General features: G+C 34.0%; 2 protein-coding genes, 1 long non-coding RNA gene, 1 other non-coding gene and 5 pseudogenes across 4 annotated transcripts; 7 read left to right on the top strand and 2 right to left on the bottom strand.

Annotated features, from left to right (window-relative positions):
• Nucleotides 1–3,398: 3,398 nt before the first annotated feature.
• Nucleotides 3,399–19,721, top strand: LOC120180906 (annotated as a pseudogene).
• LOC120180976 lies at nucleotides 19,584–21,001 on the top strand (annotated as a pseudogene).
• A 5-nt stretch (nucleotides 21,002–21,006) lies between these two features.
• Nucleotides 21,007–21,688, top strand: LOC120180977 (ABC transporter C family member 2-like). The gene is made up of 3 exons (XM_039186240.1): nucleotides 21,007–21,027; nucleotides 21,155–21,400; nucleotides 21,567–21,688. Exons 1-3 carry the CDS (start codon nucleotides 21,007–21,009, stop codon nucleotides 21,678–21,680), a joined length of 381 nt encoding a protein of 126 aa, XP_039042171.1. The 3' UTR covers nucleotides 21,681–21,688.
• Nucleotides 21,689–33,042: 11,354 nt separating this feature from the next.
• Nucleotides 33,043–33,125, bottom strand: TRNAL-UAA. The gene has a single exon. It is a non-coding gene; the product is annotated as a tRNA-Leu (tRNA).
• A 5,888-nt stretch (nucleotides 33,126–39,013) lies between these two features.
• Nucleotides 39,014–49,093, top strand: LOC120180857 (annotated as a pseudogene).
• A 24,836-nt stretch (nucleotides 49,094–73,929) lies between these two features.
• On the top strand, nucleotides 73,930–76,338 carry LOC120180840 (annotated as a pseudogene).
• A 297-nt stretch (nucleotides 76,339–76,635) lies between these two features.
• LOC120180978 lies at nucleotides 76,636–81,483 on the top strand (annotated as a pseudogene).
• Nucleotides 81,484–93,160: 11,677 nt separating this feature from the next.
• On the top strand, nucleotides 93,161–94,740 carry LOC120180829 (PAN domain-containing protein At5g03700-like). The gene has a single exon (XM_039186123.1). The coding sequence runs from the start codon at nucleotides 93,195–93,197 to the stop codon at nucleotides 94,701–94,703; it is 1,509 nt and encodes a 502-aa protein (XP_039042054.1). The 5' UTR covers nucleotides 93,161–93,194; the 3' UTR covers nucleotides 94,704–94,740.
• Nucleotides 94,741–134,093: 39,353 nt separating this feature from the next.
• Nucleotides 134,094–135,553, bottom strand: LOC120180876. The gene is made up of 2 exons (XR_005521712.1): nucleotides 135,015–135,553; nucleotides 134,094–134,380 (listed from the first exon to the last, which is right to left on the bottom strand). It is a non-coding gene; the product is annotated as an uncharacterized LOC120180876 (long non-coding RNA).
• Nucleotides 135,554–144,179: the final 8,626 nt, after the last annotated feature.

The raw sequence follows: 144,179 nt of genomic DNA on the forward strand, positions 1-144,179 counted from the left end.
GGAGTTCTTGAAGAGGAAGTTTACATTCAGCAACCATCAGGCTACGAAGTCAAAAGGCATGAAGACAATGTGTTGAAGTTGAAGAAGGCTCTTTACGGGCTAAAACAAGCACCAAGGGAATGGAATAGCCGAATCGACAAGTACTTCCAAGAGAATGACTTCAACAAATGTCCCTATGAACATGCTCTATATATAAAGATCAAAGATGGAGATATTTTGATCGTGTGCCTCTACGTGGACGATTTAATCTTCACCAGAAGCAACCCAAGCATGTTTAATGAATTCAAGGATGTGATGATGAAAGAATTCGAGATGACAGACATGGGGCTCATGGCATACTACCTTGGCATTGAAGTTAAGCAACAAAGTGATGGAATTTTCATTTCATAGGAAAGCTATGAAAAAGAGATCCTGAAGAAGTTCAAGATGGAGATCTGTAAGCCAATAAGCACACCGACAGAATATGGGATCAAGATTTCCAAACATGAAGAAGGCGAAAGTGTAGATTCAATATTCTTCAAAAGTTTGGTGGGAAGTCTACGCTATCTAACTTGCACGAGGCCCGATATTCTTCACGCAGTTGGATTGGTTAGTCGCTACATGGAATCTCCAATAACCACCCATTTTAAAGCTGCAAAGAGAATTCTTCGCTATCTGAAAGGTACAATTGACTTTGGCTTGTTCTATTCAGTTTCTAATTATTACAAGCTTGTTGGATATAGCGATAGTGATTAGGGTAGAGACATAGATAATCGAATGAGCTTTACTGGATTCATATTTTTTATGGGAGATACTGCTCTCACATGGATGTCAAAGAAACAACCGATTGTCACATTGTCCACTTGTGAAGCGGAATATGTTGTTGCTACCTCATGCGTTTGTCACGCAATTTGGCTTAGAAATCTATTGAAGGAGATATGTTTGATACAAGAAGAGCCTACTAAGGTTTGTGTCGACAACAAGTCAGTTATTGCCTTGGCAAAGAATCCAGTATTCCATGATCGAAGCAAGCACATCGATATTCGCTACCACTATATAAGGGAGTGTGTTGCAAGAAACGATGTGGAAGTTGAATACGTGAAGTCACAAGATCAAGTTGTCGATATTTTTACCAAGCCACTGACAAACGAAAACTTCATGAGATTAAGGAACTTACTAGGAGTCATAAGATCAAGTTTAAGGGGGTGTTGGATCATAAACTTGATCCATTATGGGAGCCTAAACCCAAACCCAAACTAAATTGATGTCATTGCTTACATCAATTTAGTTAGGTGGGAGTTAGGTATTTGTATATTTTAATAGTTTAAATTATTTTATTTGTGTGGTGTAGGATTGTTCTTGAGTAGTATAAATACCCCTTCCCATTTTAGTTTAAGCATCAAGAAAAATTAAGAGCTTCTAAGTGAGTGAAGAAGCAAAGTCTTATAAGAGTGAGTTGTAGTTCTTGTTTTTGAGTGAGAGTGCTCTTGTAATATTTGTTTGAGTTTCAATAAAAGTTGTTTGTGTGAGTGTTTCATTTCCAACACCTTCTTCACCGATTTCAACTTGTAATGCAAACTCATAATTGTTGTAGTAGATTTACTGGCAAAGAACTTAGTGTCGATGCTCCATATATTAACTGCAGTTTCGGCACCCACAAAGTGAGGAAGCAAGGACGGAGTGATAGTGGACAAGAGCCAGGAGACTAAAGCACTATCCTGGGCAACAAATGTGTCAAACTCATCGTTATCAACCACCTCACCATTTTCAAGTGTGAACGTGGGAGGAGGAGATTGAACAGCGCCGATCAACAGCTTTTCCAGCTTATGACTGCAAACAGCTAAAAGAATTAGATGTTTCCAGAGTAAAAAATTGAAATCATCCAAGGTTATACTAACCTTTTTATTGCTAAACATTCTCCTAGATGAGAATGACGAACCAGAGGCACCCTCAAAGGAAGAAAGGGGCATGGATCGAATCAGCACACGCAGACGAAAAGCCCAGAAAAAAGAAAGAAGAAAGAGTCACAAGAACAAAAGAAGAACGAGACTGTTTGGCGAATGATTTGAGGTAAACGTATTATCTATTTCTTTATTGAGTTAAATGCATGAATTTATACACCTCACAACCCTATAACATGGAGTGAACCCATCAAGTGATCATAATAAATAATTAAAAAATTGTTGTTGTCTATCTTAAATTCAAACAATTACATTTATATAATATAAAAAATATCATTTATCATGGTATATATAGTAAACTTCACGTGAGCCTTTATAAATATAATATATGTTATTATTATTATTATTATTATTAATTTAAAGGCATCAAAACTTTAAAACCCCAACTTCCCCGCTCATCTTTTCCTTTGTTTCCCTTTTAAAAATAAGAGGGTTTCATTTTTCATATAAAAGAATAATTAATTTAATATAGAATATTATAAACTCATACAAATCACCATAATCATTTCATTTTTCGTATTATATAGACACAAATAAAATTTCATAATAGACACGTGCCCATAAACAAAACCTTCATCAGCCACTGATTAATTGAGTATTTCTTCAAATTTCATTGTTGAAACTTTCTTCCTCGTCTTTTTTATATTTCAACTTTTTCATATTTCATATTTCATATTTTCATCCATTTTTATTTTTATTTTTCAGAAACCATTTTCCCGGAAAATGTTGACTTCAGCAAAGAAAGATTTTAAGAAAGACTCAAGGTCTTTCTTTATCTCATGCAACTCTGTCGTCTTTCTTAATAAAATAACGGTACAGTTGTATTCCACGTCAACTTAGGCTGCCATGTCTTGTCTCATTTCATTTTCCCCCCTTTTATATATATTATATATTATGGAAACTACCTTGAACACTCCGCTTCGTACTGAATCCAACTGGTTTGTTGATCGACGACATGAAGAATGGAGCCATCACGCGCTACCCAAAGTCCCAGATAAACACTGTCATGTCCCAGTCCCTGTTATAGAGCCTAGAGGTATCTTTAATTATCTTGTTCTTGTTCTGTTTGTTGCAGGCAGATGAGAGACAATTCTGAGCTTGTGGATTCCATATTGCTTAGTAATGGAACACGTTTAATAGATTATATTGGATTACGTGTTTTATATGCTTCTTATTTTGTACATGTATACTTTTTTTAAGATTTGTACATGTATACTTCTTATGAAAAAAAAGGGATGGTTATTGAAACTTGAAGCCTTTAATTTTTAATCTGATTTTCCTTTTATGAGTTACAGTATTAATGGATTTCATATTTTATATTGGATTACAGTCTTAATTTTTTATTTCTTAAACTTATTTCGTACATGTTTAATAGATTTCGTATTTGTACATGGTTGTTGAAACTTGAAGCCTTCAATTTGTTAAATTTGAAGCATAAGAGCTGTTTGTTTCAATGCAGATAGTATATTGTTTATTTGAATTGAACAGCAAGAACTGAGTGGTGTCTTAGTAAGTAAATAACTAGGCATAAAATCTCCTTTTACATTTCTTACTTTCTATCATGAGAAGGAGAAGATGAGTTGAGTAAATGTTTGATCATTTTCTTCCCTCTTCCAGGGTGGTGACTGGCGATGGCGTTTGAACCCTTGGTTTGGTATTGTCAGCCGGCGGCGAATGTGGCTTGGGAAAATATGGTTGATGGTACTTTTGGTGCATATACACCTTGTGCTATCAACTCTATTGCGCTTTCCATTTCTTATTTGGTCTTTTTGAGCCTCTGCTGTTGTCGCATATTTCTCATAAAGAAGAACTCCAAAGTCCAGAGATTTTCTTTGAGTTCAAAATGCTATAGTTATATGCTTGGTTTGTTGGCTGGTTATTGCACCATTGAGCCACTAATAAGGTTGTTGATGGGTATTTCTATCTTTAATTTGAATGGAGAGACTGGTCTTGCTCCCTATGAGGTGAATTTCTGTTCGAACTTGTAGGCGTTGCTGTACTTATTGGTAGCCTTACTGATTCGGACTATATCCTCTAATATAACTCGTACAGTCGAGAACATTTTATTAAAATTCAGTTGTTACTAGTTTGGTTCTTTATTTTTAAGTTAAAATTTTGGAAAACTACTATAGCTACTATTATGGCTAAAAGACCAGACCAATGGTGTAGTAATACTGAATTTCTTTGTTTATTTCATCCTACTTACTTCCTTTACTTGATTCCAGTTGATACTTAGATGTTACCAATAGTTGTCACAATTCCATTTGGTTATTTGCTATGTGCAACATAGCAGCTTACTTAAACCTGTATGTGCTTTTTAATTTTGTAATAAACTCCCTTACAGGCAACTTCTTCAATAATTGAGGCTACTGCTTGGTGCTCTGTGCTTATTATGATAGGGTTGGAAACAAAAGTTACATCTGTGAGTTTCGGTGGTGTGTGCGTTTTGGAATTGTTTATGTTCTTCTCGGTGATGCTGTGCTGCTCAATCTCGTTCTGCCTGTGAAGGATCTGTACAGTAGGTTAGATTCCCTGCATTCCTCTATTTACTGCACTTAAATATGTCAATAGGACACTCACAATTACAAGTTTGTTTGCTCATGCAGCTATGCACTATATCTGAGCATCGGTACTTTTTTCTGCAAGGTTTGTTGTGTATACTTGCCTTGAATCACACTGTATTTTTTCTCATTGTCTCGGTAAAATTGTCCTTCACCTGCTTTTGTTTTGCCTTGGTGCCACTTAACATGGCAGTTTAGGTTGACAAGACTTAGCATCAATTTAGCCAACCTCCCTTTTTTTCTTTGGTTACATTCTTCTCACTTTCTATTCTAATAAGGTAATATATTGACAAAATATGGTTGGTCTTGGAACCAAAGTGGAGAGATCATGACTAGTGTTTTGTCCAGATCAAATTCCAAAAATTTATAGTGCAATCTAAAATTAAATTAAGTGGGACAGAAAAATCTGGACCCTTTATTGAAACAGACTTTTAAGGCTTTTGTTTTAAAGTCATTTTAAAGCAGTTCCATTTACTTGTGCTTATTTCTGATGTAGGTTTTATTTGGGATTCTTTTACTTGTTTATTTTCCCAATCTCAATCCCTGTCCGGGTTATATTTTGGTACAAAGTGAGTCTTCTGATGATGAAGAATATGAATCACTTTCTGGAGAGCAAGTTTTCCCTGAGAGGCATGCCAACATTATTTCAAGTAAGTTAAAAATTCCTGCAGGCTTGCTAGTTATTTGTTGAGAAGCTTAATGTTTATGGAACTATAACGAACTAGGCAGTGACTTGGCTGGACTGTGAAAAAGCAACCAGTGTCTTGTATGTTCTACTTATGAAAAGGATATATATATATATCATAGTCCCCTTTTTTAAGGTTCTTTAACAGGTGTACTTTTTTTCCACCCCCTCTCTCCAAAATTGCCATTTAGTAGGTTATGGCTTGTGGGGTTACTAGGAAAGCCAGTTGGGCTCTGCTGAATCTGAACCTCAAATATCATATTGCAGTGTAGGTTGTAAGCGTTTGGTATGTGATACTACAATCTTGTGAACTTTTATTTGACACTGTGCTGCTATATGCTATGGCAGGAGCCTTTTTTGGATGGGTTACTCCCCTCATGCAACAAGGTTATAAAGACCAATCACTGAAGTGATGTTTGGAAGTTGGATACATGGGATCGGACTGAAACGTTAATTCAAAAGTTAGCCTCTTTGTTGCTTCCCTCTCATTTTCTCCCACTCGATGATAACAATTTCTACCTTTTCAGGTTCCATAAATGTTGGGCCAAAGAAACTCAAAGATCTAAGCCATGGCTTTTGAGAGCGTTGAATAGTAGCCTAGGAAGAAGGTCAGTCAGCAAAATAGTTTCAATTTGTTTCTTTCCTTTCCCGTGTAGTTGTAATGAATACTTATGCATCCTGAAGAGTTGCCAAGTATTGGTGTCACTGTCATCTTCTCTCATTATTACCAACACTCTTGATTTTTTAAATGATTCATGCAGGTTTTGGTGGGGAGGTGTTGTTAAGGTAAGGAACATGCCTCTCATATGTTTCTCATGGAAGTTAATTTGATTTTATGAAAGGTTAACGTTTCATGAAGAATTGATTGTTCTGTAAAGAATCTGAGATAGACTTTTGAATGAAAACTTATAGATCATGTTTGAACATTACAGGTTGGGTTTATCTTTTTTTTTTTTTTTTTGAAAATACAGGTTGGGTTTATCCTTTGTCAGTTTACGGGAACTATTTTATTAAACCATCTCTTACAGGTTAGTGTATTTTCTGTTTTACTTTGGGGTGAACAAAACTCAATTCGACTCGAAAAATTGATTTTTTTAATTTCGAGTTATTCAAGTTATTCGAGTCAACTTGAATTATCAATTCGAGTTCGAATGGAGTTGAAATTTCAAAATTTCGATTAACTCGAAAAATTGAAAATTTGGATGAGCATTTTGACATATTTGCGATTTGGTCCTTGATTTCCTATTCCTCCAATTTCTCCTTCATTTTAAGTCAAATTTTCACTAAATTCGAACCACATGATTCTAAACCATCATAGAATACATATACTCTCAATTCCATTTTTGATAATAAATTTTCTATTTTTTCAATTTAGTCCCTCAATTTTGCATGATTTCTGTATTTCTTCAATTCATCCTTCATTTTAAGTAATTTTTGACCAAATTTAAACCACATGCTCCCCTACCACTATAGAATACCTATGTAACTTCAATTCTTATTTTTTTTTTACTAAAAATATCTCTTTTTAATTTGATATTTTCTATACTTTTCTTTTAATTTGATAGGTTCGAGAATTTAATGATTTGTATTTAGGTGTTTAGTTAGATATTAAAATTTAATCTTTGTAAACAATAAAAATATAAAATGTCTAAAACAAAAAACAATTAAGGTCTTTTATGTGTAAAAATCATAGAATATGGCTTATTTAACTAAAAAGTATAAGGGCTTATTTGAACAAGTACTGATACTTTAACGGGTTTTTTAAAAATATATTAGTCAATTTTAAATAACAACAATTAAACAATAATTTCTGCCACTAGCTTATGAAATTTTTTACGGTAGTCAATCTTTTAATTGATACAATCCTACTTTGTGCATACTATGCCTCGGGTTAAACTTGAAACTCTCTTGTTAAAATCTACAGTCAATGCAACATGGTGACCCCAACTGGTTTGGTTATGCTTATGCCCTCTCGATGTTTCTTGGAGTGGTATGAACTGATCCCTATTCTGTGTTTCTTTATCAGTGCTTCTGTTCAAGACAAATCAAAATCTTCTTGTTTGGAAATTTCTTTTGTACAAATTATTTCATAAAATAATATGATATCTTCTATGGATTATGATTTTTCAACAATTTCTGAATCTCAGTGGTGTATTTCACACACTGAATGATCGTAGAGCTGTATTCATATATGACTTCATTACGTCTGTTATTTGAATAGCAGTGTTGCTGCAGTTCTGATATTTTGATTTGTTTGAACTTATGACAGTTATGTGTTGCACTACTCGAGGCTCATTATGTGCAGATTATATGGCGTGTTGGTTTTCGTCTTCGGTCTACTCTGGTAATATATTTCTTCATGCTAGAATAGATACAAACTATCATGCAACTATTTTGAAGAAGTTAAACTCTTTTCCTCCTTTGCTTTCAATCGTAGCACTGTTGATTCAGTAGGAACACATGTTGGCCTTTCAGTTATCCATTTTAAATTTGGTGATCTGTATTAGGGCTGTAAAAAGCTGATCCGACCTATAAAACTGACTGAAACCGACCCGAGTCAAAACTGTTTTTGACCTGCGCTGTGGCGATCCGAAACCGACTCGAGTCGGAACTGGTGTTGACCTGAACCCGAGTTGGACCTGGAAATTGTGGATCCGAACCCGACCTGCATCCGACCTGAGAACGACCTGAACCCGAATTGAACCGAAAATATGATACCCGAACCCGAACTGCATCCGACTGATATAAACCCGAACCCGAGATTGACCTGGCCAATAACTGGTATTACCCGACCTGTTTTCAACCTAACCTGTTTTCAACCTGACATGTTTTCAACCTGACTTATTTTTAACCTGACCTGTTTTTAACCTGACCTGTAAATGATCCAACTTGTTAATGACCTGATCTGATATTTACCTGACTTATATATTACCATGGATGAAATTATAAGATTTTAATAAAATTATGAGTTTTTTAGTTTATGATGTAATTAAAATTAATATGATTACATTTTAAATGTTATAATAAAATATTATTTGATAATTAAATTAATAAATAGACATATTATATAAATTATTTAAAAAATTTAAAAATTATTTAAAAGTAAATTAGATAAAACATGATTAATAATGCAAAGGAAAATTAATATAGTTTAATTTATATAAATTATATAGTTTAATTTATATAAAGACAAAATAATATTATAATGAAATTATTTTATGTAATATATATTAACGTTTTACATTATTAATATAAATAATTTTGGCAATACATTAGTTTACAAAGGCCAATACATAAGCCCACTCTTTTATTACAAATATATATGCATTAGTGCTAGTCTATTTAAATTAGGGTTTATGGTTTAGTGTTTATGGTTTAAAGTTTAGAATTAGGGTTTATGATTTAGGGTTTAGGATTTCTATAAACTATATATTTTATTACTTTATATAGTTTATGCATAGTGTTTCTATAAACTATATAAGTAATTTACTTTATAGTTTATATATAGTTTATATATACTATACATGGTTTATACATACATATTATATAAAATTATTTAATAAAATTAATAAAATTATTTAAATGTAAATTATATAAAACATGATTAATTAGGTATTAAATAATTAGTATGTCACATTGCATATTATATGGTTCATAAATAGTAGTACATGTCATATTAATTTAAATTGCATAATTTGTATTTTAGTTGCATGTTAGGTTAATTCACATTAATGACTCATTTATTTTGTTGTTATGAATAAGTAATAATAAAACCCAAAAATAAGTCCATTTGCAATAGTGCTAGTCCATTAACATTAGTTTGCATAGGCCCAATGCAAGCCCACTCTTTTATTACAAATATATATGCTTTAGTGCTAGTCCATTTAAATTAGGGTTTATGGTTTAGTATTTATGGTTTAAAGTTTAGAATTAAGGTTTATGATTTAGGATTTAGGGTTTCTATAAACTATATATTTTATTACTTTATATAGTTTATGCATAGTGTTTCTATAAACTATATAAGTAATTTACTTTATATAGTTTATATATAGTTTATATATACTATACATGGTTTATACATACATATTATATAAAATTATTTAATAAATTAATAAAATTATTTAAATGTAAATTATATAAACATGATTAATTAGGTGTTAAATAATTAGTATGTCACATTGCATATTATATGGTTCATAAATAGTAGTACATGTCATATTAATTTAGATTGCATAATTTGTATTTTAGTTGCATGTTAGGTTAATTCACATTAATGGCTCATTTATTTTTTTGTTATGAATAAGTAATAATAAAACCCAAAATAAGTCCATTTGCAATAGTGCTAGTCCATTAACATTAGTTTACATAGGCCCAATGTAAGCCCACTCTTTTATTACAATATATGCATTAGTGCTAGTTCATTTACATTAGGGTTTATGGTTTAGTATTTATGGTTTAAAGTTTAGAATTAGGGTTTATGATTAGGATTTAGGGTTTCTATAAACTATATATTTTATTACTTTATATAGTTTATGCGTGTTTCTATAAACTATATAAGTAATTTACTTTATATAGTTTATATACTATACATGGTTTATGCATACATATATATAAAATTATTTAATAAATTTAATAAAATTATTTAAATGTAAATTATATAAAACATGATTAATTAGGTGTTAATAATTAGTATGTCACATTGCATATTATGGTTCATAATAGTAGTACATGTCATATAATTTAAATTGCATAATTTGTATTTAGTTGCATGTTAGGTTAATTCACATTAATGTCTCATTTATTTTGTTGTTATGAATAAGTAATAACAAAACCCAAAAATAAGTCCATTTGCAATAGTGCTAGTCCATTAACATTAGTTTGCATAGGCGCAATGCAAGCCCACTCTTTTATTACAAATATATATGCATTAGTGCTAGTTCATTTAAATTAGGGTTTATGATTTAGTGTTTATGGTTTAAAGTTTAGAATTAAGGTTTATGATTTAGGATTTAAGGTTTCTATAAACTATATATTTTATTACTTTATATAGTTTATGCATAGTGTTTCTATAAACTATATAAGTAATTTACTTTATATAGTTTATATATAGTTTATATATACTATACATGGTTTATACATACATATTATATAAATTATTTATTAAAATTAATAAAATTATTTAAATGTAAATTATATAAAACATGATTAATTAGGTGTTAAATAATTAGTATGTCACATTGCATATTATATGGTTCATAATAGTAGTACATGTCATATTAATTTAAATTGCATAATTTGTATTTTATTGCATGTTAGGTTAATTCACATTAATGCTCATTTATTTTGTTGTTATGAATAAGTAATAATAAAACCCAAAATAAGTCTATTTGCAATAGTGCTAGTCCATTAACATTAGTTTACATAGGCCCAGTGCAAGTCCACTCTTTCATTACAAATATATGCATTAGTGCTAGTTCATTTACATTAGAATTTATGATTTAGTATTTAGTGTTTGTGGTTTAAAGTTTAGGATTAGGGTTTATGATTTAAGGTTTCTATAAACGATATATTTTACTACTATAGTTTATGTATAGTGTTTCTATAAACTATATAAGTAATTTATATTTATATATACTATACATGGTTTATACATACATATTATATAAAATTATTTAATAAAATTAATAAAATATTTAAATGTAAATTATATAAACATGATTAATTAGGTGTTAAATAATTAGTATGTCACATTCTATATTATATGGTTCATAAATAGTAGTACATGTCATATTAATTTCATTTGCATAATTAGCTTTTTAGTTGCATGTTAGGTTATTCACATTAATAGCCCATTTATTTTGTTGTTATGAATAAGTAATAAAACCCAAAAATAAGTCCATTTATAATAGTGCTAGTCCATTAACATTAATTTAGATATGCCCAATGCAAGCCTACTCTTTTATTACAAATATATATGCATTAGTGATAGTCTATTTACATTAGGTTTATGATTTAGTGTTTAGTGTTTGTGATTTAAAGTTTATGGTTTATGATTTAGGATTTCTATAAACTATATATTTTATTACTTATATAGTTTATATATATATATATATATATATATATATATATATATATATATAATATATATATATACTATACATGGTTTATACACACATATTATAAAATTATTAATAAAATTATTTAAATGTAAATTATATAAAACATGATTAATTAGGTGTTAAATAATTAGTATGTCACATTCCATATTATATGGTTCATAAATAGTAGTACATGTCATATTAGTGTTTGTCCATTTATATCAGGGTTTATGGTTTAGTGTTTATGGTTAAAGTTAGGGTGTATGGTTTAGGGTTTAGAGTTTAGGGTTTCTATAAACTATATATTTTATTACTTTATATAATTTATGCATAGTATTTCTATAAACTATATAAGTAATTTACTTTATATAGCATATATATATATAAACTATATAAGTAAATTGCTTATATAGTTTATAGAAACACTATGCATATTACATTAATATACATATCATACATGCATTAATAAATTATACATATATGCATACATATTATACATACATGCATGCATTAATAAATTATATATACATATCATACATTCGAATTTATAGTCAAGATATTAAAAATTATAATCAATAAAATTCAGGCACGATTGTTTCCCAAATTGTCAAATAAATTCCGCGTTTGTTTTTAAAATTCAAATAATAAATTCAAAGTTGGTGACAGAGCTAATATTTTTAAAATTTTGCCCAAATTGCCAAATAATGGCGCAATTGTTTCCGCACCAAAAATCATTCCCGCGTTTTCAAATCACAAAGAATAACATTATTACATTAATATATACATACATATATAAAATTATTTAATAAAATTATAAAATCATTTAAATGTAAATTATATAAAACATGATTAATTTAGTCATTTTTATATTAATTTAAACCTCACATTTAAATTTATTTCGATTTAGTCCCTTACCTATGTGTTGTTTAATTTATATTTAAGATTTTATTTGTAATTTTACATTTATTCAATTTTGTCATTAATTTTATTTTTTTTACAAAATTGATCCATGATTATTTATTTTTCTCTTATTTTACTCGAAATCATATACAATTACAACTTCCAATTCAACAATCACGAAAGATGAAAATTAATCCAAAAAATAAAAACGACCGACCTGAACTCAATCCGTATCCGATAAACATCCGACCTTAATTTTATCTGTCAATGATGTGACCCGATCTGAACGAGATCCGACTGAAGTCAACCCGAACCTGAATTAACTTGGTATTTATCTGCTTCGGACCTGAATTGTTTTGACCTGAACTGAAATCGATCTGAACTGAAAATGACCCGACCTGAACCCGATCTGGATCTAGTGTCAAATCAACCTGAAAATAACCCGAACTGATTTGACCTGACCTGAACCCTATCTAGATCTGGTGTCAAATCAACCTGAATTGACCTATATCCGATTTAACCCGACCTACCAAGATCCGACTGAAACCTGACCGATTACCTATTTTTACAGCCCTAATCTGTATATATGCCTCCTTCCACACACACTCATAAATAAGCTTTCAGAATTCCATTATAGCCAATATGAATTTAAACATTTTTAAACTAAGTCCCTGGAATAAGAAGTGAGTTTATGAGATTGACTCATGTTCTTATATTTCACTACTTCTGTTATAGGTGGCAGCTATATTTCACAAATCTTTAAGATTGAATCATGAGGTTCGCAAGAATTTCTCATCTGTGAAGATAATGAATATGATCACAACAGATGTCAGCACACTTAAGGTATGATGCTCTTGTCGAATATGATCCTTTATTCTAAATTGAGTGCCTATTTGTGTATTTTACCTTTTATTCTTTCTCTTTCAACTTCCATTTTCCATTTTACATGATTATCCGGCGTCATCGTCGGAAACAAAAGCCCAAGTTGTAACGACCAACTTTAATATCTGCTATGTCATCTCCATTAATTTTTGGAGAGAAAACGACCAACTTGTAATTTTGTTTTAAAATCGAGCGGTTATTTTGTAACTTTTAATAATAGAGGACTCAACTTATAGTCGTTTTACCCTTAATACGATTGATATATCTCTCAAACGGAGATTTGACAATGTGGAACGTCAAATAAAGTAGTCCACCCTCATACCCTAAACATGGGATATATTCTGCAATTTTCTCTAAAATAATATCTTAAAATTTGAAATTCCATATGTTAAATCGGATACCTCCACCTATCATAACTTGAATTTTCTGAACCCTGATTGACCTAACAGGAGAAAGAGAACATACGGCAAATTTAACTGTTGCAGATTCTTAAACGTTAAGCATAGTTTTTTAGCTGCAATTGATGCATTTCTTCTTTTCTTTTTTCTTTGTGTTCCAATCGAGGTGATAAGATCATAAGACCATAATTTTTGTTTATCTTATCATCGTAGTTAGGGATTGAACTGTTATTAAGACTACTTTACTTTGTTTAGCAACTAAGCGAACAACTTCATATATTGTGGTCAGCTCCATTTAGAATTATTGCTGCCATGGTTCTTCTTTATCAACAACTTGGTGTTGCTTCACTTCTTGGATCACTCATGCTTGTTCTCAATGTCCCGCTTCAGGTAAAAACAAGTTTCTACCCTTTATAATTTTTTCTACTAGTTTGACTTTTTACGCTTTTAAGTTCTGTCACAGGATGTAAAAAATATAGAATATTATAGCACATACATAGGCTGATGATTATTGGGGATTTATCTTTAGTTTCTTTCCTTTCCCTGTACTTTTAAAATTTCTTTTTCTTAGCGATAAGTTGATGCCAGTCATTGTCATGATTTCTGCAGCTGCCAGCTTAACAGTAGTTTAAAACCCTGTAGGCTGTAGCTGTGTAAAGAGTACTGTATTTTTAGTATTTTACTTTGTATTAAACTTGTATTTTTAGATTTATCTTAAGAGTTAAATACATATCTGTATAGATATAAATACTAGACACCTAGTAGGACTCTACTGTTGTAACTCAGCCTAATAGGTCTGATTTCCCTTTTATTTCGAACAAAATAGAGAAAAAAGATTCGGTTTTCTCTTCTAGTAAACTCTCTTTTCCAGTAAACGCACAAACCCAGTTTTTAAAGGTCATTGGGAACTAACCTCCATAACTCATGCAGACTGCTTGATGGGGCGAAAGAAGAAAGAACCGAAAAGAGCATAAAAACTACATAGTTAAAAAACCAAATTATTGGATTGGATCTTGTCTCACTGCGAAATCTATCATCAAGACAAGTGAAATGATTTTCCATGTTGATGGTCTTCTGATAATATTTTCATTGAAGATGAAATTATTTAAACCATCTATCCAATGATTGATCTTAACTAATTACTCTGTTTTCTCCTGAGGACAGACTATTGTGATTAGCAAAATGCAAAAAGTGACTAAGCAAAGACTAGACTGGACTGACCGAAGAGTCAATCTTATGAATGAAATTTTAGCTGCTATGGACTCCGTGAAGTATGGTTGATTTCAGAAAGCACAGCCTTTTCAATATTTTTCTTGTTATTCACTGCAATTACTGATCTAGGCTCCGGAATTTTTCAGGTTTTATGCATGGGAGAAGAGCTTTCAGTCTAGAGTTCACAATATACGTAATGATGAGCTAGCATGGCTTCAGAGAGCTCAATTACTATCTGCTGTATGATATTTAAATTACAGTCTTGTTTCCTATTGAGTGTGTATTTTCTATGCAAAACATAATTCCCGTTTCTTGTTGCATATGGAAATTTTCTTTCACGGTTTCACCATGATGCACTTGCTTCTGCACTCTTAATGCGTCTATGATGGTCATCGACCATAATCTTGAACATGCAATGCTTTAACCATTTGATGCATTTTCTTTTCTAAGGAAATGTGATTATGGTGGCCTGTGGCCACCACCATAATATTGGATCTCCATTTTAAGCCAGTTTACAGTAAAAGATGGCCTACCTTATCACTACAAACCCTTGATTTATATCAAGGCTTTACAGAATATATGTCGTTATGCAAGTTACATGCAACGTAAACACAGTTGAATGCTTATTTATCTATGTGGCTAATCTTAAATTGTGCATGTTGCATCACTGCTCATGCTGCTTGTCTTCAGCTATAGGGCTGTGTTTTTACCACCCTTTTTTTTAAAGAAGTTTCCTTTTCTTGCAGTTTAACATTTTCATACTGAACAGCATACCATTGTTGTAACGTAGTTTCATTTGGGATGTTCACTTTTCTTGGTGGGGACTTGACACCAGCAAGGGCGTTCACATCACTATCGTTGTTTACGATGCACAAATTCCTCTGGATGCACTCCTGTTTGTTAAGTCAGGTTAACTTAGTTCACCCTTTACATCAATATATTTAGCATAATCTATTTGTTTGCTGCGTATATCCTTCATTGCTGAATCTTAGTGTAGGAAAAACTGTTTAGGTATTTTTGTTTCTCTGCTATTTCTTTTTCATTTTATTGAAATTTGAGTTTGAAGTGGTAAATATTTTGTACCTTAGTTTTCTAAGTTATCAAGTTCTTAACTCTCAATATGTTGGCTGGACAAAGAAACAGCCTGTTTTTGATAAATATAACAGATGGTTAGAATATTTAGATTTTATGGCCATGAATGAAAATAGCTTAAAATTATATGCATTCAGTTTTTTGTTGATCCTATTGTAGTATAGTTGCCACAAATTTCAAGATTCACTAGTCATTAAGCTCAATTCCTTTATCATTAATTCTCAAGTTATCACAACTGCTTCTACGGTATTCTTGACAGTCTAATACTTGCTTTTTTTTTTTAGGTTGCAAATGCGAATGTATCTTTGCAACGTCTTGAGGAGCTTTTCTTAGCAGAAGAGAGTTCTTGCACCAAATCCACCTCTTCACCCAGGGCTTCCAGCCATCTCAATTAAGAATGGAAGCTTTTCATGGGATTTAAAGTCATTTAAAGTTTTATTCTTGTTTCTATACTTGTCAAATATCAGTCAATAAATTAGTTCACCTCATGCTCGTAAGAGAATGAAAAGACAGAAAGCAAGTTCTCTGTTAGATATTAGTTCTGTCTCAAGGGATCGACTGTAAAATTATAGCTTTGGATCTACGTCGAAACGGTTCTTCGACAATAGAAATAGCAGCTTAGTGATTACCATGCACTACTTCCAGCTTTATAGTACGGTGTATGAAGATCTCATGCATTTATTTTCCTGACATTCCATATTGCAATAAATCCCCTGGATAAAGATAATTTTGAGATTTTTTTTCCAGGCGAGAATCCAAATTATCAAATATCAATCTATATTGCCAGTTGGCAGCTTAGTTGCAATTGTTGGTGGAACTGGGAAGGAAAAACATCGCTTATATCAGCTATTCTAGGGGAGCTGCCTCCAGATGTAAATTCCAGTGTTGTTATAAGAGGGACTGTTGCTTATGTTCCCCAAGTTTCATGGATTTTTAATGCTACTGTAATTGCAGTGGTTGCTTATGTTCTTCATTGATGTTTACTTTCACTTCAAATTTTAGTCATTCCCAGTTTTTAAAAAAAAGAAAGTTTCCTTTCTACTAGCATGCTTGCTTAAGACCATCAAAATTTAATTTTACAGGTTCGTGACAACATATTGTTTGGATCTAGCTTTCAACCAGAACGGTATTGGGAGATAATTGATTTGACAGCTCTACAGCAGATCTTGCACCTTCCTGTAAAGTGGATCTAATATATCTTTGTAATTTATTTTTCTATTATGGACTGTCTCCTCACTATTTAACTATTTTACATGTCCTTAAGGATCATGATCTCACTGAGATTGGCGAAAGAGGTGTGAATATAAGTGGTGGGCAAAACAGAGGTTGCCATTGCTAGAGCTGTCTACTCCAATTCAGATGTGTACATATTTGATGACCCTTTAAGTGCTCTTGATGCTCATATTGCACAACAGGTAAATTGTCTACAGAGATCATAATACATTTCACATACGAGGTTTGCATCAAACTGACATGCTTTTAGTGCTTGTATTGGATTGGGAAAACAAAGTTTTGTGGCTTAAGTTTTAGGATTAACTGAGGTAAAGAGGTGGAGATTTCTTAAGCATTTTGATATTTGTGTGGCGTTTTTATTGTTTTAGAAGTTTAGCTGAAGAAATCTGATTCCCAAAGTGATGAAATAAGAGCAACAGTGCTGAAAACTTATACGAGCTCGTTATTATAATGCAAAGATCACATATGTACATAGACTCCTAAGGATCCAATAGGAAACTACATATCTAAACTCTTTTCCAGCATGATGATGAGGCTTTGATAAAAACTTGGCTTAAATATCTCCAAAGCCATAAAAATGGCATCAGGAAACCCAAAAGACAAAGAACATAATCAGAAGTATTTCTTGTATCTTGTTTCTACAATTCTGGTTTATTCATAATGTATTTCTAGCCTTTCGGATTTGATCATTCAACTTTCTTTGAATTCTACGTAGATTTCTTGAGGCTATGCTATATCGGTCTAATCTAAAGTCATTTGCTGCAGGTTTTTAACAGTGTATTAAGGGAGAGTTACGCGGAAAAACCAGAATACTTGTCACAACCAGCTACATTTTCTTCCACATGTCGACTACATCCTTCTTGTCTCTAATGGTTTAATTAAAGAACAGGGTAACTTGAGGAATCTCCAAAAAAGGAAAGATATTTCAGAAATTGATGGAAAATGCTGGGAAAATGGAGAAACAAAGAGATGAAAAGGCAGATGGAAAATACATTGATCGGGAAGAACTAAAACCAACTTCAAATAAGATGGCTGAGACAAATGATATGCTAAAAGATGAAAATGCTGCAAACAAGAGGAATGGAAGGAAAGCTACACTTGTAAAGCAGAAGAAAGGGAAACAGGTGTTGTCAGCTGGAATGTTCTCGTGAGGTAATATAGGATAACACTATATACTCATCAGTACAAACCTAATGCTTTTCATATGAACCTTCATTTTACTAATTGTTTCCTTTTTCCTATAGATAATCACTAGGCAAGCTATGTTCTCCTTGGACAACTTTCTTTGGTTTATGGTGTTTGTCTCTCCATACCACTCAAACATCAAATAAGAATGTCTTTGAAACCTAGAAATTCTAGTGCTGAAACTTAAACTGGTAGATAAATGGTTACTCAATGTAATATAGTAAACACAGTATATTATTCACCTAATCTTTACCAATTGGAGTTTATGGCATTGCATTTTATTCCTTCTATAGCATTTTTTTTTTGTTCAACATTTTATTTATCAGGTGATGTTATCCCAGATCTATTAAGTATAGGGTTTTCTATGGTCTTATCACATTCTAATAGGCTTTTTCACTTATTTATATTGATTTGAGGTTTCCCACCTGTAGGCCCTTGTTAAGCTAAACATTTGTGTTTTCTCTCATCTATTACCTATTAGAATTCTCTTGATTTTGTATTCAAGTTGAGTCTCTCCATCTATTGCCGTTTGGTTTTAGGTTAGATGCTTAACATAATTCACATGTGAAACATTCATATGTAAACCCTAAAGCAGCTGCATTTTACATCAATTCTGCTTGAGATAGGCATAGAACCTATTTCTTTACTTTTTTGCAGGTATAAGGATGCTCTAGGAGGCCTATGGGTGGTTATGATACTTTTTACATTCTACTTTTCAACTGAAGTTCTTAGAATTTTAAGCAGCTTGTGGTTACGCTTTTGGACAGATCAAAATGCTTCAAGAGTTATAAGTCTGGACTTTATGTTTTTATTTATGCTCTTCTAGGATTTAGTCAGGTTGGTGCATCTTTATCTTCATCTAATAGGGTTTTTGTATTGATATATTTATACTAGCTGCTAATCTTGTCATGAAGCTTATAATGTAGCGTAGTTTTCAATATGATATTGAAGGAACAAAGTTATCCTTTTGAATGGATAGTAATTAGTAGTATATATCTTTTATACCATAAAATTGCTATGGATGCAGTGTTATAGAGAGCAAGTTCCATGTAGATAAAGCTTAAAAGCATAACATGTTTAACGTTTTCTCTACTCTGTGCTTGTCTGCTTGCCACGACTGAAAAAATCATTCCTACAGTGCTATCTGTTTCATCTTTTACTTTAGTGCTTATTATAAGGAGTTACTAACCATTTTACTGGATTCAGGTAACTATGACGCTGACTAAGTCCTTTTGGTTGATTACTTCAAGTCTTGGTGCAGCCAGAAGATTGCACGATATGATGCTAAATTCCATCCTAAGAGCTCCAATGTTATTTTTCCAGACCAATCCAACTGGGCGAGTAATCAATAGGTTTTCGAGAGATCTAGGTGATATAGATAGTAATGTTGCCAATTCTATGGATGTGTTTATGACTCGGGTGTGCAACTTCTCTCAACCTTCACAATCATAAGCGTTGTGAGCATATTTTCATTGTGGGCCATACTGCCACTTTTCATCTTGTTTTATGCAACCTATATATATTATCAGGTATGATCCATATTTGTCAGTCACATATGGTGGAATTGTAAGGAAAAAAATACTTTCTAATTATCGAATGATCTAATACCTGACTTGGGGTGTGTGCCTGATATAGGTGTGCTCAATATTTTCTAAGCTTTTCCATATATTTGGAGGATCAAACCTCATAACATGTTCAAGTATTTGTCAGACTCTGGTACTAGGAAAATGAAAGCCCCGATAACATAGGTTTAGAGTTGAGACTTCTTTCCAGCATCATGGGTTTCACTCAATTTGCGACCTATGAGTGCCAGCTTATTTCCTAGTTCGGTATTTAATATAAGAAAGTATTCTACCTTGGTTTCTAGACATGTAAATACCCTTTGCTGATTATTGTCTTGTTATCTTCACAAGTTTCAATATTGATTTTGCAGAGCACATCTCGTGAAGTGAAACGCTTGGATTCTATCACCAGATCTCCTGTTTATGCGCAAGTTGGAGAAGCTTTCAATGGTTTCTCATCCATTCGCGCTTACAGAGCTTATGATCGGATTGCCAGTGTTATTGGGAGGTCCATGGACAATAATATTAGATTCACGCTTTTAAATACTAGTTTAAATCGTTGGATGTCATTGAGATTAGAAACACTAGGAGGCCTCATAATTTGGATAATAGCAACCACTGCGGTTCTGCAGAATGGAAGAGCAGAGAACAAGGCAACATTTGCATCAACAATGGGTCTACTTCTCACTTATTCGTTAAATATCACTAGGCTATTGAATGATGTTTTACGACGAGCTAGCCGTGCTGAGAATAGCTAAATGCAGTGGAACGTGTGGGTACATATATCATTTGCCTTCAGAGGCTTCAGATGTAATTGAGAGCCACCGTCCTCCACCTGATTGGCCTTCAGCTGGATTTATTCAATTTGAGGATGTGTCCTACGGTATAGGCCTGAACTACCACCTGTCTTGTATGGATTGTCCTTTACTGTTGCTCCAAGTGAAAGGGTAGGAATAGTTGGAAGAACTGGTGCTGGGAAATCCAGCATGCTGAATGCACTATTTCGGATTGTGGAACTTGAAAAGGAAGAATCTTGATTGATGGTTGTGATCTTGCCGGATTTGGACTGACAATTTGCGAAAGGCTCTTGGTATTACCTCAATCTCCATTCTTTTTTCAGGTACTCACTTTTAACTTTTGATTATACTTCATTAACTGACAGATTTGATTTATTCCACATTTTTTTTGTAAAGTTTCTCATTGTAATGGTCATTTTTAATTTATCCCAAGTTTTTCTGCTAACATTTGCTTGAACTTCATGTCTCTTAAGTTTCTTATGGTATTTAGATTAAGTTTACTTTATCATGTGTAACCATTTGTGAATGGAGAAACTTATATTTGTATATATTATTCAAAATAAGAGAATGAAGTGTTGAAATAATTCTGCATTGTATGTCTGTCTCAAGGTTTTGGAAGGTGGGGAGAATTTTAGTGTTGGGCAGAGGCAATTGCTGTGCCTTTCTCGAGCATTGTTGCAAAGGTCAAAGATTCTTATTCTCGACGAAGCAACTGCAGCAGTGGATGTTGAGACCGATGCTTATATCCAGAAAACCATTCGTGAAGAATTCAAATCTTGCACCATGCTAATTATTGCCCACAGACTAAATACCATCATCGACTGTGACCGGATTCTTGTACTTGATGCTGGTCAGGTGGGCTTTCCCACTTTCGAGGATAGTTCTTGTTTCTTTGCCTTTCTGCAGAATGTTTAATAGCCTTCTTACAAGTATATGATATCTGTGAGGCATGATGAACTCTGTTCTCGAATGACTTGGGCAATTATTTACTGGTGACTAGATTCTGATGTTGCTCTTTCAGGTTCTAGAACACAGTACCCCAAAGGAACTGCTGGCCAATAAAGAAAGAACATTCTCGAAAATGGTTCAGAGTACGGGTCCTGCAAATGCAGAATACTTGCATAGCTTAGTTTGAAGATGAGGTTGGGTACAAACATGCTACGCGGATAGATGGTCAAAAGTGATTCAAGCTTCATGCCTGTGTTGTTGCACAATTTGCCCTACCTGTCAGCCAATTCTTCTGAAAATGATCTTCAAAGACCTGATATTTGAGATATGAGTAATACGCTAAAGAAAATTGAAGCAGCAGTCATTACACTACATATTGATTCGAATAGAAAGCATTGTAGAAATTTCAATTTCTAGGCAAGATTCTTGACGATTTATTAAGATATTTCATGTTCAATAAATATGGATTTAATAGGAGTATCTGACATAGAAGTATGTAGTTAAGAGAGGTCCTGATTTTTGGCAAAATAAACCGCCTTAAATGAAAGACGTATATAACTCGAATTTTCTGCTGATAAACTTTAAAATCCCAAACACTTTCCCAAGTTTTATTCTCTTTTCAACATGAGGTTTTAGCAGCTAATTCATCGCCATCCAAGCGCCCGTTTTACTTGGGGTAAACTGATGGTGGTTAGTTTATTTTGATTTGTCTTTTCTAATCATGTTTAATATATTTTTAGAAAATCATAATTTATAGAAGTTTCGTTTACCTTATGTTGAAGTCATTAGAGACTTTGAGTTATCATTTGTTTTATATTTATTAAGATTTATCTTTAAAATTTGGTGGTATGTTGGACTATGTTAATTGCTACGTATTTAAATTTATAGTACGATTGACGATGAATTTTGTGCTTTGAAACTTTAAACTAATATAACATATGCAAATGTAGTATGTAGATGTACTAAGTAATATGTACTATCAACATGTATTTTTTTAAATTAGGAGTAAAATGTGAAAAAGAAATTTGTAATAGGTTACAGGTTAGCATGTGTAACTAAATCGTTAGTAACAATTAACCATTTCTTACGGTTAGGTTACGTTTAGCAAAATTCAATAACCATTATAAGGGTTAACCAGACTGTTTAGACTAAACGGTACAGTTTAACCGACCCAAGAACACCACTACATATAATATCCATCATTTGATTAACATGGAATCAAGATATAAAAACCGCTTTCTTCTTCTCCACAATTCAATTAGTTGTGATATATAATATCCATTATTCAATTAACACGGAATCAAGATATAATACCCATTGCATGTTCATAACCGTTTATCTAACTATGAAATAAACGGTCTCTCATAGTTAGACCCTTTTACGTCGATGTATTCAAATCATTCGCGGAGCAATCTGTCAAATTGATTCTCTTAATCTCCACGCCTACATCAGTATAACGTCTAGTTTAAAATAGAGACATGATGCTAGGCTTTTTGTAAGATGAAGCATGTATTCAAGGAAGATTTTGATTTTATTTTCTTCATACTTTTTGGATTTTCATTTTGGGTTGTGTTATCTTTGTTGTACCTTGCTTTTTATTTAATAAAGAATAGTTTTTTTAGAAAATTAATCAAATTTAATATTTGAATGTTATTTTGGTTATTTAGTATTTTTATTTGTTTTAAAGTTATTATATTTACTAATTGTTACTTCATAGTTTTTTTTTTTGAACCTTGAAACGATACTGAATTTTTGAAATAAAAGAAATACAACATTAACAATGCAATCAAATACGGAGAATATTATGGCTATGTCACAACAAAAAATCTCAAACATAAAACAAAATAAAAAGAAAATCCAAAGGCACAATAACAATCGAACTTCTTTGAATATGGCATCCATCGACCATAGTAACCCAATAATCGTCAATAGTATTTCTTTGTCTCTATCCAACTAGACACTTTAGAGATGATCATGGGCAAGCGAATAAAAGCAAACTTACATACTGCTTTGTAAAATATATCTGAATACATCGACAAACAATCACAAAGAGAACCTAATCACCGAAAGACCATCGACAATCTACATACTACATAACAATATATTTGCCTTTGAAACTTTGGTGGTATTTTGGACTATTGTTAATTGCTATGTGTTTAAATTTATACGATTGATGATGAATTTTGTATGTGTTGGAACTTTAAACTAATATACATATGCAAATGTATGTAGATGTACTAAGTAATATGACCTATCAATATGTATTTTTTAAACTAAGGAATAAAAATGTGGAAAAAAAAGTTTGTAATAGGTTAGAGGTTAACATGTGTAATTGAACCGTTAGTAGTTAACTGTTTCTTAACAGTTAGTTATGGTTAGCAAAATTCAATACCGTTATAGGGTTAACTAGACTGTTAGACTAACGGTACATTAACCGACCAAAGACACCCCTATATATAATATCCATCATTCGATTAACATGGAATCAAGATATAATATTCATATCATATTCATTAACCGTTTATCAAAATCTGTAACCGTAACCTTAATCTTAATCGTTAACCATCATTTTTAGCGGTTCGATTAACCAAAAACATTAAACATTAAACATTAATGTTTCGATTAACTAACATGTTAAAATAAAGGTTATGATTAACGGTTTTTTGAACACCCCTATCTTTTGGTATTATTTGACATGTAAGGATCTGATTTAAAAGTTATGGATAGTTTAACGATTCAATAAATTATTTTAATGTTTAGAGATCAATTTAAATTAACCTAAAATTTGGAGGCTTTTGATTCAAACGGTTTTTTGAACACCCCTATCTTTTGGTATTATTTGACATGTAAGGATCTGATTTAAAAGTTATGGATAGTTTAACGATTCAATTAAATTATTTTAATGTTTAGAGATCAATTTAAAATTAACCTAAAATTTGGAGGCTTTTGATTCAGTTATCCCAAACGAAAATTATTGCAGGCTGTGAGGTTCGAACCAACGCGCACTAATGTGCAGAAGATCTTAAGTCTTCCCCCTTAACCTCTCGGGCAAACCTGCTGTTCGAAAGTTTGTAGCTCAATCTAAAACTACTATGATTGCCACTTATGACAACAAGGCACAAACCTATTGCACCATTGAGCATGAACCCTTATCTCTTAGCTTACCGACACTCCTCTAACATTAACATTCTCTTAAAACTACAATGATGTTCAAAATAACTATTACCTCATAAATTTAAATGGGTAATAAATCAAAATTATAAAATCTTTCAAATTAAAATATTAATTGATTCTCAACGATCTGACTTGCCGATGTATTGATGTCACCCAATATATTAAATCAAAACTCATGATCTAATCATGTCAAATCATCAATAATAAAATGCAATACTAGATTTGTGAAATCATATCTAAATCAATCGATGGAGATTGTCTAAAGGTTGTTGTAATCTTCAAAAAAAAAGTTTGCTCTTGCCGTAAAAAACTCTAATGAGATAAGAGTATAAAAGTTAACATATTTCTTGGGGACCACTAGTTTCTTTAGATAAATGAATATTAAAATAATTTATAAGTATTTATAATTTTACCCCTCATCAAATTATAAATACAACTTATGATATCTACACTTTTATTTTCACGACACTTTAATAATTATGACACTTACAACATAATTGGTCACTTAATTTTGCGTTATACTTTACAATAGCATCATATTATACATATATGTCCCTAGTTTGATTTTAATCTAACAATCTCCCACGAGCAAATATGTTTCCTGAAAAATGTATAATCTTATGAGCTCAAAATTATATTATGTAATATGTTTTCGATAATAATCTCATCCATCAACTATATCCATATAAGATCAAAAGCAGCATGTCATGTCATCACGACTAGATCCATATATGATCACATATACAAATATAGTCGAATGGAATAGATCAATCGTGGAGTATAGCATGGAAACTACATGTAATGTGAACTAAATATGCTCTCTTTTTTTCAATTGGTCCTCTTTAAATTGGCCCTGAACTGGGGGAGGCACCCTTTACCCTAAATTTTTTGAGTACAAAAAAAAAACAGAAATGGTCCTTTAATATTAGTGAAATCAAATTTACCAAAACTAAAGTATGCATAAATCAAAATAAACTTATTTCTGCAAAATAACTTTCAAGTAAAGTAACTGAAATTGTGTCTATAACAAATAGGGATGGCAAAAAATCCTGAACCCGATGGGAAAAATCGAAACCGATTAAACAGGGATGGGACAATCGTTTATGCTAAACAGGGACGGGGGAAAACCGTTTATGTAAATGGGGACGGGGATGGGGATGGGATGGGGACGGGTTTTAACCCCGCCCTGATTACCTGATTACCCAGCCCGATACCAGGCCCGATAAAATTAAAATAATTATTATATATATATAATATTAATAATTTAATTTAATTTAAAATATATATATAATATTTATATATTTAATTTAATATATATACCGCCCGATACCCGTTTAAATACCGTTTATGCTAAACATGGATACTCGTTCCCTGCGGTTTTCCTCGATTACCCGATGGGATCCCGTTTAAATCCCCGCGGTTTTTAAGCGGGGATGGGTACGGATTTTTTAAACGGGGACGGGGGACCAATACCCGTCCGAACCCGGCCCGTTGCCATCCCTAATAACAAACGCGAGCATTTTAAAATTACAAAATCTCATTAAAACTAATATCCACAATATTACACCCATATGTAGTGTCATGAAAGATTTAGGTGGATATTCTCTTAGTAAGTGCACAATCATGAGTTTGTACCAATATGCTTTATAGACACTTAAACATTTTGAAATTTCTTTAACAACCAAAAACATATTGTCTATGTTGTTAGACTTTAAGGTGTTCTTGTTGTTTATGGAATAACAGACTGCAGTTTTTTGTCACAAAATAACTTAAATAGTCTTTCTATTCAATCCATAATTATAGTTCATGCAATAAAATTTTGCATCCATATTACAATAAATTGAAGTCTGTATACCTGATGATCTCTTACTTATCATACCTCTAATATGTGAACATGTAATATTTTCTCTATCATCTAGCGATTCATACTCAAATTGTTTAAATATTTTCTTAATAACCTAAAGTTAAAATCTATGCTGAATATGATAAACTTAAGTATACATTATGTTGAATTATGTTTCGATATAACAAATTTAAAGGCAAAATGTTTTTGGACTTGAATTGAATTTATTCAAAGTTTTAAAAAGGTTTCAAAAATAATTTAAAGTCCATTAAATTCTAATTTGAGCAAAAATGCTAAAGGGTGTCAAAGTGCATCCATGCACCCCTGTAGTGCATCGATGCACCATGTAGTGCATCCATGAACTCCATTTCGAATGCAATTAGTGCATCGATGCATCCTGCTATGCATCCATGCACTAGGCTGCAACGGCTAGTAACGACTAGTTTTATTTGAATTTAATGAAGGGGTATCGATGTACCTTGATAGTGCACCGATGCATCATGTATGGGTAACCTTTTTAGTAGAAAAATCATCCCCAAACGGCTCCAAAACATCCCAATGGTTATATACGACATCAAACACATTCCAAGCTATAATACAAGCTAAGACACTTGAAGAAGCAGAGAACAATTATCCAAGCAATCAACACAAGAGAAGAGTTTTTCATTCTTATTTCATCTTTCTCTTGTAAATATTTGTTCTTGTGAGCTTAATTCTTGTAAACCATACCTTAGAGAGGTTTTCTTGTTTACATTTCTTATCCTTTTGTAAAAGGGGAAAGGTCTAGTTTAGCTCGAAAAAACTAGGGAGTTGTAAGGTTATCTCTTTGTCCTTAAAAAGAAAGAACAAATTAGTGAATTTGTTGAAAAATCCTTGGTGAGGAGCTAAGCTAGTAGATGTAGACTTGGTTGAGAAGTCGAACCACTATAAATCGCAGTACAACTCTCTATCTTTCAATCTCCTTACTCCCTAAACACAAAAACCGTTTCAACCCCTTTTTACAAACCGTTCCGGTTTATCGATTTGAGCTTCCGAAAATCCCTTCAATTGGTATCAGAGCCTAACTATGGATTCACACCGGTCAACAAGTCACCCTTCTTCAATGGAGCAAATTATGCACATTGAAAGAAAGATGATGTACTTTATTCAATCCTACAATCTAGGAGCTTGGAACTCAATCATGACAGTTACTCCTCTCCATCCGGCAAGTACAACGATTGAAGTAGAGAAGAGCAGAAAAATTTGCAGCTTAATTCTAAGGCTATACATATTCTATTATGTGCTTTAGGCCCAAATGAATATAGAAGAATCTCATCTTGTTCCAGTGCCAAAGAGATTTGGGATATGCTCCAAGTCACTCATGAAGGAACCGACGAAGTGAGGGAATCAAAGAAAAGTCTTCTCAACCATAGCTACGAGAACTTTAAGATGAAACCCGATGAAGACATCAAAGCTATGACAGATAGATTTTCCGTGATTGTCAACGGTCTCAAGGGATATGGAGAAGTAATCTCAAATGAGAAGCTTGTGAGGAAGATAATCTACTCTCTTCCAATGGAGTGGCAATCAAAGAAGACGGTCATTATCGAAGCAAGAAACCTAAAGTATCTCACTCTCGACGAGCTAATTGGTTCCCTTCTCACTCATGATGAGGGTGAAGGAAGATGAAGAAAATGAGGAGAAGAAAAACAAGAAGAGGAGGAGAGGTAGGCATTGCCTTCAAATCCACCAATGAAAGCTATCAAGATTAAAGTGATGAGGTGGATGAAGACGATGATGAACAAGAAAAAGAGATGGTCAAGCTCTTGAAGGAACTCAAGAGATTCATAATTTCCAAGGAAGTGAAACATGAATCAACCAAGAATAAGAGACCCCCGGTATGTTTCAATTGTCAAAGAAAGGGGCATGTCAAGTATGAATGTCCTCTTCTAAAGAAAAAGGGGAAGAAGACATTTGTTGCATCTTGGAGTGATGAAGGTGATTCCAATGATGAAGATGAGGTATTCAACCTATGCCTCAAGACCACTCAAGAAGAATTTGAGGTATCTTCTAACTCAAATGAATTTAATTCATTTACTTTTGATGAGTTACAAGATGCTTATAGGTTGAATTTGGGATTTAAGACCATGAATTCCAAATACGAAATTAATTTCAAAACTCAAAATTAAAGATAATTTGATTTTGAAAGCAAAAGTTGATTTTGAAAATCAAAATGAAATTTGAAAAATAATTTAGAGCTTTCAAAATCAAAATAAATGATTTAGAAAAAGAAATTTTGAGTTAGAAGTTAAGCTTGAAAGCTTAATAAAAGAAAAGAATTAATTTCTAAAAACAACTTATTATGTTTAAATATGGAAAAATGCTCACATTTCCATTATCATGGTCATATGGAACATACTTGTCCTTTGAAGAAAGGAAAACGTTTTAAAATTAGACAAGTATGGGTTCCGAAAGGAACAAGGGGCATTGAAACTAACGTTCAAGGATCCAAAGCAATTTGGATACCAAAATCTACTTAAATATCTCTTGTAGGTGTGTGGGAGCAATGATGATGAAAATGATGATATCAAGATGCTCTAGCAACACATGAAAAGGAATGAGTAACCTCTAAGCTTAAAGTTTTAATTTTAGTTATTTGGTTGCTCATAGGATTTATGCATGCATGAGTTTTGATTTTAAATGATTATGCATTGTTTTTAATCTCATGTATGTTAAAAAAAATGGTTATGATGAACATTTTAAATTTTTAATGATTTTTTTTATTTTTAGTTCATCATAATAAAATTTTGGTCAAAATTGGTTTTAATGCAAATGATATATCTCTAACAATTGATATCAATTTTTCAAAAACTTTGATTTTACAAATTTTAAATTTTGACCTAAATTTAAATGTTTATGCATGTGATTTAAATGAAAATGATATCTCTCTAACAATTGATATCAAAATTTTCAAATGCATAACATTTTTGGAAAACTTTATGCATATGCACTTAATTTCAATAATTAATATTGCATAAAGTATTTTAGACTTGGATATATTGAATTTCATGTACTACTAACATGTTTGTTTCTTTGTTGAAATTCAATTTTGTTTAAGTGTCAAGTTCTTAAAGCTAAATTTTTTTTTGGAATGCATTTATTGAGGGGGAGCTTTGATTTTTCAAATAAGTTTTAAAATGTCAAAATTACTACTTACTCTCCAAAGTTATTTTGAACTTCAAAGATTGAATTATTTTTTATATAACAAAAAGGGGGAGAAGTTTGGTTTGAAAATTTTAATTTCTTAATGAAAAGGGGGAGCTTAACATGTTCATATATTTTCAAACAATTGGTAACAATTGATATCATTTTGTTAACAATTGATATCTTTTTCATTAAACATTTTATTAAGGGGGAGTTTTGCCAAAACAAATTTTCAAATATTTTTGTTATATCAAAAGGGGAGATTGTTGAATTATGTTTCGATATAAAAATTTAAAGGCAAAATGATTTTGGACTTGAATTGAATTATTCAAAGTTTTAAAAAGATTTCAAAAATAATTCAAAGTCCATTAAATTCGGATTTGAGCAAAAATGCTAAAGGGTGTCAAAGTGCATCCATGCACCCCTACAGTGCATCCATGCACCTGCCACTAGTGCATCGATGCACACATTCTATTTTGAATGCAATTAGTGCATCGATGCACTCTGCTGTGCATCCATGCACCCTGTTGTGCATCCATGCACCTTGCTGTGCATCCATGCACCAGAGCTGCAACGGCTAGTTTATTTGAATTTAATGAAGGGGTATCGATTCACCTTGATAGTGCACCAATGCACCATGTTATGGGTAACCTTTTTTAGTAGAAAAATCATCCTCAAACTGCCTCAAAACATCCCCAACGGTTATATACGACATCAAACACATTCCAAGCTATAAATACAAGCTAAGGACACTTGAAGAAGCAAGAGAACAACTATCCAAGCAATCAAACACAAGAGAAGAGTTTTTCAGTCTTATTTCATCTTTCTCTTGTAAATATTTTGTTCTTATGAGTTTAATTCTTGTAAACACATACCTTAGAGAGTTTTTCTTGTTTACATTTCTTATCATTTTATAAAAGGGGAAAGGTTCTAGTTTAGCCCGGAAAAACTAGGGAGTTGTAAGGTTATCTCTTTGTCCTTAAAAAGAAAGAACAAATTAGTAAATTTGTTGAAAAATCCTTGGTGAGGAGCTAAGGTAGTGGGTGTAGACTTGGTTGAGAAGTTGAACCACTATAAATCACTGTGCAACTCTCTATCTTTCAATCTCCTTACTCCCTAAACACAAAAACTGTTCCAACCCCTTTTTACAAACCGTTTCGGTTGTCGATTCGAGCTTCCAAAAATCCTAACACATTAAACTCCTCATTTATTTTTGAAGCATAAAGAACATTTTCTAGTTTCAAAATAATTCTTAAGGCACTAAACAAGATTCATCAATCAAATTCATCTCAAAACAAAAAGAGAGAATCAATTTTTCTGAAATTTGTTAGGCCACTTATAAGAGTCATACTTAAGCTCATTTCTTAATTTGCATATCATTAATTTTATATCATCAGACACAATTTGTTGATTACACTGTATAAATCATCTCATAAATGTTACCAATGAGAATTACAATCTTGAAATTCATCTTTTGTAATTCAAAATCAAATATGAGCAACAAGTATCATTATTATCTTGAAAGAATCTTTCAATTAAACTATAGAGAAAATCTCTATAAAATTATTGTCTTCTTTTTTAGTATATATTTTAAATACAAGACATGTCTTACACCTCTCAATGCCATCATTTTCATCCTCTTGATTTTAAATGTCTATTTATAAACAATTAGCTTTGCACTTTCAGGTAATGAGACAAGTTCTAAAATTTTATTTTCTTGTGTAAACTTATACTCTTCTTACATGGCATATATCCACTTATGAGAGTTAGAACTTTTATAACATAACGAAAGTTGATTGGATCATCTTCCATCACTCCATTGACATCCTTATTTGTTGGGAAAATACAACTTAATCATCTAAAATATCATTTCTCTCATATCGTGGATCTCTTTAATAACACTTTTTCTTTGAGGTTGTTGAGTTTATTCTTTCAAAACAATTATCTCACCTTGAATGGAGAATTGTTAACATTATTTTGTTGAAGTTCTTGATTCACTTCTTGATCAATTATAGAAACCCTAATTCATCCTAAAAAAATAATGTCTCTAACTTTATTTTTCCATCCAAACTCAACATCCTCAAAAACATTATTGATCTCGCTTTAAAAATAATCATAATTATGGGATCATAAAACTTATAGCCCATAGATCGTTCAGAATAACTAAAGTAGTTGTTCACTGTTTTGGAGTTCAATTTTTCCTCACATATCTTGACTTGTTATAAAATAGAATAAACTTCTACAATTTTTTATTTCTTTTGAGTTGACCCTTAACAACTACATTCTTATTTTCCATTTTTTCCCTTTTCTTTAGATGCACTTGTTAAATGAGTATTGTTAAACTTATTATGTTTCAATTTTCTTCCTTTCACACAATGAAAAACGAGCTCATTTAGATTCCATTTCTCCTTTTTATAGTTGTAATTAATTTTGAGTTGGATGAACTGTCTAGGAAGCAATACTGAAATCATACGAACATGTAATCTTTTAGAAAAACTCGATCTTAAGTGTCTTAAGTCTTGAAACAATATGGAACATATCCATAATGTAATCTCTCACATTTCCTTGACCTTATTCTTTATAGACATCAAAGAAATCAGAAGTAGTGTCATTTCAATCTTATCATTTTTTGAAAAAAAATATTATGCTTCATACTTTATAATAGCATAATCAATCATTTAATTCTATGTCATACTTTATAATAACATCATACATTATATATGTGTTCATAATTATTAATTTTAATCCAACACTAATCATTTCTCTTCATTTGGAGATTAATTAAAAAAATGTAGAAAGAGAAAAACCATTTGTTTCTTCTTTATGACCGAAACTAGGAAATCGGATAACAAAAAATCTCTTTGTACTCTCACGGCATTTAGAATAGATTAAGGAATTTTTGAGTTCAGCTGCCATTAGTTATTAAACTTCATATGTTAGTACCATATACGGAGAGGAAAGGGAATTGAAATTGTAATTTTAGTGGTGTTTGACGTGGGAAAGAAGTGTTGGAAATTTAGCTCAAGTTTAGCATTCATGAAACTTTCATTGGTTTATTTAAATGCCTAGCTGTGGTTTAGTAGTAATGATCTTTTGGTATTATTTGACATGTGAGGATTTGATTGAAAAACTATGGATAGTTTACTGGTTCAATTAAATTATTTTAACGTTTAGGCACCAATTTAAAATTTGACACATAATTTAGATGCTTTTGGTGCAACTAACCCTTAAAATTCCTTTTTACAGAACAAGTTGAATAACTTTACTGAAATGTTATTTATAATTTGAGGATTCGATTGGAAAAATTTAAAGTTGAAGGCTTATTGATTAAATTAACCCAAAAAAAAGTTGCAGGCTGTGGGGATCGAACCCACGCGCACTTATGTGCAGAAGATCTTAAGTCTTCCCCCTTAACCTCTCGGGCAAACCTGCTATCTAATGTATAAGCCTCAATATAAAATATTATTATCCTTATTTATGACATTAAGGTACAAACCTGTTGCACCATTGAGTATGAACTCTTATCTCTTAGCTTACTGACACTCCTCTAACGACAACATTAACATTCTCTTAAAATTACTATGATGCTAAATCAACATGGATCGGTTCAAGTGGTAAGCAGCTTGATATCGCTTAAGCAAGGTTTCAAGTTTGAATTCTCGTGTCTACAGAAAATCCCTATTGGGAGACTCACCCACCAAAGTCAGGTGTGTAACGCTGGTCGGCCCGAATTAATCAAGACGAAACATTGAAACCGGGAGGGCAACAAAAAAAATTACTACAATGCTCAAAATAACTATTATCTCATAAAGTTTGCGGATTTTATTTATTGTGAACACTGGCATTAAAATTGGCTGTGAAAATATATAACCATTGAGTTGAGATTCAAAACAAAATCTACTTTAGTTTTTTTTTGTCTGTTTTTTTTTTGTCTGTGTGTGTGTGTGGGAGAAAGACTGCAGCTACGAATACATTCATCATTCATCAAATATGAGCCCTCTGCTTGGATTGTTTATAGCACAGGGCACGGTGGTAAAGGACCATTGGTCTCGTATGTTAACCTAATTTATACCTATATCTTGGTTAAGATTCAAACTCAATAGAGTGAAATTATTTAGGATTAATCAAATTGATATGTCTTGTTAAAAAAACTATGACTCTCATATTAAATTGGTTCCCGAACTTTTAAGCATTTCAATTTCATCACAAACTATATGTATATGCTAATCCCATCCCCGTTAAAAAACCGTTTGGCCAAGGTATATTGTAATGCCCTGAATTCCAATACCTGAAATTTAAAATGAAAACCAAAAGTTTTATTGAGAACCTAAAATTCACCTATTTTAATAGTTTATTTGAGATTTTGATTGAAAATATAATTATTAATGATTATATTAATAGAGGAATAAAATTAACTAAATGAATTTATAAAGATTTTAAAGTAAGAACTAAAGTAAAAATAAAGTATAAGGACCAAATTAAAATTAAAGTAAAAATGGAAGTTCTACATTACTAATATTCCAAGAAGGTGTTGATAGTGGGCTTCATCGGATTTAGGTAGAGATGTATAAAACATTTTAGGGTAAACTACACGTTTAGCAACTAAACTATCAGTTTTATTCGTTTTAGTATCTATATTTCATTTGTTTTAAAATAATATTTAACGTTTACTTTTTGTTTCATTTTGATATTTGCCATTAAAAACTATGTGGAACTGTTACAACATTGGCACTTTTTTATGGATAAATTACATCATTTACCACTCAACTATCTTCTCACTCCTATTTTGGTCACTGAATTTTATTTTTTAATTTAATTACTTAACTTTCAAATTACTCATAATTTAATCACTCTATCTTTCAAACTTAATCATTTTTATTTAATTATATACTAATAAAAAATAATAAAAATGTCATATAATAAAATTATTAAAAAATAAATTAGAGTGATTAAAACATGAGTAATTTGAAAGTTGAGTGGTTAAATTGGAAATCTTTAAATTTTAGTGACCAAAAAGGAGTGAGAAGATAGTTAAGTAATAAATGATGTAATCTACCCATAAAATACCAATGCAACAGTTCCGTTAAGTTTTTAACAGCGGGATACTGAAATGAAACAAAAAGTAAACGTTAGGTATGCTTTTGAAAAAATAAAAAATTTGGTACTAAAACGAAACAAAACTAATAGTTTAGATATTAAATGTGTTGTTTACCCAACATTTAATATTATTGAATTTGGAGATGTGATGATAAATACCTATTTTTTATTTTTAGAAAATAAAAAAGGGAAAAGAAAGATAATTATGTAAGTGATGATTCGAGGACTTAATTGGAAGTTTGGAGAAGTAAAGCCTTGCTAGACATTTGGACCATTATTTAGTTAGTGGTAAGTGATATAAAAGAAGAAGAAACAAAGCTCAAGTCCTTATGTTGTTATTTAGCCAGAGGATAAAGTTTAGGGGAATTTCATTAACTTATATATTTTTTTATTAAGCTATAAAGATGATTACAATTCAGTATTTGTTTTAAATACGTTCAATCATCTGGTGTTCAAACTCATAATATCTGGAAAAAAACAATAATTTTCTTTAACCACTAATATAAATTAGTTCATTTAATTATTTATTTTTTCTTGTTAAATACACAAAATATGAAAAATTTGTATCAACAGCAGGCCCCACATTACATGTCAATTTAATGAAGAAAATCAGAGCAATCAAAATCCAGCAGTAAAGACAGAAGAAAAAGGTAAAAAGCACCAAGGGCGAAGGCAAACGGTGAGTGAGTTTAGCAATGCCCAAAAACAGAACAATAAATCAGATAAGATTCCCCAAATGGGATTGGGAGTCCACAAACACTGATAGTGTACGGTCAAAGCGAACATAATTATTTTTCACTGATTATAATGTAGATCAGTTTAATAAATTAATAATCATTTGACGATAACCGTTTAAATACTCGTGCAGGTAATGTGTTTAAATTTAAAATCTTTAAAAATAATAATAATTTATTTTAATATTAAAATTATTTAATTCGTACAATAAAATAACTTTAAATGTTATAAACCATGCATAAATTTTCTTATGATATAAAAAGAATTTCAATTTTCAAATATTATAATTTTAATATATAAAAAGTTTAATAAATATTGAAGTCTCAATTATTAAAATAATTTAGAACGTAATACATAATCGGATAATTGTTTTGTAATTTTTAATAGTTAAAAGACTTAATAAAGTAGCTCTCTATAGTCGATGAACTATTTTATAACTTTTAATAATCAGAATACTTAATAAAATAATATCCTATTGTTAAATAATCATTTGTGTATTTTATTCATAATTAAAATTTTATTATTTTTTAATTTGATGACAAAAAATGAAAAACAAAAGTGTCTGTTTTGATAATTTACCCTTTTGAGTAAAGTAAACCGTACACTTTCAGACAACTAATGGGACCACAATACCGACCCCTAACGGTAACGGAGGAATTTAACGGCGTATGAACTGTATCAGACATCGACTGTTGACACGCTTATCACGTGCTAAGTGTCAAGACCTTATCGCCACGTAGATTTGCTTTGATTTCTTGTTTTTCCTTCTTGTTGCGTTTGATCACGTGTTTGGTTCAATCCTCGCCGCTTCACAACGCCCTAATCAGTTAAGTATTAAGTAGACTCAACTCACATAAAATTTATACATTTCAATTTTTTAACTTGAATCTTCATCTTTTTTTACATAAAAATAAAGAATGAGTAATTATTTAGAAATAATTTTAAGATAAATAAATTTTATTAGTTATAATTACGAATGAAGTGATGAATCGAATTTATTAATAAATTCTCGTATTCAGTGGCCCTGCCGCCATTTACTTCTAAATTCACGTATTAATTACCTTTAAACTTACTTTCATTATAATAAATATAGAATTAACCGCATTAAGAGGACGTTTGGTTCAGGGGAAATCCATTATTAAGAGAATTGTTTCCCCAAAATTATATATTCTGTTTAGTTTAGGAGTATTCCCTCTAATAATAATAAAATATTTTCTATAATAGCACTTTTTTTTATAAGAATATAGCACTTTTTAACTAAAAAATGGCGTTCCTTCTGATTTTTTAGGTATTAGACATTTTTTTTATAATAACAAGTATCCGATCTATTGATCAATCAATCATGCAGAGATAAGAACGATCCTCGCAACCCAATTTGCTCTATTCGCAAACGTCAATATTCAAACCTCTGCCTTGTTTAAGAGATCTAGTGCATCGTCCAACTAAATCAACTGATTGTTGATATGTATTTAACAAATTTTGTTAGTTTGAATAAAAAATGTTCATGAAATAAGAGAATAAATCCAAAAGAATCATTTCATTTTCGCATAACTACATAGGTGTAAATATGATACAAGAAATAAATATATACATACATATATCAGTGTAAGTATGTTTTTGTATTTTTAAAAAATTAATTCTTGGTCGTCATTAGTCTCTCTTTTTTATCTTTATAATCGATGCCGGCATAAACATTGGTACGGATCACCAACTGTCAGTATTCATTTCTTTTATTTTATTTTATTATATCACATCTTTTTTATCTTTATGAGCGATGCCGACATAAACATTGGTACTGGTCACCAGCTGTCAGTATTCATTGTTTTTATTTTATTTTATTATATCACATCTTTATTTTTTTTATTTGTTTAATTTTTAATAATTATGTTTTTATGACATATTTTTCTATGTCTTTATGCACATTTTCGATCGTTTGATCGTTATTTTCGTTTATCTTTTTTCTCAGAATTAGATTTGGCACCGTCACAACTGATCAAGACCTTTATTTGTTATTATGTTGATTTGCCTTGCTTTGGACACTCAGATTGAATTTGGATACTCAATTTGTGTTCATGGATAATTTTCTTACGTCGCTCGACTTTGATTTACGATTTGTTAGTGGTCTTTCAATAGCTTGATCATCTTTTGAGATTCGTTTACCGATGCAGTTAGATCTGTTTGTATCTACCTTTTACTCGAGATTATTTGGTTAGGTTTTTTAAGCATCCTTTTGTAATCTTAATGGACTAATTTCTTGTGTTAATAATTATAAGAAAATGTTTGTATTATGTATTTAATTTATGATTGTGGTTATAAATCTTCATTGTAAATTGAATATTTTTTATATTTAATAAAACTAGCGACTTCTATCAAAAAAAAATATTAGAGGGACAATATGGCAAAATATACAATTCAATAATTTTATATTCCTTCAATCAAACACTATAATCTTATATTATTATCAAACAAATCAAATAAGATAGTACAACATTTAAGTAATATATCAAATAATGTTACATTTCGATAATATTGTTTCTAGAAGTAATCCTACGGCTCATTAACCACTAATAGTCAAAGGAATTATTTAATAAATATATTTACTTAATATACCATTTGATATATTTAAATAATTTTAAATTAGAAATTTTAATTGTCACTCTATAAATTTTAAATCTAAATTTAAATCTGTCTAAACCTATAAACCTAAATAATATACATAATAATATTAAAATCAGGGTTTCAAATTGCGGTCACGGTCTCGTTTTCGATTATTTCGGATTTACCGTGATTACGACCGTCGCGTGCGCTATTGCGGTCGCGGACGCTATTGCGGTCGTCGCAGGTAACTCGGACGGCGGGGAAACCGCTATATCACGACCGAAATCGCGATCGCGGACTGTTTTTTAAAACCCTGATTAAAACTATGTTTATAAAATTCAATATTAATATATAAAAGATTTATTCTTAAAAATGTCAAACAAACTAGAAATGAAAACAGCATGAAAACGTGTCAAATTAGATGAATACAAGATAATATCTATTTAAATACTCTCAATCATTTAACATTGAACGTTAATACTCCTACATACGTGGTGCTCAAACCCAGAACTTCAAAAAATAACAACAATTCTTAATCACTGAAGTCGTTTGGTTTGTGCATAAATTAGATTTTATTAGCCAAAACACTTCAAAAGAATAAACGTTTAAAATTATGTTTTGATATATTTTTTTATTAATTTTAAAATTTAAAAAAGGTTGGCATCCTAACTATAATACGTTCAAAAGAATTCCGGCTATAATATTCCTTTAGCTAAAATGTTATGTAAGCTTCAACTGTACTAAAAAAAATTCTAATTAAACTTTTAATAAGATTACTATATCATTAAAACGTTAAAATATAAACTTAAACTCTTTTAGTTATAAATGTTAAAGGCATGTACTAATAAATAACTGAACTGGTCTCTCTTTCTTTCTTTTTTACTTGCATTACATCTTTCTCTCACTTCTAGGAGTGATTATTTTCATTCCCTTGGGCTACGGGTGATTCTCAGATCTCCAGCATTGATACACTTTTCTGGTAATCCTTAGATTTTAAAGGTTTTTTTTTTCCTAAGTTTGATTTGGAGTTCTTTTTCATTTTATTTTTTGAAGTCAATATAGTTCGGCAACAGAAAATATAAGGTAGCATTATCCATGGAGATACAGAGGGAATCTGTTGATATTTTCTTTCTTTTTTTATTGTTGCAGCTTAGCTTTGCTGTCTTTTATCCATATACCATTCAAAATTCTAATATAATTTTATAATTTTCTTCTTCCTCCTCTCTCATCACTGTGTTTAACGTGAAATGGCAGGCACAAAGATGATCTGTAAAAGATCCATCAATTTATGGAGCTATGTTTCCATGATGCATTTTTAGGGAATTACCAGTTCTGGGTTTCAGTGGTATTGCTTAACCTTAAGCAGGATACTACTGTCTCTACCTGTTTTATCCATGCTGAAATTTCTTTTTCTTTTCTTTTTTCAATCAGGATACCTTCAACAAAAAAGAGGTTTATAGAAAAGGAGGTTGGCTTACCTGGATAAGCAAATTTCAGGCAAAGACTGGATTTTGACATGAAGGCTGTGCTCAAGACCTGAGCACAGGTTTTGTCTGGTCGGTGGGAGAATTCAGCTGAAACTTTTATAAACTGAGAAGATTGGGAAAAAAATGAGCAAACAGGGCCAAGAACAGTATGAATTCCAGCATCCACTGATTCCAGTAACCCTTTTCCGGTCTGTTCTCCCAGAACCACCAGTGATCCATGCTGAGAGACAAGGAAACCAGTTATTTCAAGCAAATTGTGTAGGCTTAGAAAGATTCTCTTATGGGTTTACTCAGGAATCTCAACCTGGTAGAGTAGTTGCATGTTCCGATTCGGCTGAAGTAGATGGAGGAATTAATAATTCGATGGCAGTTTCGGTTGGTAATAACTGCATTTCGCTGAACCGGGGTGAACTCGGCAATGCTCCCTTTGCAGATCTTTTCACCCTTGTAAATGCAGCCTCAGCTACAACTATGACAGCGGCATTTGAGGGAATCGATGGACACCATCTACAATATAGTTCTGCTGGGCTATTACCGGTGCCTGCAAATTTATCAGCGCAACAATACTTACGGATTGATGGCAATTGCACACCAACAAACCATCAAAGTAAGCATAAGTTTAACTTCCATTTTTTTTTCATTTATATTTTCTCTATATATATTACAGCACCATAATGTCAATAAGTTGCCAGAAAGACCCAAAAACTGTTAAAGGTAGTATGAGAGACAAATTAAGAATTTCAGATATGAGTAAGAACAGAAATCCTGCAAGATGAATGACAATCAAATTGGTAATCAGAATGAGTATTAAAACAGGATATCAAGCATTCCCATTCTCCATCACTAGTCGTAGCCCACTCTTGATTTATTTTTAATCACTTCTGATGCAATACAGAGAATTAGATTGTTATTTCTTTTACTTAAAACCAGGGAAATATAAACCCCAAAAAGCACACACACCCTGCAACTTGTCGGAAAGCATAGTTTCAAAGACAACAAGATTCTTCTCTTCTTTAACTCTTTCAAAGTTCAAACTTTTCTAGTTCAATCATATGAATGTAGTGTAACTTACATTGTGTTTATAGATGACATTCCTTCCCAGATTCCGTATGACCTGAACCTGCCTGCTGAGGCAATGGATGCACTCATTGACTTTGCCCCTGTCACTCCATGTAAGGCCAAAAATGCAGAAAGGAAAGATTTTTCAGAAAAAAAAGATTTATATGTAGAGAACAGGACAACTGAGGCAAGAGATACAAAAGCAAATGAATGGGCTGCTGCTACGGTTGACATCGATGCACTTCAATGCAGTAGAGAGATCCAAAAGCCTGTTGCGGAGTCATCCCCAGCTGCTACACCAAGCAAGGAAAATCAGAATCTTGATGCTGGAGGTGGCCATCTTATTGACCTTAACAGAACCCCACAGCAGAAACAAAGGAGGCGAAAGCACAGGCCCAAGGTAATTGGAGAGGGAAAACCAAGGACCAAAAAGTCGATCACTCCAAAGCCCAATGATTCTCAAGAAAACCCAACAGGTAAGAGAAAATATGTACGAAAGAATGGACCAAGTGAAGATGCAGCAACCCCTATAGGAGAAACAAATGTTGAGAATTCAACACATAAGAAAAGGTACGTGAGAAGAATGGGTCTGAGAAAAGACTCAGTGATTACCATACTAGAAAGTGAACATGTACCAGAAACACTCCAGCACAACAGGAAATCATGCGCAAGGGCTTTAAATTTTGACAAGGAAGGACAAGAAACAGGAGGAGGTGCTGCATTCAAGCCCACCTTCAACTTAAATTCAAGGACAGTAAACGGTTGCGCCAGCTCAGTACTGGAGTGGGGACAAGCAAGTCAATTGCAGACAAACAATTCTACAGCTGCTCAACATGCAGATGCCAGTACTATAAATTCACAGGGGAGTCGGTACAATAATTTATGCATATACCAGCTGACTCAAGGGATGCAATTTGCAAAAGTTAGCAGGAGAAAAAGAACTGTGAAGGGAAAAAATTATGTTATGTCTAGTGCCCCAACATCCGTAACCGATGTAAAAAGTCTTGTGCCTGCTGAAGCATGTCTGGTAGATAACACTAAAGCGAATCCCCATCAATTTAGTTCTAGTGGAGTTCCAGCAAAACTTGATGAAGCAAGAAGTTTTTCTCTGAATAAAACACAAACTTTTAATTGCATCTTGGCTTCAATTCCAACCCAAAGTCTAAAGAAAAAGAGAACCAGAGGAATCACACGGGTAAGAAACTTGGCTTCACTTAATGGAATTGCACAATGTAAAAGGTACACAGAATGCAACAGCAACCAATCACCAATTGATCATGTCATGCGGGACACTGGGAACTCAGACCGACCTCATACAAGCATAGAAGTTCTCATCACAGAGATAAAAGCAAAACTGGCAAAAAAGAAGAGAACAAGGAAGAGAACCTGTCGAGTAAATTCAGCTACAATGTGGAAACAAATGTTTTCTTCTGATGCACTTGTTGAACAATCCAACCATTTAGACATTAACAGGGAAGGTATTCCTATTACATATAAAGAGCAGAATGCAAGAGTCCCCTACAATTGAGATACAAAGAACAGAATGAACTTGTCCCCTGCAATTTGAGATACAAAGAGCAGAATGCAATCGTCCCCTACAATATCAAATACAAAGAGCAGAATGCACTTGTACTCTATAGGGATGGAACCATTGTCCAGTTTGGTCCTACCAAGAAACGACGCCCAAGGCCTAAGGTCGAGCTGGATGAAGAAACAAATAGAGTATGGAAGCTTCTCTTAGAAAATATCAATAGTGAAGGTATAGATGGAACTGATGAAGAGAAGGTAAAATGGTGGGAAGAAGAAAGGATGGTATTTCAAGGACGTGCAGACTCATTTATCGCACGCATGCACCTTGTACAAGGTAACATAGTTTTGTAATACTTAAATAGCACTTCAGAATAATTGTTTTACGAACATTTGCTCAAAACTATTCAACTACATATATTATTTTACGATAAGATAATATATCATGATGTAAAATGAGGTTTCAGTGTATGCTATTGCAGTAAGAGACACAATTTAGCTCACCCATGTTATGCTAATGGAGAGAGGCAGATTCTATTTTATACAAAAAGGTGTTCAGAAAAAAAAGTGAAATGGTGGGAAAAGGAAACTTCACTGTGAAAGAATAAATTGCATAAAAAAATTCTCTATAAAAGTGAAGTAAAATGAAATCTACCATGACATGTAACTCAATTGGTTAAGGTAATTCATTGCATGTTCATATATTAGAATATAAAAGGCATTCTCTCTCTCTTTCTCTCTCTCTCTACGAGGTAATCTATTTTCTTCATAAGAGTACAATACCATTTCTGCAGGGGACCGACGCTTCTCTCCGTGGAAAGGATCAGTTGTGGACTCCGTGATTGGAGTCTTTCTTACCCAGAATGTCTCTGACCATCTTTCTAGGTAAGGCACAAGCCAAAATTCCTAAGAACATTTAATAGCATAAACAGTAAATAAGAAATGTTCTAATTTCAGCTCCACTTGTGGCAGTTCTGCGTTCATGTCTCTTGCTGCACTTTTTCCTCTCAAAAAGCCGTACCATGAAGAGGAGACAAGCTTAGTTGAAGGAGGAGAATTCTATGTATTGGAGCCAGAAGAGACTTTAAAGTGGGACGCAAAGATGTCAATTCAGCCAGCTGGTGACCCAAGCTCAATGACTGTTAATGGCTATGGACACTCTAAAGAAAAAGAGGTTCTCAACGGCAAAGAATCTTCTGTAAGTAGCACTGATATTGTAAGATCAACAAATGAATCGAAGTCAATGGATACTATTGGCAGTGGAACTGAATTCTTCAAAGGAGATGATGAGGCAAATGATGCCCTCTCATCTCAAAATTCTGTAGTTTCATCTGAAAATGCTGTGGATCTTTCCTTGGTTCAAACTACTGAAACTCGTTCATGCTCAGAGAGAAACACGGAAGGGAGTGATCAGAATAAGGGGCCTACTTTTAACATCTTGGATGGCTCTACTTCTTTCTTAGAGCTTTTGCATTTGGTTGGATCCGCCAGGGTACATGAAATTTACTGTCCTCAAAATATTCCTATAAATGACAAGGCTGGAAGAAGCAAACTCCACTACCAAAGAGAACATTGTGATGATTCAGAATGTCCTAAAAGCTTCACTGGAGAAGACATAATCCCATCACCTAATTATCATCCACATCTAGCTCCAAACTCAAAAAGAAGAGAAATTGAACAGATTTTCGAAGAAGAAGCAAGATTCTCTGAGGTTTCTATGACGAAAGATGAAAACATCAAAAATGGAGAAATTTCCTTAACTGAAGAATCAGCCTGTCGCACAGAAAATCAAAATGATTCCACGATATGTGCACAGGTGGTCTCACAATCATCTAGGGAAAGTAACCAACCAAGCAACCACGGTCAACATGCTGAGACAATAGTTTCCCACTGTCAAGATCCCAGAAACCTTGTTGGATTACCAGCCGGTCTGCAAAACGAAGAAACATTGGGGCTAAATCCACCAAAACATTCTGAAAGAATCCTTGATATTAGGGAAAGCTATACTGCTTTTGACAATCAAAGAAGCCCACAACAGAAAATGCAAGAGTCAAACTTGTATACAAACAACTCTTCATCTAATGAGGAGCTCAATCGGATGAATGCCAGCAGTTTAAAATCAAACTTGTATACAAACAACTCTTCATCTGATGAGGATATCAATCAGATGAATGCCAGCAGTTCAAAATCAAAAGGCAGAAGCGCCAAGAAAGAGAAAAACAATTATTTTGACTGGGATAACTTAAGAAAACAGGCAGAAGGCAATGGAAGGAAAAGAGAAAGAACAGAGAAGACAATGGACTCATTAGACTGGGAAGCAGTGAGATGTACAGATGTTGATGAGATTTCTAAGACAATCAAGGATCGAGGGATGAATAACGTGCTCGCTGAGAGAATTAAGGTAAAAGTATAACATTGTAGGGTAAATTTATCAGATGTTTTACTATGTTTACTGCATAATGGCTGATTGTAAATGAGTTCTACTTAGGATTTTCTCAATCGACTGGTTAGAGATCATGGAAGCATTGACCTGGAGTGGTTGAGGGATGTTCCGCCAGACAAGGCAAAGTAAGCCAAAGGAGTCTAACATGTAGACTTAAACGCATTCAAAAGATCATTTTGGCATCTAACATATTAGTGGCATATCTAAATCTGAAAATTACTTCCACATCTTCTTTTATTCTTTTAACAAATGGAAGCTGCTTAAACATCATTCCTTGTTGTAGAGAGTACCTGCTAAGTTTTAGAGGACTGGGGCTGAAAAGTGTGGAGTGTGTGCGGCTTCTGACACTTCACCATCTCGCTTTTCCAGTAAGTTAATTGTGTAACTAATGATGGCAGGAGAGGCAGAATTCAACTTTCATATTTGCCTGACAGGTTGACACAAATGTTGGACGTATAGCAGTGAGATTGGGATGGGTCCCCCTTCAACCACTGCCAGAGTCCCTTCAGTTGCATCTCCTAGAGCTGTGAGTATTTTAATTATCAATCAACAGATACAGATACAAAACAGTATATTTAACAAGAAAACTGTTGAATCTGTTCTTCCTACCTAGGTACCCTGTCCTGGAATCCATCCAAAAGTATTTATGGCCTCGACTATGCAAGCTTGATCAACGAACATTGTAAAGAACCACTTCTCTTTAGTACTTGACAAGCAAATGCATTTATTCCATAAGGCAAAACAAATTTCTTATAGAACTTCATGTTTGCTAATTCATTGTACTATTTACTAAACAGGTACGAGCTACATTATCAGATGATCACGTTTGGAAAGGTTTGCTCTATATATGTTTAAAGTGAAGAAACTTACTTCACTGCTGACCAGCAACAAATTAAGACTGATAAGGAAAAAATTCTCTGTGATTTATGCAGGTTTTCTGTACAAAAAGCAAACCAAACTGTAATGCATGTCCAATGAGAGGAGAATGCAGACATTTTGCCAGTGCATTTGCAAGGTTTGCTTACAAAAAATTTCAAATTTTAACTTCTCAAATGTACTTCAAGTGAAATATATCAATATATGCTAATCTGCAAATCTATAACAGTTTCTATACTCGTCCAAAAGTTTATAGATAAAACAGGAAGCCTTAGAAAGCCAAAAAAAAAACCCAACTGAATTTACAAATAGATCAAGCTATTAAGTCACCATACGGAGACCAAAAATTTGACAAGAACAAAAGATGCGGTTTTTACATAAGAAAATCTTCCATCAATAGGGTAGTGTCAAACTATTTATTCTTATTATGCATGCTCTGCCAACAAGATAATACATAATAGCAGTAATTCAATAAATAAGATAATGGAGAATAGCAGTAAGTCAATAAACGATAACAGGAAGAATAAAGTAAAAAGGAAGCACAAAATCATATATTCTCTATTCAGCAAATAAGCCTTTAATAGGTAGTACATATAACGGCTGAAAGCTAAACTTAGCAATTAAAACAGAAACAGAAGTGCTAGCTAAAAACTAGGAACAGATTTCATAACAAATTCCTAAAGACTAGGACATACTATGGACTAGAACAACCAACATTATTAACAATAAATATCATAATGGAGAATAGCAGTGATCGTGTAGAGAAATTGCAACTCATTTCAGAAGACAAATTAACTTAATCATAAACCATGCTAATGCAGTGCAAGGCTTGCCCTGCCAGGGCCCGAGGAGAAAAGCATTGTCAGTGCAACAGAAAACAGAACACCTTATCATAATCATGCTGACATTATTGATCAATTACTGCCCTTTTCCCAGCCAATTGAACAATCAGATATGAACTGTGAGTCTGAAGCAAACTGGCAGCTACAAGCAAAATCCAGGGTCAATAACTGTGACCCCATAATTGAAGAGCCAACAAGCCCAGAACCTGATAGCACACAAGTAGCAGAGAATGACATTGAGGACATATTCTACAAGAATCCTGAGGAAATTCCGACAATCAAGCTTGACATGGAAGAATTCACCCAGAATTTGCATGATTATATTCAAAATAATATGCAACTACAAGAAGGGAACATGTCAAAGGCGTTAGTTGCTTTAACACCAGAAGCTGCATCTATCCCCACACCCAAACTCAAGAATTTCAATCGGCTAAGAACAGAGCACCATGTGTAAGTAGGCACTTTCCATCTCTGAATTCTTGAAAATAGAGAAACAACAATTAAGTATTTAATTAAAGATTGTGTTAGCTCTATATCAACGTAAAATCAAGCTTAAATTTGAACATAAAAATTTCAAGCTTTAGCACTAAAGAACTTTAATTGACCTTGAAAAAATAGATTTTTTTTTTTTTTTTTGCAAGAAATGGCACAAAACCAACCGTAAATGTTATGAGAAATCTTTTCATTTTGTACTAATTGTTTAGTTTCCCTCCACTCCTTGAACCATGCTACAGCTACGAACTTCCAGATTCTCACCCTCTTCTAAAAGAGGTTAGTTTTTCCTAACTTTATTCAAACAAAGTATTTTCATATTCAGTTTTCTTAGTTAGCTGCTTAAGGTAAAATTACAGTTGGATAAACGAGAAGCTGATGACTCATGCAATACCTTCTTGCCATATGGACACCAGGTATGGACAACATTTACTGATATGGTTTAACAAATATATTTAGACCTCAAGAATACATATATTTTGCAATTTTCGGTGATATATGCAAAGGGAGGTATAAATGTTTTAATCAAATCCTGATTAGTTTCCCTAAATGCATGAATGCGTGCACAAGGTGAAATGCCAAACTCCATTCAACAGCCTCAAAGTAGGTGCAATTCACAAGAGCGTGGCAAATTGTGTGATGAGAAGACATGTTTCTCTTGCAACAATATCCACGAAGCAGAATCCCAGATAGTCAGAGGAACACTTTTAGTAAGAAAATATGTGATTCATGCTATGAAGAAACATACAACTGCATGCAGGATTAGTAATTCAGATATCATGCGCTAACCAATATCATAAAACATCATAAGCAGATACCATGTCGTACAGCAATGAGAGGGAGCTTTCCCCTAAATGGCACATACTTCCAAGTTAATGAGGTAAGATCAGCACTTAGGTTCAACCAATTCCTTCACATTTTAATCTCATTTTAATCTTCATCAGGCAAGTAAAGAAAAATACTATTGCGATGCAGGTTTTTGCTGACCATGATTCAAGTCTGAACCCAATTGATGTTCCAAGGGAATGGCTATGGAACCTGCCAAGGAGAATGGTCTACTTTGGGACCTCCATACCTTCAATATTTAAAGGTTAGAAGTTTTCAACAAGTGTTACTGATAATAGAGCAAGATCAAACACTGAATTCGTTTATGTTTTTGACCTATTAGGCTTAACAACAGTAGAAATTCAGCACTGCTTCTGGAGAGGTGAGAATTACCAACTATTTTAACTTTCTGTCATGCTGTTTGCCCTTGATTCGAAAAGTTACCTATAAGTACCCATGTTCTTACTTTTAGTCTTTAGGTCACATAAACATTAAAACATTAAAATTAGCGAAACAAATTATAGTTAACAGTACTTCAACTCCTGGAATATCAAGGAAGAAATTAAGCCCTTTACATCTTTGACATTTCAACTCATACCTTAACAGTTAACAATGACATCTCTGATCAACCAACTCGTAACTTAGCTTAACAAAGAAAAGTAGTTAACCTAAAATCATTTATGTTATCATAAGTGCACTAATTCTATCTATCCTGAAATAACGCTTGGATCCTTAAAGAAATAAGAAATAAGAAAATTACATATTTGATATCCCCACAATCTACCAGATCATTTGAATGCTTGGTGACAACAACTCGACTGCACCATAGCTGCTTTCGTCATTGGACCCCGAGGGTCCAATCCCTCCCAGCCCATCCAAATGCAACCAAAGTAATGAAAAATTATAGCATTCGCATGCTCACAGCGTAATTTCAAAATGTATTTACCAACCCAAACTGCAAGCATTACTTATACAATCTCAAAGACAGCCTTCAATAATAGAAAACTTACCCTTTTCTGCACATTTTATTCTGAATCTATTTGGCAATTGAACCTAGTCATTCCAATACCTGAAAAATGTGCGAATGTACGATCATTTCAAGAATTTACTCTGATTTCTCAATATTATTTGACGATAAATTGCAGGTTATATTTGTGTGAGGGGATTCGACCTGCAATCACGAGCACCCCGTCCTCTAATGGCCAGGCTGCATTTCCCAGCCAGCAAGTTGAGCAGAGGAAAAGGTAAGGGGGCAGCCGAAGATGAGTAAATGGTAGAACATTCATTAGAGTCCAAACAAGTCAACATTGACGAAATAACAAGAGAGAGGGAATTGTAATTTACAATACTGAATTGGTTTGTAGGGAAATATGAAAATCCTTGTATGACCCATAACCACAAAGCCGAGTAGGGCTCAGTATACTGTTTAACAAGGTTGTAATTACTTAGATTTTGAACAATTTCTCAGAAATCAGCTTCAACAAACTCTGTCAAATTCTAATTGATAAAAAAAATTCCTACGACAAACAAGTCATATGAACCAGGCAATCTTCAACCCTCCAGCCATGCACACGGCCATAAACGTTTTTATCCCTTAACAAGCAACGAAGATTAAGAGAAAAACGAGCGGAGTTCACAATCCCAAGGTGTTTGGGGTTTACGATATGCAACGACAGGGACGAAGTATAACTCAGCAAAACAATATGAAAACTTCTTAATATGGGAATTACGCCCTAAAATGACCAAGTTTACTCGGTTTTGCAAACCACTGTGTTTAGCTGAATTAATGAGGCAACTTGTATTCTAGATCACTAAACTTAAGTTCAACTTTTATTTAAATCACAAAATTTTAATTTAATTTAATTTAATTATTTAATTTTTATTATTAATAAAATAAATCATCTATCATTAAATAATTTTAATGAAAAAATGAAATTTATATTTTTACTTAATATATTTTCACATATCATCATGAAATAATGTTTAATTGATAATTTAAATCATTTTATGTTAGATTTTTTTGACAACAACAACAACAACAACAACAAAACCCAATTCCCATATGTATGGGGTAAGGGGGAGGTAGGGTAGTAGGCTACCCCCAACGCCAGGTTGAGAGTAACTTCCGTGGAAGACCTCCGGCAGTCAGAAAATTAAAAATTTAGATAAAATGCAATGCATGTATAAATAAATACATAAATACATAGCTAAACAATATTCATATGCAGTCATTAAAATCATATGTGCGTCTGTAACGGGAATTAATCCCTGCATAATTATCCCTGCGAAAGAATCTCTGCATATAGACATAAACATAAGATAAGATCCTGCTAAATTTAAAAGAGGAAACATGAAGAGAATGATACACAGAAGTAAACGTTAGCAAGCCCAGTTCAAATCCTTCATAAATACCAATAACAGAAACGTATAAAAAGTATAAGTCATGGAAAATACTACAAAGACATTAAAAGAAGACAGATGTGATACACCCTATAGATGTGACCCACACTACTCGACTACCCTAGTCTTTAGCCTCCATATTTTCCTATCAGAGGTCATGTCTTCGGTAAGGGCTAAATCCCTCAAATCAGATCTCAAGCAGTCTTCCCACTTTCGCCTTGGTCGTCCTTTCCTTCTGGCACCGTCGACTGTAATCGACTCTACCCTCCTTACCGCATCCGACGGTAGTCGCCTAAGGACATGCCCAAACCACCGTAGTCTTCCCTCCCTCAATTTTTCGGAAACAGACACCACCCCCAAGGACATCCTAATAGCAGAGTTTGTCGTCATATCCCTCAGAGTCTTACCACATGTCCATCGAAGCATTCTCATTTCTGCAGCCTCAATCCTCCTTACGTGATCCTTCTTGGTTGCCCAACATTCTGATCCATACAACAGCGCTGGTCTTATTGCCATTCTATAAAATTTTCCCTTAAGTTTTAGAGGGACCTTCTTGTCACACAGAACTCCAGTAGCGGCCCTCCACTTTAGCCATCCCGCCTTTATACGGTGTGTAACGTCATCATCTACACCCCCATCTTTATGTATCATAGACCCTAGGTACTTGAAACAATCCTTTGAGGGGAGAACGTGTCCTTCTATGCATACTTCTACATCTTCATCGTTTTGGTTCCCATTGAAGTTTGAACATAAATACTCTGTCTTTTCAATATTGATCCTTAAACCTTTTTCTTCCAAAGCAGTCTTCCAGGTAGCCAGTCTACTATTCAACTCAGATTTGTTTCAGCAACTAAGACAATGTCGTCAGCGAAAAGCATACACCATGGTACACCGTCTGGTGTCGCACAATAGATGTCTTCCATGATCAAGGCGAAGATGTAAGGGCTAAGAGCCGACCCCTGGTGGAGTCCGATTTCCACCGGGAATGCCTCGGTGTCGCCAACTGTAGTCCTGACGTAAGTAGTAGATCTACAGTACATATCACGAATCGCCCGGATATAAGCAGTTGGGATCCGTCTCGTTTCCAAAGTCTTCCAGATCGTATCGCGGGGGACACTATCATAAGCCTTCTCAAGGTCAATGAACGCCATGTGAAGATCTCTAGACTTTTCCCTATATTTCTCCATAAGCCGTCGAAGTAGATGAATCGCCTCCGTGGTAGACCTGCCTGGCATAAAGCCAAATTGGTTTTCCGAAACCCTAGTAACTTGTCTCAACCTAGCCTCTATCACCCTTTCCCATAGCTTCATGGTATGGCTGAGGAGTTTAATACCTCTGTAGTTACCACAATGTTGGGGATCTCCTTTATTTTTATAGATTGGTATCACCGTAGACTCTCTCCACTCATCTGGCATCTTGGCAGTCTCTAGAATAATATTAAAGATGTTGGTCAACCACTTAACTCCCTCTTCTCCTAGGGCCAACCACACAGTGCTAGGAATTTGATCAGGACCGACAGCTTTGTCCCTTCCCATCTTTCTAAGAGCCATTTGACTTCCTCAAACCCAATCCTACTTGTAGGGCAGTCATTGGCCGTAGTATGATAGTCGGCTAACCCATCAACGATACTATCTCTACATGGAGAGGCACCGTCATTAAATAAGCTAAAGAAGTAACTACCCCAAACCCTCTTAATATCGTGATCTTTCGCTAAAAGAACACCATTGTTGTCCTTAATAAACCTAATGTTACCTAGATCCTTTTTCCTAATCTCCCTAGATTTGCAAGTCTGAAGATGCCATTTTGTCCTTCCTTGGTGTCTAATCTCTTGTACATTTCCTCGTATGCCTTATCCTTTGCTTTAGCTACCGTTTTCTTGGCTTCCCGCTTTGCCTCCTGGTATCTTTGTTTAGCTCTCGACCTTTCTTCGTCGTCATTGCATTGTAGAAACTCCTTGAAGCAAGTTTGTTTTGTCTTCACCTTAGTTTGGACTTCGTCGTTCCACCACCACGATTCTTTATGTTCCTTGGCCTTCCCCGTCGACAACCCAAGGGTATTTTTGCCAACATCTCTGATGGAATTTGCCATATTTTTCCATAACATATATGCATTTTTTGAGTTTGTAGTTTCAAAACTTGTATTAGACAAAACCTTACTCCTAAAGTCATCAGTTGTCGCTCCATGTAAGTTCTTCCAGAGGATCCTAGGTTTACCAAGTTTAGCCCTCCTATGAGTGCTCCGCCCGTGGGGTACGCGATACACCAAAACCAACAATTTGTGTTGTGATGCACATGCCTCTTCAGGGAACACCTTACAGTCAATGCAAGCCCATCGTTCTTGATTTCTAATCAAGATGTAGTCGATTTGGGTACAATGTCCCCCGCTATGAAACGTAATCAAGTTCGCATCTCTCTTATTAAAGAAGGAGTTAGTGATCACCAAATCGTGAGCAGTAGCAAAATCAAGCAACGTACGCCCCCCATCGTTCCTGCTACCATAACCGAAACCCCCATGAACACCGTCATACCCGTCGGTTGCACTTCCTATATGGCCATTGAAGTCTCCCCCTATGAAAACTCTTTGGTCCTCCGGAATGCTCCTAAGTATATCATCTAACTGATCCCAGAAGCAACGTTTCTCCCCCTCCCCTAGGCCAACGTGTGGGGCGTACACTGAAAGGACATTCACTACTTCCTCTTCTATAATAACCTTAATCATCATGATCCTATCCCGGTATCTGCAAACTTCAACTACATTTTCCTTGTGCCTAGAGGATGCCAAGATACCCACCCCATTTCTAGCGTTATCTACGCCTGAATACCACAACTTGTACCCATTACACTCTCTTGCGCGAGACCCTTTCCACCTAGTCTCCTGAATACATGCAAATCTATTTTTCTATTATTAAGTACGCCGGTCAGCTCCAGCAGCCTAGCATTTAATGTGCCTACATTCAACGAGCAAACTCTTAATCTAGTCTCCTTGTCACCACTCTGTCGAGCCCTCCCCCTATACGCCCCATGGGATCTAAAAGAATGACATGACCTCAAGTAATCATCTGTAACCGAAGCTATGAGGAACTATGAAAAAAGAATCCAAATAAGACAAAAGATGCACTAATAAAACGCTAGAGAATTGAGGAGTACTAAAAATCCTAGTTGGTTACTTAATAGGATTTTAAGAAAAAATAATACTATCTTATTTAACTATAGGCCAATATCTAGAAACTATAATTTAAAATGTTTAATAATATCCGAGCTAAGCAAAAAATGATTAAAATTGTAACACGAGATATAAGAGTAATGAAATCCTACTCAACTAATTGAAAACATCAAACCCAAAGCTGGTAAAAAAAGATCAGTATAAAAACAAGAGAAAAAACAGCAAGAAGCTAAGTCAAAGAAAGCAGATCCAACAACAACAAGATTAAGGAATATTAAGTGATTGTGTCAAGTTTACCGATCCTTCTTAAATTGAAAAAAGTGAATCTTTAAGTTAAAGGATCAAACTTTACACAAAACAGAATGGAAAAAAGTGAAAAAAGGCCCACTTTTTTCAAAAGCACTGTAACGCACACAAAAGTTAATGTTTTTCAATGAATTTGAGCTATCTCTTTTCCTTTGCTTTCTGCTCAGTAACAGAGCAACTCTGCAACAGAACAGTCAAAAAAAGAACCAGAGAAGAAAAAGTAATCCTACTCTCCTAGAAACCAGATTCGAAAACCTAGATAAACCGAAATCTATACACAACTCGAACTGGATACTTTGTAGCTATTTGAAATAATGAGGAGAACTGTGAAGAAAGAGAAACAAACGGATAAGGGTACTACAGCAGCTGAACCCAAAAATCCAAAAATCACAAATAAATTCGCAGCTTATAAGTTATTACTGCGAAGGATTCAATCATAAATCAATAACACGAACCCAAAAACCTAAATCGAAGCGCTACAATAAAGAATAATATATTCAACGAAAAACAAATGCGGAAACAAAGTAGAAAGTAAATCAATAGATCTGGAAATTTTGTAAGAATAAGAGAGAGAAAGGAACCTTCAGTGATCAGATCATTCAATAAGAGAAGCCGGTTGGGGAAAGTGAAGCAGGTTTTTCGGTTCAAGTAATACCAGATCTTAAAACATCACACATGTGAAGCAGTTTGAGAAATTAATGAAAACCGAGAGATTTAAACCTGACAAGGTATTTACTGGCACTTCTGAGAAGAGTGGCCCAAGAGACAAGCCACTTGAGTTTGAGAGGGAAGTTGAAGAAGCCGATCAGAAACACCGACGGAGGTGATACGTGGAATAGCTCCCAGAAAAAAAGGAGTTTTGAATATTAAAATATATATAAAAACAAAAAACTTGGGGTTCGCTTCCGTGTGACCGGGGAAAAGGAGGAGACGGAAAAGGGAAACGGCAGCTGCACTAGAAACACCGACGGAGGTGATCGTTGTTGAGATTTTTTTGAATATTTTATAAAAATAAATTCAAACAAAAAAAGTTAAATTTTCTATAAATTTTGACAAAAATTATTTAAATTATATGAAAGTGATAATTTTTCATTAAAACTATTTAACAATGTTAGTATTACAAGTGACTTAATAATAAAAGTTGAATAATGTAATTTGATTAAATTAATTTTTCAGCATTGGTAATGCTCCTTATGGTCTAGAGTTTATAACATTAATATATTGCCCTACTTGATTTTCTAATACTCGCAATGATGCAGACAAGAGCTTTATTTCTCGTTATGTATTTATTCAGTAGTCTCAAGAGATGATGATGATAAAGATGATTAACCATCTTCTGTTATTGCATTGATTACTACATTTACTGGTATTGACTGAATCTATTGTGTGCAATATTAGTACTTGATCTGGGATTTGCATCGACGTTCCCAACATTCTGATTGTTTCATGAGAAGTTAGAATATTGCCTCCATCTAAGGCTATAAGTGTTAAAATACAGATTGTTGTGTTTGTAATTACATATATAGCATGTTGCCTCCATTTTGTTGATTTCAATTGTTGAGCGTCACTCACCTTTTGTATCGTCTTGATTATATTAATTTACCAAGGAAAAAACTTGTACAATTAAAGAAGTAATTGTGTCAAGTTCCACTGATCCAACAACTCTTCTGCTTGATGTTATTCTCGAGGTTGGATATTGATGATTGTTGTTTGCAATCCTCTTTAAGATATTGTATGCTTCATTGTATGACCTTTCTGGCAATGTCTCATTCGATGATGCATCGATAGTTATATTTGTGTGTGCATTTAGTCTATTATAAAATATCTCTATTTGAATCTAATGTTAGAAATCGTGCATCAAACATTTGCACATGAGATCTTTAAAATGATCCCAAATCTCAAATAAATTATCATCTTCCAATTTTTTGAACAAAGTAATGTTGTTTCAATTTTTTTTTCATTCATGGTGGAAGGGATATATCACATTAAAAACTTTTGTGTTGACTCATTTTATTAAGTTATTGGTCACAAAGCATTCAACCATGCTTTTGCTCGGTCTTGTAATAGATATGGAAAGAGTTTCAACTTCAAGGCTTTTTCAGGCACGCCTTGCTGAATAAAGGAATCACATACTTCTAGAAACAATCGCAAATGTATTCTTGGGTCTTTGGTGGATAAATTACTAAACTGAAACATATGAAATATGATTGATTTCAACTTCAAATTTGTAGCTTGAATAGGTGGTATATCGAAATTGAGATCATCCAATAATGGGACAACACGCTCTTTGATGTGATCCTGTATAGCACCAACTTTCTTCATGGCATACTCACATCATTGAAGATGCATCAAGCTCAATCTAAGGGAGTTCTACCTTAATTTATCTTATATTTACTCATTTATGCATTATGTATTATTATAAACATATATTTGCATATTAGACTATACTTGAATTATCATAACATGAGTGTGAAGAAATTATTTCCTATGGTTTGCATCATTGATTGATATTCATGCATATAATCTAGAGTTATAATAATATTATTATTCATTATCATATGATGCATGAGTTATTATTATAACATATAGTCCACATCTATATAATAAGCACATCATTATTACTTTATAATAGTTCATCTACGTAACTTAGTTTCTATGTTTTTTAATGTAGGTTCATTCGGCCACAACTATGGGAGCTATTTTGAGCTAAATGGTGAAAGCAACAGCAAGGAAACTTATATGGGATCGCTTAGGAGAGCATAAGAAACATTTGGTGAAAAGTTATCCGGATGTAAGTGAGCTCATAGTTGGGTTAAGCTAAAGATTCGAGCTAGAAGATGACTTCAATTTAGCTGGGGAGCTGCACCATCATCATCACCACTCAGGACACTTCAAATAAGGCCTAAGTAAAATTTTGTGAAATCGTACCTTTTCTCGAATAGTTGCCATTCCAAGAGGTGTCTTTTCCATAAGGAGCTGCCATAACGTTCATCATGTTGCAACTCACCTATGGCCAACTCACCTCTAGCTCATTCACCTTAGAACTAGCTCAAACATAAAAGGTTACCTTCCAACAATTGTGACCTTTCATGAATGTTGATGTCCATAAAGATGCCCTTTCATCAAGGTGCACGTTGGTGAAGAGATATCATCAAATGGAGGCTTAAATCACGAAGAGACATGAGGCAAGCATCATAACCATTCGGCTAGCCCCCCACATGCCATGCACATGAAGATTTTGGTGCCAACTTGAACCATCACATAACCATTCGGCCAAGGGAGATGTATCTTTATTCTAGCCGAACAATTATGACTCCTTTGAAGAGATAGTCGAACCATCACCATGCCAAGGGACTCATTCTTTTAATTAAAACATTATGTACTTTCATTAAAATCATGTACTTAGCCTAATCACTAGGTGCCTATTCGGACAAGCCCTCTCATTTCCTATAAATTGAGAGGTTGCTTTCATTTGTACTCATATCATTCATATTATAAAACAACTTCTTTGTGAGTTAATCTCTCTTCCAAGTTCTTTAAGAACTTTATCGATTAGGCAAGTATATTTCTATACTTGTGACGTCAAACCTTCCATCTTGATTCTTATAATTCCTAGATTTCATATCTAGTGGGTTTAAGACACCATTACCATCCCTCAAGCAATTTTGTGAAGACTGGGGTTGTGCTCTCTAGTATAGCTTCTTCTTTGGCGTGGTTGAGATACACTTTCATCACCATCATCCATTCAACTTCAACACCATTAACCATCTTCCATTAAAGACCATCAACATCATTTATATTCAATTCTACAGCCAATTCTTTCTTATCTTTATTTCAACTATTTCTTATCTTTATTTCATATTTTATTTTACTTACCCATTCATTTATATCTTTACTAATCATATTTACTTATCTTCTTGTTGCAACCATACTTATAATTCAAGGGCATTACTTTTGTCATTTCTAGATCGTGACAACAATAAGGCTATCTATTCACTTCCATTGAATAGTGTAGATTCGTCTTATATCACTCATTTATAGGTTTATTATGATTATCCACTTGAGGAAATTTTTTTAAAAAATGGATTATATCTATTATGATCAAATATACCATCGTCTACCATTTGGATCCATATCTCTTTGTTCTTGACTTCTTCTTCTCACAGTTCTTTAAATATCATATCAAAGAGAAGAAGTTCTTCAGTATTGTTTCTGGCCATACAACAACAACACGTTAATAACTACAAAATAAAGAAAAATAATTTAGTATTAAACTATATAGTTAATGTAATAGTGGAAAAACAATCACTAATAACAAATCCCCGACAACGACGATAAAAACTTGATGTATGCAAAGTAATACTACGAAAACAGTGCAAGTATACACATCACATATAAAAGAGTAAAGAGTAGAGTATCAATCCCAAAAGGACTTATATTAATAAATGTTTAATATGATATTACAATTAGCAGAACACTAAACGTTATGATATTGCGAATGTAATTAAAAACAAAATAATGATATAACAGAAATGCAACAATCTAATATAAGTTATCAAACAGATTGTGCCAAGGAATTTAAGAATGAAAAATGTTAAGTTGAGGTTCTACTTATAAATATTAAATTAATATTTTATTACAATAAAGATGATTTCCACTAATATACTTGTAAAACTCTTAAGGGAAACCTAACTTCTGTCAATAGCTAGTTTCTCTTAGTCTTAATCAACTAACCATATTAATAATACTACCAAGATAATTTCTATTTCTCATAAATTGTTAGCAAACTAGATGGCTCATAATCTGCTAAGGCAACTATCAATGCATACTTGAACAAGTTTTTAGTGTTAACACTTCTAGTGAAACTCTTAGAGAAGATACAACCTCTGTTGATAGTTAAACTTTAATAAAATCACCAGAAGAAGTAAGGCAACATAGATGTCTTTAGGATTTTTGTAATAATTATTGTTGCAACACTTGCTGCTTAATTTTAAAGAGTAGAACATGACTGTTTTAGTATTGAGCTAAACTGACTATCCTAAGTATATGTCTATATCGAGTAATCGATTAAATCAAAAGAAATGTTAACACAAACATCAATTAAACGTAAAATATTATCATTAATATTAAGTAAATAGAAGCTCTAAATTCAATGTAGTATCCACATAATAACAAATTTAAATTTCTTCAACATTTTCACACAAACAACTAAAAGTAAACAACATAGGAAGTTGTGTGCATGTTGTCTTGGTTGCATCCTTTAGCTTTCACCTTGGCATCCAGATCTACCGACAATCACCCTGTTGAGCTTGTGCTAGGAATACTTGGTTAGATGAGAGGATTTTCTCGAAGCTTTTTCTGGGAAAAGAGATTCACGCCTAAAGTGTTGACTTCTTTCTTTAAATAGGCATCCAAGGACAAATTCTTCTATGATCAAGTAATTTATCATTTCTTTTTCTTTAAATAGTCATCTAACCAACTTCTCCAGCTCAACACTTCTAGAATATGCTTGCATAATTGATTCATTGTCCCTTCCAACTATACATTGTAACAACAATAAGATGTGAGTACATAATAAATAATGTGGAAACAATAAACTTTTCATCTCAAAAAATTCAATCAAATTATCATTTAGCTTTGTCATGGCAATTAAAAGCAAAACAATTACTCACTTTATTGGACGCAATGCATGATACAATGAAATGTTTATGACAACGAAGAAATGAATGTTAAATATAGTTAAGTTGAAGTAATTTTCTAGGTAAAAGGTGTATAAAATAACTCATTTTTAAGAGTTATCACTTCTATGTCATGTGTGGGCGTTTGATCAAATATTTAAGTAGTAATAGGATAAATTATCCAATATTCCTTAGTCGTGAATAGTGTAACACCCCGATTCCAGAGTTAGTAGTTTTGGGCTGACCCCAGAGAGAGCTAAATAAACTCAATTAATATCTAGGAAGCCTTTTTCCACACAAAGGTTGATTTGGGCTTCAATTGAGCCCATTATGTTAAAAGAGTAATTTTGAATTAAGGAGAGATGAAGAGGGACCAAAGCAGCAAATAACCCCTAAACTATTTCAAAAGCTGAAATATATTTAAAATAAATGATATCAATGGCATGTTTCATCTTTTCCTTCATTCCTCCTTTGTCTTCTTTATTTTCTTCAAAAACTCTTTCCTTCCCTTCTAGTTATAAGCAAAGGTGAAATCTTGGAAGACCATTGATCTTAGCACAAAATTCTGAAGATAAGAAAGGCAATCTTTACTTCTAAAGTTCCATACCAAACCCATATTCTCATGTTTTGGCTTTGGTGACAAGGTTAGGGTTTTATAAAGGTTTTCGATTTTGGGAGCTTAGGATAATTATGGCTACTTTCCTCAATTTCTTTTATAGCTTAGTGATTCATTCTTTTATTTGTGCTAGTGAAAGAGGTGAGGGAAAACCTAAAAGTGAATAGCAAAGGGGAATAGATCATTGGGTGAACTTGAGGTTGTTTCTCCAACTCCTAGCATTAAGGTAACATACTTTTAACCCCCTCTACTGCTTATAGATCAACATGTGTAGTATTGGTGCTTGTATGAGTGCATGAGATATTTGGGGTGCATTTGGGTTATAACATGAAAATGGGTATTTAATGTTGTTCATGTATAAAGCAATGACTTTTTATGATCCTTTAAGCCTACATAAGTTTTAAATAACATTTAGGGACCTTGAGAGGGTTTTAGTAGTGAATTTGGAAGTTTAACTCGAGAGAAATAGGGTAATCTAGGTTAGGGTATCGGTACTAGAGGAATAATACCGATATTGTTTGTCAGAAAGGCAAAAAAACAATAAGATTACGTATGTTGGTATCGATATTGTTCTTGAGAGTATCGATACTAAGGGACCAGTATCAGTACTCGGGGTCGGGTATCGATACTTGAAAGTGTTTGTAAACTCCAAAATACCCAAATTATATCGGTACTTAGGACAATACCGATACCCCAACGAAGAGTATCGATACTTGATAACTCAGTAAAAATATCATATTTAGGGCATTTTCACTTAAGTTATTGACTGTCTAAGAGCTCATATAGGAGCATATAGATGCATTTAGTAGTATATAGTTGCATGTAGTGGAAATATGTTTGTCGCGACATTTTATTTTGTAATCAGTGTTGCGTTATGGGGAAGGTGCTTGTTTGGTGATGTGCAGGATTTGGGAGCAAAGATAAGAAAAAAAGAAGTGTCGTGACATGATGAGACTGTTGATCAGAATACAAAAGTCGAATTGGTTGGCATTTCGAGAGCGAACAAGATGAAAAAAAAATATTTTTCAAAGCCAATTGTCCTTATCTTCACGTGTCATCTACTACCAATCACCCGAGAGGAGACATCTGCCACCTGGGACACCTAATGATTTTGGGACCACGCCTAGCTGCCTGGAAGGGACCAGGCCCTGCTGCATCCTGATCCTGTCTGGTCAACGTCCAGTTGCCTGGAGGGGACCACTACCACAGCTGCTATCTGGACAAATAGGATCTCTGCACTAGTTAACACCAATAGGTTTTCCATAGCATCTTGAACCTGTCGAGTCCCTTGACTAGAGATAGCATAGGGCACAATTAGTAAACTCTATCGGGAAGATAAGACATATAAGTAGGACCATCATGAGAAGTAGACTTAAATTTCCTAAGTGACTCATATCATTCATTCCCAGGGTATCTTGTTGTGTGATGAGTCTAACGTCCTGATAATCAAATCCAGTATTTACAATTTATTTTGCCTTTACATTTTCATTTAATTGCACTAAACACAATATAATTTGCCACAACATCTCCATTTGCTACCATAACACCATCATTCTATATCCACAATATTCATTTCATTTTTCCACAACATACGCATTTGTACATACCATCACTAACTATACTTAGGTGAAATAGTAAATTGTTGTGATTAAGCTTATAAATTTCCTTAAATCCCTATGGATACGATACTCATTCATCATTGTATTACTTGTTTGATTGTGTATACTTGCATATATTTTCGCGACCATATATAGTAGTCACAATTCGTGGACAAGTTTTTGGCACTGTTGTCGGGGATTGGCAATTGGAAGTTAATTAGTTTTGTCATAGCATTTTTATTTTCCTTGTTTATTTTTTATATATAGTTTTACTTTTTATTTCCTTTATCTTTTTCAAGTTTTTTTTTGGTGTATGACTAGAAGACACTCTGACGAGCCATTACAATCAATTGAACCTGAGATAGAGAGGTTGTTTAGGCAAAGAATACGTGCTCAATGTGTAAACATGTATCAAATCAGAAATCAAGGCATTGGTCATGAGGAAGATCATAATGTCGAGGCAATTTCAAAAGCTGGAAATGCCACCAGACCTCGTGCCATTCGTGATCACTTAAACCCTATCTTGGATGACTTAAATCCTATAATTATGGCACCAGAGATTCAGGTAACCCATTTTGAGCTCAAACATGTCATGTTCAATATGCTAAATTCCATATGGCAATTTGGGGGCATGCCAAATAAAGATGTCAGACAATATATTCGTAACTTCTTGGAGGTGGCGTTCCAATGGGTTCAATGGAGTTCTGGACTGATCTGTGCAAAAGTTTTTTGCTACGGTATAATCCTCTGAACATGAACACCCAACTGAGATCACTTCTTTTCGTCAAGCTGATGACGAATCAATGTATAAATACTAGGATCGGTATAAAGGATTGCTTCGCAAATGTTCAAATCATGGTTTTCAAAATTGGACTCAAGTGGTGATGTTTTATAACGGAGTTAATGCATTCACGAGGATAATGCTAGATGCCTCAGCAAATGGGACATTACTCAACAAATCACCTACAGAGGCATTCGACATTCTGGATAGAATTGCCAATAACGATTATCAATTTCCATCTACAAGGCTTGGAATTTGGTGAAAATCACATGGAGAATCCGATCTAGACACTAAGGGTTCGGTGTCCTCCCAACTTGTTGCTATCACCAATATGTTGAAGAATTTGCAAAGACCAAGTAAGGTGAAAGAAGTGAAGACAGTCGTTTTAGCATGTTTATTATGCCACATCAATCACCATGAGAGCGAGTGCTCGACCAATCAAGAATCCATCAACTATATAGAAAACTATAATCGAGGCAATAACAAACCCTATTCTAACACATATAATCCTGGATGGCGTCAACATACAAACTTCTCATGGGGAAATCAAGTAACCAACAATGCTAATCAACCCATTCGGTAACAGAATTTCAATGACTCCCAAGGTTTTCAAACGAATATGCCATGGCATAATTCTAACAAGGGAGAGTCATCTTTATCTAACACATGTTCTTTGGAGGTCACAATGCAAGAATTTATAGCAACCACGAAGACTATACTGCAAGTCCATGTGACCTCTATAAAAAAACCAAGGAGCCTTGCTTCAGAGCCATAGTTCATCTCTGAGGGCGTTGGAGGGTTAGGTTGGTCATATTGTCGCAGCATTATAAGAACGACAACCAGGTCGTCTGTCGAGTGACACTAAAGTCACCAAACCTCATAGAAAAGAGCAATGTGGTGTACTCACTCTACAGAGTGGTACCCAAATCAATGTAGAAGACAAGTTTGAGAGAAGATCGAAGAATGATTGACCCCTTGTAACCGTGCAAGCTGAGTGTGAAATGCCAGAACAAACATACGTAGAAGAGGATAAGAATGAGGGTTCATCGAGTAAAGCAACTGAGGGAGCAAACAAAAAAGCCAAGGAAAACTCTATTCCCGCCCCTTCATTACAGGAAATCAAACCTCCACCTCCTTTGTCGTAAGGACTAAAGAAGCATAACGATAACATTCAATTTAAGAAGTTTGTTGACATTCTGAGTCAACTTAATATCAATGTTCCTTTTCTGGAAGCTATGGAACAAATACCGACATATGTTAAATTTCTCAAGGAAATTGTTACAAAAGAAAAGAAAGACTAAGATGTACGAGACAATTGCCACGATAAAAGAATATTGCTCTGTCTTAAGCAAGCTACAACCAAAAAGATATGATCCAGGCAGTTTTATCATTTCATGTTCGATAGGAGAAAACTATGTTGGAAATGCACTATGTGACATTGGCTCAAGCATGAACTTAATGCTTAAGTCGATCTTCGTAAAGCTTGGAATAAGAAATGCAAGACTCACTTTTGTTATCTTGTAATTAGTCGATCGTTTCCATGTTCATCCCGAGGGGAGAATCGAGGATGTCATTGTACGGGTGGACAAATTCGTATTTCCAGTAGACTTTCTTATCCTGGACTGCGAGGTCGATACCACAACACCCATAATTTTAGGGAGACCATTCCTAGCTACCGGACGCATTCTTATCGATTGCGAGAAGGGTGAGTTGACCATGAAAGTGACCGACCAATGTGTCACATGAATGTCTTTCTTACTCTCAAGTACATGGATGAGTCTGAAGAATGCCAGAGCATTTTCAAAGTGGATTCATTGATAGCAAGAGATGCCTTCTCCCTTTGCTTTTCATCGATCAAATGCTGGATCGACTAGCTGGCAAGGCATATTACTATTTCTTGGACGGATACTCGAGGTATGATCAAATTGCCATCGTACCAGAAGACTAAGAGAAGACAACGTTCACGTGTCCCTATGGCACTTATGCTTTTTGGAGGATACCTTTTGGACTCTGTAAGGCACTGGTAACCTTTTAGCGCTATATGAGCGTCATATTTTCTGACATGGTTGAGAATTTTCTAGAAATCTTTATGGATGACTTCTCCGTTTCTGGAGATGACTTCGAGAAAAGCTTCGGCAATCTGGAAAAGGTACTAAAGCGATGTGAAAAGGCCGATCTCGTGATAAATTGGGAAAAGTGTCACTTCATGGTGACCGAAGGCGTTGTTCTAGGCCATAAGATCTCTTAAAAGGGCATTGAAGTGGACAAAGCCAAAATTGAGGTGATCGAGAAGCTACCTCACCAACTTCTCTCAAGGGTATTAGGAGTTTCCTTGGACATATTGGGTTTTATAGAAGATTCATCAAGGAATTTTCCATGATATCCAAGCCCTTATGCACCCTGCTTCAACAAAATCAGCCCTTTGTGTTCGATAAAAAATGCTATGACACATTCACTGAGCTGAAACAAAGACTTATTTCTGTACCTATCATGGTTTCCCCTAATTGGACGTCACCGTTCGAGTTAATGAGTGATGCAAGCGATTTTACCATAGGAGTTGTGATTGGGCAACATAGAGGTAAATTTTCCATGTTATATATTATGCTAGCCATACCTTGAATGAAGCACAACTAAACTATACTACCACTGAGAAAGAATTACTTGCCGTGGTATTTGCATTTGACAAGTTTAGGTCATACTTGATAGACACCAAATTCATTGTTCACATTGATCACTCAAGTATAAAATACTTAGTGAACAAGAAAGATGCCAAACCTAGACTCATTAGGTGGATATTACTACTGCAGGAATTTGACTTAGAGGTAATAAATAGGAAAGGTACTGAGAACCAGGTTGCAAATCATTTATCTAGGCTAGAGAACAATTTCATATGCCATGACATGTTATATATTCAAGAAGAATTCTTTGATGAGAAAATATTATATGCCACGGTATTCCCGTGGTACGCTAACATTGTTAATTTTCTTATTAGTGGTATTTTGCCTCATGAATTGAATAGCCAGGGTAGGAAGAAGTTCCAGCATAATGCTAAGTTCTACTTTTGGGACGAGTCGTACTTATTTAAATAATGCGCTAATCAAATGTTCGACAATGTGTCCCTGAAGAGGAGTAAAGAGACATTCTACACCATTGTCACACAACCCCCTGTGGAGGATATTTCGGATGTGCGAGGACTGTTGCTAAGGTCCTCCAATCAGGCTTTTACTAGTCGTCACTGTTTAAGGATGCTCATGAGTTTTGCAAAGCTTGTGATAGATGCCAACGTACTGGGAACATTTCCAGACGACACGAAATGTCATTGTAAAATATTCTGGAGATAGAGCTCTTTGATGTTTGGGGCATTGAGTTCATGAGACCGTTCCCATATTCTTTTATAGACTTGTATATTTTTCTTACCTTTGGTTATGTATCTAAGTGGGTCGAAGTCATTGCCACACCGAGGAATGACTCTAAAACCATGCTCAAGTTCCTTCACAAGAATATCTTTACCCGATTTAGAGCACCAAGATCCATCATCAGTGAAGAGGGCACCCATTTTGATAACAAGCTAATTGGCAAGGCATTACAAAAATATGGAGTACAACATAAAATTGCCACGACATATCACCCACAAACCAATGGGTGGGTTGAAGTGTCCAACTGGGAAATCAAGTAAATCCTAGAGAATGTGGTGAACCCTAGAAGGAATTATTGGTCCCCGAAGCTAGACGAAGCGCTCTGGGCTTATCAGACGGTATTCAAAACACCTATGGGAATATCACGTTTCAATATGGTATATGGGAAAGCATGTCACCTACCTGTGGAATTAGAGCATAAGACATATTGGGCGATCAAGAAACTGAACTTCAATGCACAATTAGTTGGGGAGAAAATGTTACTTGATATGAATGAAATAGAAGAGTTTCGAGCACAAGCATATGAAAATGCCAAGCTTTATAAAGAAAAAAACCAAGAAGTGGCATGATCGAATGCTTTTGCCACGACATTTTCATATTAGCCAGTAGGTGCTCTTATTTAACTTGAAGCTGAAGATATTCACTGGAAAATTGAAGTCACGATGGTCAGGACCATTTGAAGTACACTGTGTCTACCCTCATAGCACTATAGATATCAAGAATATGGATGATGGATCCATTTTCAAAATTAATGGCCAGCGTCTGAAGGCTTATCAATGAGCTCCGCCCATGTGTGACAAATATGCACTCTTCTTGCACGATGTCGAAACCTGCTAAGCATCTTGAAGATGTCGTTACATTTTGAATTTACTCATGTGCATAAATAACAATTTATTTTGTTACTGTTTTATTCAGTTTCCTTTTAAGTGATTATTTTATTTTTCTTTGCAAGGTTAGGGTTTACATAGCAAGCACGTAACGACCGTACGGTTGAAGCAAAAGAGAATGGGCGACAACAAGATAAAAAGATGAGGGAAACTTTTTCACTTTTATGATTTTTTTAGTTTTTCTTTAGGGTTTGTTTTAATTATTTTTATCATTTTCCCCCACTAACACCCCATCCACAAGTTAAATAACTCCCACATTTTTACTTTTTTATCGTGTTCTCATCCTTTTTACTTTCTTAGTTAGCTTTCATCTTTTCTTCTTCTTTCCTCCTTAGTACCAAACGCCATAGCCAAAAAGCTTCAAACTTTTTAATCATTTCTTTGTCTTGTCAACTAACCATGGTGCGCTCACGTCCCTCCATCACGGCTCCATCATCTCCATCACGTTTCGTTGATAAAGCAACGCAAGAAAGATTTCAAAGCCTTAAAAACCGTTGGGTGTTCTTTGAGTTAGGCTTCGTTTTCTCCGAAGAGGAAGATGCGGACCTTGGAAGTGATGTCATTGACATCGTACACCAACACCAGTGGTAAAAATTTGCCAAGCATCCGGAGAATATGAACGTTTCGCTGGTGAATGAGGTTTACACCAATTTAACCGAACCAAATAAATATGTCATGGTGGTTCGTGGTATTTTTATTCTCTTTATCTCTTTAGCTATTAATTGTTATTTTAACATACATGATATTGTTGATAACCACACTACTTTGGAAAAAGAGACAGACAATGAGACTTACCATGGCATATTGGAATACCTCTATTTTTTAAACACATAATGGAATGGCCAACAAGTAAACCAAAGAACAGTGAATCGCGAGAGGCTACAACCGAGAGCTAAGTTGTGGAATCATTTCATGAAGCACAAGCTTCTCCCTACTGCCCACAACACCACAGTTTCATTGCAAATGATACTTTTGTTGCACTCTATTTTAGTAGGGTGTTCCATTGGCATAGGTAAGATAATTGTGGAATAAGTTCATACTTGTCTAAAGCGACCTGCCAGTGCCTTGGTATTTCCAAACCTCATTACGGTTCTCTGCCGTAAGAAGAAGGTGCCCGAGGAACAATTTGATGAGATATTACCTGGGTTGTCTGGTATTATAAAGGCTAAGCTTCATATATTACTTGGATTCAAGGAAAACAAGGGAAATGAGAAAAATGAGAACACTTCTCGTGTTGATGCAACACCAAATGTAAGGGTAAAATTAGATGCCCTAGAGAAGGTCACTAAATGAACCCAAGAGCATATCGAGCAGTTGACCAGCAATATGATGACCTTCTTTGCTTACGTCAAACGCTGAGATGAGTTTATCGCGAATGCTTTCATGGAGATTCTCCCGCACATTAACTTTGATATCCCAGTCTTCCCTGCTACTCTCTTGCAACCATTTGAAAATGCTGAAGCATATGAAGATGCTCACCAGCCTGCTAATGAGAAGGAAGCTACAATCCTGATCCTGTCACTCTGTGTCTCCAAATAAATGTCAAGAAGCTGAGCTATAACTTTCAACCGTACTAGAACCCCCACAGCCCGTAGAGCCACTGGAGGATGAACAATCTGAAATGTCGCAACAAATTCCTCTGTGAATGAGTAGACGCCAGTTGAAGATGATGTCTAGGCGTGAGGAGCATTAGCTATTCCCAGTCCTAGGACCCAGTACCCTCCATACTGCACCAGCATCAGATTCTAAATATTCCAGCCCCACATAATTATGCAAGCACCCACGTCGCACGACTGCCGCACAACCACCAGCATAAATAGTCAAGGTACCTTGCATTACATTGCATTGTATAACATTTAGTTTAGTTTTACTTAGTTTTTATTTAGTATTGCAGGCAATGCTTCTCTCAAGTTTGGGGGAGGTAGGGTATCTCAAATCATTGTATGAATATTAGTAAAATGAATATGTTATGACATTAGTAAGTATTATAATTAGTTTCTGGAATAAATTAAGGATGCCCGATGATGATGAACTCTTTATGGCTAGAATTGAATGTACATGACTGTTGAAGATAATAGAACCAACTCTAGGACTTGCTTCTTTGAAACATTTGAATACACGATTGTATGTTTTCCATACTTAAGGAACTTAGAATTTTTTTATAAGAGAACTCTTGAATGCCTTGGCATAAAACTTTGATAATGAATGATGAAAACCCCACATAAAAAATGATAAAATTGTAAATAAATGTTTCGACATATCTATAGAGGGATACTTTGCTATGCCATAACATTGCCTGGAAACTACATTTAAATAAATGGCAGCTATGGTATATGAGTGAATGAAAGTAGTCATGGGATGACTCTACCTGACTAGCTCGGGGGTAGAAGGTATGTTCCCTTTCACCTAGAGTGTGGGATGGTAGGTGTGATGGGCTGACTCCCCTCGTAGCAGTGTTAATGAAAGAAAAGAAAAAATTGTGTGAGTAAAACTTATAAATGTCGTGGCAAAACAAGAAAGTTTGCTTAAAAAAAATTTAGATTTGTTAAGCATGAACTTAATACAATCACACTCACACAAAGGATCTTGCCCTGGGTACAATACTTGATTTTTAAACTAGTCTAGTGTATTGAAGCTAAATATTCTGAGGGCTGAAATTTTATCCCATATAACTATTCTGCTTCTGAACTTGCCATGGTATTTTATTTGCTTAATACTATCCATTGATTGAGGGCAAGCAATAGCTTAAGCTTGGGGGTGTGATAACTCTGTAAAAAGGTCATATTTAGGGCCTTTTCACTTACGTTTTTGATTGTCTAAGAACCCATATATGATCATATAGATGCATTTAAGAGCATATAGTTACATGTGGTGGAAATAGTTTGTCGCGACATTTTTATTTTGTAAACGGTGTTATGTTATGAGGAAGGTGCTTGTTTGGTGATGTGCAGGATTTGGGAGCAAGGATAAGAAAAAAGGAAGTGTCGTGACATGATGAGACTGTTGAGCAGAATGCAAATACCAAATCGGTTAGTATTTCGAGAGCGAACAAGACGAAATAATATATTTTTCAGAGCCAGCTGTCCTTATCTTCACATGTCATCTACCACCATCACCCAAGATGAGACATCTACACTTGGGACGCCTGATGCTGTCGGGACCACGCCAACTGCCTGGAGGGGACCACACCCAACTGCAGTTGATTCTACTGGACCACGCCTTGCTGCAGCCTGATCTTGTCTGGTCCACGACTAATTCCTAGAGGGGACCACTGCCATAAATACTCACTCTCTCACGTGAGGAGGACATGTTCAGGGTATCCTAAGAATTTAAACATAAATTCCTAGGTTTATTCTCCCCTTATAAAAAAGTGATGAAGCCACAATGAGAGAAGACTTTACATACGCCACCTTGAGCTAGAAATTTAGAGAGAAAAATATCTCTCCTTTTTCTGCCAATCTTATTTTTTGTGGTATTCTGCCCTTGACAAACTAGGGAGGGGCGAGCTAGGCGTCCGAGAGGAGCTAGTGAGTTGAGGCAGTCTGTGGTGACCGAGGGGAGCTCGGACAATGCACGTCGAAGGCTTTTCCTCATTCCCTTTGCTCCTCGCTTTCATTTATATCATTTGGGTTGTATGAAATGAATTAATGTCTTACTTTATTGCTTGGAACATTCGAACCCACCATGAACTAGTCTTATTTAGTGGGAGTTCATTATAGATTATTTGAGTTTGCTTTAATGGTGGTTGTTTTTGTATGTTGTTATCTGTTTTTGTTTATGATGTGTATGTCTTAAGGTTGTAGAAGCTATGAGAGTAGTCATTCCTTAGGATATTGCTTAGTGTTTAAGAGAATGGCTAAGTAGCATGTCCTTAGTGTTCGAGGGAAACTAGGGAAGATCCATATAATCAAGGGGTTCTAGGTAGTAACTAGGCCTAATCTACCCTTAGAGATAAGGCTAGGATTTCAGTCGACTAAAATTTCATTTTCCCACAACTTCTCATTTGTACATACCATCACTAACTATACTTAGGTGAAATAGTAAATTGTTGTGATTAAACTTAGAAACTTCCTCCAATCCATGTGGATACAATACTCACTCGTTATTGTATTACTTGTTCGATTGTGTATATTTGCAAATATTTTCGCGACCATATATAGTAGTCACAATTCACGGACAATACTCTAGGTAAATGTATCGATATTGAGGCTTTATTTGAGACATAGAACGTAAAGTAGTACCAATAGCCCAAGTAGGAGTATTGATATTGTGAACTTGTCCAATTTCAAAATACTCAAATGGTATCGATACTCAGGGTAGTAGCAATACCTTAGTGAAACCCAGTACTGATACTCTAGGGAGGGGTAACGATACTTTTGTGTGAACAGGGACAATCAACCTTATTTTGGATATAGGATTTGGGTAAGAGTTGGTGATAATGTGAATACATTGATAGAAGCTTGTAAGTGCGAACATTAATGATTACGTGATAACATAAGAGTTTAATGAAGTAAGATTCCATAAGATGTATACCTTGTTTGACGCTCGGGAAGCAATGAGGACACCTGAGTCACTTTGTGCAACATTGCTTGATAGAGTAAGGATTATCCGGATAAGTCCAACCAGTGTAAGGGCACTGAGTTTGCTAGTTGAACGATGTATTAAGATATATGACCTAGACACATCTCGAGTACTCTAAGGGAGTAAACTAGCCAAGTAAGGTGTCAATGCTATGTGATACGGACCTAGCCTAGAGTGCTTGAGATATTGACGTTTTGTGACCCATATCTCACTTGAAGTACCTTCTGTAAACAAATATGGGTGTGAGTTACGTGATGTTGTGGTGACCTCGAACTACACCATGATGTCTACTTCTGTTATGTGTGTGATTAAATGTACTCCCATGTTCATGATTATACTTATTGCATACTTATCTATGATAGCATGTAGTATAACGTTATTTGCGAAGCACTGAGCAGTGAACTCAGCGTATGGTTTGTGTTACCATGCGTAGGTTACTAGGTGCCAGTTTGAGGAGCTCATCATCGGATTTCAAGACTTTCAGCTTGATCTTTTTCGGAGTACGTATCGAGTATTATAGTGGGCATGTAATGTCAAATACCCTTATATATATTGAGTCATGAACTTTGTAATTTGAATTCATGTATTTTGTATACTTATGGGAGCTCCTTACGGATTGTAAACTTAAATTATATTTTGGAGATTTAATTATATTTTGAATTATGGTCTTAATTTATGAATATGATAAATATTTTTAAAAATGGTTAGTCACTTCGTTGGTTCCGTGTAACATTCTAATTCTCCGAATTTCGGGTCGGGATCGGATTAGGATGTTACGAGTAGTGATTAATGATAATCAGAAATGAACAAAAAAGCATAAACTTTAAGAAAATGTCATAAGACATAAGTGATTACCCGTTAAGACTTGGTGAAAGATCAAAATATTCTCGATGAGTGAAATAATCAAAATATTCTTGGTCATAATAAGTGGTAAAAAAAGTTTAGAGTAGGAGAAAAAGATTCTAAGATGCAATGATAATTAAGTGCTCTCTTCATAAGTGTTAAGATGTCTGATATACTTATGTGTGCGTTAAATTACCTAAATACCTTTAAAATCGAAATTACTAAATTGTCTTATAGACCAAGTGAAGGAAATGATCTATGTTAATGAAAAGAATAAGCGTTGAGTAAAATAAGAAGAAAGTACCCTTGTATTAAGGAAATAACAATCATCTCAGTGTGTAGAAATAATCAAAATTCTCTTATGGACTAAATGACCAAATTACCCTTTAATGTTAATGATTTAATTGTGTAAAGCTCCTAACTGTCTTAAAGGTTAAAAGATTAAAGTATTATGATGTGATAAATGAATGCTTAATATAAAAGTATCCAAACTTATCGTTTTCTTATTTGGGTTGTTTAAGTTTTTTTCGGTCAATTTAGTGCATAATTTTATCATTTTAAGTGCCTTGGCCGTAAAGACGTTAATAAAATCCGTTAAGTGGCATGTCATCTTTATATAAATTTAAAAAAATTATATTTAAAATAAAAGGTTTAAAATTATATTAAAAACCCTAAAATTTTATAAAACTATAAAACAAACCCAAAATTCTTAATATCTCTAATTTTAATCCCCTTACCTTCGTTCACGTTCACTAACACTATCAATCAGTTCAATGTCGTCGGCTGAAACTCCAAACTCCTGCCCCTAACATTGCTGCCAAAATCCCTAAATCTAAATCCCTAAATCCCTAAATCAAAACCTTAACTTTTAAAATCCAATCGGATTGGGAAATCTGCTCCCCGGTGTTCATATACGGATGTGGTGTTAATACGCGGATGTTTAGATGAGAGAATAGTACGGTGCCGCCTTTTTTAGTTCACACTGGTTCACAATATACATTCTAATCTACGTGGGGAGGGAGAGGGGGAAAAGGGGATGACGTGTGGAGGGTGGAGAGTGGGGGAATTTTTTTCAAAAAAAAATATTTTTTAAAAAATAATTTTTTTTATTTTTCAAATAAAAAATAAACTTTTTAAAAAAATATAAACATGACACATTTTATTTATCGGGGTTTTTAACATTTGTTACAATTGAGGTATTTAAGATAATAATATTTGTAATATTAGGTTCGGTTGACGACAACGACAAAGGCAAAGGGCGGCGACCGTCGTGGGTATAGGGATTGAAATTAGAGTTTTCAAAGTTTTGGGTTTTTTTAGATTAGAGAAAATTTTGAGTTTTTTTCTTAAAAATATATTTCATGATTTTTATTTTAAATAAAATTCTCAAAATGACCGGAACGTGACACATGTCGCTTGACGGAACTTTAACAGCAGTTACGGTCCTAACACCTAAAATAATAACGTTGAAACGTTAACACCCTATTTATAAAAAATTCTTAGCACCTAAAATTAACTTTATATATAATTTAAACACTTCTTTTACATTAACCCATAAAATATCATATTATTATTACAACTTTAGCACCTAAAATTAACTTATATATAATTTAAACACTTACTTTTACATTAAAACCCATAAAATAATATAATTATTATTACAAAATAAAAATAAATATCACATTAACAATTTTATTAACTACTTGTCTACTTCGAATGCTCTAATGAAGTAGAAAATTCTGGAGATTTGTTTACCTTAAACTACTGTCTTCTGTCACTTTTAAAAATGAACAATTGTCTGACAAGTGCTTTCAGAAGATAGAACACACGTGACATGACCCAACTCACACGACATCACGTGCACAATAAATACTGAAAAAATAATAAAAACGATTCGTCCAAATCTCTCCGACAAGACGTCCCAAGCACTCTTGATTGGTCGCTGGTATTTAGCTTCGTCTCTAAGTATTTTGACCATCATTATGAATCTTCAAATGGCAGTCCAGTGACAAAAAATTCTTCTCCAACCCAATGATTTTTGATTTAACGCAAACCCCAGAACAAGTCATTGCTGGGAACTCTGATTTTTGAGTTTAACTTTACCATGGCCGTTGAAGCCCTACACCGACTCTCGAGATTTTTTTCTGTACAAACAGTTTGTCGGCTTAAACCCTTCAAAACAACGGCTCCACCCCAGTTTCACTTTTACAACCTTAAACCCACAACTCTTTTTAAACCCTCCTTCGTCATCTTCAAGAAAACGAAATGAACCCAGAGGAAGAGAAACACTTTCCCAATCTCCCTCCAAATCCTTCTTCACCCATTATGGAATTGGAAACGTTTTCATTGGCGACGGTTGGGGACGGAGTTCATCGGCGTGCCTCACCTTTAGAAGTTCTTCAAGGGAACCCGGTGCCGCCGTTTTTGTCGAAAACGTTTGATTTGGTAGAGGACGCGTCGTTGAATCCCATCATCTCTTGGGGTCCGACCGGAGAGAGCTTCGTTGTTTGGGACCCGGTCGAATTCTCTAGGCTCGTACTCCCTCGGAATTTCAAGCACAATAATTTCTCCAGCTTTGTTCGTCAGCTCAATACTTATGTGGTATCAATAACAGCCTACATAAATCCCCAAAAATAATTAAAAAATGAATGAAAATCGTGATGGCATTTTTTTGTAAATTTTGTTTCCCTTTGTTTGTTTGTTTTGTTCTCTGTATTATTGATTTTTCTGTATATTTTAAAGACTTAATCTGTAAACAGAATCTATAATTTCAGAAGCCGGTTTGTACCCTTTATTTGTAACATTGTAAATTATCAAACTGTTGTACAGAAACTTTGTAATTGGAAAAAGGTTTAATTGAATTTCTTTTATTGAATTTGTAGCATTGAGCTGTTCATGTTTTGTTCCTTTGAGCTTCAGTAAAGTTGATGTGTTTATTTGTATTGTAATCAAATGTAAGATGTATCTGTTAACTTGGATGTATGTTAGATAATAAATTGTTATATGTGGAGATTATTTAGAAGTTTGGTTAAGCTTCTTCGAGGTCAGCTTCATTTGCTGAATGTCTGCTGGATTTGGGAGTTCCATCTTTAACGCAGGTAGAAATTGGGTTCTGGTGGAATATTTGTTATCTTGCTACTGTATTTTTCTATTCTTAATTTTCTTTTTTGAAGAAAGCTGATGTTATGAAGATAATCTATACAGTGCAACCTGGATCCTTCTGAACAAGCCTATGATTTATACCCTTTGATGTTTTGTTTTTCTGAACAATCCAGTTTCATCCATTCTTGAATCATCTTGTGTATTGTTTTCAGGGATTTCGCAAAACCAATACTGATAAGTGGGAATTTGCTAATGAATTTTTTCAGCGAGGGAAGAGGCATCTTTGAAGAACATTCAGAGGCGTAAGTCGCCACAATCTCAACAGGTTGGTAACTATCTCGGACCCTCTGCTGAAGTGGGGAGGTCTGGAGTGGAAGGTGAAATAGAAAGGCTGAGGAAAGAGAAGAGCATGTTAATGCAGGAAGTAGTGGAACTGCAGCAGGAGCAGCAGGGTACAGCTCGCCGTGTCGAAGTAGTGAATAAAAGGCTTCAGCAGAACAAAGGCAGAAACAGATGGTTTCGTTCTTAGCCAAGTTATTTCAGAATCTAGCTCTTAGCACGCCTTAGACAAAAGAAGGAACATGGAGAAATTGGTTCTCCGAGGATGCGGAGGAAGTTGTCAAACATCAGTCAGTTGAACTGATCGATTCAGAAACACCTGCTGAAGGACAGATTGTGAAGTACAAAAGACCTGATTGGAAAAAATTTTTATCCTCTTCATCCCCAGATAAATCCGATTTATGTTGAACAATCTCTGGATTATCTACCCGAGGGTGTAGCTGGAATCGGTTTAGGTGCAGAAGGCTTTCAGTTTCCAGATGATGATGAAGTAGTTGCATCTGATGAGTTGGGGACTTCACATGGATTTCTTGGAACCTCAGAGCTGGTGGAAGGTACTTCAGACATGGGAATCAAAGATCTGAAAGGGAAGAATGTAATAGGTTCTGAACAAGGGGTTAATCCAGGGTATTTATATCTTCCCCTGAGGATTTATTGAAGCAGAAAAGCACCCAGAGTTCTCATCTTCCTATTGGTGAAAGCGTTTCAAAACAAGATGTATGGAGCATAAATTTGATGCTACTGCTGGTATGCCTAGTTCTAGCAATGAGTTATGGAGTAATCTAGAAACCTATGACATTCCAGAGTTGGGAGTAACCGGGGGTTATCTGATGTCTGGGATCTCGGGTTTTTGCAAGCAGCAGAAGATTCAGGCACTGAAAAATGGCCAGCTGAGGAATTTCCTTTTGATAATCCAAGCACTCAGAATCAAGCTGCACAGCTAGAGGCCAGCTGAGGAATTTCCTTTTGATAATCCAAGCACTCAGAATCAAGCTGCACAGCTAGAAGATAAAAGTCTAAGAAGACAGACCCATAAGGGTTCATTTGCCCTGGCAGATAATGATGCCCTTGTGGATCATAGTGATATTAGTGATATTCATTTATTAGGATTAATGGTTCCCATTTTTTTTTCTAATATTACTTTTGCATATTCTGTCCTTTCTATTTTTTTGAATTTTTAAAAGGAATCTTGGTAATTTCAATTATAAGTTAACTCTTTGAATTGAGTTTATCTGTTGATGTGTTCCGTATGATGCGTCGCACTTGGAATTGCAGGTTTTCCACTTTACCGGTGTGTTTTGAGGTTAGGAAAATATTGCAGGTTGAGTCGAAGAACTGGACATCCACTCAGCTTGGTGGCATGATCTTTGTCCCATCTTCATTTCATCACTTTGCTTGGAATCTGCTTGTTAAATTGAGTTCTTCCATTGATGCTATATCTTTGTGTTAGTATAGTTGTGTACTGCTTCTGTTAAAATCCTCATAGCATATTTCCTTTACGTGCAGGTCGCCGAGCTGCAGCGAACAGGGTCAAGAGGACTCGACCGGCGACAAAGGATCTCCACAAAGACTGGAAACTACTAGGATTTTCTTGGCTTTTGCAGAAACACTGGAAACTACTAGGATATTCAGTAAATATCATATGCAATGTTTTGCCAGTATTTACCTATACAGTTTAAGAATTTTATGTTGTTCGAGCTCAATGGAACTGCAGTATCACCAAATCCATTCAGTGGCCTGCTTTAGATTGAAGTGTTTGGTCTTACTATGAATTCGGTTATTATTTGAATATATTTGATTCCTTCGGTTTGCAGTCGCATGTTCAAAAATTGTAATTATCTAAATTGAATTAAATTTTATTTTTATATAATTTATAATTTTGAAGGGTATAAATTAAATATTATATACTTAAATCAATGAAAGAAAACATTTGAAATATAACATAAAATTATGATTTGGTTTGATTCGGTTACCTCTGTTATTTTGTTCAGTTTCTTAAAAAATCAGAATAATAAATGAAAACAGAGGGACGAAGTTTATTTTTTCTGTTTTTCAATCCTTATTCCTCCCTCACCTGGCTTTCTTTTCGTTACAACATTTTTTGTATTATGGATGTGATTAGCATTATGAAGAAGAATTAGTCCGATGAAGGTTTACTTTATTGGTTAGAGCAGATAAAGAAACTAGCTTTGCAGGTTCCCAGTGACAAAAAGTTGTCATCACTCATCTCTTAGACCAGCAATCTAGATCATTGAAAAGGAACTTGGATTTGCTCCTTTGACAAATGGTTCATCTTCAGGAACCACAGCATCTAGACCTGATCCATCATCTCAGTGTCCACAGCCTAGCATTCACATAAATCCGAAGTATCTAGAGGAGCAATGTCTTCAACAATCAAGCAGGGTAAATTTTACTTTCTTATTTTTTGGCATGTTACCAATAAGATTTTATTATTCAGTATATTTCTGAAACATTTATGGAGGATGGAGATCTGCCCATGTTTATAAAGATGACATGTTTAGAATCCCTTGATGCCATTCCTTCTACTCCAAGGAATCATCTAAATCGATACCTCCATTGCTAACATTTTTCTTATCATAATCATCAACGAAATTGTTCTCATTTTTGTAGTGATTTTAATGCTTATTGAAGGATTTATTATTGATTTGGTTTTACATGATGTAGGTGAAAGGTATGGTTAATGATATATCTGGAACTTGGGCTGACTCAAAGGAGGACTCTGTGGGGCTAGACAGAACATTCTGGAAGAAGCAGTAGTGGGCAGTCTAGCAGCTGGAAGAACTCTGAGGAAGAAGAATTTATGTTGGATATGCACTCTAGATTGTCTGAACATGATGTAGTCAAAATCTCCAATAACTCGAGGAAAGATACTTGGACTACTGATGTTTCCGAAAAAATGGTAAAAGCTTGAAAAATGAACAGAAATTTAATTGGATTTCTTAACTTCACTGAACATGTTTCCAGTTTCCTTAACTTGGAAATGTTGAATTTAGGATGTATCTATAAATTATATTGACTGGAAACGCTTAGAATATGTATGTTTATATGCTTTAGGTTTTCAGTACCTTATATACAGTTGGACTGCTTCTAGCTTGTTTAGGGTAAAGACTTGAGATTAACTGCAATTATCATTATGCATATAAAAATCTAAATACAACACATTATCAGTTAGCTGTGTTAATTGGAAAAGAATGTTGTAGATGTTCAATTGTTTTTTCCTTTCTTCTAGTTCTTATTCCTCTAGGAATTGATTTTCTGGAGTATTTGTATTTATTTGGGTTACATTTAATATAAATAACAGGATCTCAAAGGCCAGTTCCTCAAAGAACAAAGCATTCATGATCTGGGGTCATTTCATAGAGAAACTTCTGATTCATTATCCACTGAGCAGAAGGACATCTGCCACTATTGGTGGGTTGCCTGCTGGTGCAAGTTCTTCCCTGGCCAGGATAGGAAGGCAACTAAAAGTAGGTTTATCCCAATTGGGAACCTCATGATTTGGGATTTTGGCAAATGTTGCATCAGGATCCACTCATCCACAGGTACTTTTGAACAGCAGCGTTTTCAGTCCTTAGGAGCTACATCACCACTTGAACAGTCTCCTATGCACCGGCATTCACCTTCACTTGTTGCACACGATCCCCATCAACAGTTACATAAATTGGCTTAGCAAGACTATGTACAAGCTCATTCTTCGGGCAAGTTAAATGTTGGGTCTCAGAAACACTCTCCTCAGACCTCTGCATCAATTTCTTCTGTTCAACCTAGCCACTATAATACCTTTTCACGGACACCGCAACCAGAATTCGTGCAGTCAGAACCTTCTGGCCAGTCTAAGATCTCCAATGTTGGAGCAGCCTTGACAATGGCAAATGCATCACAGAGCATACCAACCTACCTGTTGTTGGAACTTCAGAAGTGTCAAGCACAAGTAGCCTATTGGCAGCTGTAATGAAGAGTGGGATCCTCTTCAGCTATTCATTTATTCGTAGCCTTCCAAATAAGATTTCTAAAGACGTGGGGCAAATGCCATCATTGCCTTATCTTCCAAATGGGCCTTCGCCTTCTGGTTTTGCAACATCAGGCATTAGGATATCAGGTGCTGCATCCCATGATGCACTATCTGCTGCTACAAATAGTTCTCATGGAGAAGTGGAATAGCTGCAGGAACTTCAGATGCAGAAGGCAAGGCTTCGATCCCAGTTTTTAACCTTTTGAGCTCATTGGTTGCCAAAGGTCTAATATCTGCATCAAAGAAGGATGCTTCATCTCTCTCATGTCTTCAGATGCCTACTCAAATGCAGAAGAAGAGCCAGGGAATGGAGAAGCCAACTCAATTGCTGAACAAGAGCTTGGATGTTTCTACCAGTAGCTCTTTGCCAGCTTCTCCCATTTCTAGTTCAATGGTTGTTCCTCATTCCTCCGTCATGGATGTTGTAATATCCCAAATTTTGAAATGGTGACTGAATATAAATTTTAAAAGTTTAGAGACTAAAGTGTAAAATTGTAAAACTTTAAGGACTAAAAATGTAAAATTTCAAAAGTTAAATTTTTGGATTTGTGAATTAGTAGTTTAGCTCAAGACAATTAGTTTAGAGGGGTTCAGAATTTTGATATGGAGTTTGCATACAAGTTTAGTAAAGGATAAAGATCGATATATTATTCGAATAATCGGATCAAATCGGAAGATTACAAAAATTTGAAGGAAGGTAGACTTGGGTGGGAGAATTATATGGATATTTTTAATTAGTGGAATTTAAGTTGGATTGGTGTAATTTGGTGAGAATTGCACTATAAATTAAAATAGTGCAATTAAGTGACTAAAATTAGAGGGTCAAAAAAGAAAAATTGAGGAATGAGAATTTTATAGCTTTTTAATACTATTAAAATAGAGATGAAAGAATGTCATGGATGTAATTTTAGGAATTAATTAAGGGTAATTTTGGTATTTGGCCCAAAAGAATAAAAATCATTTAATTAGTTTTAAAAGTTAATAATTGGAAAAAAAATTTAGAATTCACGTGAAACTCTATCATTTTCTCTAGCAACTAGATGAAACTTTATAGCCAAGACTGTGATCATAAATCAAGTCAAAGCGAGCAAAAAGAAAGAGATAAAAGAGCGGAGTGAAAGCAAAACTGACACTAAGATTTACTAATAAGGAAAAGGTGAGTGCATTTAATTCGTGTTTGAGTTATCGTACAAATATTGGCTTGCGATGAGCCAGTGACGGAGTTACTACGATAAAAAGTGACTCCTAATGTTATGTGAATTATGATTCTAGCCTAAAGGTTCATTTAGTAAGCTTACAAAATTATGAAATTTAGCCAAGGATGCTAATTAATGAAAGTTGTCTAGAAATTTGAATTTGAACAGTGAGTTTAGAAATTCACCATAAATTATAAATAATTGATTAAAGGATGATCTCTAAACCTTTAGATTCTTATATCAGTCTAGTTTCATTTAAAACAAACAGTGACTGATCTCGAGGTGTACACAAATAGATATGAATTTTTAATCAGTGATAGATCAGAAAATAGGGCAGCAGAATTCTGCCGAAACAACTTCTATCAGTCAACTTTGAAAATTCACTAAAAATTGTACAAGTGAAACTAGACGGAGTGCCTTATATGGTGAGAATTGTATTCGAGTCTAGTTTCCATTAGTATAAATAGAATAATTTTTCAGTAGATAAATTAATACAGAATAATATTTGTTTAAAGGTAGTGCAAACTGTCAGAATATAAAATTTTGATAAAATGTATATTGAAAGTAATGAAAGGCAAAAAATTTAAATCTAAAACTTAGTGAGGCTTATATTTTGATTTTAAATAATAGTAATAAAGTGTTAAAAGTGAATCCAATTTGTTTATTTGATTATTTTTATAGTCAATGACGACTTGCGATAAGTCAATCTCATTTTATTTTTCAGTATGATTTATAAATTTTCAGTATGGAATATTTTTATAATATTTTGTTTTATCAAGTTTTATGATTAATTTTGGGTATGAACTACCCAAGTATGATATTTAAGATGATGAAATCTAAATGTTTACAGTTATCAGATGATTTTCAGTGATCATATGATTTTCAGTTATCAGATGATTTACAGTTATTAGATAATTATAAGACCATATATTTCACAGTTATCAGATACAGAATAATAAATGATTCTATGATAATAAGGATAAGCTCATTGTATGTTGCATTGAGAGTCATAGATACATTTGGCAAGCCATTAAGTGAGTGCTTATCAGTTCAGTTTTAGTACATTTGTGTATCAATGTTCAATTATCAGTTCAGCTTTGGTACATTCGTGTATCAGTGTTCAGCATCGTTGGTGCTCATTCAGGTTATGATTGCACTAAAGTGCATCATATCTTAGTTTCAGTTATGATTCGGCATCGTGTTGTGCCTAGTGTGCACCATAAACTCACGTACCTTATATTACAACAACAACAACAACAACAACAACAAAACCCTATTTCCATATACAATGGGGTAAGGGGGAGGTAGGGTAGTAGGCTGCTCCCAACGCCCGGTTGAGGACAGCTTCCGTAGAAGACCTCGGGCAGTCAGAAAAATTAAAAAATAAAGATAAAAATCCAATGCATGTATAAATAAATAAATTAATAAATACATAGTTGAACAGTCATCATATGCAGTTTTCATACGTGCTTCTGTAATGGGAAGTAATCCATGCAAATAAGTCCCTGTGTAAAAATCTCTGCATATAGACAGTAACGTAATTCCCGGCTAAATTTAGAAAGAGAAAACATGAAGAGAAGGAAACACAGAAGTCATCGATAGCAAGTTATGAGAAGTAATAAAGTCAAATAGGTTAAAACCTAAACTAAAGCAACACTACTCCGCTACCCTAATTCTAATCCTTCATAAATTCCAATGACAGAAACGAATAAAAAGTAGAAGTCATGGAAATTACTACAGAGGCATTAAAAAGAAGACAGAGTTGCTACACCCTATGGCTGTGACCCACAACTACTCGGCTACCCTGGTCTTAAGTCTCAATAATTTCCTATCAGAGGTCATGTCCTCGGTAAGGGCTAAATCCTTCAAATCTGATCTCAAGCACTCTAACCACTTCCTCCTTGGCCGTCCTCTCCTTCTGGTACCCTCGACTGTAATCGACTCTACCCTCCTGACCGCATCCGACGGTTGTCGCTTAAGGACATGCCCAAACCACCGTAGTCTTCTCTTACATATACATTGGGCTATCGCAAATGTGAAAATTATGACAGTATGTGAAAGAAAAGAACATAGACTTGAAAAGAAAGTTTTGAAATATGTTTGAATGAATAACATAAGTTATTTATGATATTCGATGTTGACTTACATGATTTTTGATAAAATCATGAGATGATGATTTTCAGGTTTTCAGAAGGAAAAACAACTTGACCAACCTGATTTAAAGTTTAATGTTTTTATTTAAATTACAGTTTGTTTCTTATATTTTATGAAATTTATGGTTTTATATCACTTTAATTATATTTCTATCTCACTAAGTTTTACTTAGCGCCTGATGATTTTCATGCGTAGGTTCGAATAAAGTAGAGATCGTGAAGTAAGGAGCTTGCTAGCATCTTATGCAAATTCAAACCTACCGACAGTATCAGTAAGACATCCTAACTTTGACTTATTAGTGGAATGTACATTATATTTGTTGGGTTGCCTTATTTAATTTATTTTAAAAGGGTTTGTAATAGTAATTAGGGTTATTTTCTTTAGTTTTGTCTAATTTTAGTATTAATCATATTTATGAGTGAATATTATAAATGTTATATTTTAAATGGTTTAAAACGCAACAGAATTAGGCAGTTGTATTTGGATATGAAACAACACTGAAATGCATAGTTACTGATTGAAATCATATTAATTTTCAATGATCAAATAATGTTTTATAAATTTTTATGATTAAGGAATAATCTTTTAAAGTTAAAAAGGAAATTATTAAATAAAATAAAAATTTTAAGCATTTAAGTTTAGAATATGCCAGTTGAGTTGCTGTGACATTTGTAGCTTGTATTACGAGACATATATGAGCTATGGGTGTTACATATGCGGTATCATTTGCCGAACCTGGTAGCCTCACATAACTCCACCTCAATGGAAGTAGAAAACCTCATAGGAATAGGATTCAGGCCAAATATATACGAGACATATATGAGCTTGATAGACACTTAGATAAGCATGCCATGAGAAAGACAGAATCAGAAGGGTCTGATAGGGCATTGAGGCCAGGGGATGATATGCAAGGTCAGACAATTGGATTGTTGGGAAGCCTGGCCAATTGGTATTTGAATCTGCTGGTTCTGTGAACCAGTTGGAAAAGACAACATAAGAGGCTAAGCTTATAAGGTTCCTGCTGATGAAAATCAGTATGCATGCCTTTTATGTTTTGGATTCTATTCTAATATAGTATAATATGTTAATCAGATTTTGATATTAGATTCTTAAGCTTTTAATTACTTCACCAGAGAAATATTTTTGTATGGTCTGACCATCAACATTTGTTCTATCAATTTCATTAGTTACATAATAAATCATTTTGGCTTAAACAGGAAGGGTCAAAATCATTGGAGAGTGTCAAATGTGAACAAAACATTATGGTTTCTGTAAACTGATAAAAATAGTAGTAATTTTTCCCAACTACCTTCACCATTTTGTCAAACCCATCACTTAAATTGTCCTCTTTTTCAACTTGCAAAAGTCAATTCAGTTCACATTTCTACATTCATTCCCCCCCCCCCCCGCTCTACACTATTTATTGCTTGGAAATGAGTATCTGTCAATTATTCGAGTAGCTATGTCTACATTATATATGGTAAAAATGTCTACTTTGCACTTTATTTTAAATCCTAATGAGCAATTGTAAAATTCATATTCATATTTAAATTTCATGTTTTGTTTTTGTTTTATGTGTGATATAAAAACACCATTTTTTATATTAAAAAAATTAAGATTATGTTATTTTGTTTTGATAATTGAACTGGATTGGTAGTGTCCAAATTTTCTAGATTTTGAGTTTCTTAATTAAGACATAATATAAAAATTAGTCCATAACATTTACCAAATAGTTATTTTCTTCCCCAATGTTTCATTTCAGGGTAACATTTAATAGAATAATCATTTTGTCCTTTTTTCTGAGATATTTTAGCCCTCAACGTTTCATTTTAGGTTAAAAAGACTCATGTTTTTTAGTGTTAATCATGTGTTAACTAATGATTTTCATCCATAGCGAAAGCTTTTCGCCCCAAAGTGAAACTTTGGGAGCCAAAATACTCCGAAAAAAATAGATGCCAAAATGATCATTTTAGTAAACGTTAGGGGCTATTTTTAGCATTATACCCATTCATAATATATGAACATCTTCACAAAATTTACATTCATTCAAGAGAACACATTTTAAAATTAAATTTATATTTGTAATTTTTCAAAATTTTAGATAATATATTATTTAAAAAATACTAATACCGAGCGTTGTGGAGATATTTTAATCTTTCATATATGTAACCGACTCTTAAATCTAACTTTTACTTTGATTTTAAACGTAGAACTCCTAAATTGTCATTTTATATAGATTTTCAAAAATCTTTGTAAATGACGATTTTATAGATGTTCGATCATACATAGTTCAAAAGAATTTATGGTGATCATATCAATTAAAAATACGCTTTTCAAGAAAACTATGTTCGTACCTAAGAATTGTTTCGATAATAATTTGTTCATACTTATAATTTGAACACGATAACATATGTTACAGATTCAAAAGTTAGGCACTGAAACTTTACGTATTAACACGTATAGATTTTTAAAAATGTCATATACTTAATTGTACTAAAAAAATTTCAATATATAATTACACAATTAAAAAAAATTAAATATTCAATCACACAATTAAAAATTATTCTGTTGCACATAAAGTTATATACCAAAAAATATATTTTATTTTCTAGAAACTAATTATAAATCGATTTACAGTCGGAATCCCTTGTGAACTACAGTGTTCATCAAACTTCAAACAAATATAATAAGTTGAAAAGTTCGTCTTTCCATGCTTACAGATCAAAGGATTAAACAGCTATATATGACCATTTGTATATTTGTTTTAAATATTCTAACATGTTATAATTGTATATATATATATATATATTTTATAAAATTTAATACATTAATAATTTATATTTATATAAGTTTGATGTGACGTGCATGATAATTTTCTCATGCTAAGGTCAATATAGAAGACTTTCAGTTCTCTTTTTGCTGAATTTGAATCATAATGGGATAGTCAAAAGAAAACAGTCAAATTAACGGATTGGTTTAAGTGATATGCAGTTTGACATTCAAGTAGATTTCGAATTCGATGTTTTGTGTATGTAAAAAGTTTTCATTAGAAAACTTATTCAATGCAATCAAATGTACGATACGAATTGGTCTAAATTAATCATAAAACTGTAAAATAACAAAAGGAAAAAAAAAGGGAAAACAGCCAAATAGGAGAAGGTTGTTTAACAGAAACATGAATTTAGCTATTAATACAATTATTACCTCTTTTATTAAATGCGTTAACCATTATTTCAACTCCAATTTTAATCCACCTAGAGACGAGATTAAACGTCACCACTCACCACCATGTATATAATTCTTTTATATTCGTATTATCAAACGACCTTGGTAGTAAAAGGAATAGTTGTTATTCTTAAAGATCTCATGTTCGCATACGATGTTTATGATAGTATTTAAATGTTCATTGTCAAACAATTAAAAATATTTCAAATAAATACCACATTTTAATCATCCTAAAATATTCAAATAATAATAATTCTTTCTCCTCTAATACTTTATTTTCCTCTAAAATAAATATTTAAATAAATAAAATCTCATTTAAATTAATGATTATTTAAGTATGTACCTGAACCGATCAAATTATTGGTGACCAATACTCCATACACAACTAAAAAGTCAAAATTATCAAGTAAAAAAATCTAGATTCGGGTTAATATTATTTTGGATATCTTAATAAAATATAAATAGGATTATTGTTATCAGATATATTAATAATAGAAAAAAATCACACGTAGTATTCAAATTAGTGACAAGTGTCCAATTAATTTATATTTTAATTTTTTAAATAAACATAAATAACACTTCACATTATTTAAATCCTATTTGTGAAAAAAAGAATCTCACTATCATTGCACTAATTAATAGTCCATATAAATCTACCATACATAACTTCAAAAAAATTAAGATACATGCCATATTTAAATTTTTGTTGTTGTAATAGTTTAGAGATAACATTTAATACATCGTTAGTGTATAAGGCTTACACACTAATTTTTAGATATAATTATATATTTTTTTTGGATAATCTATAATTATATTTTAATTATAGTTTTTCGTTTTTTATTAATTAAACTTTTATTTTTTAATTATATTTTAAGAATCCTTTTAAATAATTTAAGTAATAAAAGGATGTTATTCTCTCTAAAGAACCTAGATTCGAGCAACAGTATCTATAGTGTGTGTATATGTTTTCATTTTTCTAAAACTTTTTTTTGAACATATATTACTTTATAATCACCTTAGAATATTCAAAAAAAATATTTTAAATCAAAATATTTTATTACGATATAATAATGATAACCAAGTATTATGACTTTCAAGTTCATAGACTTTACCTACTTGAATCTAATTGTTAGAAGTTAATTCATTTTGATTAATTAAAAAATATATTTTGATTATTCTTATTTAATTAAGTTAATGATGTATTATAAAACAAAAGTTCAAGATGTATTATAAAACAAAAGTTCAAGATGTATTATAAAACAAAAGTTCATGATGTCTTGCAATTTGTATAGAAATAGTGAATGAATGAAACATAAATGGACAAAAATGATATTTTTAAAAGTTAAATATTCTATAGATTTATTTTCCTTTGAATTTTCCCCAATAATAGAAGATAGTGTAAGACTGAAAACAAGTGAGGATTCCCAAATCTTTTTACTTTCTTTCATTTTTATTAAAAAATAATGGAAAGTACAATGATCTCATAAAAAAAATATAAAATAGACATTAAGATTTACGTGAAAAATCTTTTTAAAAAAATCAAAAGTAGAATAATTTTTTTATTAACGTATAAAATAAAATAATACAAGAGAATTTGCAAAAACTATTTAATTTCTAACTTTAGTCCCTGATATCTATTCAAGAATAAAATACATCATATGCTAATAAACTATGTTGAAATGGCCGGTTTGGTAATTCTTTTTTTAAAAGTTATAAAATGTTATTAAATTTATCAAATTGTTATAAAATAGAGTCATTACGATATTATAATAATTGTAAATTTTTGATAAATTTAATGATATTTTTAAAACAATTCGATAAAATTTAATGATTATTTTATAATAATTTAATATATTTAATAATTATTTTATAATTTTAAATTTAATAATTAAAATCACCATTTAAATATAATTAAATGATCTCTTATGTCCTCTTGAATAGAAAAAAAGAGAGTAGAGGAGTATTTATGTGAGGATCAACTTGCAACTTACAACTTGCAAACAACCATAAGTAGGATCGTAAATGAGTCAAGAAGAATTTGAGTATTGCTAAATCCAATTCGACGCATAAAATGTAACAATAAACTTTATTCGAATTATAAATAAAAATTAAAGTTTGACTCGACTCGAAAGTTCGCGAGCTTAAATTTTCAAGTTCAACTCGAAATCAAAAATTAAAGCTTGACTCAAGCTCAAAAAAACTTGAACTCGAAATATTCTTAAACTTAACTCAATTGGAACTAGAACCTGAATCTTAAATATATGAAAACCTTATATTATATTTTTTAGAAAAAGAACAACATACTAGTATTAATATTATTAATAATTTAATTTAAAAATTATAAAAAATTTAATATATTATTTTATCAAATTACTCGCGAACATTTTAAATCGAACATTAAATAACTCGTTTCGACTCATTAAAAATTAAAATCGAGTCTAAATTTAAATCAAATCTATTTAATTGAAAATCAATCTCAAATAACTTATTAGCGATATAATTTTATTTACAACCCTAGCCATAAGTAGAGGCTTCTCTTTGTTTATATCCTTCGGCTTGAATCCTTCTTATCCATTGAAATCAAGCTGTTTCTTTCAGCTTCTCTTTTTGGCCAAGATCCGTTTCTTTTACTTTACTTCTGAACTAGATCTATGCAGTTACCGCTTACCCATTTCTTTTCAATCTTTCTTCTTTCTGGGTTTGTGATCTTTCTCTTATTCGATTGATCGTATCTTTGAAAATTCCAAGAATCTTCAGATCCCAGATCTTCCTGGGGCGCAGTTGAAATAATTCTTCAGATCCACTGACTTTTAAATTTTTTTTTTCGTTTTATTCATTGAATCCCAAGAATCTTCAGATCCCAGATCTTCCTGGGGTTTTATCATTCTCGATACTTCCATCGTAATTTGGGAAATTGGTTTAGAATCAGGGGACACCGTTTATTATTATATTTTTTGCTTATTTGAATCTAATTTTCTGTATTTTTAGTATTATTATTTGTTTTCAGCTCAGTTTTCTCGCACTTCCGAACGAACTTTCCAGGCTCAATTTCTTCCGTCTTGCAGTTCGATCGGACCACATTCCTCGTAGAGCAACGATCACCTTCGTCAGCGGTTTAATTTTTGAACAAAAATTCTGGGTTTTCTCTTTTTCTTCTAATTTCATAAGATTTTGCATGCTAATTTCTTGATAGGTAAAGGTTTGATTTTGTGTTATAGCACGGTTTTTATCAGATTTTTATCTGAACAAAGATTGTTAATTTCGCATCTACGAATTTTGATATATCCCTTTTAGCTCTGTCGTTGTTTTGCATATCCCTTGCATATTTTTGTACTTAATATTTCTTAATCTTGTTGTTGTTGGATCTGCTTTCTTTGACTTAGCTTCTTGCTGTTTTTTCTCTTGTTTTTATACTGATCTTTTTTTACCAGCTTTGGGTTTTATGTTTTTCAATTAGTTGAGTAGGATTTCATTACTCTTATATCTCGTGTTACAATTTTAATCCTTTTTTACTTAGCTCGGATATTTATTAAACATTTTAAATTATAGTTTCTAGATATTGGCCTATAGTTAAATAAGATAGTATTATTTTTTCTTAAAATCCTATTAAGTAACCAACTAGGATTTTTAGTACTCCTCAATTTTCTAGCGTTTTATTAGTGCTTCTTCTATCTTATTTGGATTCTTTTTTCATAGTTCCTCATAGCTTCGGTTACAGATGATTACTTGAGGTCATGTCATTCTTTTAGATCCCATGGGGGTATAGGGGGAGGGCTCGACAGAGTGGTGACAAGGAGACTAGATTAAGAGTTTGCTCGCTGAATGTAGGCACATTAAATGCTAGCTGCTGGAGCTGACCGACGTACTTAATAATAGAAAATAGATTTTGCATGTATTCAGGAGACTAGGTGGAAAGGGTCTCGCGCCAGAGAGTGCATGGGTACAAGTTGTGGTATTCAGGCGTAGATAACACTAGAAATGGGTGGGTATCTTGGCATCCTCTAGCACAAGGAAATTAGTTGAAGTTTGCAGATACCGGGATAAGATCATGATGATTAAGTTATTATAGAAGAGGAAGTAGTGAATGTCCTTTCAGTGTACGCCCCACGTTGGCCTAGGGAGGGGGAGAAACGTTGCTTCTTGGGATCAGTTAGATATACTTAGGAGCATTCCGGAGGACCAAAGAGTTTTCATAGGGGGACTTCAATGGCCATATAGAAGTGCAACCGACGGGTATGACGTGTTCATGGGGGTTTCGATTATGGCAGCAGGAACGATGGGGGGCGTACGTTGCTTGATTTTGCTACTGCTCACGATTTGGTGATCACTAACTCCTTCTTTAATAAGAGAGATGCGAACTTGATTACGTTTCATAGTGGGGGACATTGTACCCAAATCGACTACATCTTGATTAGAATCAGGAACGATGGGCTTGCATTGACTGTAAGGTGTTCCCTGAAGAGGCATGTGCATCACAACACAAATTGTTGGTTTTGGTGTACCGCGTACCCCACGGGCGAGCACTCATAGGAGAGCTAAACTTGGTAAACCTAGGATCCTCTGGAAGAACTTACATGGAGCGACAACTGATGACTTTAGGAGTAAGGTTTTGTCTAATACAAGTTTTGAAACTACAAACTCAAAAAATGCAGATATGTTATGGAAAAATATGGCAAATTCCATCAGAGATGTTGGCAAAAATACCCTTGGGTTGTCGACGGGGAAGGCCAAGGAACATAAAAAATCGTGTGGGTGGAACGACGAAGTCCAAACTAAGGTGAAGACAAAACAAACTTGCTTCAAGGAGTTTCTACAATGCAATGACGACGAAGAAAGGTCGAGAGCTAAACAAAGATACCAGGAGGCAAAGCGGAAGCCAAGAAAACGGTAGCTAAAGCAAGGATAAGGCATACGAGGAAATGTACAAGAGATTAGACACCAAGGAAGGACAAAATGGCTTCTTCAGACTTGCAAATCTAGGGAGATTAGGAAAAAGGATCTAGGTAACATTAGGTTTATTAGGACAACAATGGTGTTCTTTTAGCGAAAGATCACGATATTAAGAGGGTTTGGGGTAGTTACTTCTTTGGCTTATTTAATGACGGTGCCTCTCCATGTAGAGATAGTATCGTTGATGGGTTAGCCGACTATCATACTACGGCCAATGACTGCCCTACAAGTAGGATTGGGTTTGAGGAAGTCAAAATGGCTCTTAGAAGATGGGAAGGGACAAAGCTGTCGGTCCTGATCAAATTCCTATCACTGTGTGGTTGGCCCTAGGAGAAGAGGGAGTTAAGTGGTTGACCAACATCTTTAGTATTATTTTAGAGACTGCCATGCCAGAGGAGTGGAGAGTCCACGGTGATACCAATCTATAAAAATAAAGGAGATCCCCAACGTTGTGGTAACTACAGAGGTATTAAACTCCTCAGCCATACCATGAAGCTATGGAAAGGGTGATAGAGCTAGGTTGAGACAAGTTACTAGGGTTTCGGAAACCAATTTGGCTTTATGCAGGCAGCTCTACCACGGAGGCGATTCATCTACTTCGACGGCTTATGGAGAAATATAGGGAAAAGTCTAGAGATCTTCACATGGCGTTCATTGACCTTGAGAAGGCTTATGATAGTGTTCCCCGCGATACGATCTGGAAGACTTTGGAAACGAGACGGATCCCAACTGCTTATAACTGGGCGATTCGTGATATGTACTGTAGATCTACTACTTACGTCAGGATTACATTGGCGACACCGAGCATTCCCGGTGGAAATTGGACTCCACCAGGGTCGGCTCTTAGCCCTACATCTTCGCCTTGATTATGACGACATCTATTGTGCGACACCAGACGTGTACCATGGTGTATGCTTTTCGCTGACGACATTGTCTTAGTTGCTGAAACAAAATCTGAGTTGAATAGTAGACTGGCTACCTGGAAGACTGCTTTGGAAGAAAAAGGTTTAAGGATCAATATTGAAAAGACAGAATATTTATGTTCAAACTCAATGGGAACCAAAACGATGAAGATGTAGAAGTATGCATAGAGGACAACGTTCTCCCCCTCAAAGGATTGTTTCAAGTACCTAGGGTCTATGATACATAAAGATGGGGTGTAGATGATGACGTTACACACCGTATAAAGGCGGGATGGCTAAAGTGGAGGGCTGCTACTGGAGTGCTGTGTGACAAGAAGGTCCCTCTAAAACTTAAGGGAAAATTTTATAGAATGGCAATAAGACCAGTGCTGTTGTATGGATCAGAATGTTGGGCAACCAAGAAGGATCACGTAAGGAGGATTGAGGCCGCAAAATGAGAATGCTTCGATGGACATGTGGTAGGACTCTGAGGGATATGACGACAAACTATGCTATTAGGATGTCCTTGGGGGTGGTGTCTGTTTCCGAGAAATTGAGGGAGGGAAGACTAAGGTGGTTTGGGCATGTCCTTAGGCGACTACCGTCGGATGCGGTAAGGAGGGTAGAGTCGATTACAGTCGATGGTGCCAGAAGGAAAGGACGACCAAGACGAAAGTGGGAAGACTGCTTGAGATCTGATTTGAGGGATTTAGCCCTTACCGAAGACATGACCTCTGATAGGAAAATATGGAGGCTAAAGACTATGGTAGTCGAGTAGTGCGGGTCACATCTATAGGGTGTATCATCTCTGTCTTCTTTTAATGTCTTTGTAGTATTTTCCATGACTTATACTTTTTATACGTTTCTGTTATTGGTATTTATGAAGGATTAGAACTGGCTTGCTAACGTTGACTTCTGTGTATCATTCTTCATGTTTCCTCTTTTAATTTAGCCGGATCTTATGTTTCTGTCTATATGCAGAGATTCTTTCGCAGGGATTATTATGCAGGGATTATTCCCGTTACAGACGCACATATGATTTTTAAATTTTTAATTTTCTGACTGCCGGAGGTCTTCCACGAAAGCTACTCTCAACCTGGCGTTGGGGGTAGCCTACTACCCTACCTCCCCCTTACCCCATACATATGGGAATTGGGTTTTGTTGTTGTTGTTGTTGTTTCTGAACTATGTGCTCCGAGCTTTAGTAAAAACAATTTTAAAATATCTCGTGACTATAAAAATAATAATAACTTTAACTCATATTGCCTCTTCAATCTCTAGTAACTATAAAACGCCCTTCCATGTATGTTTTCTTCCCAGATTTCCCCCCTCTTTTCCATTTTTGTCCAATATGGGTAGGTCGTTCAACTCGGTGACTCGTCCACGTTCGACACTGATCCTTTTCTTACTCATCATTCCATTTCTCTGCATGTTGACATGGCCATGCACCGCCGCCGCCGCCCAAGAGCTTCACAAAGGCTTTGAAGCCAACCCAAATCCTTCGATCTCCTCCTTCCAACCTCTCCTCAATGATTCTTCAGGCAAGTTCTCCTTCGGTTTGCTCCGAGTCAACTCAACCCAACTCGCTCTCGCTGTCCTCCACGTACCTTCTAGTGAAACCCTGTGGATCGCCAACTCTACCACCTTACCTCGGTGGTCCGACCACACAAAGGTCTTCTTCAATGGCAGTCTTGTGATTTCAGATCCGCGGACAAGGACGTTTTGGTCCACTCAAACACAAGGTGACAAACTTGTCCTCCTCAATAACTCCAATCTCCAGATACAGAAAGCCCTCGACAACAGCAACAATTTCCCAACTATTTTATGGCAGAGTTTCGATCATCCCACAAATACCCTTGTCGAAACTCAAAATTTCACTTCTACCATGACCATCGTTTCTTCAAATGGCCTGTATTCAATGCGTCTTGGCAACTATTTCATCGGATTATACGCTAAGTTTGATTCCGATTCAGACCAGATTTACTGGAAGCACAAAGCTTTACAAGCCAGAGCTCAGATTATTGAAGGCGGGGGACCGATTCACGTCCGAGTTGACCCGGATGGGTGGTTGGGAATGTACCAAAATGAAACAGCCCCTGTGGACGTTGAATCTTTTAACAGCTTTCAACGAACCCTTGAAGGACTCCTTATGGTCCGGTTAGAACCGGACGGGAACCTGAAAGCTTATTATTGGTCCGGTTCAAGTTGGGGTTTGGATTATGAAGCTATTACTGACACTTGCGAGTTACCTAACCCATGCGGTTCTTACGGGTTGTGCACTCCAGGGACGGGTTGCTCTTGTATGGATAACACCACCGAGTTCTCATCCGGTTCGTGCTCCGGTTCAGCCTCGTATTCGTACGACCCGTGTACCGACCCGAAAAGCCAAAACGACATCAAAATTTCAAGGAGAAAGGGAGTGGATGTGCCGTTTAAGGAGCTAATGAGGTACGAAACGACGCCATCGTTAGAGGAATGTGAAAACACGTGTGAAATGAATTGCAGTTGTTACGGGTCGGTTTATAATAATGCATCCGGGTTTTGCTACATCTTGGATTACCCGATCCAAACCCTGTTGGGAACGGGCGATGATAGCAAAGTTGGGTACTTCAAAATCAGAGAAGAAGCCAAGAAGAAAAGAATATATCCCGGTTTAGGGGTGGGGATCGGTCTGCTGGGAGCGGCTTTATTATGTTTGATAGGGGCAATTGGGTTTGGAAGCTACAAGATATGGGTGAACAAGAGAAGAGTGAACCGGATCTTGGAAGAGGAAACGGGTGGGGCAATGTCCGGCCCGTATAAGGATCTCGGGTCGGCTAGCTTTAGGTCGATCGAGATGTGTAGTGGCAGTCATCGATAGTACAGAAGATTTGACCTAAAGTGCTTTTTTTTTTTGTTTTTTAATAGGAATCGTGTAATTTAATTTTATATTATATTCCGTTGATTTTTATTGAGAATTAAAATAAAGTGAGGATGATGTGAGCAATGACGTATGAATGGGTTTGACTTAAAAAGGACTACTAACTTAAGTTGGCCTAGTGGTAATGATGCGGGGTCCTCCTTCCGGCTGAGTGGGTTTATTTTCTTTTATATATATAAAAGGTATCGTGAAAATATATAGATGAGATTAATAATAGAAAATAAAAATATATTTACTTAAAAAAGAAAATATAAAATCAATCTTAATCATCTATTTTTAATCATCTAACGGTTCTAAATCTGTATATTAAGATAAAGTACACAAATGCTCCCTCAATTATATGATATTTCTTTGTTAAGTCTCTCGACTATTAAAAGTAATAAAATGATCTTTCAACTATAGAGAGTTGCTTTGTTGAATTAATCGACTATTAAAAGTTATAAAATGATCACTTGACTATTTATTATGTTCCAAACTCATCTTTTCCATTAAAAATTTAACGGTTTTCTAACATGGATGCTAACATATTAACTGAGATATGATATTCGTTTGAGATTATGAGATCATGTTTTATCATATTTCAATTAGCAAGTTAACATCCAGCTCCCTATAGTTTGAAACATAATGAAAAATCTACTGACCATTTTATAACTTTAAATAGTAGAAGGACTCAACAAAGCAACTCCCTATAATCGGGGGACCATTTTGTAATTTTTAATAATCGAGGACTTAATAAAGAAATATCATATAATCAGGAAATCATTTGTATAATTTACACTATATTATAATTGTCTTGAATAATTATAAAATAATATTTATTTAAAATTTATTTTAATCGTTGATAAAGTATATATACTCGATAAATATAATTGTTTGATCTTTAAAGAAATTAACATTTATTTTATTATTGAAGTTATACTGAAGTCGTACGATGAATTATGTTCGATCTTTTTCGAGCCAAATGGAAATGAAAAAGCTAAATTGCAAAGGGAGGATCTTGATAAACTACCTACCTTTATGTAGCGTAGTGTGTTTTCCCTGGATTTAGATGAGAGGATAATGGGTTCTTCACGTGAGATCATGTGGGCCACACTTTGATATGGATCTATTTGCCTACTTTATGTATCTATCTATCTATCTATATTATTATCATTATTCCAAGGCTAATGATAAGATGATGTAAATTGAGTTTATCATAACTTCATTTTAATTGAATTTAAAAACCTAAAACTCTTCATGTCTTATGTGTTGTGCGGAGGGAATGCTAAGATATCAACAATGATTCTTGCTTTTTCATTAAATTTTAATTTAAGTGATATGTATATATGGTTTTCTTTTTCAAAATTATTTTAATCGATAATTAAATAATTTTTGAACTCAAGCATTTGGTCGATTGATCGTGATATCAATCTCCAGCAATAATTCAAATCCCAATTTGTAAGAATATTTTATTTATGATATGTGCTTTCGTCACAATGATATGCTCTTGCCAAATAAATATGTTAATTGGAAGAAAAAAATCATACAATTTTATCTGTTTATGCAACCTATCTGTTAATAACAAAAAGGAATATTATTTTTGTAAAGGTTTTGAATTTAATTAGTTTCGTCTACATGATAAATATACTTTGTCGATTGGTTAAAATAATTATAAACAACTTTGATATTGATTCGATTTAAATAAATATTAATTTACTCGTAGTACTAAATCAAAACAATCAATTATTTTAAATTCAATTTAATCTAATTAAAAAAAGTACAATAAATTTCAATTAATTCAAAAATCAATCAAATTATCTGAACTTTGTTCGATTTGATTAATATTTAAAAAAAAGGTTTGATTAACTGTTAAAGAAAAAATTTTGATTAATTCAATTTTGACTAATTCAATTCGATCTATCTAATTAATCATTTGAACACCCCTATATGCACTAAAAATGTCTAAATAAATCTAGGTTTTGTTTCATACTTAACAGTTTAGAAGGTTTAGAAAAATAATGGATGGACTGAAAATGTGTTAGAATGTGTATACACTCATTTTTGTCTGGGGTTTATTATATTATTATTTTTTTCAGATTACAAAATTGGTCCAAATGCCTTTAATTACAAAGGACCCATTTGTAGATGTCCATTTTGGTTCAAGCCCAACAAATACAACTCGAAGTCCAGGAATGAAGCCCACATGTATGAGCCCAAACCCGACTAGGGTTTTTGGACATTCATTTTCTATTGTGCGCCGTCAGTCCACAGCCGTTGGATCTGATTTTAGATTCAATGGTCCATATCTCCCAAATGCATCTCAGCTGCCGTCGCCACCAGTAGATCTGGACCGTCCGATTGGTTCGTGAGATCCACGCGTCTATCTTTCCCCGCTGCATAAGCCGCCGCCGAATGATCCCCACCTCCGTCATCGTCAGCAAATCTGACTGAACAATAAAAAATATACAGCAAATCTGAAAAAAAATCAAACCAAATCAAAACCCATTTAAAAAAGTGGGTTAAATCCCGAAAATCGGGGATTTTATTTACTCCCATATAAGGAAATCGTTCCCCTATGAAAAGCTTACTGATTTCATCTGAAAAATCACCATAAATCGGGCATGCAAGGATGAAATAAAGGGGGAGATTTTAGGTGAAAAAAAGGGAAAAAAAACGAAGAACTCATTTTTTGGCAAAAACGGGGCTATCACTTGTTCATTAGAATCAAAGAGTTCTCTCGAGTCACTAAAGGTAACCCCTCCACCTTTTGGGTGTAGATTTGGATGAGTGGTAAGGATTAGAGGAGATTTTTTTGGATTTGGGGTTTCAAAGGGTTGGTTTTGGGTCAAAGATGGGTGTTTTTGGGTTAGAGTCATTTCACCCCATCTTCGTCGTCGATTTACGGTGACCATAGTTGTTCTTTGCTTCACTCGGCAGCGAGTAACAAAGAACGAGTTGAGAGAACATTTTAGTTCTTTTTTAGGGCTAGGTAAATATGAACAAAATGGTTTTTTGTTGCTTTAGTTTTGGCCTTATATCCCAGCATCAACAAGACAATGTTTTGAGGGGAAAAGGACCATGCATATAACGTATGGGTTAACTACGTGAGGAGGGTTTTAGTTTTGTAAAACTTATGTCTTGGTCACGGAATGAAATTATTTTTTTCTTGATTCGAGCATCAAATTTCTTATTATTTACATTTTAGTCATTTTCTGCCCTATTATGTGTATTGGTTTAATATCCCTTTTAGACTGATGATTTATAATTCATTTTATTTTAATTCTTGACGTACATTAATGAACTTATTAATATTTATGATATGGATCATGAATTTGTTTGACTTTTGTTTTAGTCCTTAAATGCTATTTTAGAATATAAATATTATTTTGTGCTATAGGGCTTAGATCTTAATTTAAGTTCATTTTAATCATTGTTTTGGTTTTACAAGTGAAATTTCATGGGCTTATTACATGTCTGTGCTTTAGTATTTTATCCTTTTATGATTTAATCCTTTTATTATTTAGTTTCATTTTAGTTTTATTACTCTGATTTAAATCATTTAATTAATACATTTTGTTTATTTATTTTTTAATGTTTTATTATTATGTTATACACGTAAATATATTTGCTTAATATTCTGCAATCCCTATATATTAAATTCACATGAATTAGTCTCGTATCAACATGTTGTAGATCTCTCATGTTTGATTAAATATTTTAGTAGTTAGTCCAAACATTTTCAAGAATACTCGACGTAGAATGAGTGTGAAAAACACCACCTTATAGAGGTAGTGCGATTCAATACAATATTCGAACGAAGGGTGAACTTGAAATAAATCGAACATTTTTAATTATTAAATGATAGTAATATTTTATATTTTATTTTATTTTATATTATTCTATTTTATGTTATGTTATTTTTATTTTGTTTTATTTAAATATGATTATTGACAATTTACATTTTTTTTAGATAAAAAAGTAACGAATTATTTCATACAAGTTATGATATTAATTTCTTATTTAATTTAATATTTTTGGGGAGAGAAAATTCTTTTATAGATAAGAAATAGATGTGATAGCCTTCCCAATGGAGGATTGCGAATCTCAATATTTCTTTTCAAATTAAAGGATTTCCCTAATAAATAATTTGAAGCAAATTAATTAAACTTTAATATATGGATATTATACTAACGTTATATTCAATTTCATAGTTTTACTTCATCGACAATGTATAAGCGATTTGGTACCAATTTTGAGCACAATGGTGGTGTTTTTTTCTTCCCCGCGTAACCGACTCCGGGACCTTTTAAATTGAGTTTTTGGTAAATGTAGATCGATTTATGTCCTTTAAATATTTTTTTAATATTTTGAGGTTGAGTTGTTTTAAAATCTCTTAATTATTTTCATAGTATATTTTTGGATAGTTTATGTTAAGATAAATATGATGAAATGACCTACGTAAGTGAGAAGGACTAGTCATATTCTATGAAAAAATGTTGGGCTATTTTTCTTGTATACTTACCAGAATCCTGAGGAAAGAGGGCTATATATATACATTTGTATATACATAGAGGACTTGTGTGGATGAAGGGTTAGTTGTGTGTTATGAGTTCACCCTAATTTTAGAAATTTCAAGACTAGTTTCACTTATCTAAGAGAAGCATTACTCATCATCACTATGTACCAATTCAAGATACGTTCACTAATTCTTAAGCAATTAATCTCGCTATTGCTCTTCTCGTGTTTTAACTTCAAATTTCTCGATTTTACAAAAGAATTATTTTGTATTGGTGGGGGAATGTTGGTAATACAAATAATTTCATATTAAGTATGAACCGTTTGGCGTAGTCCGATTTGGTTCGTATGTTTTTCTTTTAGAGAAGATCCTTCTGGTAAAATATTTATCAGGATTTATATTTTACCATTTATAGCTATTACAAAATATTTACGGTCATTAAAATAATGTTTATGACAATTAATTGTTTGTAATTGCTATTTGATTTTTACCATTTTACCCCTATGTTGAGCCTATAAATGGATGTTCATTTTTCCATATCACATGGCACTACAAAAGAAATTACTCTAATCCTATAAGCAAAGGAATTTTGTTTTGAGATACTCATTGGCATTTTTCCTGAGTGTTGTTTTAAGTTGAGAAAAGGGCAGTACCACCAAAGTCCACTCCATCTTTCGGGCATACGAATTTTGGAGAGCTGTGCTAATCTCACAGGGATATTCGTCTATTGTAGCGATTACACACATCGAGGCGAATTCACTTCTAAGGCAGTGGTTAATACCACAACACGATTATCATTCTAATTGATTATTTTATTTAATATTTTTCTAGTCAGTGCTAACATCTTATTTTGCAGCAGTCAATTTTCCAACACCAATAAGAGTCAAGTTCTAAGTATAACATATTTAGTTGAAAACGTTAACATCAAAATATTCATCATCAAATTGGAAGCTTGAAAAGAGTCTCCAACAAGAAACATAGAATTGAAAGGAAGAAATAGAGACATCAATCAACCCTTATTCCTTTATGATAAATGAATACCATCATCAACTACTTGTGAGGACTGTGGAAATAATTGATCAATTTTTTTCTTTTCTATGTCATAGTTGTAAAGATCATACAAGAAAAAAATAGTCGCATGCTTTTGTTGAGTTAATCGATCGACGAAATAGCCACGAGGGGGTGAATTGACAATTGAAATTTTGGTGGAAGCTTTTGCAGAAAATAGAAAATATTTGAACAGCAATTTAGAGTGGTTCGACTTTCTCAACCAAAGTCTACGTCCACTACCTTATCTATCCACACTAAGGATTTTCCAACAAATTCACTAATTTGTTCTTTCTTTTGAGGACAAAGAGTAACCTTACAACTCCCTCAAAAATTATACCCCAAATTCTTGAGAATACTCTCTCCCAAAGAGAAATACACAAATTTGCAAACTTACAGAAAAACCTCACAAGGCAAGATGTTTGCACAATTCTATAACAAAGAGAAAACACTAAAAAATGAATACAATTGAGCACAACAAGTGTTCTTAAAAGCAAAATGAATATTGAATGAAAATTTGGCTTGAAATGCTCAAACTTGAGGTTTGATACTTTCTCTTTGATTCTCTAGCTTCTCTTCTTAATTCTTGTTGATCAATGGCTCCCAAGCTTGTTTAAATACACCTTGAATCACTTTTGAACATTGTGGATTATTGGTGAAGTCAATAGAGCCGTTATTGTGTAATTATCATTTAAAAATCTAGTTGGGAGCCGTGTGTGAATCGATATACCATCAAGGTGCATCGGTACACTGTGTGTAAAATTCAAATATTTTGACCGTTATAAGACTTAGTGCATCGGTACACTTGGGGTGCATCGGTACACTATTACATTCGATGTTTCAAAAGAGCCAGGAGTGCATCGATGCATGGTCTGTGCATCGGTACACAAAATGCATTCGATGATTCAATAAATTCAAGAGTGCATCAATGTATGGCTGTGCATCGGTACATAAAATGCATTCGAAATAGGGGTGCATTGATACATCAAATAGTGCATCGGTACATCCCTTTGAAAATTTAATTTTTGGCTCGATTTTGGTTCGAAATACTTTGTAAAATTGTTTCAAAAATAATTTAAATTTAAAACTCAATTTTACACTTTAATAAGGATTGGAATTGATATTTGAAAAACTTGGAGTAATATTTTGAAATTCGAATAATTGAATCGAATATACTTTGAAAAAGATTGTAAAATCTTAAAATTCATTTATACTTAATTTGTTATATCGAAACATCAAAATGTTTTCAACAATCTCTCCCTTTTTGATATAACAAAACACTTGAGTAATTTTAAGATTTTATTTGAAAATAATTTTTGAAATCAATTTTGAAAATTACTCCCCCTTACTATATTCTCCCCCCTTTTTGTTAAATCAAAAAGACTCTAAAACGTTTTTAAACAAGATTTGAAAATTTAGCCAATTGATTTTAAATTTAAATATAGCTTAAGATACTAAGATCACAATCAAGAGAAAGGTTAGCCATTAGTTCCATAAATCAATATTCATAAACAATGTGTAAAGGTAAATTGGTCATATTTATCTAAAATGTAAATGATGCAAAAAATTAATAAACCAATATAAATTCAACCAAACCAAATATATAAATATAAGCATTCAAATATATACATCCAAAAATATCCATAACAAAACAGTCCAAAACATCCAAAATGTTTTAACAATGAGTCCTTAGTTCGATCCAAGAAAACTAAAGCAAGGCAAGGTCTAATTATCCAAGGGAGGACCGGGAGAAGGAGGATAATGTGCTCGCATCTTGAGTGTGAGCGCATCTAAACGTTCGCGCATCTCCCGTTGAAATTCCAATTTGTTGAACCCTCATAGCAGTTAGATGGGACTCTATGGATGCAAACCTTAGATCAAATGACTCCACAAACGATCGAAAGTATGGAGGTATTTGTTCCTCTTGTTGTGTCAGCTCGTCCTCGGGCACATGATCGTCGATATCTTGAAATAGCTCTTAAAGTTCTGGATTATCGTCCGCTGCTGGTGCCGGTGGAGGTGGAGCTCGTGAAGAACTAGCTCCCTGTGTTTGCTAAGTGGATCGAACCCATTGGTCACCTTCCTTTTTCCATCCCGATTTCTTTAAGGAAGTGAGATTGATTTGGTTCTGGAGAGGGATGGGAATATCAAGCGAGACCCTAAGCCTGAGTTTGATAAACAAATTACTAAGGAGACAAACGTAAACTAAAGTTTTGACATTTTTGGATGGGATAACGTTTACGGTAACTACTAATTCACTAAAAATGATCTGTGGCAAATTTATTTTCTTGTTATGTTGGATGCAATGTATCCACCATAAATCTATATCTCTAAGGAAAGAGTACCTACCTCCGGATGCTCTAAACCACCAAGAGATCATCAAATAAAGGAATCGCTCATGATGAGTTCTTAGGGTATTTACACTATCCTTAGATTTATAGGGTGTAGCCATTATCTCTTTCTCATTATCTAAACCGTCATTGTCTAGTCCAAACGTGTTTGCGATAGTGTCGGAGTTAATATAAATGAATTGACCTAGAAGATAGGATCAAATTCCTATGGTTACAGTTCGACGCTCGTTTTGGACACATACCGCATTAGAATAGAAAATGCAAACTAATTGATGATAGACAATCGGTTTAAGGTGAAAACGTTTATCAAATTTCCAGGATGTAAGGGTAGGAAGATATTGAAAATTCATATCAGCCATAGATTGAAGTGAGGGAATACGCTCTTCCCGGATTTTGTATGACTCAAAACAATTATGGTACCTATGGTAGAGATCTTGTCTACGACCAGGCACATTAAAACATGAGTTTAGAATAGTCATATTTGAATCATTCAAATTTGGATTTGGATTGGGTGGAGGAATATGAGGTCGATTTTGACTCGAACGATTAGATGATGTCCTAGGGCGTTTAGACATGGTTCAAGAAATTGGAATAGATTAGATACCTGTAATTTTAAAAACATATGAATGCAATATAATCAATCCCAAAACTCAATAAGAGTCCGTAATATTCAAGGTTCTCTAAACCGAATCCTAATGCACAATTTTGAAAACTATGTTTGAAAATGATGTTTGAAAATCAATATGAAGTTTTCAAAAACAACATAATTAAATCAAAAATAATATAATTAAATAAAAAAAATTTTAAAATCAAAACAATATTTTTTTTATTTTGAAAATTCAATTTTTTTTAAAAATTTTTTTGTGTTTTTTGATGACATTAGTTGTAAAATCTAGTTTATAAACATTATATAATCAATTCTCGATACTTAGTTTAACCTAAAACTAATCAAAACTAGTCCTAAGTTCAAAAATCAATAAAACATGGGCTTTTTTGAAATATTACCTTGAAATTCAGATTTTGTTAGAATGAGATGTTGTTTGCATTGAATTAATGATGTTAGCAGGATCAAAAGTTGAAGTATGGACGAATTCCAACTAAATTTGTTGGTTTTGGAGCAATTTTGAGAGTAGAGAGTGAGAGAGAGGGAACGACGATAAGAGGTGTTTTTAAGGGTTTTTGACAAAATGAAGAATTTTAGGGATTATATGCCTAAAACCCGTCGAGTTTATCGATGCACTGCATAGTGTATCGATGCACATTCAAGGAATGCATCGGTGCACATTCAAGGAATGCATCGGTGCACATTCATAGTGTATCGATGCACATTCATAGTGTATCGATGCATATTCAAGGGATGCATCGGTACACTTTCTAGTGTATCGATGCATTGCACATAAAAAATGTTAAAATCCATTTTTAATCATTCAAAATGCTAAATTAATTAGCTCTAGTGGTATTGGCAACTCATATATCGAAAATTAACAATGTTCAATCTAATCTATCTTTAAACATTATTTGAACATATAATTAATTTTCACTAAGAATAATAAACTCCCCCTAACTAATAGCAAATAATGCAATCAAAAGTGTTATTTTTATGATCATTTTTCAATTTTAATTAAAAGTGCTAAAATTATTTTAAACACTAAGTCAAGGTAGGTTGGTTAAACCTAATTCTCTCCTAAGTGTCCAAAATCTTTCTTTATCAAGAGGTTTAGTAAAAATATCCACTAATTGATACAAAGTATCAATATATTCTAGAACTATATCTCCTTTCATGACATGATCTCTAATGAAATAATGTCTAATTTCAATGTGCTTAGTTCTAGAGTGTTGGATGAGATTTTTAGTGAGACAAATAGCACTAGTATTGTCACACTTGATAGGAATGATACCTACTTCAATTCTGTTGCATGTTGTGAGTACTATAAAATATACGCAAATAATGTGCAAGTATATACAATCGCTCAAGTAATACAGTGATAAGTGAGTATCGTCTCCACAGGGATTGGGTGAAATTACGAAAGTCTAACCAAAGCTAAACACTAATCTATCTATGTATAGTTATCTAGTTTTTACTTGCTCGACAGGGCTTTCCTAAAATGTTCTTAAAGGAACCTAACAGAATAGGATGCCAAGGCATCTGCTCTCACTCAACGATGTTGGCCAGCCTACCCTATTGATAAAAACACCCTTTTTAGTCATTGAAATCCTATCCTAATCTCTCCCGAGATCTAAGGGATTAAAGTTGTAATATCCCTAGGCCAGTTCAAAGTCCTTTGGAAATATTATAACCCATTACTTATGAGGATCTTATCTTGCGGTTCTCTCGAATACTTACAAGTATTTCTAGCTTAGGTTTCTCCCGAATACCTAAACTTCATCTAAGAAATGGACATTTCCATGCCTCTTACAAGCCTAGATGGTGAAGCATTCATAAGCAAAGCAAATAAAGAATCAAAATAAACTCAAATATATCATTAAAATAAAGTCTATATATCCATTAAACCAACCACCACCAAATAAGTTAGTTCATGGTGGGGTTCAAAATATCCAAACAAAAAGTCATGTAAATATTCGTTCCAACAACCCACAAATAAATCGAAAAATAGTAGCAAAAAGGGAAGTGAGAAGAAGCCTTCGATGCCCACCGGAGGTCTCCTTGGCCACCATGAATCACCTTAGCTCGCTAGCTCTTCTCGACACCTAGCTCACCACTCCTTAGAGCTTAATCAATGGAGGAAAGCCCAAGGAAAAAGAAAAGGAAAAGGAAATAAAAATCTGATTTTTTTTCTACTCTATGCTTGTGCCTCTTCACGTCTCTTCTCTCTCCTTTTAGGTGTCATTATAATAAAAGGATCTAGGGGTAATGATTAGGTTGTTAGGTGAGAAATACCCCTAGAATCACACCATAAGCATGAACTTAATTCTCCAGGTGGCGTTAGTCCTCTAGAAGGTGGCTACATCAATCATTCCACGTGTAGTGCCAGCTGTCCTCATACAACTGTAACTTTTTGTCATTTTCTACACCAGAAATGCCAAGGCATTTCAATCTGCTTCAACAACGTGTGATGCCGCGGCATTACTTCCCAATGAATCCTTTTTGCTTGCTATTCCTGCACATTATAGACAAACTGCACCTTTCCCTCAAGCAACATCATTAAGAAATAAAATAGCACTACCACCACAAATGCAACTATATGCAACTACATGATCTTAAAATGCCTAAAATGAACTTTTAAACAAACAATAACTTAAGTGAAAAAGGCCTTAAAGTAGCCTTTTTAGGAAGTTAACACACCCCCAAACTTAAATTATTGCTTGTCCTCAAGCAATGGATAGCAGTTACACAAGCAGAATGTCATGGCAATGTTCAATAATAAGACAGTAGGACAAAATTGGATTTCAACCCTCAGAAAAATAGGCTTCAACATGCTAGACATATCAAGTAATCAAGTACTTTTCCCTAGGTTAAGATTCTTTGTGGTCGAGTGTGTGCATGATTGTATCCAATCTATACTTAGCAAACTTAGACAATTTCTAATCAAGTCCCCTAGTTTTTTGTCAAGGCATTTACTTATTCATTAAGCAAATTTTCTTTACTCCCTTTTTTCTTTTCTGATTTTTGATTTTTTTTAACTTGCTGTTACGAAGAGAGTCAGTTCATCACACCTACTCTCCCACACTCTAAGTGAAAGGGAGCATACCTTCCACCCCCAAGCTAGTTAAGTAGAGTCATCCCGTGACTTCTTTCATTCACTCATATGCACAATGCTGCCATTTATTAAAGAAAATTCCAAGCAATGCCACGGCAAAGAGGAGTGTCCATCTACAGCTATGCCTAAGCATTTATTTACAGTTTCATTTAAAAGGGAGTTGTTTTTTATTTTTCTTTTAAGCACAATATCATATTTCAATGCCAAAACTAACTAGAGTTCCTTCATAAAAATTTCCCAAATTTTCTAAGTATAGAGAATATACAAATCGTGTAAAAAAATTTCACAAAGCATCAAGCCCTAGAGTGAGTTCTATCATTCTCAACAGTCATTTACATTCAGATTCTAGCCTAACAAAATCATCATCATCGGGTATCCTCAAAATATTCTATCTAACTGTCCTACCATTTACTGATGCCATGACATAATACTATGCTAATGCTATCATGCATATGTCCTACTAAGAACACTACCTCCCCCAAACTTAAGGGAAGCATTGTCCTTAATTCTTAAAGAGAACTAAACTAAATATAAACTAAATGCCATGCAATGAAATGCAACTAAATGAAAATGAATGCAAAAAAGGTACCTTAATGATTGTGTGGTGGCGTGGCCTTGGAGGTGCTAGCAGCTCCTCGCCTAGTGCGCTTTCGAAGGGGTGCTGAGCTGGACTCAGGAGAAGAAGAGTAGTGATGCGCAATCTTCTTACGTCCAGCCGTGATCTTGGTGCGCCGACCACTACGGGGTGCAGGCAAAGGATCGGGTGCAGGGACATGACTAGGTGTTTCTTCTACAGAGACAGTGTACGGATATTCAAGGGTGTCAGATCAGTGCGGATCAGGTGTTGGGTCATCAAATGAAGGATCGTCTTCACCTTGTTCGGGCTCTGGAGATACCTCGACATTGAATGCCGATAGAATTTCGTCTGGGAAACCAGGGAAATTTCGTTAACCGTGAGGAATAATTTCTTGAAACATTGATTCCAACACAACATCTCTATGCTTCACATATCCAAAGAAGTTACGGATGTCACCGTGCAAAGCATGCATATGATTTTGAATCTGTATCACTTCTTCCCGAGAGCAAGCAATCTTGCCTCGGCATCGGATTGTGTAGTACCTACAGGTTTCTCATGAACAGAGTCTTTAGAATTGGGACTTTCAATTCCCAATAGCAGTGGAAGTCTAACCCTATTAATGCCCGATAATCCAGGTAAAATTTCATTAAAAGTATTTTCCTCAACCTTTTTCTTATGACACAAGGCAGTAATTAAATTAGGAAACACTAAAGCACTTGCCTTTTTACTTAAGCAGTCATAAACTTGCTGAACAATAATACGCCCAACATCAATAGGATGGGACACCATTATCGAATGTAAAAGCAGTAAGTGTGAAAGTGATACCTTTGTATTGTGAGAAGTATGCATGAGTTTGTGCTTAAGGAAGTGATTCCATAATTTAGCACGCGACTGAAGACGCTCTCTGTTGACTGAGTATCTACTTGTTTGACGCCCATTCCACTCAGTGTTTGCAAAGCATAAATCCTTTAAGAATGTCATCATAAGTGTGGCTATCAGCTTCATTTTCGAATGCGGCATGCCCATCCACTACATCCTGCAAGTGAAAATAACGATTAATCGTAGTGGATATAAAACGAATCTGCTTACCTCGCACAAAAATGGCATGTTGGTTTGGATTTGAAATATTTGCGTAAAATTCCTTAACCAACGAGGCATTCACTGAACCCGGATGGCGTGCAAATTTCTTCCACTTGAGCGGCATAACTATATCCATTACATCAGGTCCAAAACCACCATCGGTCTCCTTGGTAAAAATGAAACCTAACTCGAAGAAGAGTTTGCCGTTTTTGAAGTTTTGAAACTGAGCCTTAGCCTCCTCGATCTCAAACTGTTGGAACTTGGAACCTTTGGGTGCAGCCAGTCTTGTGCGCACCATTTTCAACAGTTGTGAAGTAAGAAAAAAATGGAAAAGGAAATAGCTTTCAAAAGCTTTGTAGAGTTTCGGCTATGGAGAAAAAAAAGGAAAGAAGATGAAGAATATGAGAGATAAAAAGTAAAAGTTAAGAAGAAAATCTTAAGGATGAAAGAGAAAAGAAAAAGTTAAATATTTAGGAGGGAAAAGGGTTGATAGGACGGTTAAGAGATAAATTAGTGGGTGAGGGTTATGCGTGTATGGGAAGGAAAAAAACTGTCAGTAAAAATGATGATGATGGCATAAAACTGTAGAGAGAAAAGTAATGTCAGAATTAAAGTAAATTAAAAAGAAATAAAATCAAAGAAATATCTCTCCCATTAATGCACTGTCCTTTCCTCCAATTGGATAACCGCTCCTGCATGGTTTTGCAGCACTGTGGTCCCTACAAATCATATAAAAAATTAATTACAAAATAAAATGAAACAAAAGCTTAAATTTTAAATTTTATTTATGCACAGACACAAATTCCATGCCATGGCATCGAATTTTGGTTCTCCTCTTAGCACGCTTCAGCATAGTGCAGACATAACACATCCTTGTTGTGCAGTGGTGGAACTCCATTGTAGGCTTTCAGACGCTAGCCATTGACCTTGAAGATCGTCCCATTGTCTATTCTCTTGATGTCAACAGCTCCATGGGGGTAGACATAATTCACCTCAAATGGTCATGGCCATCGAGATTTGAGCTTCACAGGAAAGAGTTTGAGTCTGAAGTTGTAAAGCAAGACTTGTTGTCCCACATGAAAATGCCATGGCATCAATTTCTGGTCATGCCACTTCTTGGTTTTCTCCTTGTATATCCGAGCATTCTCATATCCTTGTGCTCTAAATTCTTCCATTTCATTAAGTTCTAGTAATCTCTGCTCCCCAGCTAGTTGAGCATCAAAATTCAATCGCTTGATGGCCCAATACGCCTTATGTTCAAGTTCAACTGGAAGATGACAAGCTTTCCCATATACTAGGTTAAAGGGTGACATCCCCAAAGAAGTATTGAATACAGTTCTGTACGCCCAAAGTGCTTCATCCAACTTTGGTAACCAATCTTTACGCCTTGGGTTCACCTCTTTCTCCAAAATATGCTTGATCTCGCGATTGGAAATTTCTGCTTGGCCATTTTTCTGTGGATGATATGACGTGGCAATCTTGTGTCGAACTCAATATCTCTTCAGTACCTTGGCAATCAATTTGTTATCAAAATGGGTTCCTTCATCACTTATAATAGCTCGGGGTACTCTAAATCGAGTGAAAATGTACTTGTGCAAAAACTTGAGTACGGTCTTGGAGTCATTCCTTGATGTTACTATTGCTTCCACCCACTTTGACACATAATCCACAACAAGCAAGATATATAATTTTCCTTTAAAAGATGATAATGGTCCCATGAAATCAATGCCCCACACATCAAACAACTCTATCTCCAAGATATTTTGCAGTGGCATTTCATGTCGTCTGGAGATGTTTCCAGTCCGTTGGCATCGATCACAAGCTTTGTAAAATGCTTGGGTATCTTTAAACAGAGTTGGCCAGTAAAAGCCTGATTGCAGAACCTTAGCAGCAGTCCTTGCTCCACCAAAATGACCTCCACATGGGGCCGAATGACAATGGTATAAAATATCACGTTGCTCCTCTTCGGGTACACATCGTCTAATGAGCTGATCGACACAATGCTTGAACAAATATGGCTCATCCCAAAAATAGTACTTAGCATCGTGCTTGAATTTCTTTTTAGCCTGACTATCTAAATCAAAAGGCAGAATTCCACTAACAAGAAAATTAACAAGGTCAGCGTACCACGGAATTGCCGCAGCATATAAAAGTTTCTCATCAGGAAATTCCTCTTTAATATCTACAGTGTCATGGCATTCAGAATTGTTCTCTAGCCTAGATTAGTGATTAGCAACTTGATTCTCAGTTCCTTTTCTATCTACCACCTCTAAGTCAAATTCTTGTAAAAGTAAGATCCACCTAATAAGTCTAGGCTTGTCATCCTTTTTGTTCACTAAATATTTTATAGTCGAATGATCAGTGTGAACAATGACTTTAGTGCCTATTAGGTAAGATCTAAATTTATCAAAAGAAAATACCACGGCAAGCAATTCTTTCTCAGTGGTGGTGTAGTTCAATTGTGCTTCATTTAAAGTGCGACTAGAATAATAAATAATATGAAAGATTTTACCTCGACGTTGCCCCAAAACAGCTCTTACGGCATAATCGCTTGCATCACACATCAACTCAAATGGTGATGTCCAATCGGGAGGAACTACAATGGGTGCCGAGATTAGTTGTCTTTTAAGCTCAGTAAATGAGTCGAGGCATAACTCGTCAAACACAAAGGGTTGGTTTGTTGAAGCAATGTGCACAAGGGCTTAGAAATCTTGGAGAAGTCTTTGATAAACCTTCTATAGAATCCAGCATGTCTAAGAAAACTTCTTATCCCCTTGACCGAAGTTGGTGGTGGAAACTTTTCAATCACTTCAATCTTCGCCTTATCCACCTCAATACCCTTGTGTGAAATTTTGTGGCCTAATATAATGCCTTCAGTCACCATGAAGTGACATTTTTCCCAATTTAAGACCAACTCAACCTCTTCGCATCTTTTGAGAACTTTTGCTAGATTGTCGAGGCATCGTTCAAAATCGTCCCCATAAACAGAAAAGTCATCCATAAAGATCTCCAGAAAATCCTCAACCATGTCTGAGAATATAGCTTGCATACAACGCTGAAATGTTGCTGGGGCATTACAGAGTCCAAAAGGCATCATCCTAAAAGCAAAAGTGCCATAGGGACAAGTGAATGTAGTCTTTTCTTGGTCCTCTGGTGCGATGGCAATTTGATTGTACCCCGAGTACCCATCCAAAAAGCAATATAATGCTTTCCGGCCAATCGATCCAACATTTGGTCGATGAAAGGTAGAGGAAAATGATCATTCTTCGTAGCTTTATTGAGCTTTCTATAGTCCATACATATCCTCCATCCGGTAACGGTGCGAGTGGGTAATAGCTCATTATCCTCATTAGTAACCAAAGTCGTGCATCCTTTCTTCGGAGCACACTGGACAGGGCTCACCCATGAGCTATTGGAGATAGGGTAAATCACTCCAGCATCAAGCCATTTTAGAATTTCTTTCATCACCACTTGCTTCATAACAGGGTTGAGTCTTCTTTGTGGTTCAATTGAATTGCCGTGGCAATCTTCTAGCAGAATCTTGTGCATGCAGATTGTGGGACTAATGCCCTTCAAGTCGGCCATAGTCCAACCAATTGCTTTCTTATGCTGCATCAACACACTTAACAAACTTTGCTCTTGATTAGTAGTAAGATTAGTGGAAATAATCACCGGTAAAGTCTCATCACTACCTAAATAAACATATTTAAGATGCCCTGGCAAAGTCTTAAGCTTTAGAGTAGGTGCATGCAATAATGAAGGCTTAGGAGGAATGAATTCATCAAAATTCAGAGGTTCAAAATTTGTACCTGATCTAGTTTGTAGTAAGCTAGATTGCTCCTCCAAAATTAAAAAGTTGTCAGACTCCACTAAGCTTTCATCATCCACCAAATAATCATTTTCTGCTAGCTGAATGAAATTATTCTGGCAAAGATATTCAGTCTCTTCTTCAATCACTGAGTTCGATTCAAAAATACCTTGGCATTCTTTAGTGTCATCAACATATTTGAGCGTTCGAAACACATTGACAGTCACACATTGATCGGCCACTCTCATGGTGAGTTCACCTCTTTCACATTCTATCAATATACGTCCAATGGCTAGGAAATGTCTTCCCAGAATAATCGGTGCCTTGGCATCAACTTCGCAGTCCAAAATAAGAAGTCGACTGGAAACACAAACTTATCCACCCGTATTATAACATCCTCGACTCTCCCTTCAGGTTTAACATGGGATCTGTCGGTAAGTTGTAAAATAACCGAGGTGAGTCTTGCATCTCCTATGCCAAGCTTCAAGAATATCAATTTCGGCATTAAGTTGACACTTGAGCCAAGATCACAAAGTGATTTTCCAACAAAATTAGCTCTAATAGAACAAGGAATTATGAAGATGCCCGGATCATTTCGTTTTGGCGGCAACTTACTCAATGAAGAACAAAATTCTATTGCCGTGGCAATAATCTCTACTTTCCTCTTCTTGGTACAGATTTTCTTCAGAAATTTGACATACATCGACATCTGTTCAATAACTTCCAAGAGAGGTACATTGATATGGAGTTGATCAAGAATGTCCACGAACTTCTTGAACTGAACTTCATCGTTATGCTTCTTCAATCTTTGCGAGAAGGGTGGTAGAGGTCTCGCTTCCTTAACTGCAATAGTAGGAATTACTTTTGCCTTGGCATTAGAATCTGGTGCCTTAGTTGAATCTTCAGTAGAACCCTCCTCCTTGTCCTTCTCAATAATGGTATCATCATGCAATTCAGTTTCACCACTTTTAGTAGTGGAAGTAGAGTCATCATGTTGTGGCGCACTAGCCTTGACTTGTTGATTGATTTGTGTTCTAGTCCTAAGAGTTAACACATTGCAATGCTCTTTTCTAGACCCTTTAGTGACTTCAGTATCACTTGACAATCGCCCTTGCTGACGCTCTTGCAATGCCGTAGCAATCTGACCAACTTGACCTTCCAAATCTCTCAAAGATGAGCTATGGCTTTGAAGTAAGGCGCATTGACTATGAAGTAAAGCTCCTTGATTTTTAATTGAAGTAGAATGGTCTTGCAGCATTATCTTTGTAGTATATATGAACTCTTGAATTGTAGTTTCTAAGGAACTCATGTTTGCTGAAGTTGAAGCTCATTTGTTAACATTATGCCATAGCATAGCATTCTGGTAACCTTGAGGCTCATTGTGAGTCTGCTACCGAGTAGGTTGACTAGCATTGTGGGTTTCTTGATTTCCCCATGAGAAATTGGGGTGCTGACACCATCCATCATTATAAGTGTTAGAGTAAGGATTGTTATTGCCTCAATTGTAATTGCCTACAAAGTTGATGGACTCATGATTGCTTGGGCATTCACTCTCATGATGATTGCCTTGGCATAACAGACATACCAAGCTAGTTGCTTTCACTTCCTTCACCTTAGTAGAACGTTGTAAGTTTTTCAGTATATTGGTGATAGTTGAGAGTTAAGCGGACACCGAATCCTTGGTATCTAACTCAAATGCTCCAAGTGCTCTCCTCTCACTCCCAAGTCTTGAGGAAGGAAACTCTTGAGACATCCAAGATAGAAAACGCCTCAGTAGGTGATTTATCCAACAATGTCCCATTTGCCGAGGCATCCAATAACATCCTCGTGGGTGCATTGACTCCATTATAGAACGTGACTACTTGAGTCCAATCGTGAAAACCATGATTTAAACACTTTCAAAATAAACTCTTATAACGAACCTAACACTCGTACATGGATTCGTCGTCGCCCTGGCGAAAAGATGATATGCCATTCCTTAGTTGTGTATTCATGTTCGGTGGTTGTACCTCAATAAGAAACTCTTTCAAAGATCAGACCATGATTCCATCGAACTGGCTGGTACACTACTCAACCAAGCCCTTGCTCGGTCGCAATGAATACGAGAACAACTTTACCTTCAGAAAATCCTCATGTACTCCCTCTTGGCGAAAAGAATCACAAACTTCTAGAAAATTACGAATGTGCTGCCTGGCATCTTCATTTGGCATACCCCCAAACTGCTCAATAGAATTCAACATGTTGAACATGACTAGTTCACTTGAATGTCGGGTGCCACAATTCCAGGATTCAGATCATCCAGCATCGGATTTAAGTGATCACGAATAACACGCGGCCTACCATCAGGTTTAGCATTGCCTAATGGCGCTTATTCTGATTTCCGTCATCCTGACCAATGCCTTGGTTTCCAATCTGATACATATTTCCTCTAGTGAGTTGTGCTCGTCTCCTTTGTCTAAAGAGTCTTTCAATATCAGGTTTATCGGTTCTAAAGGCTCTTCAGAATTTCTTCTAGGCATACACTAGATAAACCTAAAAAATAAAACAAAAATATATAAAGTAAAATACACAAATAAAAATGAAAACAAAATAAAATGCTCTGGCAAAACTAAATAACTTCAGGCTGCCAATCCCCGACAACGGCGCAAAAAACTTGTTGCGTGTTGTGAGTACTATAAAATATATGCAAATAATGTGCAAGTATATAGTCACTCAAGTAATACAATGATGAGTGAGTATCGTCTCCACAGGGATTGGGTGAAATTACGAAAGTCTAACCAAAGCTAAGCACTAATCTATATATGATAGTTAGTCTTTATATACAAATGTCACGGTAAAGAAAATGTGTATGAAGGTGGATGTAGAGAATGGTCTGATGGTGTAGCAGATGGAAATGTAATGGCAAGATAAGATGTTAGTGTTGAAATGATGTAATGTCGAGGCAAGAAAGATGGTAAATAACAGTAAATAAAATGAAAAGAGATAATCCTCACGTGACAAGCTTCCAATGGAATGAATGGTGGGATTGATCTAAGATGCTAAACTATTTATCATGTATATCTAAGTTATCTAGTCTTTACTTGCTCGACAGGGCTTTCCTAAAATGTTCTTAAAGGAACCTAACAGAATAGGATGCCAAGGCATATGCTCTCACTCAACGATGTTGGCCAGCCTACCCTATTGATAAAAACACCCTTTTTAGTCATTGAAATCCTATCCTAGTCTCTCCCGAGATCTAAGGGATAGGTATAATATCCCTAGGCCGGTTCAAAGCCCTTGGAAAACTATAACCCATTGCTTATGAGGATCTTATCTTGTAGTTCTCTCGAATACTTACAAGTATTTCTAGCTTAGGTTTCTCCCGAATACCTAAACTTATCTAAGAAAGAACATTTCCATGCCTACAAGCCTAGATGGTGAAGCATTCATAAGCAAAGAAAATAAAGAACCAAATAAACTCAATATATCATCAAATAAAGTCTAAACATCCATTAAACCAACCACCACAAATAAGTTAGTTCATGGTGGGGTTCGAAATATCCAAACACAAAGTCATGCAAATATTCATTCCAACAACCCACAAATAAATAGAAAAATAGTAGCAAAAAGGGAAGTGAGAATAAGCCTTCGACGTGCCACCAGAGGTCTCCTCGGCCACCACGAATCACCTTAGCTCACTAACTCCTCTCGGCACCTAGCTCGCCACTCCTTGGAGCTTAATCATAGACAAACTGCACCTTTCCCTCAAGCAACATCATTAAGAAATAAAATAGCACTACCACCACAAATACAACTATATGCAACTACATGATCTTAAAATCCCTAAAATGAACTTTTAAACAAACAATAACTTAATTGAAAAAGACCTTAAAAGTAGCCTTTTTAGGAAGTTAACAAATTCCATAATCTAAAAGTTGTTGTTTCATCCATAAAACTTGTGCACAACTACTGACTGAAATGTATTCTGCTTCAGTGGTAGATAATGCAACATAATTTTGTTTCTTTGAAAACCATGAAATCATCATATTTCCTAGGAATTGACAAGTACCGGAGGTGCTTTTCCTATCTATTTTACATCCTCCATATTCCGCATCAGAGAAGGCATGCAAGCTAAAGCTAGAGTCTCTATGATACCAAAGTCCTAAACTAGGAGTGTCCTTAAGGTATCTAAAGATTCTCTTAACAGCTAGTAAATATGATTCCTTAGGGCATGATTGAAATCTATCACATAAGCAAACACTAAACATTATATCCGGTCTACTTGCGGTTAGATAAAGTAAAGAACCAATCATTGACCTATATAATTTAACATCAACACATTTACCTCCTTCATCTTTATCAAGCTTTGTAGACGAGCTCATTGGAGTGGCATGAGATTTCCCATTTTCCAATCCAAACTTCTTGAGCATATCCTTGACGTACTTGGCTTGATTTATGAAGATTACATCCTTTTTTTGCTTGATTTGGAGTCCCAAGAAAAATGAGAGCTCCTCCACAATCTCATCTCGAATTCACTATGCATTAGCTTAGAAAATTCTCGACAAAGAGCATCATTAGTAAAACCAAATATTATATCATCAACATAAATTTGAACTACTAATAAATCTTTACTGTTTCTCTTTAAAAACAATGTAGTGTCAACCTTCCCTTTTGAAAAACCTTTTTCGATTAAAAGAATTTGACAATCTTTCATACCAAGCTCTAGGAGCTTGTTTTAAACCATAAAGTGCTTTTTTTCAATTTAAAAACATGATTTGGAAATTTTGAATCTTCAAAACCTGGAGGTTGTTCCACATATACTTCTTCTTTTATAAACCATTTAAAAATGTACTTTTAACATCCATTTGATATAATTTAAATTCATTGAAACATGCAAATACTAATAACATTCTAGTTTCTTCTATCCTATGTCTCATCAAAATCTATACCTTCTTCTTGAGTATAGCTTTGAGCAACAAGTCTAGCCTTGTTTCTCACTATATTACCACTTTCATCAAGTTTATTTCTAAATACTCATCTAGTACCTACAGTAGATTTATTACTAGGCCTTTCAACTAATGTCCATAGTTTATTTCTCTCAAATTGATTTAACTCTTCTTGCATAGCCATAATCCAATTTTCATCATCTAATGCTTCTTTGATATTCTTAGGCTCTATGATGAATAATCCAATTTCTCATCTAATGCTTCTTTGATATTCTTAGGCTCTATGAATGAAATAAATGCAGCATAATTACATATATTTCTAAGAGAAGATTAGGTTGTTACCCCTTTGGATGAATCACCTATTATTTCACCATCCTTGACATAATTGTATTCTCTTCGGTAAGAGACTTCCCTTTCTTCAATGGTTGGATTCTTGAGAACATCATGAGTTTCCTCATCTTTTTCACTTATTCATTTGATGATGGTTCTCCAACGTCATTTGTGTTTACAATACCTACATCATCATTCACATAAGAATCCTTCCTCGGAAGGGGATTATCATCGAAAACAACGTGTATAGACTCTTCTACAACTAAAGTTCTTTTATTAAATACTCGATAAGTTCTTTTATCAAATTTGCCAAGATTTTTTTTACCGTTGTTTAAAACAAAATATTTACATCCAAAATGATGAAAATAACTAATGTTAGGCTTTTTATTTTTGAATATTTTGTAAGGAGTTTTCTTCAAAATTGGCCTAATCATTACTCGGTTTATAACATAACAAGCGGTATTTGTGGCTTTAGTCCAAAAATATTTTAGCAAATTGTTTTCATAAAGCATGGTTCTAATCATTTCTTATAAAGTTTGATTTTTTTCTCTCAACAACTCCATTTTGTTGAGGGGTTCTAGGTGCTAAAAAATTATTGCTAATACCATTAGAATTACAAAAATCAGTAAATCCAAGATTTTCAAATTCAGTACCATGATCATTCCTAACACTAGTTATGGAGTAACCTTTTTCGTTTTGGATTACTTTTGAAAACGTGATGAATTTTTCTAATGCTTCATCTTTAGTACTTAAAAATAGAACCCCAAGTATATCTAGAATAGTCATCTACCAATACAAAACAATATTGTTTTCCAACCAAGCTAATAGTCCTAATTGTCCCAAAAAGATCTATATGGATCAATTATAATACTCTACTAGTTGATACACCATTAATGGATTTAAAGGAAGCTCTTTGATGTTTTCCTTTAGCACATGCATCATATTTTATCTTTGTCAAATTTTAGCTTTGGCAATCCTCTTACTAAATCTCCTTGAATTAGTCTTTGTAAAACACTCATGCTAGTATGTCCTAGTCTCCTATGCCATAACCAACTATCATGTTCATCCTTAGCAACTAGGCACAAGTTAGTCATATTTATTGTATCTAAATGCACCATGTAAATGTTCCCTATTCTATGATCATCAAGCATAATCCGATTAGATGCAATGTCGATTATTTTACAACCATTAGTTTCAAACATGACATTGTATCCCTTATCGCATAATTGACTAATACTCAATAGATTATACTTTAATCCATTCACATATAACACATTTTTAATTTGTATGGAAGAGATATTACCTATAGTACCTATACCTTCAATGTGACCTTTTGAATTATCACCAAAAGTCACATCTCCTCCATTTTTGTCGTTAAGCTCTATGAATCGACTCTTGTCTCCGGTCATGTGTCTTGAGCATCCACTATCAAGGTACCATGAGTTTGAATTTGTTTCCCGTGCCTTGTAGCAATGCTCCTTTTCCTACAAACATAGATTAATTTTTTATTTTTGGTACCAAATTTCTTTTGGGTCCATATTCATTAGTCTCTAAAATTATAGTCCCATTAGGTATCCATTTGTGTAGGATATCCTTATTTTTAGCATTAATGAGTTCTTTACGAACCCATATACTTCTAACAATTTTTCCATTAGAAGTTCTTTGGGGACCTCTATGATTGTAGTTTTTAAAACTTTTTCCAACAAAGTTGGATTTTGAACTTTCTCCATTTTCAAAACGTTTTGTCTTAACTTTATCAAAAGAAGTTTAAGATCATCAATTTCTTTTTGATGATCATCGTTGACCTTTGAAAGTAAATTATGCAAATCAAAAATTTTCTTTTCAAACTCATCTAGTTTGACTTTAATATCTTTAATTTTACTTTCAAAATCATTGTTGGTATTATATGAGATTATTTTCATTTTCAATTTTGAGATATCATTTTTGTATTTTAAAAATAATTTCTCATAATCTGAAGCCAACCTAGTATATTCCTCTAATATCTCATCAAAAGAATAATCTTCGAAATTAAATGAGCTAGAGGTTACCTGAGAGCTTTCCCCGATGGCCATCAAATACAAGTTTGCTACTTCTTGTTCCTCTTCATCGGAACCTTCATCATCGCTCCATGTAGCCACGTGAGCCTTGTGTTTTTTCTTCGATTGACCATTCTTCTTCAATTGTGGGCAATCGTATTTGACATGACCCGACTTTTTGTACTCGTAGCAAATGATAGGGTCTTTTTCATTCGGTTCATTTTTGAAGCCTTCATTTCATTTGAATTTTCTTCCTCGGTTGGGCTTCATCAATTTTCTGAACCGTTTGGCAAATAATGACATTTCCTCGTCATCGTCATCCGAATCACTCTCTTCTCTTGAAGATTTGAGAGCAACTCCCACATTCTTGTTTTTGTCATTCTCCTTCTTTGTCTCGTCAATCTTCTCGAGGTCTACCTCATCTTGAAGCATCATTTCATGAGTGAGGAGTGAACCAATTCACTCTTTGAGAGTTAAAGACTTTAAGTTTTTAGCCTCGATGATTGTCATTTTCTTTGATTGCCAAGCTTTCGGAAGAGAGTAAACTAACTTCCTCACAAGCTTATCGTTTGGAATGATCTCTTCAAATGATTTCAGACCATTGAAAATCGTGGAAAATCTATTCGTCATAGCTTTGATATCTTCATCCGGTTTCATCCTGAAATTTTCATAGCTATGAGTTAGAAGACTAATTTTAGATTCCTTTACCTCGTTTGTGCCTTCATGAGTGACTTGTAGTTTATCTAATATCTCCTTAGCGGTTGTACAAGATGAAACTCTCCCGTATTCATCTGGTCCAAGAGAACAAAATATAATATGGATAGCCTTTGAGTTAAGTTGTAACATTCTTGTCTCTTCTTCACTTCATGATCTTGAAGGAGTGGAAGATATTATGTATCCGTCTTCTATGATATTCCATGCACCCATGTCACTTTCTTAAATGAAGTATCTCATTTTATTCTTTCAATAAGCATAATTAGCTCTATTGAAGAAAGGAGGCTTGGCATCGAATCAAGACCAAAGTCGAAGTTTGAAGTGGAGGCCATTGATGACTTGAATATCGATATAACTGTTAAAAACATTTTGATATTTCGATATAACAAATTAAGTTAAATGAATTTTAAGATTTTCCAAAAAGATTTTCTAAGTATATTCGATATAATTATTCGAATATCAAAATATTACTCCAAATCTTTCAAATGTCATTTTTAATCCTTACTCAAGTGTAAAATTAAGTTTAAATCTTAAAATAATTTCAAAACGATTTTACAAAATATTTTGAACCATTTCAAAGCCAAAAATTCCAGATTGCTCAGAGGGAACCAATTCCCCCCAAGGGGGTACCGATTCCCCCCTAAATGGTTTGGCTCCGAGAATTCCAGTATACTCGGAGGGAACTGATTCCCCCCAGGGGTACCGATTCCCCCTGTTTAACGGTCGAAATATTTGAATTTTACACTTAGAGAACCGATTCCCTATGAGGGGAACCGATTCCCCCCACGCTCCAAGCTGTTTTATTAAATGATTTCACACTAAAATGGCTCTATTATCTCCACTAATCATCCCCAACGTTCAGAAGTGATTCAAGGTGTATTTAAACAAGTTCTGAAGCCTTTGATCAACAAGAAATCATAGAGAAACAAGAGAGAAAGCATCAAGCACCAAGTTTGTGCAAATCAAGCCAATTTGCCATTCAATATTCATTTTTCTTTCAAGAACACCATTTGTGCTCGTTTTTAATTATTTTTTAGTGTTCTTTTCTTGTTCTAGAATTGTGCAAACATCTTACCTTGTGAGGTTTTCCTTGTAAGTTTGCAAATTTGTGTATTTCTCTTTGAAAAAGAGTGTGCTCAAGAATTTGGGGTATAATTCTTGAGGGAGTTGTAAGGTTACTCTTTGTCCTCAAAAGAAAGAACAAATTAGTGAATTTGTTGGAAAAATCCTTAGTGTGGATAGCTAAGGTAGTGGACGTAGACTTTGGTTGAGAAAGTCGAACCACTCTAAATCGCTGTGCAATTACTTTCAATTTTCTGCAAAAGCTTCCACCAAAATTTTAATTGCCAATTCACCCCCCGCTTGGCCGATTCCGTCAATCAATTAACTCAACAATTGGCATCAGAGCCTAACTCATTTGAAGGTTTAATCACCTCTTGAGTCGATTCTAGAAGAGTTACATCGATAATCAAAGTCATCAATGGCCTCTACTTCAAACTTCGACTCCGGTCTCGATTCGATGCCCGTCAACAAGCCTCTTTTCTTCAATAGGGCTAATTATGCCTATTGGAAAAATAGGATGATGTACTTCATTTAAGCAAGTGACATGGGAGCATGGAATGTCGTAGAAGAAGGATACTTCAAGCCTCTCACTCATCCAAGATTATGGAGTGAAGGAGAGACAAAAATGTTCCAGCTCAACTCCAAAGCCATCCATATCATATTTTGTGCTCTTGGACCAGATGAATACGGAAGAGTTTCATCTTGTACAACCGCCAAAGAAATATGGGACAAACTTCAAGTCACTCATGAAGGTACCGATGAGGTAAAGAAATCTAAAATTAGTATTCTAACGAATAGCTATGAAAATTTCAGGATGAAACCAAATGAAGATATCAAAGCTATGACGGATAGATTATCAACGATTGTCAATGGTCTCAAATCATATGGAGATAGCATTTCAAATGAAAAGCTTGTGAGGAAGTTAGTCTACTCCCTCCCTAAATCATGGCAATCAAAGAAGACCGCAATAATCGAATCTAAGGATCTAACGTCCTTAACTCTTGAAGAGCTAGTTTGGTTCACTCCTCACTCATGAAATGATGCTTGAAGATGAGGTGGACCTTGATAAGATTGAAGAGACACCAAAGGAGAAGGAGAAGAAGAAAAACATTGGAGTTACTCTCAAATTCACAAAAAATAAGAGTGATTCGGGTGAAGATGACGATGACGAGGAAATGGCATTGTTTGCCAAACGGTTCAGAAAAAAGATGAGACCTTACAGAGGAAGAAAATTCAAACGAAATGAAGGCCTCAAAAATGAACCAAAAGAGAAGGACTTGATTATTTGCTATGAATGCAAAAAGCCAGGGCATGTCAAAATGATTGCCCACAATTGAAGAGAAATGGTCAATCAAAGAATAAGCACAAGGCTCATGTGGCTACATGGAGCGATGAAGAAGGTTCCGATGAAGAGGAACAAGAAGTAGCAAACTTATGCTTGATGGCATTCGGGGAAGATTCTAAGGTAACCTCTAACTCGTCTGATTTTGATGATTTATCCTATGATGAGTTATTAGAGGAATATAATGGGTTGGCTTCGGATTATGAGAAATTATTTTTAAAATATAAAAATGATGTTTCAAAATTGAAAAATGAAAATAAACTCATATCCAAAACCAACAACGATCTTGAAAGTAAAATCAAAGATTTGCAAATCAAACTAGAAGAGTTTGAAAAGAAAATTTTGGATATGCAAAATTTACTTTCAAAGGTCAATGATGATCATCAAAAGAAAATTGATGATCTTAAAACTTCTTTTGATAAAGTTGGAACAAAACGTTTTGAAAATGGAGAAAATTCAAAATCCAACTTTGTTAGAAAAAGTTTTTAAAAACTACAATCATAGAGGTCCCCAAAGAACCTCTAATGAAAAAATCATTAGAAGTATATGGGTTCCTAAAGAACTCATTACTACTAAAGATAAGGATATCCTACACAAATGGATACCTAAGGGGACCAGGATTTTGGAAACTAATGAATATGGACCCAAAAGAATTTGGGTACCAAAAATTAGAAATTAATCTATGTTTGTAAGAAAATGAGCATTGCTACAAGGCACGGGAAACAAATCCAAATTCATGGTACCTTGATAGTGGATGCTCAAGACACATGACCGGAGACAAACTGATTCATTGAGCTTAACGCCAAAAATGGAGGAGAAGTGACTTTTGGTGATGATTCAAAAGGTCACATTGAAGGTATTAGTACTATTGGTAATACCTTTTCCATACAAATTAAGAATGTTTTATATGTGAATGGATTAAAGCATAATCTATTGAGTATTAGTAAATTTTGTGATAAGGGATTCAATGTCATGTTTGATATTAATGGTTGTAAAGTCATTGAGATTGCATCTAATTAGATTATACTTGTTGGTCATATAATAGGAAACATATACATGGTGCATTTAGATTCTATTGGTATGACTAATTTGTGCCTAATTGCTAAGGATGAATATGATAGTTGGTTATGGCATAGGAGACTAGGACATGCTAGTATGAGTGTTTTGCAACGGCTAATTCAAGGTGATTTAGTTCAAGGGTTGCCTAAGCTTAAATTTGATAATGATAAAATCTGTGATGCTTGTGCTAAAGGAAAACAAAAGCGAGTTTCTTTTAAATCCATTAATGATGTATCAACTAGTAGAGTATTACAGTTGATCCATATAGATCTTTTTGGGCCAACTAGGACTACTAGCTTGGGTGGAAAACAATATGCATTTGTCTTGGTAGATGACTATTCTAGATATACTTAGGTTCTATTCTTAAGTACTAAAGATGAAGTATTAGAAAAATTCATCACATTTTCAAAAGTAATCTAAAACGATAAAGGTTACTCTATAACTAGTGTTAGGAGTGATCATGGCACTGAATTTGAAAATCTTGGATTTACTGAGTTTTGTAATTCTAATGGTATTAGTCACAATTTTTCAGCACCTAGAACCCCTCAACAAAATGGAGTTGTTGAGAGGAAAAATCGAACTTTAGAAGAAATGGCTAGAACCATGATTTGTGAAAATAATTTGCCAAAATATTTTTGGACGGAAGCCACAAATACCGCTTGTTATGTTGTAAATCGACTAATGATTAGGCCTATTTTAAAGAAAACTCCATATGAAATTTTCAAAAATAAAAAGCCTAACATTAGCTATTTTTATCCTTTTAGATGTAAATGTTTTGTTTTAAACAACGGTAAAGAAAACCTTGGCATATTTGATGTTAAAAGTGATGAAGGAATTTTTCTGGGTTATTCCTTAAATTCTAAAGCTTATCGAGTATTTAATAAAAGAACTTTAGTTGTAGAAGAGTCTATACATGTTGTTTTCGATGATAATCCCCTTTCGAGGAAGGATTCTTGTATGAATGATGATGTAGGTATTATAAATACAAATGAAGTTAGACATGACGTTGAAGAACCATCATCAAAGGAAGAAACAAAAGATGAGGTAACTCATTATCCTCTTGAGAATCCAACCATTGAAGAAAGGGAAGTATCTTATCCAAGAGAGTAAAACTATGTCAAGGATGGTGAGATTATAGGTGATCCATCCAAAGGGGTAACAACTCGATCTTCTCTTAGAATTATTTGTAATTATGTTGCATTTATTTCATGCATAGAGCCTAAGAATATTAAAGAAGCATTAAAAGATGAACATTGTATTATGGCTATGCAAGAAAAATTAAATCAATTTGAGAGAAGTAAAGTATGAACATTAGTTGAAAGGCCTAGTAATAAATCTATTGTAGGTACTAGATGGGTATTTAGGAATAAGCTTGATGAGAGTGGCAATATAGTGAGAAACAATGCTAGACTTGTTGCTCAAGGGTATACTCAAGAAGAGGGCATAGACTATGATGAAATATACGCTCCCATAGCTAGGATGGAAGCAATTAGAATGTTATTAGCATTTTCATGTTTTCATGAATTTAAATTATATCAAATGGATGTTAAAAGTGCATTTTTAAATGGTTTTATAAAAGAAGAAGTGTATGTGGAACAATCTCCAGGTTTTGAAGATTCAAAATTTCCGGATCATGTTCTTAAATTGACAAAAGCACTTTATGGTTTAAAACAAGCTCCAAGAGCTTGGTATGAAAGATTGTCAAACTTTTTAATTGAAAAAGGTTTTTCAAAAGGGAAGTTTGACACTACATTGTTTTAAAGCATAAAGGTAAATATTTATTAGTAGTATTTATGTTGATGATATAATATTTGGTTCTACTAATGATGTTCTTTGCCAAGAATTTTCTAAGCTAATGCAAAGTGAGTTTGAGATGAGCATGATGGGGGAGCTCTCATTTTTCTTGGGGCTCTAAATCAAGCAAAGAAAAGATGGCATCTTCATCAATCAAGCTAAGTACGTCAAAGATATGCTCAAGAAGTTTGGACTGGAAAATGGAAAACCTCATGACACTCCAATGAGCTCTTCTACAAAGCTTGACTAGGATGAAGGAGGTAAATGTGTAGATGTTAAATTATATAGGTCAATGATTGGATCTCTACTTTATCTAACTGCAAGTAGACCTGACATTATGTTTAGTGTTTGCTTATGTGCTAGATTTCAATCATGCCCTAAGGAATCACATTTACTAGCTGTTAAGAGAATCTTTAGATACCTTAAGGACACTCCTAGTTTAGGACTTTGGTATCCTAGATAGTCTAGCTTTAGCTTGCATGCCTTTTCTGATGCAGATTATGGAGGATGCAAATTAGATAGGAAAAGCACCTCCGGTGCTTGCCAATTCCTTGGAAATATGTTGATTTCTTGGTTTTCAAAGAAACAAAATTGTGTTGCATTATCTACAACTGAAGCCGAATACATTTCAGCTGGTAGTTGTTGTGCACGAGTTTTATGGATGAAACAACAACTTTTTTTATTATGGAATTGAAGTAGGTACCATTCCTATCAAGTGTGACAACACTAGTTCTATTTGTCTCACTAAAAATCCCATCCAACACTCTAGAACTAAGCACATTGAAATAAGACATCACTTCATTAGAGACCATGTCACTAAGGAAGATGTAGTTCTAGAATTTGGTGATACTTTGCACCAATTAGCGGATATATTTACAAAACCTTTAGACAAGGAAAGATTTTGGACACTTAGGAGATAATTAGGTTTGACCAACCTATCTTCACTTAGTGTTTAAAATAATTTTAGCACTTTTAAGACTAAATGAAAATTGCTTAGAATAGTAATTTTTGATTGCATTCATTGCTATTAGTTAGGGGGAGTTTACGATTCTTGATGAAAATTAACTTTATGTTCAAATATAGTTTAAAGATTAATTTTATTGTTTGAACATGATTAATTTTCAATATATGAGTTGCCAATACCACTAGAGAAAGTTAATTTAGCATTTTGTGTGTTTAAAATTGGATTTTAGCATTTTTTTGCAGAGGAAATCGATACCCTCATGAGGGAACCGATTCCCCCTAGGGGAATCGATACCCCCTGGGGTTCTGGATTTTAACACGGGCAGAACTCCTAAAAATCTCAAACCCTCTTCTTCTCTCATTGCTGTCGTTCTCCTCTTCTACTCTCTCCATATCTCCACTTTACCTCAAAACAACGTTTTTAATCAGAATTCTCTTCAAATATCATCTTCTAAACCTGCTAGCATCATTAAAATCGTGCAAACAACATCAAAATTCACTCAATCTCATCTTTCAAGGTAAATTTTTTTTAAACTTTCTATTTTATTGATTTTGAACATAGGACTAGTTTTAATTAGTTCTAGATAGAAATAGTGACCGGGCATTGATTGTTTAGTGATTAGAAACTAGATATTACAATATTTCATCAAAAACACAAGAATTTCCAAAATTTTTGAAATTTTCGAAATAAAAAAAATGTTTTTCAAATTATTGTGTTTTAATTGAATTATGTTGTTGTTATGAAAACTATACATATATTGTTTTTCAAAATCTTATTTTTCAATAGTTTTCAAAAACTTTTCCCATTAGGATTGATTTAGATAACCTTGAAATATTGAGGACTCAATTGAGTTTTGGGATTGATTGAATTACATACATGTGTTTTCTAAATTGCAGGTTATCCATTCTATTCTGATTTCCTAAACCATGTCCAATCCTAAACGTGCTAGGTCATCATCTAGTCGCTCACACCGTCAACCAAATCCACCTCCAAATCCTCCTCCTATTATGAAATTCCAATTCCTAATCATAATCCAGTTGATCCCAATTTAACTATCCAAAATTCATGCTTCAATCATCCTGGTCCCATAAATCATCGTTTTTGGTATTATCAATATTTCGACTCTTACAAAATTATAGAAGAACGTATCCCTTCTCGTCAAGCTATGTTAGATATTAATTTTAAATATCTTCATCTTTTACAAGAGTGGAAATTTGATAAACTTTGTGACCTTGAACCTATAGTTTACCATCAACTTGTTCGCATCTTTTATTCTAATGCCGTTTGTGTTAAAAATCGAGCTCAAACTGAGACTATAGAAGTTCGTTCCTACCTCCTAGGACAATTCTTACATATTAACTCGGCTTACATAGCCAAGGCATTAGGATTAGATAACGATAGTATTTCAAATGAAAAACAAATTTTAGGTTCTCGTTATAAAAGAAGGGATAGTGCGAGTGTCTTAGACCTTCATGAACGCTTTCTTCATCTAATGATTTCTTGGTGGTTTCGGCCATCCGGAGGTCATTATTCTACTCTCAGAGCCTTGGATCTTTGGTGGTTACATTGTTTCGAAAACAATATTAAAATAAACCTACCTCAGATCATTTTTGCTAAAATTGTTGAAACCGTAAATCTTGTTCCTAACAAGAAACTCTGTTCATCTCTAGTTTACGGTTGCATTTTGAGTAATCTTTTTACTAAAGTTGGGCTTAGAGTTGGTCTAGATGTCTCATTTCCTCTAAAGAAACAAATTAATATTCTTTCCTTAACGAGAGCGGGATGGATAAAGGATAAGGAAACCGGTGAATAGGTTCGATCTTCTAAAAATACTCCGAGAGCTAGTTCTTCACGAGCTCCACCAGAAGGTGACGATGGTCCCGAGCTTGAACAATTAATGCGAGACATCGATGAAGCCGAAGATGAGCCTGAGCAGCCCGAGGAGCAAGCACAAAAAACGCATCAAATGCCTCCATATTTTCAATCTTTTATGGAGACATTATATTTCGATATGCTACCATGGATTCGCGCTTTACTTCTATAGAGTCCCATTTATCCACAATGGGAGCTCAACAATTAGAAATCCTCCGAGAGATGCGCACAAACAACGCTTCGATGAATGAACGTATTGATGCACTCTCACATGAGATGGCCGCTATGAGAGCTCGTTTTCCTCCTCCCGATCCGGATGTTTGATTCTGTATTTAGCTTTAGAACTTTGAACTAAAAGATTATTGTTTCAACATTTTGAATATTTTGGAATGTTTGATTTTGAGGATTGTTAGACTTTGGATTTGTTTGGATGTTTTAATTTATATATTTGGTTTAGTTAAATTTATTGCATCATTTACATCATGTTAGATATATGATCAATTTTGTCATATCACATTGTTTATGAATATTGATTATGAAACTAATGGCTAACGTTTCTCTTGATTATGATCTTAGCAGCTTAAACTATAATCAAATTGGCTAAATAATTTTAAAAACCTTGTTTAAAATCTTTTACGAGTTTTTTTGATTTAACAAAAGGGGGAGAAGTGTTAAATGTTTTAAATGGGAGAAATGTTAAAGTAAGGGGGAGTAATTTTTCAAAAACGTCGTTTTTGATTTCAAAATCTTAAAATTACTAAAATGTTTTGTTATATCAAAAAGGGGGAGATTGTTAAAAACATTTTGATATTTCGATATAACAAATTAAGTTAAATGAATTTTAAGATTTTCCAAAAAGATTTTCTAAGTATATTCGATATAATTATTCGAATATCAAAATATTACTCCAAATCTTTCAAATGTCATTTTTAATCCTTACTCAAGTGTAAAATTAAGTTTTAATCTTAAAATAATTTCAAAACGATTTTACAAAATATTTCGAACCATTTCAAAGCCAAAAATTCCAGATTGCTCAGAGGGAATCGATTCCCCCCCAAGGGGGTACCGATTCCCCCCTGAATGATTTGGCTCCGAGAATTCCAATATACTCAGAGGGAACCAATTCCCCCCCAGGGGGTACCGATTCCCCCCTGTTTAACGGTTGAAATATTTGAATTTTGCACTTAGGGAACCGATTCCCTATGAGGGGAACCGATTCCCCCCACGCTCCAAGCTGATTTATTAAATGATTTCACACTAAAACGGCTCTATTATCTCCACTAATCATCCCCAACGTTTAAAAGTGATTCAAGGTGTATTTAAACAAGTTCTGAAGCCTTTGATCAACAATAAATCATAGAGAAACAAGAGAGAAAGCATCAAACACCAAGTTTGTGCAATCAAGCCAATTTTCCTTTCAATATTCATTTTGCTTTCAAGAACACCATTTGTGCTCGTTTGTAATTATTTTTAGTGTTTTTTTCTTGTTCTAGAATTGTGCAAACATCTTACCTTGTGAGGTTTTCCTTGGAAGTTTGCAAATTTGTGTATTTCTCTTTGAAAAAGAGTGTGCTCAAGAATTTGGGGTATAATTCTTGAGGGAGTTGTAAGGTTACTCTTTTCCTCAAAAGAAAGAACAAATTAGTGAATTTGTTGGAAAATCCTTAGTGTGGATAGCTAAGGTAGTGGACGTATACTTTGGTTGAGAAATTCAAACCACTCTAAATCGCTGTGCAATTACTTTCAATTTTCTGCAAAAGCTTCCACCAAAATTTTAATTGCCAATTCACCCCCTCTTGGTCGATTCCGTCAATCGATTAACTCAACAATAAATCTTCCCGAATCAACTCAAGAGGTGATTAAGCCTTCAAATGAGTGAGGCTCTGATATCAATTGTTGAGTTAATCGATCGACAAATAGCCAAGAGAGGGTGAATTGACAATTAAAATTTTGGTAGAAGCTTTTGCAAAAAATAGAAAATATTTGCGCAGCAATTTAGAGTGGTTCGACTTTCTTAACCCAAGTCTACGTCCACTACCTTAGCTATCTACACTAATGATTTTCCAACAAATTCACTAATTTGTTCTTTCTTTTGAGGATAAAGAGTAACCTTACAACTTCCTCAAGAATTATACCCCAAATTCTTGAGAACACTCTCTCCCAAAGAGAAATACACAAATTTGCAAACTTACAAAAAAACCTCACAAGGCAAGATGTTTGCACAATTCTAGAACAAAGAGAGAACACTAAAAAATGAATATAATTGAGCACAACAAGTGTTCTTAAAAGAAAAATGAATATTGAATGAAAATTTGGCTTGAAATGCTCAAACTTGAGGTTTGATACTTTCTCTTTGATTCTCTGGCTTCTCTTCTTAATTCTTGTTGATCAATGGCTCCTAAGCTTGTTTAAATACACCTTGAATCACTTCTGAACATTGGGGATCATTGGTGAAGTCAATAGAGTCGTTATTGTGTAATTATCATTTAAAAATCTGGTTGGGAGTGTGTGTGCATCGGTATACCATCAAGGTGGATCGATACACTGTGTAAAATTCAAATATTTCGATCGTTATAAGACTTAGTGCATCGTTACACAAAATGCATTCGATGTTTCAATAAATTCAAGAGTGCATTGATGCATGGCTGTACATCGGTACATGAAATGCATTCGAAATAGGGTGTGCATCGATACATCAAATAGTGCATCGTTACATCCCTTTGAAAATTTAATTTTTGGCTCGATTTTGGTTCGAAATACTTTGTAAAATTGTTTAAAAAATAATTTAAGTTTAAAACACAATTTTACACTTTAGTAAGGATTGAAATTGATCTTTGAAAAACTTGGAGTAATATTTTGAAATTTGAATAATTGAATAGAATATACTTTGAAAAAGATTGTAAAATCTTAAAATTCATTTATACTTAATTTTTTATATCGAAACATCAAAATGTTTTCAACATGCTTTTATCAGTTCAATTAGAATAATTGAAAATTGAACTACTGATGCACAATAACGCACAAGACCAAAAAATAAACTAGAATAATATGATAAAATAATCATAGTGAATAAGTAAATGATATATACATGCATTTCACTACAATATTTGCTAATTTACTTGACTTAAAATCCTGATTCACATATGTTATTTGTAGGGAGAGAATTAAATATAATACAAAGTGCACATGAAGCAACATTTATATATGTACACATGAAATAATAGTAATTACTCTTATTTTTATTCAATTGGTCATTCTTTTAAGTATCAAATATAATAGACTGTATGTATATAATTATTTTTTCCAAATATTTTTATGAACATATAGAAATCTTTATTATATTTTAGTAATTTAAATAATCTTTCATGTTGTTATTTTTTTCTTGTCATTATTAACGTTTTGTTTTATTTTTTTAGGTTTTGCAGGTGATTTAACATTTTTAGGAGAGGTATTTTAGTTGTGTTTACTATTTTGTTTTATTGTTTTGGTTGTTCGCTACGTGACAATCATGTTTTGTTGAGTTGTTGTCATTTGTTGCTCGTGTGCTTGCTTCTAATTGAGGTGATGTAACTTTGGTTTTCCATTATTGTAGGATTTCGTTCTTTTATTGATTTTACTGGGATTGACTCGTCTACTACAATAACCTATTCATTTTGATTTGATTGTTCCATTTTATTTTTGAGTATGTTTTAAGATGTGATAGGTTGGTGGATATATTAAGATGAAAATGTTTATGAATGTTTCTAATATTGCTAGTATATTTTAATATTATATTTTGTTGTTGTGGATGTTATATAAGTTTTATTAGGTGATTTGTTTAATTTGTTCTTTTCTGTTTATTTGGCAACATTTTTTAACATATATAAAAACATGTTTGTAGAGGCTAAACAAACATGTTTGTAAATGTTAAATGAACATGTTCATGAACGCTAATCGAACATGTTTGCAAACATTTAAACGAACACATTCACGAATATTAAACGAATACGTTCGTGGAAATTAAATGAACGAACACGAACATCTTCAAAAATAAATAAAAGAAAACAAATACAACCTTATTCGTTCAAACTCATTTCATTTACACCCCTAAACACAACATTCCTGACTTTCCATCAAATTACAATACTCTTTATATCTATCAGACAATTACCACACACACTTTTTAGAGAGAGAATAGATTACTACTCCAAGTTTACGCATGATATTTTGTGTATTTGTAGTTGATTACCTTATTGATCATCCATATTTAGACGTTTAAATGAATCAATATCGAACGAATAAGGTTGCGTTTGTATTCATTTGTTTATTTTTAAAGGGTTCATTTTCAATGTTGTGTTTGTTTAAATTTTTAATATCATACTTGTGTTTGGTTTGTGCTCATTTAAAATTTTAATATTATGTTTGTTTGTTTATTTTTGAAGATATTCGTATTTGTTAGTTTAGTCGTTCGCAAACATGATTGTTTAGCATTCATGAACATGTTTGTTTAGTGTTTGCGAATATGTTCTTTTACAAGCTAAAAATGATTAAATTACACCATTGGTGCTTAAATTCCTTAAGCTTCATAGTTTAAACTCCAATTCTCATCATGTGTTCAATTTAGTCCATACACTCAACAATATTTAAAATGTAAAAAAAAGTAAATGAGTTTATAAACGAGACATTAAATGGGCTTGTTCATGAACATAAAGAATGAGTCGAATAATGAGCTTATAAATGGGCTCATAAACGAGCTTGTTTGTGAGCATAAATGATCCAAAACACATATGTTTGTGTTCGTTCATTTATTAAATGAAGATCAAAATTTTATTCATACTTGCTTATTTAGCTTAATAGACAAACATAAATGAATGTTATACGAGCGATTCGCAAACAGTTCACCAAACACTATATTCATTTACACATAGACAAGGATGTACGCAAGGGGGCGGGCAGTTGTCCCCCTAAAAATTTCAAATTTTAATATATTCTATATATATTTTTGTTTATTTTCTATTAATAATATGTTTTTCCCTCCCTAAAATTTTTATAAGTATGTCCCTCCTAAAATTTTATAAGTTTACTCCCTAACATAAAATCATGTATTCGTCCATTGGCTATGGACAGGACGGACGTGAGATTTTATGCTATGGGCGAACTTATAAAATTTTAGAGGATAGCAAAGTTATAAAATTTAAGAAAACGAAAATATATTACTAATCGAAAATACACGTGAAAATTTAAAATATAGGAGAAGTTTTAAAATTTCGTAAGAACGACTGCCTTCAACTACCCTCGATCTATCCTATGGACCACATTGCTGTAGTTTGGGCTTGCCGTGAATATGGTGTAAATATTAGAAATTGTATGTATATATTAGGTTAGATTTTTATTTTTTCTTCATGAATTTGTTGTAAAGTGTAGAACTCGTTATCTTAAATTCTATATTTTTACGTTTATTTGCAGGATGTGAATGGCCCATAATAAATGGCAAAGAGCGACGACCAAACTCCGCCGAGAAAACGTCTGGGCTTACTTACAAGACCCTCGTCAAGGTATAAGGTTATTCATCAAATCCCAAAATAGCAAGAGCCAATCCCAAACTCCCGTGGTGCATGTACTATGTCGTAGTATTCGAGTTAAAATTATTAATAAATGAAAATTCGTAAGTATTATAATAATATAAAAATAATAGTTCAAATATCACATTTGATATTTTATAAAATACAAATACTCACGATAGACATTTAAAAATGATTTACGACGTTCGATAAGAATCGTTGAGCACCATTAACGATAATTATTGTTAATTTAATTTATAAAAATTTAAAATTCTAAAAGACTCGACGTATAATTATAAATTAATTAAAAATATAAAGATAAATTATTTAAAATAAAACATTAATTACGTTATTTTTCATAATCTTTTTTATGTAAATTATACCACTGACCATCTAACCTATTGTGCTTTTCAGTTTGATCACCATTTTTAAAATTTTGTCATCACATCATTCAACTATTTAAATACATTTAATTAACATTTAACATAAGTATTGATGTGACAGTTAATAAAATTAATATAATTATATATTTGATTCTCAGAATTTATAAATTTATTAATTCGGTCATAATTTTAATTCAAATTCAATTAGGTAGAGACACGTGTCATTATCAGATTGGAGAATATTTTATTAATATAATATTTGGAGATTAAATTATGAAATTACATGTATGATAATAGATCTTTGTTCAAAGTACAGTTACCAAAGTAGGAAAAGGGGGGGGGAGACAATTTTTAAAGTTATGGTAGTAAGAATCAGAAAAAATAGTAGACAAGCAGATAGAGCATCAGGCACGCCGCTGGTTCAATATTTGAGGGCACTTGTCATGATAATACTGTCACACCCGTATAATGCCAGCACGTTCGAGTTTAAGGCTCCAAGGACGTGACAATAGCAATAAACTATTTAAAACCATAAATTATGAAATCGGTGGCCACAGAATCAGAATACCAATACTAAACTTACTTTTATATCATTTTATTTTATTATTGTGAACACCTGTTTTTGAACGGTCTAAAAATATTAATATATTATGTTATTATTATTATTATTATTATTTTTACTTATAATATGTGTTTATTTTTGTAGGCCACTTACCCTAAACCACATAAATCCACCGAAAGTAATCAAATTTCCAAGTTAAAAACAAACATTACCTACTCCAACCAAATAAACATCTCATTATTCACACCTAATAAAGCAACAAAGGAAGAAAATTGGAGAGAAGACAAAAGGAGCTATTCGGTGATAAAAGGAACATTCAACCAGAGGAAGAGGGGGGCTTCGAACAAGGGGGCGACCATTTGAAAGGGAAATCTCTCCCATTTTTATTTTCAACAGAAGCAATGTAAAGCTTCTTCCCCGTTTTTAGAACATTTAACGTTAGCAAAGTAATGGGGATTTTCCCTACTGTTTTCGAAGCAATGCAAAGATATGTCTATGTTCATCTTTCTTTCCCATTCGATTAAAATAAAAAAGCAACAAATTCCATATTTTAATACTAAAATAGAGTTAAGAGAGAGACGTTCGTTTTACCTTGGTGGTTCATCGTGACTGTTCGGAGCTTATTTTCAACGATCAATAAGAACATTCAAACCAAAAACACAACAACAAGGAGAGTAAACCGAGAGCTTTTTCGAAAGCAGAAAAAAAAACCCGAAAAGATAAATCAAAACCTAAACAAAACTTACCCTTTTCCTCGGAGGAGACCGTCGTTTTGCTTCGCCATAGCTAAGGGGATTTTTCCGCATCCATTGAAGGTAAGACCTCGATTCTTATATATAAGGTTAGGGTCTATTTCGAATTTTGATTTGAGGCACTATTTTTTCATGGTTTTGAGGCTTTAGTTTGAGCATGGTTTCGTTTGATTCTCGAAAGGTCTAGGTCTCAGGTTTAGGGTTAGATAAAAAAGGAGCGTGGCCACCACGATACGGTGGTCGGTCCGGTGTTTTGGTTTAGGCCATGGAGGATTTTGGTCTCTGGTTCGGGTACCATCAAAGAAGAAGATAAGGGGAGAAGAGTGTAAAACGGCGTTGGGAGGGAGAATAAGTTTAGGATGAATGATATTTTGTTTTTAGGTCAAATGATAGGTTTTAATTAATTTGGATAAAACGACAGTGTTTAGGGCTAGAGTAGGGTGTGGGGTTTAATCACGTAAGAATCCTTTTAATTTGAAGTTATTGTGATTCGGTCCTTGCTTTGAAGTTCTGTAATTTTTAATTTGGTTCTTAATTTTAGGCGCATTCCATTTCGGTCCCCAGTGCCTGTTATTTATGTTGTTTCAAGTATTTGATCTTTAAGTTTCGTATTTTCTATTTTAGTTCTAAATAATAGTATATTTAATTTTTGATGTTTTTAGACATTCGACTTTTAAATTGTTGCATGTTTCTTTTTAGTCCAACTTATGTGTTTAGAGTTTATTTTCAATATTAATCCTTTATGATGATGATTTGTTTTATTTCAGTCACATTGTTTATTATAGTATAACATTAGTATTTTACCATATTTTTATTTTATTTATAATTAAGGTGCTCAAGTTTCTGTCCAATAATATTTAGTCTTAAGTCTTTGTTTATGTTATTTTGGTCTTTTAAATTTTTATTTTTACTATTCTAGTCTTTTAAATTTTTGTTTGTGTTATTTTAGTCATTTGATTTTTTTATTCTTGCTATTTTGATTTTTAAAGTTTTTATTTTGGTCTTTATAAATTTAAATACTTATTATTGTTATTTGTATTTAGGTTTGTAATATTTATTTTGTTCTTATTTCGGTCCTTTAAATTTCCTCCTTTAAGTTATTAATTTGAAGCAAATTAATTAATATTCAATAAATGAATCTTATTTTAACTTGATATTTGATTCATGATTTCCATCATTGCAACAACGTGTAAGTGACACAATACCAATTTTGGGCGTTGTGGGGTGCTAATCCTTCCCCACACGTAACCGACTCCCGAATTCGTTTTTAATCGAATCTTTGGTAAACACATACCAACTTTTGTCTTAAAAAATGATTTTTTTTAAAATTATTTTTAACAGACGTTTTAGGTATTCGACCTACCTAACCCAAAGGTTGATGGCGACTCTATCCAATTTAATTCAAAATCACTGAATTTTCATAATTAAAGTCGTAACTGTTTTTAAACAATAAATAACGTTCCCACCTAAAAACGGTTATAACAGCTTGGCGACTCCACTGGGGATTTTTAGAGAGTCAGGCTGTAAGTCGCTTACACATTGTCGTTTGGGGGAAATTATGAGTTCGAGTATTTAGTTAACTTATGATTCTTTTATTGAAGTTTGTAATTACTTCATTTTCTTATACTAACATTTTGAATTTTTTTTTCAGATCTGTCCAAGTTTTTATCAGAGTGATTTCGTTTTCCTTTTGAATCAAAGGGTTGAATGTTCCTCCTCACACACATCACGGGCATTTGCATAACATAAGCTCTACACCCGAGCTTCGAACCCTTTCTAAGTGGGGGCGAAAGCGACGCCTTCGTGAGAATTTATTCTCCGCATAGGCCTAGCAAGTAACCTTCGGAATTCATATACATTATGTTTTCGTGTGAATTTATTCTCCGCATAGACACAAGGGAATGTATCCTCTCGAATTGAACTCGTTCCGCTCGAAACCTGTAATGGGTGAGGACCGAGGGTTTGGTAGCCCAAGGGGACACCGACATCAAAGACAATTCGAGTACCCTTTTCCTCATAGAGCCGAAACCATGCATATAGTGAATCGTAGAACGATCACCATAGGTATAGTCATACTGAACCTCTGTCCGTCAGTAGGTAGCCAAATTAAATGTATACAAATGAGGAGCGTTTCTGAACCTTTTTCTTTTGCTTTAAATTTTATTGAATGAAAGCATGCGAACTAGATACCATGCGGTTAGGATTAATTTCTTGTAAATATATCTTTGTGGGTAGAAAGCATGTCTGGGTAGAATTACTATCTAATAAAAACATGGTTGGGTAGATATCATGACGGGGTAGGTATTATATTCATCTTTGAATGACATTTTTATCTGTACCGATTCTTTTATATGTACTAACCAATTTCACTTTTTTTGTTTGCGTACACTAACTTATCTCCCTTCTTTTGTTTGTGTCATTTTTTCATTATTCTCTGCATTGCATTTGCATTGTCATAACATAATACAAGAGGTGTTGATCCACAAAAACGTGTTTGTTAAACATGAATAATTTGCATTAATGGACAAAGGGGCTGTAATACAAGAGATGAAAAAATGCAGAGGACAGTCTACAGGGCGACTATGTGTCACATTCAATCTAGAAGATATGGTGCCCACAATTGAAGAGTATATCACTCTGCTGCATTATAAAGGACTCAGAATGAACCGGGTCTTCATCAAGCACAATGAAAGTCTATATTTGAAGAACTGACTGACAGAGGTCGCATGGGCAAAATGAAGGTTACTGATCTTGAGAGTCCTTGCAAAGAAAACACTGGCAAAATGATAGTTGAAATTGGAGACCATTGCTGACGAATTTAAGAAACATACAAATGAACTTCACATAGTTCCTATCAATTGAGGGCTCCAATGACGTATTCATTAGAAACAGGTTCAACAAAAAGTAAATGCCAGAGATGCAGTCATTCGAGACTTTTTGGACCAATACAAAAAGCAACTCAATATTTACACGGTTCATCTAGAGAAGCCAGAACGGTTCGACAGGTTATTCAACCGGTGACAGACGAAGGCAGAAGACTAGTTAACATGTCAGAAGCTGTCAGGATATTTTTGTGTCTTAAAAGATAAAACACTTTTGTCCCCAATAAGGATTATTTATAATAATAGGCATGTTTTCGGATCAATGCCTCGAGCATTTCATGCATTTTTGCATATATATTTCATTTTTAAGCATTTTCATAAACATGAAATTTCTTTATGGTGGATTCGATGCAGTGTTCTTAATCACGTGACTCCACATGGAAGAAAGATTTAAAAAAAAAACTGAAATCAGTATAGTTGGAGTTTGTTCAGCTGGTTGTAGGTCTGAGCCTGCCAGGGTAATCTGAGAAAAGAGTACCCATATCCTAAGGGCTACGATGTTGAAGCGGTGTACAATTACCAAATAAGAAGCTCCGTACATTCCTATGAGAACTGTGAGGTATTGAAGCACAAGATCCAAAACCTGATGGATTCAGGGGCATGGATAATCGAAGAAGGGGGCATTGCATCTACCATTTGCACTGAGAGCATTGTTTTGTTTGAACACGTTTTTGATCTTTCACGTTTGCTTAACCTTTTAAACGACTGAATTTATGTTACCTTCTATGGTGAAATAATTGAACGAATTTTAATATTTAGTTCTTCGAATATTAAATGAATTAAATATTATTTTAATTCTTCAAGAATTATAGATTTTTGACATATGACAAGATCAGACCTTTCTTATCATGTTCCAAAAAAAGAAAAAATAGAAAGAAATCCTTCGAGTTGTTACCCAGAATAATTCATGGAGATACAAAGAGTCATATCGATACCTTTGAGTCAATAAAGTCACACCATTGTCTTTTAGACGCAAAACTGACATCCTTATACCAATAAAACCTAAGATATTGAGTTGTTCACTTGAGCATGAGCCTTCCTACCAGAAGACATAACATGGGGCATCTGGCATCAACTTCCTGAAGATGAACCTAAACAATTGAGGCATGCTGGGAGCAAGAAGCAGAAAGGAGAATTACTTCGAAATAATTCTATCATGCATTAATTACATTGTTTTCATGTGAATAAAACTTAATCCTGAAAATCTATCCCTTGGGGATACCTCTTCTGCGAGGAATTTTATGTATGAGATGATAAACGACTTTGTTTCATTTATCCATATATATATATATATATATATCTGTGTATGTGTGTGTGTGTCCCTTGTCGTCCCCTTTTAAGCCTATAATATTTTTCTTCTGATTCAACCATAACCAAGGATCACCCTCCACACTGGGGGGTAAGGTGGAAAGAATCGGCTCACATGAGTGAAGATATGAATCTAAAGGAGATACCAAAAGGTGAACCAATGCCGAGTGCTAAGATCCAATCAGAACAAAAAAGGAATAAAAACAAAGGAAAAAATGAAGACAAAAAGCACACATAAAGATTCCCTCGAGTCAAATGGAGCATCAAGTCAAACTATGTTCCAAAATCACTTCACTCGAAGACCATCGAGCATCGAGAGAGACGCATACAGGCATATTCAAATTAAGCAAGACGAGATTGAAAGCATCAGAATGAATTGATCCTTGGTTCAATACCTTGAAACACTTGTTTGGGCCTATTTATCATTTTCTTTCATAACCATGAACCATGTCCTACATTACGTGCCTTAAAAAGTCCCTTCTAATCATACATAGATTTCTAAACAGAAGAGACTATCTTCATATTATCATTCCACCCATCAGGATTAATCTTTATTTGCAAAAGGTTTTTTAAAATCTTTAATGCATGATAGGGAAAAATAACAAAGGGGGGGTTCAAGACATAAATTATGAATGACGTCTTGAAACCAAAGGAGGATTCGAGTTGAAAACCTGAAAAGGCGGCTCGAATGTAAAAATTGTGCAGCTGAGGTGATCGCACAAATTCTTTGATAAGGCATTGCACAATGCTTTACCATAAGAGCTGGGAGTCGAAGAACACTTCCAATAGATGAGCATACAAGCTACCCCATCAGATCAGTGGACATCAAAGAAATAAGAAGGCCAAACCATCGACCAAACATAATAACCTGAGACTTTTTTATCATTTCCTTACCATTTCCCAAAGATAACTGTGATCTTGACACTTGTCAAATAGCTATAATTTATTAAATGATTAACAGTGTAATTAATTCTTTGATGTCCAATGAACTATAGTTTTATGATTCGTCTCAATTGTGAAACCTAAAAAGATGCAATATTTTCAAAACTTTTGATTAAACATTTTTCAAAACTCTTCTAATACATTTTCAGAACTTTTGAAAATAAAAGAAGAAGAAAAACACTTTTCAAACAAGACAATCTCTCTAGAGTGGATCTTAGTATTTGACATGCGACTCTCAGACACAAAGCTCATGCTTAGAATCAGTGCTGAAGCAAGCAATGAGGAACAAATGGGGCATCTTTAAAGATTCAACAGCAAATGTTGTGGTATATTTGGAGATTCAACATTGAATATTGGGGTATATTTGGGGATTTAACATCCTGATGCAAATGATCAGATCTTCTGAAGGAATTTCCTCCACATGCAGGAACAAGCAGACAAAGCACGAGGAGATAAAACTAATTCATGTTGCATGCATCTTAGACATACTTAAGATAATCACATTCATCGTTTTTTATATACATAATTTTTGAAGCTTTTAGAGTCAAGTTTCAACTTCAAGAAGAAAGATACTCGATTCAAAACCACATTCAGAAATTGATAGTGGATGCTCAACTTCACAGTAAATGAGTGTCTGTCAACAAACAACTTTTCAATTTCATTCAGAGTTAATTTCAACTTCACAACGAAGGATATTGTACTCAACAAACAATTTTCCAGTTTCATTCAGAGTCAATTTCAACTTCACAACGAATGATATTGAACTCAAAACGACACAATTTGCTCAAGAGTAGATTTCAACTTCACGACGAATGTTATCTAACTCGAAGCCAAACTTCACAATGAAGGGGTCATCCACGGTTTCAACTTCATGACGAAGGGAATCGTGTCCACCCGCAACATACAATACTTGGATTTCAACTTCACGACGACGGATATTCAAGCCAAGGCTCAACTTCAAGACGAAGGGGCTATCCATGATTTTAACTTCATGACGGAGGATATCGTACCCACGGATCCACGATTTCAACTCCACGACGGAGGATATCGTGCCCACACAACCACGATTTCAACTTCACGACAAAATTAATCATGTACACCCGTAACATACAATACTTGGATTTCAACTTCACGACGAATCATCCACGATTTTAACTCCACGACGGAGGATATCGTACCCACATATCCACAATTTCAACTCCACGATGGAGGATATCGTGCCCACACAACCACAGTTTCAACTTCACGATGAAGAGAATCGTGTCCACCCATAACATATAATATTTGGATTTCAACTTCACGACGAAGGATATCTAATTCAAGGCTCGACTTCACAACGAAAGGGCCATCCACTATTTCAACTCCACGACGAAGGATATCGTGCCACTCATCTTTAGATTGGATTTCAACTTTACGATGAAAGATATCCAATTCAAGGCTCAACTTCACAATGAAGGGGCCATCCACGATTTCAACTTCATGACGAAGGGTATCGTGCCTACATTTATCTTTAGATTATATTTCAACTTCACAACGAAGGGTATCCAATTCAAGGCTCAACTTCACAACGGAGGGGCCATCCACTTTACAGCAAAGGATATCATACCCAAAAGATTGACCCAACTACACGACGAAGGAGTCATTTGTAACACAACAACATCGAAGTCTTCAGGTCAAGTTTCAACTTCATGACGAAAGATATCTAACTCAAAGCCCAACTTCACAACTAATGAGTCATCCACGATTTTAACTTCAAGACGAAGGATATCTTGTTCGAGTGGATTGACTTAGTTTCACAGCAAATGAGTCATCTGCAATAATAGAGGATTATCTCTTAGCTTAGTACAACATATCTCAAGCAAGGAATTACTTCCTAGAAGAATTTTCAAGCCGAAATCTTTAAACCAAGATGAAGACAAGGGCCCAATTCCAGGAAGTCCAATTACATTTGTTCCCCAATATATCAAGTCTCAAAGCAAAAAAAAAAAAAGGACCGGACAAAAACTGGTTGTCTTTTTTGTCTTTGCCCTATTCTTGTTAACACTAGAATGTGTAAAGAGGAGCAGCTGTGAACACCTGTTTTTGACCGATCTAAAAATATTAATATATTATGTTATTATTATTATTTGTTTTTACTTATAATATGTGTTTACTTTTGCAGGCCACCTACCCTAAACCACACAAATCCACCGAAATCAATCAAATTCCCAAGTCAAAAACAAACATTACCTACTCCAACCAAATCAACATCTCATTATTCACACCTAATAAAGAAACAAAGGAAGAAAATTGGAGAGAAGACAAAAGGAGCTATTTGGTGATAAAAGGAACATTCAACCAGAGGAAGAGGGGGGCGACCATTCGAAAGGGAAATCTCTCCCATTTTTATTTTCAACAGAAGCAATGTAAATCTTTTCCCCTATTTTTAGAACATTTAACGTTAGCAATGTAATGGGGATTTTCCCTACTATTTTTGAAGCAATGCAAAGATATGTCTATGTTCATCTTTCTTTCCCATTCGATTAAAATAAAAAAGCAACAAATTCCATATTTTGATACTAAAATAGAGTTAAGAGAGAGACGTTCGTTTTACCTTGGTGGTTCATCGTGACTGTCCGGAGCTTATTTCAACAATCAATAAGAGCATTCAAACCAAAAACACAACAACAAGGAGAGTAAGCTAAGAGCTTTTTCGAAAGCAGAAAAAAAATCGAAAAGATAAATCAAAACCTAAACAAAACTTACCCTTTTCCTCGGAGGAGACCTTCGTTTTGCTTCGCCATAGCTAAGGGGATTTTTCCGCATCCATTGAAGGTAAGACCTCGATTCTTATATGTAAGGTTATGGTCTATTTTGAATTTTTATTTGAGGCACTATTTTTTATGGTTTCGAGGCTTTAGTTTGAGCATGGTTTCGTTTGATTCTCGAAAGGTCTAGGTCTCAGGTTTAGGGTTAGATAAAAAAAGAGCGTGGCCACCACGATACGGTGGCCGGTCCGGTGTTTTGGTTTTGGCCATGGAGGATTTTGGTCTCTGGTTCAGGTACCATCAAAGAAGAAGATAAGGGGAGAATAATGAAAAACGGCGTCGGGAGAGAGAATAAGTTTAGGATGAATGATATTTTGTTTTTAGGTCAAATGATAGGTTTTAATTAATTTGGATAAAACGACAGTGTTTAGGACTAGAGTAGGGTGTGGGGTTTAATCACGTAAGAATCCTTTTAATTTGAAGCTGTTGTGATTCGGTCATTGCTTTGAAGTTCTGTAATTTTTAATTTGGTTCTTAATTTTAGGCGCATTCCATTTTGGTCCCCAGTGCCTGTTATTTATGTTGTTTCAAGTATTTGATCTTTAAGTTTCGTATTTTCTATTTTAGTCCTAAATAATAGTATATTTAATTTTTGATGTTTTTAGACATTCGACTTTTAAATTGTTGCATGTTTCTTTTTAGTCCAACTTATGTGTTTAGAGTTTATTTCAATATTAATCCTTTATGATGATGATTTGTTTTATTTCAGTCACATTGTTTATTATAGTATAACATTAGTATTTTACCATAATATGCGTTGGATCCACGCTTAATCTTTTATAATGAAAAATAATAATATTATTTTATAAAATTAAAATAAATGAATGATAAAGGGGTTTTTAAGTGAATTGAGATGGCATCAGAATAGCTGGGTTTACTTTTGGCAAAGCATCTGATAGTTGGCATTTCACAATAAAAATATAGCTTTCCGTTTCCTGGGCGTGATCTGTGACGTTCTCACGTGCCCACTTCAACCCTTATTAATAAAAAAAATAAGTTGTGATTAAATGTATTTATAAGGTATAATTTTTGTTTTATTAGTAAATAAAATAATAATTTTTATTA

This window comes from Hibiscus syriacus, unplaced genomic scaffold (assembly GCF_006381635.1).
Source record: "Hibiscus syriacus cultivar Baekdansim isolate YM2019G1 unplaced genomic scaffold, ASM638163v2 tig00112503_pilon, whole genome shotgun sequence".
NCBI classification, from domain to species: Eukaryota; Viridiplantae; Streptophyta; class Magnoliopsida; order Malvales; family Malvaceae; genus Hibiscus; species Hibiscus syriacus.

Bases quoted from the DNA above. Each gene is read 5' to 3' on its own strand.
- LOC120180977 (XM_039186240.1), top strand. From the start codon at position 21,007: ATGTCTCTTAAGTTTCTTATG. The intron at 21,028-21,154 runs GTATTTAGATTA...GTCTGTCTCAAG, and splicing joins TGTCTCTTAAGTTTCTTATG to GTTTTGGAAGGTGGGGAGAA. The intron at 21,401-21,566 runs GTGGGCTTTCCC...TTGCTCTTTCAG, and splicing joins TTGTACTTGATGCTGGTCAG to GTTCTAGAACACAGTACCCC.
- LOC120180829 (XM_039186123.1), top strand. From the start codon at position 93,195: ATGGGTAGGTCGTTCAACTCGGTGACTCGTCCACGTTCGACACTGATC.